Below are 121,282 nucleotides of genomic sequence, written 5' to 3' on the forward strand. Positions count from 1 at the left end.
AGAGAGTAGCAAAATTCCCCCTGAGCCCCCTTTTCTCCAGGCTAAACAGTCCCAGCTCTTTCAGCTGCTCCTCATAAGACCTGCCCTCTAAGAACTGCCTCAAATTAAATCTGTACTTTACTTGGGGAAGGCTTTAGAAGTATAATGAGAATGTAAAATATAATCACACAAAGAACAAAACCGTCTGGCTTGGGTTTGGGATTTTTCTTATTAATCCAATCAACTAACATTTCTAAACATGCTGACATTCACAGCCCACAGACCTCAGCTTTTCCTTTTCTGTAATGAGAGAGAGAACAGGGATAAGCTATCAGACTATCACACTTGAGATCCTATCCCACTGTAGGCAAACCATAAATTAACATAACGTGGGCAAACCAACTGAACTTTTAGGCAAGATAAATATTTATTAGCATAGTAGCAGAGCAAAATCAAGACATCTGTTCAAATTTTCTGGAAACTATGATAGAAGACTACTGACTAGAGAGCTACAGCTCTTGAATATAGAGATGTAATAAACATTGACCTTTCTTTCACTGTTTAGTATTAAAAGAACATTTGCCTTTTCAAAAAAGGCAAAAAAAAAATAGTGTTAGATTAGAGTCTAAAGTGCTGCAGAAAGGTGATATTTTACTGGTAGATTGACCAGTGATTTTTAAACAAATATCCCTGAAGATGTAAGATATTTTGGTGGGTTGACCCTGGCCAAATTCCAGGTGTCCACCAAAGCCACTCTGTCACTCCTCTCCACAAATGGACAGGGAGAAGAAACCAAAGCCTAAGCTTCATGGGGTGACAAAACTACCAGAGAGATCAAGCATCAAATACTGCCACAGACAAAAGAGACTCAAATTTGGGATATTAACTGAATTTATTATTAACAAAAACAGAGCAGGATAATGAAAAGTAAAACGCATCTTAAAAACACCTTCCCTCCCCTTTTCTTCCCAAGCTCTACCTCCTCTTCCAGGGAGGCTCAGAGAGACGGGGAATGGGGGCTATGATCAGTTCAGCACCTGTGGTTTCTCCTGCTCTTCAAGGAGAGGAGGCCTTCCCCTGCTCCAACACAGGGTCCCTCCCATGGGAGATTGTTCTCTATGAACTTCTCCCATCTGAGTCCATCCCGTGGGCAACAGCTCTCCATGAACTGCTCCAATGTGGATTGCTCTTCCACAAGGTGCAGCGGTTCAGGCACAGCTGCTCCAGTATGAGTTCTCCACAGGGTCACAAGTCCCACCATGAAACCTGCCCTAGAATGGGCTCCTCTCTCCAAACATCCCTGTCCCAACCCTGCTGCAGCACAGGCTTCCCATGGCTTCTCAGCCTCATCTCAGGCAGGCACCTGCTCCGGCATGAGGATCCTGCACAGGCTGCAGGTGGGTCTCTGCATCCCCATGGTGCTCCATGGCCTGCAGGGGCACAGCTCCAGCAGGGGAATCTCAGCCCCAACACCTGAAGTGCCTCCTCCCACTCCTCCACTTGGTATCTGCACAGATGGCACTCTGCCCAAGAACATATTTTTTCTTTCTTAAATATGTTATTAAAAAGACATTACTGTCCTTCATGATGGGCTCAGCCTTGGTCAGGAGCAGGCTGGCCCTGGGATAAGCTGGCATTGACTCTGCCAGACAGGGGGGAAGCTTCTAGCAGCTTCTTACAGAAGTCACCCCTGTAGCACCCATCACCAAAATCTGGCCACACAAACCCAAAAAAGATATTAATTCACCATAAACTACATAAGGTAGATAGCAGTTTTTGAATCCTATATTTTTTTCCACTAAAAGAGATTTTGATAGGTGGATGATTTAGACAAGATCTTAAAAAATGCTGCAGAGATGACAAGATTTAGAGATATCCTAAGATTCTAAAACTATCTTTAGAATATGCTTTAAGTCAACTATTGAACTTTCATTGTCAAATACTCCACTTTAGCGTTGAGGAGTAAATCAAACTCTTCACCATCCTCTCTCTCCAGTGAGCATTTTTGCTGCTCATCAAAACAAATCTCACTGCAATACCCTACTGGAGAACTTAGCATCTGGCAAAATTATGTTACTAATTTATTTTGAAGAACATAACCCAACACAAAAGTGCAAACAGAGCAGATGACACTTGGCAAAAGTTCAAATTCCATTTATTTTCAAATTATATTAGCAGCAGAGTTTTGTGGAAAGATTTTTTAGTTAGTGTTCATTTGCTTGTTTTTTAAATTTTTTTAATTATTAGAATTTGGTTGTTCACTTTCACTCCGGGGCTTTGTCGGATTGCCTTTTTTTTTTCTTTTAGTTTTCCCTTGAGTTGTTTTGGGTTTGTTTTTGCCAAAAAAAAAGACTATTATTACAATCATGCAAAAGACACAAAACTTGAAAATCTGTATGCTTGGATTCCCATCATGTTCTTGAAACCATCTGGAGTCCTTTGTGAGTAAAAGGTTGGGGGATGAGAACAGAAACAGGGCTCCAGAATTTTAGAATATAAAATAATCTAGAATGTTAGCAACAGAAGAAGGAAGACACTTGATTTTTTTAAAACAGCATAGTAAGAAAATTTTTTTTAAATATCAAGGTTTTTTTATAAATTAAGTTAGAAAACATTACACAATTGTTAACAATGCTAGATTGGCCTAAGTACCCTAAGTAGACTTCCAAAACCAGTTTAGAGTGAGAAGACACATATTGCATATTGAGATAGCTATCAATTTTAAGAGGTAGATGACAATAATTATCTATTAGCAGTCCAACTTTTATGTAAATATTATGAGATATTGTCTGTGCAGTGCCCCTATATTTGTAAGGGTGCAAAGAGAAGGAAAAACACTAAAACACTGCCTCTCATCTAAAAGCAACTGTATTCATCTAATTCTTTGGTCTACATCACCAGCTCTTCTGGAAATGCAGGTAGGGGGAATTTAAAGGATTAGTAAGGTAAGGAAAAAAAATAAAACCAAGCCTATTTGTGTATGTAGGCAGAACACACCATCCAGACCGCAGTGAGGATGGCTGAGCTCACAGCACAATCCTCAGGACAGCTTGGCTACATTGAGTGGAAAAGGCAGAAGCCCTCACAGGCAGAAAAAGAAGCATCAGAAGTCATGCACAGTACTTCCCATGATGCCAATTCAGACTCATTGCCTAATGTATTTATGAAGGTGCTTCACTGCTGGAAAACCATTTCTGTTCCTATTCACCCCGTCCATCAGATTTCTGGGTTACCATTAAGAGGAAAAAGCAGTAAGTAATAGCAGCACTGATGGAAAGGCTTTGCCACAGTGATGATCCGAGTGTGTTGCTAACCTGCCAGCATCTGTAAAATGCTGGCTGTTTCTAAAAGCATCCATCTCAAAGTGTTAAAAGCACAGCTCAGTACAAAAATGGGATGACAATTTTTCTGTCCTTTGGATAGTCTTCAAATTTCTCAAGGTACCATCTGAAAAACAAAGAAAAATCTGATGACTATTGAGTCTTCAAAACACTGCTGAGGAAAAGAAAGATTTGTACAATGTGTTTAATTTAATCCATACATGTTTTTTTCTACAAAAAAAAAAAAAAAACCTTTATAACCTACTCTGGATAGAAAAATGGCATTTACTGCACTCATCCTAATGATATCTAATCACCAAATATAACAAAACCAAGTTACATCTGCCAGCAATGGTAAATCAAACCAACAGATGTGGTGAGATATGTCAGGGAAGGAAAAATCCATTCTTTCAAAATGTATGGTGTTACACATACTGAGTATTTACATATTTTAAAATTAGAGGGAGAAAAAATAAAATCAAAAATCTGTCATTGCATAATGACTTCATGTGGAAGCAAGGGATACTTCACACACTGGAAGGAGAATCCCATTCTGCATAGAAGCATCTTTGGCTGCAGTTAGAATCTGGGTAACCAAACTGAACATGATGAACATTGCACTTGCCTTATTGCTAACACCCCTCAAAGACCATCACTATTTTCAAATACAGACAATTTTAAAAATTGCAGAGCACTATCAGGTATTATTTGTGTTTTCACCTTTCATAACAAGCATGTTTACTCCTATTTTTGAATATTTATTCAGCTTCTCTGAAATAAAAGAACTAAGTTCACCTGGGCTCCTTGAAAGAGCAGATATTCATAATATCAATAGCTAACCAACTGCAAGATCAAAGCTGGAATAAACAGAACAAAACATGCAATGCATGATAGGCGCAACCTGAATCTAGGGAATACAATTATTACCCTATTTACCCATTTCAGTCATTTATTCTAAGTTTTTAAAATAAACAAACTACACTAACATGTTTCTTCATTTACATGGATTTGCTATTTTTAGTTGGTTGGGTAATTTTTCCTGTACCCCTGTTCCATTATCATGCATTTTTCCTTTAGTGTAAAAAACTCCCTTTAACAACATTTAGCTTTTCTTGATGTTCTGAAAGAGTGCCATCAAGGCTTAAGACTGGTGGAAACAACCATTGAATTTGAGCCTGAAGAAGGTAATACACAGGGAGAGGCAGGAGAACCTGTCCTTGCTTCATGTGGCAAGGAGGAGACACTCAGAAGTCAATTGGATGAGCCCTGGGCAACTGGGCAGAGTCTTGTGGTTTGCCACACACCAGTTGACTGGACTACCTTCAAATGCTCCTCCCAATTCAAGATACTCTGCAACTCTGCTCACTAATAGCAGGTGATAAAACAGGAAGAGACGGTCAAAGGCAACAGGTTTGGAAGGCTCAGGTTGGATAGTGGAAGAAACTTGTTCACTGGGAGGGTATGACAGACCCAAACATCCTACAAACAAGGAACAGGAAAACCTCTTTTTGGAGGTTTTTAGTACTCCATTAGACATAGACATGGCTGCCCTCACAGATGGTCAGTATTTTTTATCAACCCATTTTCTCCTTAAATTCATGTTTATTTCCTCTTATGCCACTAAGTTTCAACATGAGAACCAAAGCAGGAAGCTGAAAATATCCAAAATAAAATTAACATGTTCAAATTCTTTTAAGCATGCTATTCCTTAACGAGAATCCTTTCAGGAAACAAGTCTCCCCAAACTATGGTCCTTCTTGTTAGCGGGAAAGCCACACTATAAATACAGTACATGAACAGTCAGAATGTTTAGAGCAGAAAGTTCATTAAATGTCATCTATCAGAACTGTTTTCATAATGTCCATACAATTGATTATAGACAATATGATACAGACATGACTATGAAGTGTGCCTGTTAAAGACAGCTTGGGTGATTTTAAAAAATTTATATATTAGAGAAACAAGTTTGAGAAGGGATAGTATTTGATTAATTAAGACAATATTGCTAAACTTGCCTATAATTTTTACAGATCCAGGATGAACTATCTTCATTTAAACATTATTTTGACCACCTTGTTGTACTGTGTTTATGTTCTATACTATTCTGCTGGAATTTTGCAGTACTTAGTTTTCTCAGAGTATTCTTTATCATATTCTACCCTACAGCAACATTCTCTTTCACAAGACTTGCTCTGCAACATCCCTGTAGGATGAGGCATAATTTGTGAAATGGAAATGCAGTGTGGCATACAGACAACAGAACTGACAAGGCAGGAACACTTACTTGTGGTGTTGTCTTGCCCTTGAACTCAGGATGAAGAGAGTGCACAAGGCAAATGCAAAGCTTTCAATGGTGCAGCAGGCAAGGGCAAACCCAAACCATTCCAGGATCTCTCCAAAAAAGTTGGCTCCGCTGACATACTCAAACATTCCTCCTGGAAGCAGGACAGAGTTAGTTCAAAATACCTTAGTCAGGATGTTCAATGTTACCTTTTCTGTACACCAAGTAGGAGCTATATCACCAATGTCTCTATTTGATTTTTAAAGGCAGTGGAGACAGTATTTTTCAGTTCAAGCTGCACCATGAAGGAACACTTCAGACCTCATTCTAAGACCCTTTTGTAGCTCTACTTTTCCTCTTTAAATAAAGAAAGAAAAGCAGATTTACTAGCATCAGAAGCAAGTACATGCCTTTGTGAATAATTACTTAATGACATGTTCTTTGATCACACCCTAAAACTTTTTTAAAATACGTAGAAATAGAAAACATGCTCCCCTTGAGCCCCAGAAAATACTCATAGGGTTACTTAGCCTACAATTTAATTTCTTTAAGTACTTTAGAATATAAGTTAATAATTAACAATGCTATTAATTATGAACAACACTATTACTATGAAGTAAAGTTCCCAATTTGTTCTCTAACTTGCAGTTATTGCACTTTTGTTCCCATTCCTCATCAGATCTGCTGTTTCAGCCTCTACACTCTGAAAATTTGGCAGTCTGTGTTAAATCAATTGTATAGACAATTGTGCATAAACAATTGGTACTCAGCCGCTGGGAATTTTATAAATCAAGAATTTCACCCTAATTCTAAAGTTGTTGTACAAATGGATAACATCTCAGTATGTGCTTTACCAGTGGGACTAAACAAACAAGTATTTGGCAAATGTAATAAAGAACATGTTTTGACCTTGCTCTCTAATTATACTACCTTTGTGACAAAAGAAAAGTGAAATTCTAGCACTTAAACTGGATAAGCAACATCAAAAAGACCAGCTACTCCTGATCTTACAGCAAATACCGTATTTCCTTCAGATTCTTTTTGTACACTGAACACAGTATAGTATGTTCATATTAATTTTTCACATGAGTACTTCCATTTACATCTATTAAAATTATAATTATTTTCACCTTTTGGTGAAAAATAACCGTCTATCGTATATATCTTAGTTCTTACAGTTTTATTAAAAAAAATTAACAACCAAGAAAAAGCAACAACTATGGAAAAAAAATGTAGTGAGATAACAGAATTCAGAGGTATTATCTTTCTGCTCTCAGTGAGTGTAATGTACCCAGAAGAGTGCCTGTTTCCAAAAGTGATAATAAACCTTAACACTTCAATATAGGCTCCATAAGAAAGCCTTTCATATTCTCCATTTTCCCCCGAAGGCCAGAATTTACAATGCCAAATTCATTTGGATTTCTGTCCTCCTTTCCCTGTGTCTCCCTTTTCAAAATTGTTGCTGTTCTCCAATGACTTCAGGTACCTCCCTCTTATATTGGACATGAGATGGGTCACATGCTGAGAACTTTCTTCATTCCCCTGCTGCCCCCACACTGAGTGAATAATTTAGGTCATTCTCCTCCACTCACCTGCTGATTCTCTAAAAAGTCGGGCAATGCTGTTACATTTTTACCTATTTTTAAAAATATAGCCAATGTTGGTCAAGAAACCCAAAGATTTGCACAAGCCAAGTGATATAATGAAACAGATTCCTTCTAATATTTACCTTCAGGGGGAAAAAAATGTTTCCCAAACTATAAAATCACTTCCTGTGGTAGAAAACAAAATGCTATTTCCAGTTGCCTCTTATATCATAAATTACTATCTCCTCTAAAATACACCAAGCTTTAGAAGACTATTCTCACACAGAATCATTTTAGATTGGAAGGGATCTCTTGAGATAATCTTGTTCAACCAGCACTGTTGAAGCAACATCAGCCAGAACAGGTTGTCCAGGACTATGCCCAGTGTGGTTTCGAGTCTCCCTTCAACCTCTCTGAGCAACCTGCTCCACACCTGTGTGTTTGACCATCCTCCCAGCCAAAAAAAAAAAAAAAAAAAAAAAAAAATTCAGATATAATTTTATGTGCTTGAATTTTGTGTCCACTGCCTCTGGTCCTGTCAATAGGCACCACTAAGGAGAGCCTGGTTCTCTTTTCTTCATAATATATAAACTTTGGTAAGATCTCCCTGAGCTTTCTCTTCTCCAGTCTGAAAAGTCTAAGCTCTCTCCACCTCTTCTTATATGAGAGATACTTCTTTATGTTGTATTAATTTCTGTACCATTTTACTTACCTCTTGGTATCTTGTAACCAGTTTCCCCTGGTTTTCTCAGATTTCTGAGAATATGATCAGAATGAATATTGATGGCCATGCCAATCAACCATCCTAAAAAACCTGAAGAGAAATATTGAAAATACTATATTTAGTGCACTGTGTTTGTTCAGAAAACAAACTACAGTCCAATAGCACATTAGGAATATTGTCTCAAAGCAGTAATAATGTAAGCAGCATAAACAGCTCTGGTGACATCCTGCACGGTCTCAGCCCCACACTGTGCTCTTCAATCAGCAGAGCTCACAGTATCAACAGCTCCCTAGACAGGAAATAGCACTTTAAAAATGAAGTTTATTCTTATGTTGCTAGACTTATATAAATGTATGTACGTGCATATATATGCAGATGTATACGTTTCCCTAACTTTGACATAGAAAAATATGCTAAGATTTTACACACTGAAGGAAACAGCCATTTTTAATCTTCCCAGAGGGACACATCTTAGCCCCACTCTCCTTTGACTATGTTACTGATAGTACATCAGAATTTCCCCAATAGATTTCTGTGCAATAAAAGGAATACAACTGTGAAGGAATTAACGGGCCATTTAATCATTCAGCAAAGCAGTTTAGCCATTTATTACAGCCTTTCACAGAAACTGAGATTGTTGTCATACTCTGCATCCTTATGTTGCTATGAGGGTGGGATAAATCAAAAGGAATTTAGGATTGGAATCCATTATTTTTATCCCTTGGCAACATGTTACCTATGTTATCTTCCCTTGAAGGCAGCATTCCCAGCTGATAAGGAATGGATAAGGTCTGTGTTTTGAGGTTAACCAGTGCCTCATCTCAGATTCTGTGATTAGTCTTCCTAACAAGACACAATCATCTGGAGCATCCAGATACCTATGAATATTAGGAGAGACACTGGTAACCACATCCCTTGTCTACAAGATCATACCCAGATATGGACAACACATACACGCTCCTCAGGTTTGATGTGCAACAAGAGCAGAGGTGACACGCGTGCTTAGTTGCCTGGTGGCCAGATAAAAAGCTTCATGTAACAGTTGAGGAGCTGATGTTCTGTAACCTGCACCTTTTAAGTTACAGGTGCTGTTCTGCTTTGCAGAACTGCTACTAAAGAAGTGTGTTTTGATGCACAAAAGAGTTAGCCATGAACATTCAAAGGAAGTAGTTGAATAGGGACTTAAAGGAGTAAGAAGAGACATGGCATACTGCAAAGGGTTTGAAAAAACTAAAGCAAGCAAAGGAAGAAAGGAGTTCCCAACTAAAAGTGCAGACAGATTAGGAAAGGACACAAGAGGTGTTGGTGTCCTGTTTATAGCAGCCACCACTTCAGAGTTTCACCAACTCTCTTGGTAAATTCACAAGCTCTTAATTGGCATTCAGGTGTAAGGTTCATGCTGAAAGACTATGACGTTCTTGGTTTGCAAGCTCATGGTTCTGCCTTTGAAGCAGAACATTCCTGTTTCTCTGAAAACACACAAGTTCACTGCTCTGAACTAAACCAACACACAGTCCAGAGAAACCATGAGGAAATCACATCAAAACCATATTCCTGCTCCAAATCAATTACTGCTGTACATATAAGTTATTGTGGTCCACAAAACAGACAAAATATATAAAAGGGTTCCACAGTGAGAGGTTACACAGCCCACTAGTCTGCCTTTGACTGATGAGGCAAAACATTGTGGTTTATCTTCAGATGCAAATGATCTTCCTATAAAGATTTCATTAGGAAATAGTACTATCATTTTGACAGCAGCAAAAGTAGATGTCTAGGAAACAAAAAAATTGAATAAATAAATTACTTTGTCACTAAATACCTTAGTCTTTTAATCATATCCTTCAAGTATAAATGTAACCTCACTTCCCAACTGGGAGTGAATGATCAACCCCTCCACCCCTTCCTTGTGTGGCCAGTTTTGTCATTTGACAAAGCCACCCCCCAATTACAAGGGCAGCTGGATTGGTGCCTGTGTGTGTATCCAGTGTAGATATCCTGACACCAAGGACTTGCAGCACTTGCCATGGCATTATGAACAGTAGTTAGAAGCTACCCTTGCTAGATTTTTTTTTGATTTTGTTACTTTAGTTTAATCTACATGTTAGACAGAAAAGCTTTGCTTTTTCTAAACCTGCATGCTGCTGGTTCCATGTAGGGCTTCAAGCTTCCACATGAAAAAAAAAAAAAACCTGACTTGGATTTACTTAGTTGTTAGAGAGTAAAGACGACAATCAGATCATCTAGCACTGCAGAAAGTAGTGTCAGTTCAAAGGCTAAAAATGGTTAAAAGGCCTCCAGCTACACCAATGAGAAAATTATGAGAAGACTTCTAAAATGGCATTGAAGATACCATAAAATCACAATAAAAAATTAAGAGCTATGAAGACAGAGGCAAATGACACCTGATGTTCTCATGGCATGATTTAACTCACCTGTAATGAAGCATGAGCCGCCCAGCCAGCCTGGAGGGTAAGTTGCATAGGTGGTTAAGCTTCGGCCCTGCAAGTACCCGTTGAAAGCACAGAACAGAAGCGCTAACACAAAAGTGAAAAACGGCGTTGGTTTTCCTTCTCGGATCAGAAGGGGAAAGATGAGTGCCCTATAGCGAACAAATAAAAGAAAATTTATTGTATTAACCACAAAAATGATAGTTTTGAAGTCCAAACATTGTCCACACTACATTACTTTACAAACTCTCAGCACCAGCCCTTGGTGTCTGAAAGGATAGCTGCACTTGCTTTAATATCTAAAACATTCTTTTTTTTTTTTTTTGCCTAGTTGGAATGACAAAACCAGTCCTCTCTACTGTACGGCAGAAATTTTGAACTTTGCATCCAAAGCAATTACTTTGATGAGAGAAATAAAGACAACTGATATTAAGTACAGTCCTTTTTTGTCCCTAAACCCTCAGTTGTATCATCAAGCTTTCTGAGATGAGCTAGGAAACAAGACCCCTCCACTAAATTCCCCCAGTATTTCCAGGGGGAAAGTCAATCCCCTTTAAATTAACCTAATTGACCTCAGTTTCCTCCCCATCCTGTAAGCCAAAACATTAATTGCTTCACCTTGACAGTCTTGGTCTACTCTATGACACCTCTAAAGATGTGACAAACCCTCAATTGCCATCCCATTTGGGAAAGGAATCTTGATTGCTTTTCCTGGGGGATTATGCAAGTAAACAAACTAGCTCCAAACAAGAAGAGCAGGTGAATACTCTTGTGCTCTTTCTTGTGCTACTAGCCAACTCCCAATTGTCTATTGATTTAATTATGATCTATAATGATACAGAAGCAGGATCACTGAAGCCTGAGCATTCTTCATGTGTTTTCCACCTACCCAAGGACAACTGCTTCAAAATAACCTTTCCAAAGGAAGTCCAACCTTAACAGCTTTCAAGAAAGAGTAATAAATTCACTACAGGATTATTTAAAGCATGCAATGCCACAAGAAACAGAACTAGATAACAGAGGTCTCTTCCAGTCTACACTTACCTTCACAAGAGTCCCTTGGGTTTGGCAATAGCAACAAGCAAGTGGAAAAAAAGAAATAGCAGCACAGCTCACCTTTTTGTACAAATCATTGCCTCACATTCCTGGTTATTCCCAGACACCAAGAATGAGTTGAGATCCCATGTAAAAACTAACGTCTTTACACTTAAGAATAGAAAAAGGGGGAGCAAAGACACAATTGCAGGTTTTCAAAGGCAGCCTCCAGGCCAACCATATGTCATATACCTCACCACAACAAGGCTGTGGAACACACGTGGTCAAAAGCAAGAGCTTCTCTCAATAAGTACCAGAAAATAACATATCAGCCACACAAGGGGTTTAAAATAAATCTGACAAACCTAACCCTCCTGTCTTGGCGGCAAATTTACTCGTGGAGTACGACAAATAGCTACTGTCCATAACTTGAAGGGAACAGCACGATTGCACCTGGGCTCCAACTAAGCTGCCTTCTCCCAGTATTTTTACAAAATGCCTGAATACTCTTGACTACCTGGCAACATAGGGCACTCAGCCCCAGCTTTGCCAGTATTTTAATGAATCATTGAATACACTGAGCTGGAGGAAACATACAAGGCTCATCCAGTCCAACTCCTGCAACGAACGCTATGTTGAAAGACAATGTTGAACAATATAATTAGAAAATAGCTATTGTTTAGCAACATCAAGATTATATCAGAACAAGGTGCTGAACTTTCCTGGTTGTAACACAGTGACCTTAAGACAGCCTGCTCAATTCGCTGCTGAAGCGGGAGGCACAGCAGCAGGAGCAGCACAGGGATGGAGCGGGGCGCTTAGGGAGCGCCAAGAGCATCGCCGGAGCATCGCAGCGCGCACAAAGCAGCCGGCACCGCATGGCCACGGCAATTCGCCAGGCTGCCGTAACAACACAGGGCACATTGCAGTGCAGCGAAGCAGAAGAGACATCAGTAACTACTACATTAAATAACAAACGCTAATTAACAGAACCTCAACCCCTTCAGTCAGGAAGCAGCAGCCAGGTACCTCTATGAAGACCGACTCCTTCTCCTACCCCAAGCACGCAGGGAGCCCCCGCCATCCGCCCCAGCCCCGCCGGTGCCCGCGGGCAGCGCCGCCCGCCCGCCGCCGCACCTGTGCGCGTAGTGCAGGAGGAAGCAGCCCAGCAGGACGCGGTTGGGCCGGGCGGCCGCGACCGCCCCGCCGCAGGCGGCGAGCCCGAGCGGGACGAGGAGCGAGGGCAGCTCCTGCAGCACCCAGGCGGCGCGGGCGGGCAGCAGCCAGCCGAAGCGCCGCGAGGAGTACCGGCCGTAGGGCATGGGGATGAAGCGGAGCAGCAGGGAGGAGACGGCGCCCAGCGCCATCAGCCCGTAGGAGAAGAGCTCCAGCAGCCGCCGCTCCTCGGGGCCCTCGGCCCGGCGCCACAGCGCGCACACGCCGCCATCGCCGGCAGAGCCCATCGCGCTCCGCCGCCTCGGTTCATCTGGCACCGCCAGTGGCCGCCGGGGGCGTGCCCGCCGCGCCGCCCCGCCCCCGCCCGCCCGTTGTGGGTGGGGCCGCGCCGGGCCGGGCCGGGCGCTCGGGAAGTTCCGCCGGGAAGCGGCGCCGGGAGCAGGCGGGCGGGCTCGCGCGTGCGCGCCGGGAGCACGCGGCCGCCGCGCGGGAGCCGGGAGCGGAGCGGGGCGGGAGCGGCCGCTCTTCCTGACGGCGGGGCCGGTGGCGCGGCTCGGCCGCCGCCTGGCTGCCATGGGCCGCAGGGCGCGGGACCGCCGGCGGCAGCAGCAGCAGCAGCGGCAGGAGCGGGGTGGCGGCGGCGGCGGCGGGGACCAGGCGGTGAGAGCCGGGCCGGGGGAGGTGAAGCGGGGCGGGGAGCGCCGGGGCCGTCGGGCTGACGGCGGCGATGTTTTTCTTCAGGGCTGGGCCGGCGGCTACCCCGAGATCGTGAAGGAGAACGAGCTGTTCGAGCGGTACTACCGGGAGCTGGGCATCGTGCCCGCCGGAGAGTGGGACGCGTTCATGGCGGCGCTGCGGGAGCCGCTGCCCGCCACGCTGCGCATCACCGGCTACCGCAGGTACGGCTGGCGCTCCCGGAGCCCCGGCACACGGGGACGTTCCCCGCCGCGGCAGGGGGTGGAACTGCGCCGGCCTTAGGGCTCCTTCCAGCCCGGACCGTGCTGTGAGTCTGTGATTCTCCATCCGGTGTCCCTCCCGTGTCTCCCCATGCAGCCACGCCAGAGAGATTCTCCACTGCTTGAAGGAAAAGTACTTCCGAGAGCTGCAGGACCTGGAGGTGGACGGCCAAAAGGTCGAGATGCCGCAGTCGCTGAGCTGGTGAGTGATCTGGAGGCGAGATTAGACATTCTGCATGTTCCCATCAGCCAGCCTGGCTCATCCGTCTATTTCTTCTGCTTCTGTTCTTTTCCTATCTCTTTTCCACCAGGTATCCTGAAGAGTTAGCCTGGCACACTAACTTGAGTAGAAAAATCTTACGCAAGTCCCCTCAACTGGAAAAGTTTCATCAGTTTCTGGTTAGCGAGACAGAATGTGTAAGTTATGGATAGATCTTGATTTTTTTCTGGCATATTCTGAGCAATGTTTTATTGAAATACATCATGAAAGATGGAGACTCTTTTTTCTCTCAGAATTTGAATAGCTCAGAAGAATCTGAATTTTGTGGTGCATCCAATGATTCTGGTGCATAACTGCAGCTACAAATATTTGCCTAAATTAATTGCATTTTTTTTTGCTGTTGTTGGGGATGTTAAAATGAGTCCCTGTAAAATGATCAGTTGCTGTTAGAAACCAAATGTTTAAACCTGGTAGAAAGTGCATGCACGAGCATGACAGCACTTAAGTGATGGATGTTTGTCACTTGATTCAAGCCAGTTTCTCCTCTCTTTTGAGCAGAAACTGCACAATTAATACAATTGGAGCAAATATGCAATTATTAGAAATTATAATTGGGTGAGAAAGTGTGATTTTTTTTTTTTTTTGTTAAATTCTAACAGAATTTAGTCCTAAGTTTATAGTAGTGTGTTTCTGACTGCTTTCTTATTTTAATACATAACAATTTAAAAGCTTTGTTGCAAAAGAAATGTATTCTTTCTTTTTATTTCTGGAATAAAAACAAATTGAATTTCTTTTTTCCTTTCAAGGGAAACATCAGTCGTCAGGAGGCTGTTAGTATGATCCCACCTCTGCTGCTTAATGTTAGCCCTCATCATAAGGTAAGTCTAGAATATAATGTGTACTAAAGTTTGTTCCCTGAAATTAGCTTAACTGAGCTACAAATCACAAGAGCAGTGTCAGGGCTGATACTCGGTTCTGTTTTGTGCTGGTACATTTCATGCTTTCTTGCACATCAACAGCAACACTCAATTAATGTTCAGATCACAAAAACACTATCAGAGGAGCATCTCCTTTTTCAGCTGTGTAATACCCTGCTAAAAGCACTTTGATTTTAGGCAATTGGATAGTCTTATTTCCAAAGGGTGTGTTTAGCTGCATCTGAGTTATGTATTCTTGTTGCAACCTGTTTTTAAAGTAAGGTAACTGTTTTTAACTTCCTCTCTCCATCACACTGTGAACAGATGTAGTTTTCAAGATGCAAGTGATAATATTCCCTACCTCATAGATTTCACTCCTCTATGCCTTTTGAAGGAGCTGAAAATTTCTGCTTTATAAATAATCTGTTAGGTGAAATATTTTGGGTGAGCTGAAACATGCTGTTGGTGGTGGCTAAACACTGTAGGGTGCTAACTTTAACTGTAGTGTGTAAGGAATGCCCATGGTATTTTCTTAGGGCATGCCATAGGAATGAGGATATCTGGTAGCAAACTTTCTGCTCTAATTTTGTGATGTTTTCATACTCTGTGCTTGTTTGCTGACTGAATCTGTCAGGCAGCCTCACTCTCTTAATCTGTTAAATTAATGAGCTAGTTGCCTTGCTATCTCAAGCAGCCATGCTGTGTTCTTCTTTGTTAAATTTTCATGCTGTACCTTGAATTTTTATGTTTATCAAACTTGTAACATGTGTTTTAAAGACTAGTTTGTACACAGTTGTTTTTATATCAGCTGTACTTAGCATCTGTAACTTTTCACCTTTTTCCTCCTACTTTTCACCCCAACCCAGTGTATGACAGCTATGGCTGTTTTATGTGAGGCAAGATCTATTAATCTCTTTTAAGTGAATAGTAAATTGAAAGTCTCGGTCCTGATGTGTCCCAGGTGTATTTTTCTTTCTGTCTGGGATTGAACAGGTGGTGAACACATTCATCTTAATGTAAAACACGAATTGTGGGGATATTTTTGCACACACCTTACATTGTATATGATAAGCTAGCAGTATAAAGGCTTTATGGTGAATGTTTAATTTGGGTGAGTGTTGCAGTGTTTTCCAAAAATGCATGTAAGATTTCATAAATCAGGCTAAGAATAGGTTTTTGTCTCTCTTGTGCCAAAACAGCAAATGTTTAATGATATAATGATGCCCTGACTTGTCTTTTAGGGCCTTTCATGGTCCTTAGTGCCTTAGTTTAGGAGCTGCTTGTTTGGACCAGAATTGCAGGTTACTTTTGCTTAGCTAGCATGTTCTGTATGTCACGTTTAACATGCTGATTCAGTCTTCCACAAGGATAAAATCAATTTCCGTTTCATTTTTAATCTAGTTTTCCTATTTAATTTTCCCCCACCATCAGTTTACTGGACAGTTTTAGAGTATGTTTAGTTTTAGAGTATATTTAGCCTTGTATATTCTTCATCATTTTTTGTACTTTGCTTTTTTCAAATTGGTGTTCAGAACAGTCATAATTCTACATATTCAAAAATACTTAATTTAAACAAGAACATAGTAAATTTCTCAATTACTGAAAAAGTACAAGGCAGAAATTTTAAAAATTTTCTTATATTTGTAGATTCTAGATATGTGTGCTGCTCCTGGATCTAAGACTGCACAGCTCATTGAAATGTTGCATGCAGACATGAATGTTCCCTTTCCCAGTAAGTCTGGAAAACTAAATACTTGTGACTTGAAATTTCTGCTTTTTCTTGTAGTAGATTGTTTTTAATGTCACAGATGAGTAACTGCATTTTACTACATACTGAATTCCCCAAGGGATTGTTATGAGATTAAAAGTACACATTTGGAACTTCATGGACTTCCTTTGCTTGAAAAACAGACATGAATTATATGTATCTTTTCAGTTCAAATTACAGTACATGTGATTAGAGCTTAATTCCTGTACATAAATCAGGTTTACTTAGTAGATGGCAGCCCATGAGCCTCTGTGCTTTTGTGGTATCCTGCAAACACTGGATTCAGACTTAAAGAAATCGTGATATTTATCATTTTTGTAAACTTCAGAGTCTTTATTTTTGTTTAGATGCTCACAGAAGATACTGCCCCCTGACACTGTAGTTGTAGAGAATGTGTGGATTCTTTCTGCATTGTACTGAAACTTTGCTGATGTAGAGATTGTCTTTGGTGGCAGTGGGGTTTTTTCTATTTTAGAGGTTTTCATTTGAAAAGTTGAAGGACCCTTGGCTGTGTCTTACTGCCACAGGGTGGGAGCTGAAACTCTTAAGACTGACACATCAGTTAACCTTCAATTTGCTTTAAGTTATGCTCAGTAAGGGCTCCCCTGTTCATGAGCAGTCTTTTAAGTAAAAGTCTCTAGTGAAAGGTTTACAGAACTTTCAGAGCTAAGGTAATAAACTATGTAAAATATTTATCTGTTGAATAGTAAAGCATTTTCCCACTGTTTTATGTTCCCAGGTGGTTTTGTAATTGCCAATGATGTTGACAACAAGCGCTGCTATTTGCTGGTTCATCAGGCTAAGAGATTAAACAGTCCATGCATCATGGTGGTAAATCATGATGCCTCCAGCATTCCTAATCTTCAAATAGACATTGATGGAAGAAAAGAGATCCTCTTCTATGACAGGATTTTATGTGATGTCCCCTGCAGGTACCTTGCATGTGAACTTGAATACATGGATTTTACTGCTTTAAGTGTAGTGATAAATTTTTTATGTTGCTGAATTGTGCCTTTTGAGTAGATTAGTGAGTTAGGATGTATAGTTTGGAATGCTTTTTAAGTGTGGGGATACAGAATTGAGGTGAATTTTTTCATTCCAAGTGGTCCTTAAATTTGATCAGTTGAAGGGCTTCAAATTTTGACCTTATGTTCAGGACACTGAAATACAAAGGGAGTGAGGAAACAAAACAGAACAGTGTAGGAGAACTAGTTACAAGGGAGAGGGATTGCTATTATTGTGCTGCTGTAAATCACTTTGATATGGAAAGAGTCTTACACACAAATAATACAAATCTGTTTGACCTCTGTTGCAGTGGAGATGGAACCATGAGGAAAAACATTGATGTATGGAAGAAGTGGACAACACAAAACAGTTTGCAGCTCCATGGGTAAAAATGCTTATTGCACATCTGCACTTCTTTCATTTTTCTCTCCTTTTTCTATATCTTTAACATACATTGACATGTTAATATATGACAAAGTGAAGACTAGGAAGAGTCATTTTCCTCTCAAATCAAGAGCTTAGTCCTATTGAGAGGAAGTGTAGGGTTTCAGATGTGAGGAGGGGAAGCATGTGAATCTAAATTGCTTGTATTGTTACGAATAGCTGTCATGGAAATACTCATTTAATTGATTTAGACAGAATAGCTAATAAAATGCAACAAATCACTTGGTTAGTGTTCTTGGCATTTAGGCAGGTAAAATACTGCTAGAAAATAACAGTAAGTTGTAAAATTTATTAGTGATATTTTAAAGTCTTTAGGATTTTAGAGATCATACACAGTTCAGTTACCTGAGATGGATTTATGTAAATTGATGGTGAATGAGTACTTAGCCTAGTGCAGGCACATGGTAAAATGTACTGATTGAAAAGATTAAAAAAATCAGAACATTTTACTGTGTATTTTTAACAAGCTGAGGAAACCATTGGTTAGTGTGACTCAGCTGACCTATGACTTCTTGGCAACTCATTCATTATTGCAGGTCTCATTTTGGTTGGAAGTATGCAGGTAGGGTCTAAACTCATGGTCCAGCTCAGTGATACCTTTCTCAGAAGGCCACTGCTATGGTATCCATAATATTTGTAATAGTCAGATTACTCCTCATTTCTGAGAAGAGTCATATTTTCGGTGTTATTTTTCTAGAGTACTCCATAATAAAACCGATTAGGCACTAGAAAGAAAAAAATATGTTCAAAGTTATGCTGTGTTAGCGTTAACGTTGCTAATTGTTGCTTTAATGTAATAGGTGTCATTGTGAGTGTGTCTGCAGTATAGAGTGCACTAAGCTGACTTAGATCAGCACTGGCTATAATTTGTGTACAGCTGTAGAACTCCCCGAGTGCTGGCTTAGCCCATGGGGAGTTGTGTGTCTGCAGTAAAGCTGTTTGTGTGTTCCTGAAAGATAGCTGGCTAGACCAAGGGTGTTCTGTTAGTTTGCAGTTGAGAATTGCAACCCGTGGTGTTGAGCAACTGGCAGAAGGCGGGAGAATGGTGTATTCCACGTGTTCCTTGAATCCCATCGAAAATGAAGCTGTGATCGCATCTCTGCTGGAAAAGAGTCAAGGTGAGAATGTGAGCTTGAACAGAGTGGGAAACTTTTTTTTTTCTCCCTCAACCCAAAAAAGGCTATGTGTATGATGGTACTAGTGATCATCTTAGTGTGGCTAATACGCTGCTACTTTGCACAACTTTGGAAATCTTTTTGTACCAATAGCATTTCATTAAGGAGCAGCATCTCATCTTAAATGTGAGTGAATCAGCTGCAAATACAAAACCTGAAGAGTTGTCTAAATGATACAGAAAGCACTTCTGCAGATCAGTGGCATTCAGTCTCTGTTATCTGGCTCCCACCAACTGCTTTCACTGTTTGGAATCCATGTCTGACATCTGTAATTCCTTTGGAAAACTCAGTGTAGAACATTGCTGCTGTGCAGTACAGAAGTAAAAAGCCTGGAGTGTAGTTAAGTAGTTAGAGCAAAGTAATTATACACCAGTCGGTGGGAGTCACTGATACCTTTAGCATCCTTTGCCCCACATTTTGACAGGCTTGGATTTTTAATGTGTTTAAACTCATGGGCTTTTTTTTCATTTTTGGCTTGAATGTGAAAGCTGAGGTTACAAGAGGCGGAAAAACTGAGATGAACTGAGAAGCTGCACTAAATCACTTTGTGACAGTAGGGTTCAGTGGCCCATTTAGTAGCTGGTATATACTGTTTTTTTTCTGAATCCATAACCTGAAATTTGGAAACATCTAATTGGATTTGGCATGGAAAGTTCCATAGACTTTTGAGTCTTTTACAGAGCAGAAGCAGCTCTATTGCTCCTGGAGCTGCACTTACTCTGGAAGTTGGTAGCTTGTTTTGTGTAATGTTTGCTTTGTGCCAGTAGCTATTCTGGCCCCATATTATGCATGAAATTTCATTGTCAGCACTTAAGCTAAAGTGCTTGCAGGTTAATTCGGAATTGTCTATGTAATTTCTACTCTCACTCTTCTGTGCACTGGGGCAGCTTCGTCTTATGTCCTGTGTGCAGTTTGATCACTTCAATATAAGGAAGTCATTAAACTATTAGAGAGCATGCAGAGGAGGGCTTCAAAGATGATAAAGGGTTTACAGGAAAAGCCTGATGATGAGTGGCTGAGGTAACTTGTTCTGTTCAGCCTAGAGGAGACTGAGGGGACTCATTGCAGTCTGAAACTTCCTCATGAAGGGAAGAGGAAGGGCAGGTGACCAGTGACAAGACCCATGGGAATGGCCTGAAGTTGTGTCAGGGGAGGTTTACATTGGATATCAGGAAAGGTTTTTCACCCAGAGGGTGGCTGGGCACTGGAACAGGCTCCCCAGGGGAGTTGTCACAGCTCAGCAGAGTTCCAGAAGTGTTTGGACAATGCTCTCAGGCACATGGTGTGACTCTTGGGGTGTCCTGCAGAGGGCCTGAGTTGGACCCGATGGTCTTGGTGGGTCCAACCCAGCTTATTCTGTGAAAGGACATTTTTATTTAGAAGTAGTTTCTTTGGTAATCATAGACACGTTTCCAGTAAATTGCAGTATGCTTGGCTTATTGAAGGCCATAGTAAGCAAGCATTAATTTTAACAGTGACAGGATTGGAAAGCATTAAGATCTAGTTGGGATAGGAACTCAAAAGCAGTAGTTGCCGCACCTGGGGGAAATTGAGTGCTTTGAAGGAAGGACTGGCTATGATGGTCAGATGTAGTCTCTGCCCATGGAGGTATTTTGAAGCATACTTGGAGGCTGTGATGTGTCCCAGCAAGTGAATGTTATCCTTGGAGCTTGAACACAGGTGTAGCTTAGGAAGGCAGCAGTAAAGAGGCAGTGCAGTGGTCTACAAGGGGCATTGTACCTCAGGAGTTAGTTCGGGTCAGTCCAGAAGGTTTGTTGGTAGTTGTAGCAGTGTTACCTTGCTGAAGCAGATGTGTGAAGATGAGAGATTGCTTTCCCCCTTAGGCATGGGGGAGCAGGGAGGAGGCATTTTTGTACCATGTAGCAACTATTGGAAACTGTAGCACTTCTGACAAGACTCTTCAGTGCCTGATAAGTCTGAGGGAGTCTTGGGACAACAACTGAAGTCATGCTGTAGGGAGGCAGGAGTATTCAAAGGATGGATACAAAACATCAAGTGTAATCACATTTGAGACATCATTTTTGAATTTTTCTATGAATTCATCAATCTCCTTTTCATTTATTTAAAAGACTTACTTAAGCTGTCACTGTAAATGGTCATAGTCATGTAGGACAGGTTGATAAATTGTGTATGACATGAGGAAAAACATACCTGACTGTTAAATATCTTATGTATTTAGAGTCACAGAAAAGCAATGTTAAAAGTTATTATTTTCTTGGGAGACCACCGATTTAAGCAGTAAATTTTTATATAATTCCTTCCAGACTTTGGGCAGCTTGAAGATTTTATTCAGTAAATTAAGCTGTTGATGTTTCTTGCAGTAATTTGATATATTGTAGGCACATAGTCTTTTGTCATGTTAGTGTTAAACAGTTAGGAATTTTCCATTCCGTTTTAAAATTAACATTCTCTTTCCTCTCTCATTGGAATATATTGAGATTGTAAGTCCTTGAAATTAGAATATTGTAGGCATTTCAGAAGGCTTAGTTATACTAAAAGTTATTCCCTGAAAAATACTTAATCAGTGTAGTAAATCCAAATGCTGATGAGTAAATGAGAATAAGAACTTCAATGATTCCATTGCTTAGAACACTGATGTTTAATGATACAGGCTGTAGAGTATTTCTCTGTAGCTGCTACGAAAATATCTAACCATTATATTTTGGGTAATTTATGGTTACATCTTATGTAGTTGTTATTAACAGTTCTTCTCACCTTCTTTGTTAATGTAAGTGGTAGAAGTTGTATAGCATTTTATTTCTTGAAAGTTTTAAATGGTACTATTCGTAAAATGGCTTAAAACTTTAAGGAAAACTGCTTTTATAAAAGTCAATTGGCAACATAACTCTTAAATTCTGTTTTCAAAACGTTTATGTTCTTGGGATTTCAGGTGCCTTAGAACTTGCTGATGTCTCTTCTGAGTTACCAGGTTTGAAGAGGATGCCAGGAATTACAAAATGGAAGGTACTTAACCTGATATTTTTGTGAAATTCTTGGTCTGTGGTAGAGTGTTAAATTAGGGAACTTCTGAAGTGTAACATGTCACAAAATTAGGTTGAGCTGCATTGATGTCAGTGATTTGATGTTTAGGGGAGAGAGCCAAGCTGAAAGTCTTTGCAAGGGTAGGTTCTTTACTCCTCATCTCTAGGTTTCTTTCCTCTGTCTCCTATACTTTCTTGCTACAATTCCCTATTGTGTTGTGTGTATGTGGCCTGTAGATGGCAACATAATTTCAGCCACTTTTAATGTTAGCCATCCATCTCTGTCTTCAGAGTCCCTGAATGTAAGATTCTGCAGTGCTTCAGCTGATCCATTTATTTCATTTGGAAGTAAAAGCTGTGAAATTGTTTCTGCAAATAAGCTGTAAAGCCTGCAGTGATGGGACTAACCCTAGAATAGTAAGAGCATCCTGTATTTTGTTCCAGGCCTTAAATTATTTCAGTTTTGGAAACAAACTAATAGGGAGGGGCAAAAACCCCAAAGCTGCTTCAGCTTGCTGTCAAGAGTATAGTCAAGAATAATAGAAGGCCATTGTGGTAGTGGGGAAAGATACTGATTAAATTTTAGTTACAAGTGTGTGCCTTTGCAATGCCATTGGGTCTTCTGTCTTACCATCTCACTAGTCTCTTGCAATGCCAGGTAGGTTTATGCCTGTGTACAGGCTAATGAACAAGATGCAGGGAATAAAGATTTGTATATGTTCTGCCACTGGAAATGCAGCTTAGAAACTAGTTGATTTATTTCTTCTTACAGTTCCTAAAGTTTACACTGTATACTTTTACTTGAAGAATAAATGTAATGCATAACTGTGTCTCTGTGATTTTAATTTTACCTTTTTTTGCTACTCCATAAAGGCACTATATATATATATATATATTTATATAATGATCCCTAAGGTATATTCTATTCCCTGTAGCGTGCATTTCTCTGTTTGCAGTTGAAATATAAATCTCCCTAATAGGTTTTAAAAACTAGTCTGATAAAATGTGTTGAAAGTTTGCCAGACTTTTTTCAGACCTGATTTGCTGCTACTGTATATTTTCATGCCTCACTGGCTAGCATGTCACTATGGATGTATTTGCTTACTTTGCTGCTGTTTTTACTTGGTGTAGTCTTTTGTTCCCTGGTGCAGAATTTGTTTTCTAGGAGCTCTGTGATTGATTGCATTGAATATTCCTGAACATCAGTTGACTGTAAATCTCTGGGAACAGCAAAATCAAAAATAAGGTTTTGTTCAAAAGACACTTTGGTGCTTGGAAATAGCATTCAGTACTCCCTCCTCGAGCCAGATGATGAGTGAACTCCAGTGAATTATTTTGGGCTTGAAGGAAGACACCTTTTTAACTCCAGATTTGGTCATCTGTTCCTTCAACGCTTTTACTCTTCCTTCTGCTCTAGCAGGTGGTCAGTAAAATGTGCAATAGAGAAGAGTTCAGAGTGTTCTTTGGTGCTTTGTCGTTCTACCTGTCACACCAACCTACCAGTTAGGCTGGTAAACCAAAACTGAACAGCACAGGACTGATACGCAGTTTTTCTGGTAAACCGAAAATAATTTTTTTTAGACTTTGGTTATTTATCAGTCCTATTGTTGATTTTTCTCAAGCTTGAGTCATGACTTCCAAAGAAGAGCTGTTCAGAAGTACAGTCTGTCTTGTCTCCATCTAGCACTATGAAATGTAGCATATTTTGACTTGAAATACTAATTCTGAAAGTACAGTAATTTCTATTTCAGGAAATGTAGAAAGGCACAAGGTGTGATCTGATCAGTGTCTGAGAAGTGCCAGACTTCATGATGCTGAAATCTGCATTCCAAAGTTCTTAGTGAAATTGTAGTCTAGATAAATGTTTCATTTCAGTTTCCACTAGAGCACTTGATTAAACTTTCAAGACAGTCAGTGAGATGCATGAAACTGCTTCACCAAATTTGCCAGTCCTGACGTTGCCATCACTGCAGCTGCTTTACTTTGTTGCCTTCACAACAAAAATGTGGTTAATTCATTTCAGTGATTAATTTTACGCATTTGCCCTGTGCATCCCCATTTGGGACCCTTCTTACAGCTTTAGCATCCAGTACAAAACCAGGCATCTAGGGCTCTGAAGTCACATATTCCCTGGCTTATTTTTTCACTTTGGTGTCCTTGCTTGAAAAGCATTCAGAATGCCTTCCTGTAAGAGTTATGGCTCTAACCTTCTGCTTGTATCTTAAGAGTTCATCAAAAGCTTTGACCCTTAGCCAGACTGAGGTGATGTTATGTCTACACAGTGTCTTAGAGCGGATATGTAGATAAGTTTTGAGTTCTAAGTAAAGGTACAGGCGCTAGAAAATTCATGGAGATGTTTCTTCAGCAGCTCTCCACAAACACATCTCTGTCAGTGACTTGTATATATCCGTGTCATGCAGCTTTCTGCCTACCAAGCTGTTGTGTTGCACTCCTGCATATTTCCTATGTAATGAAATTGGGATTCTTCAGTTTTGATCTTTGCTAGACTGCAGTAGCTCTTTTCCCTTGTATACTGCTTGGAAACTTCCTATAACAGTGCTTCACAGCCAATCTCATGGGAAAAAAGGAGCAGTGTCTTAAATCTGATGGCTTCCTGATCTTACATGTTCTACCACTGTCCTTCCACTGGATTTTGTTGGTTCACATGTTTTAGCAGGTTAACAGAAATCTTTGCAGTTGATTCAGCATCAATCTGCACTTTGTATGCTTTTTTTTAGAAGCATGTGAAGTGGAGCAAAGAGCTGCAGCTGGCAAGAATCTCCTACTCTGAAGCGCACACGTACAATGCACAAAGAAACAATACACTTTAAAGAACTTAATTTTCTGTACCAGAGAATAACTTCTTTATTTGGTGTCTGAACCTTGGTTTGCAAGTATTTTAATTAAAACTTATAAAATAGTGACCTATATTCTTCACTGTATTTATATTTGCCCCTTTGAAGGTGATGCTGAAAGATGGGCAGTGGTTTGAGGAGTGGAAAGATGTGCCTTCAAATAGACAAACACAAATACGTCCTACTATGTTTCCAGTGAAAGATGAAGAGAAGCTAAAGGCAATGAATCTGGAGCGCTGGTAAGTTTCCCCAGAGTAAATCTTAGGAGGATTTGATGTCACATGTATGGTTGTGGGTAAATTATAATTAGGTCAGATTAGGAATGTGTAGGTTTGAGTATATTTTGATTGCTTCGTATGTAATGGCAGTACACAATATTTTAACTCCAGTGGATCAGGAGAAGTTACTGCAAATTGCGTAAAAGGAATAAGTGCTCACGTGAAAAGGTCAAATTCTTTGCATCCAATAGAGATAAACAGTCAAAATTACTGAAAAAGTATGCAAAACTGTAACATATTCACAGTGTGACTTACTTGCTTTTAAAGGCTTTCCACAGCTATTCTAAAAATATTGTTTAGAAATGAGTCATTAAAGTTCAAGTTTGAACAGTGAATGAATGTGTTGCGTTGATGCAAGTAATTTTGCCATAATGCTCTATTTAGATTCTGTTTCTAGTTTGATAAATTAAATCTGCACAATCCTACTTATCCTGAAAATAAGTATAAATGTGAGCCTTCTAGTGTTTTGTGATTATGAATGCAGCAACGAATGTGCTGCAACATTTTTTTTTATTTTCTCTCTAGTCTTAGGATATTGCCACATCACCAGAACACAGGTGGCTTCTTTGTGGCTGTCTTAATAAAAAAGTCTCCAATGCCATGGAATAAACGTCAGCCTAAGGTAACTTCCTTTAAATTATCTAAAATGTAAATTGCTAATAATGTTTCAGGCTTTGATTTTGAGTTTGCACATAATAGAAGACATACTATAACTGTTCTGTATCTGCCCTTTAGTTATAGTTCAGTGTGTCAATTAAAAATAAATTCCTAAATCCATGAAGTGCTGAACAAGTGCTTATGAAAAAACCATGAAAACTTTTAAAATTAAAAAAAAAATGAAAAGAAAGGGGATTTTGAAATGGTAGTAAAATAACAAGCTAAATCTTGACCCTAAAATTAAGGCTTTGAAAGAATTACAGAAGATTATGTTGGATAGCTAAAGCTGTCACTTCCTTCAGCTGTGTGTGGTCTCCTGCTAAAAGGCTTTTTTCTGCTGTGTTGTAAGCTAATTCTGATGTCAGTTTATCTCACTCTGTGGCTGGTTGCTCAGGAGTGATTCACTAGCAGATTAGCAGATCAGCAGCACAGGGAATGGATGTAAAACTGTTTGGAGCAGCAGCTTCAGCCATCTGACTTTAATCCATTTGTTGTCAATTGTCTTTAAAACCCTGTCAACACGGTTTTAAGTTGATGTGATTTATTTGATCTCTTAGATTGTCATGTCTGTGAGAACTTCTGTTGTGAATCCCTTTTAGGTGTTTATTTGATTTGCTTCATTAGAACAACTTATGAGTAAAATGTATGTGGCAATAGGGAAGCAGCATTTATTCAGAAGTAAGCACCCTCCAAATAGTTTTATGATGTTCTAAGTTAAAACATCGTAGCACTCTTACAGAATGTGTGCAGCAGCAGGATGCATGTGTCATTTTGAGTGTTAGGAGGAAAACAGCAGATCCTGTTTCAAAAATCTGAGGGCTTGAATGTGATTTTGTAGATGGTACAGAAATAGCTTTCTTGGACAGTTGGTATGAAACTGTCCAGATCAGTACTGGAGGTAAATGCAATTTATAGTGGTATCTTGATCTAGTAATCAGATTAACTCCCTGAATGGATCTGTTTAAGCACTTGCATACAAATTGACAGGAATTAGGCACATACAAAGAGAACATAGGTGCCTTCTGTTACAAGCTGGATACTACTTTTGCTTTTTTGAAAATACTGTAATTTGAAATAGGTTCATCAGAAATTACCACAAAGAACAGGAGATACTGAAGTGACAGCAGCTAATTCAGGTAATGGTTCTGACTGTATTATTGAAGAACCAACACTTCCTGAAAATGAAGAGTCTAAGAAAATCAAAGAATTGCAGAATTTGGACACTGAGCAGAGTAAAAAGGAAGGAGTATGCGGGTAAGGACCATGTCTAAGTATTTGTCCGTGACAGCTCTGCAATTCCTGAGTATTCTATAGTTCTTTTGTAATTTAGAAGTCAATCAAAAAAATTAATTAATTCATTCAGTTGTCTTGCATTTCCACGTTTTCTGTCTTGTCTGTGTTCCATTCAGCAAGTTTGGAAAATAACCAGTTTTCTTATTAGCATTTGTTAAGTCTGTTAATACTTTCTTCTCTGTTAAGGGAAAAAATACTTTCAGAAGTTGGAAGATCTGTATTGCCTTCACAATCATTCCATCAGAAATCTCTGTTTACTTGTTTTTGTGCACTCTGTTTCCAAGCACTGCTTGACTTCCTTATTTTAACAAGTTAAACTGTGTGTAGTGTGAGTGAAGCACAAGAAAATGCCAGTATTCTCTTTGGCATACTGTTTTTACAATAAGCCAAGCGTTGACTAAATGAACTGAATATACTGATTTTAAAGCAAGTGAAATTTTAGTGTAATTTACAATGTAATGTTATTTCTTTTTTAGACCTCCACCATCTAAAAAAATGAAGTTGTTTGGTTTTAAAGAAGACCCCTTTGTGTTTCTCCCTGAAGATGATCCATTGTTCATTCCTATCCAGTAAGAAAAAAGATGTGTCTGTTTTGGCAGTAAGATTCCTGTTAGTTCAGGGATGTTAATAGTTCAAGTTTGGTTCATTACAAAGGATGGGTCTCGTTGGTCTTGCATAACAGCTTTTGCCTGACTTTGCACCAGGGCCCCCTTCTCCTCAACACTTAAATGAAAATAGCCAACTCGAGTTTGCACTGGAAATTTTCCAGTGTGTCTCAGTGTCTATAACAGCTTGTCTTTTCTGATGTCATGCAGCTTAGAAAGTCTAATCTTTGTGTTCTGAAGCCAAAGTGCTAAGTGCTTGCAGAGATAGCTGGAGGAAATGGGCTAAACCATGCATTTTGAGTATGTGATTTTATTGCTCAGTTAATCAAAACAAGTATTATGGTCACAGGAAGTTTTATGCATTGGACCCATCATTTCCCAAGATGAATTTACTGACTCGAACTCAAGAAGGAAAAAAGAGGCAGCTGTACATGGTTTCTAAGGAGCTAAGGAATGTGCTTCTGAACAATAGTGAGAAGATGAAGGTATGGTTCTAAGCATCAGTGTATGTCTCCATGAACTTGCCAAGTGTACTGTTTACATAGAGGATTAGCCCTCTGACAGGCTGTATTTTTTTAAAGTCTAGATTAATGTTTCCTCTCTGTCCCTCCTGTGTTAGAGATGAAAAGTTGACTCTGAGAGGAAAATAACATTCTCTGAGATGAAAATCAGTACATATTTGGTGGATGAAAGAGAACTTAAAAGTAGAGAGAGGGAATATGTGTGCTGTGTGTGTGCCAGCATTTTTATGTAGTCTTCAGGTAACTTTACATGTTTACATTGACAATGTTCTTTTTATCACTCCCTTAATTATAAAAGTATTAAGAGCTTTGAAAGCCAAGCAAAAAGGTAAGTTCAGCTGAGTTATTTACTGGCTGTGTTACACAAGGATATTGTTTTAAAGTAATTTTAACAATGAAACATTTTGAAAGTTCATTAAGCTGAGTGATAATGGGATAATAAGTAGGTTTTTTAAGAATAGAGGGAATTTTTTTTTATGATTCCCTGTGGAAAATGTCTTGCAAATGCTAAAGATTTGTCTCAAAAAAGTCATTGTGTAATTTAGGTTGGAATGAGGTTATGTAGTCCAGCTTCCTTCCTACATCAAACAGAGCTGACTTCAAAGCTAGATCAGATACATTCTGGGGCCTCATCCAGTCAAGTCTTGAAAATTTTTGAGGATAGTCAGTAGATCTTTGCAACAAATCTTTGAGATGGGTAAAAATTATTCTTTTATCCCCTATGCAGGAAATGGCTACATAACTGGCAAAATTTTAAGAAACTGTGCATTATGTTAGGTAGTGAGGCTTTGAGTACCACAAGGAATAGATAGTGTCCAAATAGTAATCACTTGAACATTTTTGAAATCCTGTCCTTGATTGACTTTCCCAGAATCACGCAGAAAATTCTTACTCAAACTAAAATTAAAATTTGATATTATTAGTTTGTTGCCCTCTTTAAAACTGCCCTTCCTTACACTGTTCAGTTTTCAATATGAAAAGGAAGGAGAGGCACTTTATATTGAGGGAGCGTCGCATTTTTGTAGCAGGAGTTCCTTTTTCCCTTGAATAAGTTTTCACATTAATTCAGTATTCAGTGGAAATAAACTTTTAGTTGAAGAGGAACAAACAAGTTCAGAATGGTGATTTAGAATTTATGCTCCCTACTGATGTTTATTGGTTTGCTGTTTGCAGGTTATCAACACAGGGATAAAAGTCTGGTCTCGCAACAGTGATGGTGAACAGTTTGGATGTGCATTCAGATTAGCACAAGAGGTAATTGCATAGCACTGTGCTCTCAAAGGAGATACTTTGGTTTCCTCGAGAGCCTCATGAGACAGCTGGCATTAACTTTGTCAGATTAATGGTAATTGACGTTTTCAGTATGGTTTAGAATTTTGTTTCTGGTGTTAGGTAAAGTGCGTACTGTTTTAACATTTTTACTTCAGAAATCAGTGGTTAAATTTTGAAACAATTGTCTTTATTTATTAAACAGGGCATTTATACTCTGTACCCATTCATTCATGCAAGGATTATAAATGTCTGCATAGAAGATGTCAAAATTCTGCTAACCCAGGAAAATCCATTCTTAAGCAAATTTAGCAGTGAAACACAGAAGAAAGTCAAAGATATGGGTAAGCCTACTAATTTTGCTGTCACAAAATTATTTTTCTTCTTTGCACAGAAGGCTATAAAATCCTGTAGCATAAATTGTGTTTCCTAAAAATTTGGACTAAATTTATCTTAAATATACTTGTTAGGTAAGTAAGCATTACTGAAAGCCAGTGTGCTGCTAGAAATTGTAGTCCTTTCTGATTGCAGCCTCTAAGGTTTTTGAGCTTTAGAGAACAGAAGAATTGCCAAACCTTTGACTTCTGCAAAGTAGTGCTGTGAGGCAGCATTTAAAATATCTGATGAACAAAGATTTTATTTGTGCTTCTGGTTGTTCTACTTGTTAATGCTCCAGTTGAAGCTGTTTGTCATCTGCAATTGCTTGTCATGACCTTATGTATCAAATATAGTTCCTCAGATTTGATTTTCTTTTATATGGGAAGCAATGTCTACTCGTATTGAACTTTTAATTTCCTCTACACTGGATGCTTAAAGATATGAAAATTGGTTTTCAGCCTTTTGCTATTGTTTTATTTACAATTCATTGCTGATCCTTGTACTTCCATGTTTGATGTTACAAAATGGGAAGAAAAAATGTTCTGAAGTTTGGTCTGGCATACTCTTATGTTCATTTTAATTAATTAAAAGTTTTCTGCTAGATTCACTGAGTGACTTAATCCACTGTGTGGATTTGTATTTTAATTTGTTTGTTTGAGATTTTGGAGGAGCCAATTGCATCTGTGACTATGTAAATACTTTGGTTTGAAAAAAAAGGGAATAAAATCTGGTATTGTTCAGTGTATTGATGTGGATAACTGTTAACCATGTCATGCTCTGTGTTTGTCTAAAAACTTGTTTTCTTGAACATTTCCAGATTACAGTCATTGTATCATTGTAGCAAGTAACACATCTGTTTTGTTTTGTTCCCTGTAGCGATGGGAAGTATAGTTCTGAAGTACGACCCAGACCCTGAGTAAGTAGATGTGTTGCTTTCCATTTATGCACTCCTAAGACCTGGACAAGAATTTATTTTCACTCAGCAAAAACAAAAGTAGAGGCATAGAGATGCAGTGAGGAAAACAGTAAAGCCATATAGGATACAGAGAATAAGACAGGAAAAGAAGCTGTCTTGTCTGTGAATTCTTAGAGCAAGCATAGAATTTGGCTTCATAAAGAAGAGCTGGTAGTTGTGCCAGAGATCAACAGATCTGCAGAATCTGCATGTGATTTCTTTCTTTGTTTCCCAGTAAAGTCCAGCATTTGGAATGGAAAAAGTTACTTTTTATTGTTCCTTTTTGTGGATAAAGTAACTTTTGTGGACAAAACTCTTGAGAATTTTCTAAATGTAACCTTTTATTTTGCCGTTCCTTGCATTAGTTTTCAACCCAGAGCCAGGAAATTATTTTGCTTGTTGCAAAAACTGAACAGCATCGAGTTTCTGAGTTTTTGGCTTGCATGCTTGCTTGTAGACAAGCAGGTGTCTGTGTAGGTGTTGAAGTTAAGAACAATGTACTTTCATCTTCTGTGAATAGTTACAAAATGCATTCAGTGTTAGCACAGAATTGGTGTATGGTTATAAAATGAAGTTCTGAAGGTGAACTTTCTCATAATTGACTGAACTTAACTGCTTGTTTGTAGAAAACCTCATGATCTTCAGTGTCCAATAGTGCTGTGTGGTTGGCAAGGGAAGACATCACTGCGTGCCTTTGTGCCCAAGAATGAGAGACTTCATTACCTGAGGATGATGGGAGTTGAAGTGTTTAAAGCAAAGAGGAAAGAGGAGGACTTGGAAGACAAAACTGAGGAAGAAGTTCAACACAGACTGGTGCAAGCAGAGGAAAAAATGGATGTGGAAGATAAAGAACATGATTTAGTCCCAAAAATGGAAGCAGAAATAGGTGAAGAGTCTTCCCAGAGTCCTGTCAAAAGCAGTGCTATGGAAATAGAAAATAAAATTGAGGATTTAGATCAATCTAGTAAAAATGCCGACAGTCATGTAAGCCAGGAAGGCAAAGACACGGATGCGAGTAATGTGAAAGATTAGGTTTCTTTCTGTATTACTTGGCAGCTTCCATGAGGCTCACATCCAGACTTTTGCTTTTAGCATGAAACTGTATTTTAAAATTTGGTCAGAATGGGATGTTCTTCTTTTAAAGTTTCACCTATTTTATATTTTAAATGAAAGCTATAAAGTGATTTCTCTTCAAGTGTGTCTTCTTTTCACCATTTTAAATTCCTTTTTATTGGTGGGTTTGTGTGTCTGTTGCTGGCAACAGACCAGGCACCAGTAAAATCTCAAGTCTTTATTTTTAATGCAAGAGTGGTATGCACAAATGCACTGCACGTGTGTCACTGGTCAAAAATTCCTTCAGAAGAAAAACCTAGGGTTCCATTAAAAGCACATAGATTCCAAAACCATTTTTTCTCCCATGATTGCTTACCCCACCTACCACCCAATCTGGTTACTGTTGATAACTGCAGGTTCTTTAAAGGGTAAGAGAATCAGTGTATCCATACAAGGGCACATGCAGGATATGTGACTGACAACCTGGTGCATGGTTATTCAGAAGAAAACCATGTCCAGCATCCTGGGGAAAAAAAAGAATGCACTTTATCAGAAACTGATGTCTGAGGTTCTTCTTTAGAGTGATTAATTGCTTGACAGACTGAGCTAGTAATTCCTGTTAGCTAGACCTTCAGGTGTGCTGAGTGTGCCTCAGACTCCTGTCTTGAAATGTGCCTGGAAAGAGTCTGTGACCATCACTGAAATCTGCTGTGGTCATCTGTTCCTCTGTCAGTTCTAGTGAGAGTCATCTCTAATTTTTGTAAGATAACTTGTTTATAGCTGAAATAATAGTTTAAAAGAAAAAGCATAGTGGTATATATGTTTTTCTATAGTAGATGTTTGAAAGGTAATTTAGGTCTAGAAGGGTAATTTATTTAATCTGACTTGAAAAAAAGTTGGCTACCTCAGAGACTTGGAATATAAATTCTGTCCTTTGTGGCTTAGTTTCAGCAGTGCTCTCTCTGTACTTCTGTCAAGTTGTCTGAAAGGAAAATGACTAGCAGTACGAGGTATTGTCCTCTAGGACCATAGTGATGCAGATACTCGTTATGCTTGTCAAGCAGAATTTTACCATGTCTGTTTTTATTGATGAAGTCTTATATGGCTTGGATCATGTGCTGTACCTTGCTACAACAGACTTTTTGATGTCTGCCCTTGAACTACTTCATCAAAGGGAGAATTCTTGAGGGACAGACATAAAAGTGAAATAATGCCATGTCCTCTGATGAGATATTAGTCTCATGCAGTGAGGAACCATTGACAGGACTCATTTTCCTCTTGAGAGTCCATAAAATAGGTTAATAAAAAATCAGTTCTTGCCCTTGTATTTTGCTAAGGTTTGAGTTTGTTCTTTGAGTAGAGAGCTGTGATGGGACAGCTTCTGTTCTGGCAGCTCCTTAGGCTGATGAGCACCATAGCAGAATTTCCTTTTGAGCAGAGATGTGTGCAAAGTATATTTTTAATCCTTAAAGTATATGAGGAAAAAGATTTTGCAGCTTGAAACTTCAAGCATATTTTCATATCTTTGCATTTATTATGGCATATTGGGCATTTGAAATGGAAGAAGGGTGGAAAGGGCAGTGTCACTGACAATTCATCATTGTAGTCTGCAGTTCTCACCCTGAGGATGATTTGAATCCATCTAATCTTTATGTTCTGATGATCTCCATAAGTTATAAAAGGGTCAAGTGTTAAAACCTATGTGAAGAAATGAAAATTTTATTTGAGTTATGCCTGCTGTTACTGGATCTACTGATGTTCCTGAGCAGCAGCTTCAGCCTCTTTTCAGTCAGTGGCTCTGCTAAGCATACAAGTTTGACAGGTTAAGCTGAGAAGAATACTTGTTGATATAGGCAATCCAGCAGAAAGCAAACTATAGAAAATGAAACTGTCCTGGTTAGGTTTTTTTGGCTGAGCTTATGACTGGCAGACCAAAATGAGAGTAAGAAGCTTTTATCTGGGAGCTAAAGAAAAGTAGTTCTTGTATCATAAACTGACTGAAATTTGGTATAACTTAGGCTTGTAATAGAATAAGAGCCTGTAATTTTAAATGGTCTCAGTAGTCCAATTTTCCTGTGTTATCTGTGAATTTTTTTTTTTTTTTTGCTTTGCCCTTGGTTTTTTGGAGGTGTATGTTTTTGCTGTCAAGTGCAAGTGGGAGAAAACAAAGAAACTAGGCGTCTTACTTGTGCTATTTAGCAGTTTCTGTATCTCCAAGCAAATCCAGAGATTGCAGATTTAATGTATTTTTTTTTTAATACTGTGATTTTCCTTACACCAGTTGCTCTGTCCCAGTTGATCTTGCCTTGATAGCCAGAAAGGAAGATGCACAAAATTGTGTAGGTAGTGGCTGAAAACACTGTCCCAGTTTCCCAGGCTGGGAGCCCAATGAAATGGGTGTGTTCTGTTGCTGGAAATAATTTGAAAGGAAGACAAAAGAAAAGTGATAAGCAATCACATTGAGCTTGAGCACATTAAGCTTGAACACAAATTATGAAGTCTGTCCTCGTAAGTAGTCCCTATTAAATTTTGTGAGATTTCTCTAGTTAGCATTGCTGGTTTTTAGAAACACAGGACTGTAGATGCCTGCACTGATGGCAGAGGGTTTTATATGTGATAGAGGGGAAAACAGAAAAAATTTCATGCATCTAAATGAATAGTCTGATGATGTGCTGCTCAAGAGAAGTCCTCAGTAATAACTGCTGGATCCTTAAGAAAATCTGCTGACTGAAAAGCCTGGAAAGATAAGGAGAGAACAAAGGGAACTCACCATATGGTATGCTTTCTTCAACATTTACCTGATGTTAGTAATTTGTAACTTTTGGACATTTTTTTAGAATTTTCTTATTTTAGTTTGCCAAAAAATTAATATACCATGGCCTAGTGCCACTGAGGCGATTTATTCTTCTTCATTAAAGGTCTGAATCCTATCAAAAGTCAATGAGGCTTCTCAAAGTATAGAGACCCCTTCAAAAAATCCTGCCCGTGATTTTCAAGTTTAGATTAAACAGCAAAAGAAAGCAATTTCGCTTGTGTAACAGCCCCTTTTGGAAGCTGCGGCGAGGGGAAATCAGCGCATTTCTTCCTTCCAGTGGGAAACCTCCGTGCCGGAAAACAATCGGCGGCGTGCTCACGCTGCACGCTGGCCGTGCCCAGGACAAGCCTCGTAAACAACCCCAGCCAAGGACACAACAGCGGCTCTGTTATTCCCAGCACACGTCCCGACCCAGCCGGCCGGGATGCCCACACCTGCGGGGCCCGCAGGGACCGCAGCACCAACGCGCCCCGGGATGCGCACCCTTTCTCCCTCCAAGGGGATTTGCCACACCTGTGGCTCACCCTTGTGCCAAATACATGCTTGTATTTAATTGTCATTTCATTTGTTTCTCCGTGTTTCTTAAACCTAAGTGTTTTTTTTTACTAAAATCTGGTGTTTTTTTCTAAGGCGGGCTGCTTGTGTTACAAATTTAAGTTTCTTTGGCACTCTGTATTTCTATTTACTTAACATTTAAGCAAGCTGTTGGCTACATAGGTGCTTTCCCAGGTAGCCAAGTGTTGTCTTTAAATGATTTATGCATGTGTGCTTTTGGCAGGATGGGTAACTCCAAACCGTCACTTGAGAACATGCCTGTACACTCCTGCCTCACCTGAATACCTCCTTGTATTTCTGATGCTTTGCCTCTCTCTTCCCATTTTCGGCTTGTCATCCCTTGAAATCACAGATTTCTCCCTAACTGTTTTTTTTTTTGGTGTCACTCAAATGCTTTCACGTGTGTTAATAACATGCTTTTGCCTGTTCTGAAAGGGAAAGCCAATATGACTGGTGGCCAAAACAATTTCTGGGCAAGGATCGTTGTATATTTACCCCATTCTTACAATTTATGTAAGAATGGGGTAAATATACAATGATTCTTGCCCAGAATATTCTTCCAGACTCCAAGAGTTTCTTGGACCAGAGATTATGTCTTTGGGTTTAATGGTCCTTTATGTATTTGTCCTCCATAAATTTGCTTCCTCAGACCATGTGGACTTTTATCTCTCATGACATCCTGTAGCAGGGACCCCCAGAATCCTACTTCCCGTTGTGTGAAGAATTATTTTAGCATCTGATAGTTTTGTTCAATGATCCCTACTTCTTGCACTGAAAGCCACAACAAGCAACTGATTGCTGAGTAGTTTTTTCAGGACACTTGTGATTTGGTAGTCTTCTGTCATATCCCTTATCAGTCCTCTTTTTTCCAAGCTGAAGGGTCCTAGCTAACTTGTTTATTCCCTCTATGGAGACTACTCCAGATCTTTTGTCATCTTTATCAAATGTTTCTGAACTTTTCTCAATTTTTACGTCCTTTTCCAGGGGGAATAACTGCACATGGTGCTTAGGATGTGGTGTTTGTGGAAGTGTGTACTCACTCTTCTGTCCTCCAGTAGACTGCTTGGTGATTCTTCATGCTACTAAAGATCAAGCTGAGTTTTCAGTGGAATTGCTTGTCATAGCCTCATTATTATGTTCTGGGTGAAAACCTGGGTTATTTTTACATGTGCTGATAGCATTATTTTTCCCCACATAAATCACTTTTGTTTGCATTGAGATTTGTTTGCTGCTTCATCACTCAGTTGCCTTGGTCTTGTAAGGTCCTTCTGCAGTTCTTTGAAGCTGGAGCTAAGCCAGTAGTTGCTGACTGAGTTCTATCCCACCCAGAATAGTTTTCTGGGAGTCTGCAGGTCCTTAGTTGCTCTGAAGGGATCCTGAGCTGGTTATTTCTTTATGGCTAGGTCACAGGAAAGGAATTTTTCAAAATGCTGATGAGGAGGATAACAAAGCCCAAAGAGACTATAATATTTTCTTTCTAATATTTGAGTAACTAAATATACATCCACAAAATACTCTCATAAAATGTCTGTTGTCTGGGAAATAGTAACTTAATGGAGGAGAAAAAGGGTCCTTAGGAGCACAGCAAAACTTCTGACAGTTTCCTCCCGAATCTTTTCCTGGGCTGATCAACCTAGAAAACTATCAAGGAGGGTCTTGAGAACCGCCCCTGAACTCCTCTGTGGCTTCTCAGGCTTCAAATTCACCAACTAACTTGTTGTGCAGCAAGGTGATATTCTGCACATTGTGTTACCAGGGTTTCTTGCCCTTGTGGGTCTGGATGTCTCCCTGGCCAGCTGTTAGTCGGGTGCACTGTCAAACTGTGTGTCCATATTTTCATCTGATAATTCAGGGCAGTGAAGAAGAAGTTTGAAACAGCCTGAAATACTAAAATTGTCAGTATCATTTGTCCCAAGTGACTTTTAAAGCCATTGTACCCTATAGAAAACTTTGCATTTTCTCTATGTTAAAATTTCCTAACTTTGAATCTGAAAATAGAGAGACAAGTGCACTCAGCTGATCTGAAATGGTCTTCACCTTAAAACTATTTTTCCTTTACACCTTAGTAATATATTTTATGGTGGTGTTTAAATTCATTGCTGCAAAATCAGTTTAGGTTATCTGGATTTATATTTTTAATTGGTGAAAATACTGTAGAGCTTGTGAAAGGTGGCAGATTGACAGCCTTGAAGTTAAGCTGATTGTTCCATTATTTCCCAGCCTGTCTCAGCCTTTTAAAGACATCTGCTCTTTTCTAATCTCCCATACTGAGTTTTTCAGATGACTGCTAAGTCTTCTGAGTCAGTGAAAGCAACTTCTCTAAGTGTCTTTTGATGAGGTTTGTCAGGCTTGTCTAGTTTGTGAAGCTGTCTAATTTGGTTGGGTGTAACTTATTTCATTATTCTCTCTTGTCCTTCCTCTGGTCCCCAAGAGGAAGAATATTCATTGATGTTATGTGCATAAGCAGCCTCATATTGCTAAAGGGCTAGGTCATCATTTTAGATATATTAATTACTATATAGAGAATGCAGGTTCAAAAGAGATAATAGGTAACTCAGTTTCAAATCATCTGCTGATCCTTTTTTCTTGAATATATTTATCAGCATTTTCGTTGGGCCATTCATCAAGGTAAGAACAAATGGCAAGAAGTTGGTATGGTATCTTGTTATCCTGAAATTCTCTTGCTAAGTGCAATCTCATTTTGCAAAGGAACTTCTCAGAGCAAAGTGATGTGATGCACAGCAAAGGATACAAAGATATAGCACGGGAGGCTTCAGTGGGACATGAGGAAAAAATTGTTCCCCAGAAAAGGAACAGAGCACTGAGGCAAGTGGCCCAGAGAGATATGGATCTCCATCCTTGGAGTTCTTCAGAACTTGTCTGAGTGAGGCCCTGAACAAGCTGACCTAGCCAGGCTCTGCTTTGAGAAGGGGGTTGGAGCAGCTCTCTTCCAGAGCTGATTCAGACCTCAGTCTTTTGCTGATTCTAGGATCATTCCCAGGCGAGTGCCTTTAGCCAAGCACAGGCAGCCACAGCCCCCTGAGACTTTTTGCTGAGTGCACCTTCACCCACCCTCTGGCTCTTCAGATGTGGAAATGTTGCATTTAGTGACTGGGGAAGCACCTACACCTGTCTAACTTGAGTCAAGCCAGCCTGCAATGGTCTAATAATGCATTTATGGTTCCCCTACTGACTACCTACAGTAGGTTGGTATTGCCAGTGCTTTTCGTTTTCTGTAATTCAAGCTGATTCAGTAGAATCTGTCAAAATGCAGCAGGAATAACTTCATGGTTCTTTCAACTATATCATGAATCAGAGGATAAAAGAGTTGAAACTGCTGATGAAATTGTTAATGTTGGATTGCTGTGGTAGAAATGAATCTCCAGGGTGGCATTTTGTACCACTACCACTGTTTTGTTACTTCAGGAACACTGCAGAAGCACAAGGCTGGGGAATTGTGTCCTGTGTTCCAAAATGCTGCATTGCTGGCTGAGGAGAGCTGCAGCAGATGAATAATGAGAGGCATCTACAGATCTGAATTGTTCCTGTTTTCATTAAGTCGTATGTTCAGCTGTAAATGTTACGTTGTCTCTAGAGGCAGAGGATGAGTTGTACATAATGACTGTGAATTTCAGATAGAAAGGGCAGATCTGAGCAGTTTTAGAACTATTTTATTCCCTAAAAAAAAAAAAACAAAAAAAAAAAAACAAAAACCAACCAAAAAGCGCAAAGGCATGGTTATTTGGTTGCTAGAAAGCACCAAGGAAAACACATGCCCCCTTCAATTTTGGTCAAGAGATGGCCACTCACCCCAGCAAGCACCAGGCCTGAGCTCTGCCCAGGGGGGATGTTCACACTGCTCAGTGGTGTGTGGTAAAATCAGATGGTGCAGGAAATTCAGTTTGTTCGTGATGTCAAAAAGGAAGTGACGGTACAAAAGGAATGGCAGCTGTGAGTCATTTCTCCTGGTGGGACTACGGGATGTTCCAAGGAAGTTGGAAAGTGCCTCTCTAGGGAAGAAATACCAGTGGGAGGTGTTGATAGCAGGCAGGTGGCTTGACTGTCTTAAAAAGAATTGTTCTGTGGAGAGAAGTAACACATGTGTGTGCTGATGGTCTCCTGTAGGTTGTACAGGATGTCAGCCAGTCCATGGAGTATTTCTGGTACTCTGGAACATCTTAAAGGCAGTCAGAGACAACATAAAGGAAACTGAGCAACTGAGCCTTACTTCCCTGTGGGTTGGACTTGAGGGTTTAACTGACTTCTTTCTGATAAAAAAAGTTGTTTTGTGGGGTGGTTTTTGGTTGGTCTTTGGCTTTTTGTTTTGTATTGTTTTGTTTTCTAATCCAAGCATTCTCAAGCAACACTGGCAAAAAAAGGGGAGAGAATGAGAAACCTAGAAAATGTGTGACAAATAACAAAAGCAGTCATCACAACTGATGAACAATTTTTTTTATTCCTATGGAGAATCAGTTATTCTGCTTATCACATCCAAACAGGATTTGAATTGACATTCAGTGTTTGGAAAACTCGCATAATACCTTACTCAAAAACCTCAAAAAATAACTAATTCTTTAATGTGTTCCTTCCTTTGACAAATTGCAACTGGTCATGGATGTGACACACTTTGTTAAGAACTGATATAATAAAAGAGGGTTTACAGGGTTAAAATAATATGAAATTGCTGATCATGCTATTACAGACACTGTGCTGTTTCCTTGGAGAAGAAATAGGGGGGATAATGTAATACAAATGGTGTGTCTGAGCAGAGGGAATAACATTTAACATTTTGTCCTCCAGGCTGCCTTGGTACAGGGCTGTGATAACAGGGTGATGCTGTTGACCTCCATGAACTACATTGAAAGGAAAGTCGAACTCAGCCTGATTCTTTCCTGAAGTTTATAGAAAAGCACATTAAATCAGATTTAATCTGAGAAAGTAAACATCACAGAACAGGGTATTTCCCTGCTATATTCTTTGTAGCGTGCCAGCCATCTCCAAGAAACTGATGTCATTTTCCATCTCTCTAGATTAATTTCCGGGCTCTGTTCTTGAAGTGAACGAGATTGTGTTTCAAATCAACCCTGTCCCCTAAAGTGAGCATGCAGGACTGTGCAAGCAGGAGGACAGGCTGGCTTGGAAGGGACCGGGGGAGGTGCTGCACTGAGCCTCCTGCACCACTGAGGGCCAACTTCCCTGGTTGTTCTGGGTCCAGGTGAGTCTTGGCTATGTCCCAGGGGGCACTGCCTTGCTGGGCAGCTGCTTCAGTGCTTTCCTGCTCCTGTTTGGAGGCCATCCAATAACATATGGCAAAAAATAACCAGGCCCTGTCATAGAAGCATGGAATAATTCAGGTTGGAAAAGAGTTCTATGATCATGAGTCCAGCTGTCAACCCAGCACCACATAGGGGCACCTCTAAGCCATGAGCCCAAGTGCCACATTCACATACCTTTCCAACACTTCTAAGGACAGTAACTTGAAGCCAACTTCTTGTCCTATCACTTGCTACTTTGGGAGAAGGGACTGACCCTCACCTCACTACAACCTCCTGTCAGGCCATTGCAGAGAGTGATTCAGTGCCCACAAGCCTCCTTTTCTCCAGGCTAAACACCCCCAGTTCCCTCAGCCACACCTCATAGGACTCGTGCTCCAGACCCTTCCCCAGCTTCCTTGCCTGTTTCTGGACATGCTCCAGCTCCTTGTTGTAGTGAGAGGCCCAGAACTGGATGCAGCACTCGAGGTGTGGCCTCTGCAGCACTGAACACAGGGTGACAATCACTGCCCTGGTCCTGCTGGCCACAGTGGTTCTGACACAACCACCTGGGCACCTGCTGGCTCGTGTTCAGCTGGCTGTGAACCAGCACCCCCAGGTTCTTTCCCAATGGGCAGCTTTCCAGACACTCTGCCCCAGTCCTGGAGAGCTCTGTGGAATATACTTTGTAGAGCTGTACTGAAATACTGTGTTTTCCTGAAATACTGTGGATGTGTTCTAACACACACACACAAAAGCACAGTAGGCAGGATGACGGAGAGGTCTCAGCGGGAGATGACTGATTCACAACAAATTACCATTGATTTAGAGAGGGAATATACAGATGATAACTTTTGTCAGGCTCACTGCTGAAACCGCCAATAGAGGAACCCTACTGTGAAAGGATGAACAGTAGATGCTAGTCATAAAATTAATATAAAACTCTGAAACAGCTGGTAAGGACAACACTTGTGTTTATGGCTGGCTGCACCAGCACAAATGCCAACTACTGTTTCTAAACAAGATCTGAGAACAAGAACCTGGCAAATGCACTGTGATTACTGGAAATCACCATGTTTGCCTGCAGAGCCCTGACTGGGATAAAGGTCTCTGACAGCAAGCCTGGCTTTCGCTCTAGAGCTGCTCACCCCCTTTGCCTGGAAGACGAGTGCTACCAGCACCACCGAGCTGCTCCCATGTATGGCCCAGGTCAGGGATGCCCAGAAACAGCCTCCCAGAAGAAGCCAAAGCAAAGGCAGCCTCTGAGGGCAGCTTCGCAAGCTCTCACATAGATGTGTTCTATGTTCTTCAGAGGGGCATGAACTTGTTCAAGAAACTGCTCAAAACCTCTGGCTCCCCGCCTGCCTGGAGCATGTGGGATGTGTCTGGAGGAGCCCAGGGTGCTGAAGGAGCCCTGAGTAGAGCGGTGTGCCCGAGCAGTGCTGCCTCAGAGCTAGGCGAGCGGAACCATTGCAAACGCCGAGTTAAAGCTTCCCGTTTCCATGAGCGCTGCGCCCCCGCAGGGCTTTCCTGGCACGGGGGAAAACCTCGTGTGGCCTGGCTGTGGATGTGCTCCTCAATGCCGTGTGCCTGCTTGTTCCCAGAAGGATGCACCCATTCACAAAGGGCTTCCCAGCAGGGAGGTGACACAGGCAGCCAGCCCCCAGGGAGGCTGTGAGGCAGGGGAAGCTTCAGGGAGAAGGGATGAACAGGAAGGGAAGTGGGAAGGGCAGAGGATAAGCACTAGGATAAACTTGGGAAGCTGGGAAAGATTGCTGGGAGCCAGAGGAATCCTGCAACATTAGGAATAACAAGCAATTCAAAGTACTGCAGCTGGCTGTGGGTGAGAGGAATGTGGAAGGATTTTGAAGGTCAAACATCTGATGTTAAAAGGAAAGGATGTCTATGGGGAATTGTGTGTATGCACAGCACTGGAACTGCTGCTTTCCAGGACTGAGCAACGTGATGGAGCGCTGATGCACTTACTGGCTCCAGCTCCTGAGGGAATTGTGCCCCAGCAAGAGCTGCTCTCTCTGGTGCTTGAAGGGAGCAACTGGGGCCATTGCGCGGCAAGCACCGCGGCTTCCCAACAGCAGCCGCCTCTGCAGGCAGCATGCCAGGAGAGATGCCAGCTCTGGGCTCAGGAATGGTGGTAAACTCTTCTGAGGATGGGAAGTACCGGAACTAACTGGTGAACAAAACAGGAGGCACCAAACCAACATGGCACACAAAAGAGTAGCCTGTTCCAACAGGCCCAGCTGACTCGTGCTCCAGAGTATAAACTGGGCACTGAAGGGACACCGAGTCACTGGACACATGAAATTATGTCATAGTATATAACATGTGGTAAACCTCAATGCATACCCTATATTCAATGTTTATTAAATGTGTATATACTCAGATTACCTAAATGGATTTACTTTGTGTTAAATGTTTGTATTTATTTCTACTTTTAATCTATTATTTTAAAATTTTACTGATAAACTATATGTATTTTATATTATAAACTGTATTACATACACTGTATATTCCATATGTGCATTGTTATGGGTTTATTTAACAGAGGGTGTATAATATATGCATGTTAGTATAATTATATAATATACTGTGTGCTATCAGATTACATAGTAATATGTCATATATTATTTCACAGAATTATGGAATGGCCTGGGTTGGAAGGGACCCCAAAGACCATCTCATTCCAAACCCCCTGTCGTGTGCTGGGGCACCTTTCAGTAGACCAGATTCCTCAGAGCTCCATCCAACCCTGACTGTGAACACTTCCAGGGATGGGACATCCACAGCTTCTCCAGGCAATCTGTTCCAGAGCCTCATCACCCTCACAGTAAAGAGTTTCTTCCTAATATCTAAACTAAACCTACTCTCTTTCAGTCTGAAGCCGTCTTGCCCTGTCCTACTCTTGTAAATAGTTCTTCTCCATCTTCCTTGTAGCCTCCTATCAGGTTCTGGAAGCCTGCAATTAGGCCATCCTGAAGCCTTCTTGATTTATTATGATTTATTACATAACACAATCTAAGCAGTTCTATTTACATTATAGAATGTATAAAATATATGTATAGTGTTGCATTATATCATCTATGTATATAAATAATATTACAGAATATATAAAATAGTATCTATTACATATTAGGCTTTACTTTCTCACTGAATCCTGGTTTTATGCTAGAAGGTTAAGGAGAAAATGCTGAGTGTCTGTCTTGTTCTGTTATTCTTTTTTTATTTTCCAGATAAAAACCAAGATTTCTGGGTGGTCCTCAGAATCAGGAGCCAGTAAAACTTATGCCTGCAGCTGGCAAATAAGTTTAACTGATCATTTGAAACAAAAAAAGAAAACAAACAAAAAACCCAACCAACCAAAATAATAATAAAAACATAGATGAAGGACAACATAATGCAATCAATCATTCAAAAGCCCTTCAGGAAGTCCTTTCTCAGTAGCTATAAAAATGCAGAATTTTCTTATGGCTACAAATCTGGCCATGATACAGAAAGCAGAGTAGAACAGACAAATCAACTTTCAGGGTGGCAAAAGATGAGAAACATCAAAATGTTTGAAAACATTAGGCTTCAACAGGTGATCTACATAACATTAAATATGTGGACATTTGAAAAGGGGATGTGAACACTGAGTCAGGAAAATTTGTGGAGACTTCAAGGCTATTTGTTTTGGTTAAAGCCTGAGACTATTACAAGGAATGTTGAATGAAGAAGAACCCAATGAGAGACAAGTTCCATGACAAATGGCCCTCCATAGTCAGCATAAAAGAAAGAGAAGGGGAAGGAGAAGATAAACCTCTTCAAACACTTGAATTTTAGAGGGAGAATACCAACGTGGTGGTGACATTTGGGCACTGCTGTAGGCAGCTCATGGAGACCTCTGCTTGGTGGGGGATTCCATGAGGACAAAACACTGAAATGTCACCCTGAGACACAAACTGGGGAAATGTAGCCATTCTTCTCTTTCTTTTTGAGCTGGTTTTATTCACTTCTCAGCAATGCAGGCCTCTCTCAGAGGTTGCCATAAAGAAGACAAGAGCCAGCAGGCATGCCACTAACTGGACATAAGGAAAAGGGGAAACTCCCAGAGGGTACCTAAGCACTGGAACTGGCTGCCCAGAGGGGTGGGGAAATGTCTACTTTTGAGATATTTAAAATTCAGGAGGACAATGCTCTGAGGAATCTGATCTTATGTCCCAGATGATGTTTTTTGGAGCAAAGGTTGAATGAGATCATCTCCATTCCCACCTGAATCATTCTGATCCCCAGGACAAGATTCTGACTCTCCCCTCTGAGCCATCAGGACACAGAATTAGATGACTTTCTCATCCAGCTGGACAATTAATTTGTACCAATCTCAACCCTTCTATATTACACCAAAAATATATATTACACCCAGATGCCTCTTTCAAATCTTGCCTAGCACTACATAAAGCTGTTTTTATTGCACATCATGCATACAGGCTCAAATTTGCAAGTAATATTGAAAGATTTTAAGATACAATATATAAATATCATTAGGCATTCTTTAGGAAAAGCCTGTGTGTTTGTAGAGCATGTTCTGAGCCTTCAAATATCCTGGCAATAAAGTTACCAAATAGTCAAAGCTGCCCTGCATGTAACCATGTGAAAACTGAGGTTCCTTTTTGATCAGCTTTGAGCAGAGGGATCAGGTGCAATAATATACAAAATCAAAGTTCTAACTGCAAACTGAGAAGCTTTGCTGAATGTGAAGATGGATGTGACCTGGCAATGTGCACTCACAGCCCAGAAAGCCAAACTGCATCCAAAGCATGTCCTGGGCTCCATCCAAAGCAGCGTAGGCAGGAGGGGAGGGGGGGGATTCTGCCCCTCTGCTCTGCTCTGCTCTGCTCTGGTGACATCCCACCTGCAGGGCTGCATCCAGCTCTGGGATCACAGCACAGGGAGGACAGGGAACCATTGGAGCGAGTCCAGAGGAGGGACACAAAGATGATCAAAGGAATGGAGAAGCTTTCCTGTGAGGAAAGGCTGAGAGGTTTGTGGTTCAGCCTGGAGAAGGGAAGACTCCAGGGAGACCTTGTAGTAGCCTTTCAGTACCTGAGTGGGCCAACAAGAAAGCAGGAGAGGGATTTTTCACAAGAGCATGAAGTGATAGGACAAGGGGGAACAGCTTCCAACAGAGAGTCAATCCAGACATAAGAAAGACATTTTTTACTATGAGGGTAGTGAAACACTGGCACAGGTTGCCTGTGGATGCCTCATCCCTGGGAAAGCTCAAGGTTAGGCTGGACTTTGACCAACCTGATCAAGTTGAAGATGACCCTGATCATTGCCAGGGGCTTGGACTAGCTGACCTTTAAAGGTCCCTAAAATGGTCACCCCATTCTGTGATTCTGTGATTCTGATCCTTTTCAGTATCTCCCTGAGGGCATGCACAGCTCTGAGGCAATGCTGTGCCTCCTGGCAGCCTTCAGTGCCATAGCCCCTGCTGAGTCATTTGGAGCAATCTGGAGAAGCCATCTTCTCTTCAGAATGACACACGGATCACGCTGAAGTTGACACCAACTCTTGCTGATTTCCATAAGGTCACCTTCCACTTTCTGAAATAGTTGGGGCCCTTTACACTCAGTTAAAAGTTATTTTTATTTGAGTATAAAACATGCTTGTAACTAGTGCTATTAAAATGGATAGGATTTTGTTGTCTTCTTTGGGAGTGGGGATGTTAACTATATTTGTCTCTGAAAAGGTGAAGCTTCCTTTCAAGTGATTTAAAGTGTTATGTTGCTCAGGAAGGAAGGAATGGATGCATGAGGGGAGGGCAAAGTATTTCCTGGCAACTGAGATTTAATTGTGTGAGTCCCTTTTATGTATGTTTGCCTTACTGATAGAGAGTGACAAAAAGAGAAAGTGCAGAAGGAGTGACAAGAGGGTGGTTGTCTGTCTCAGCTCAATTCATTCTCTTGTAGCTGATTCTCTGAATTTGCTCCCTTTGGCTAGATTAGTAACATCTTTGCAGGTTGGTCTGTGTTAACTTTGCTTTCCTTTCTTCTCCTTTACCCTGCCCTACTCTTCTCCCTCCATTTCTACCACAGCACAGGGAATCTGATAGATTTATCCTTAGGCACCAGCAGATGATTCATTTAGAGAAGTAAAAACAAAGGGGAAGGGAAAAAAGTATCTTTTCCCTAGGTAGCCTGTAGACAAAGAGATGTCTCTGTTCAAGGAGCTGTGAAATAAGAAGCAGTCTCCTATTGCATCTTTCCTCCTTAGATGGAAAAGCTGACTTCAAATTTTCTTACAAGAGGGTGGATTCCATCAAAGATACCTAAATGCTTCTCTTCCAGAGTAAAAAATTTAATCATGTTGAAATAATTTATTACAGAGTATTACATTTTGACTGGTTGTTTGAGTCACAGAGGTATTGCTGAGATAATCTCTTTGCATTACAGATGTTGACTAAACTTTGCCGGTGTTGTCATCTAGTGAGCAATGGTATTCCTGGTTTGGCAGGCTATGAGGGAACCAGGGGCAGGACACATCTGAGGAGCTGGAAGCAATGCACAGTGGCAGGGGGGTCTGTTTAAAAGAGATTTTTTTGCCCTTAGTGTAAAAAGGTAAGGACTTTCCTAAGGATCCTTTGAAGACATTTTTTTATAGGAAGCAGGGAGGTCCTATCCTTTTACTAGCTTCTCCCTATGTAAAGAAAAATCTGGCTAAATGTTTAAAAAACCTTCTGTGCTTTGCTCAGGTCAGTTTAAGCTGGATATGCCAGCTGTTTACTTTCATGAGTTAATGAGTATTCTTAAGCTTTCCTCATTTGTTTAAGAGCATCAGCATTAGAGGACAAAGGGGTGTTGGTACTGGGAAATCAAAATGCTGCTTCAATTTCTCCATTACATTAGAGCTCTTGTTGCACGTCATGTGGCAAAATCTCAGATCACTTGACAAAATGTCCTGAAGAGAGAATCTATTTCTTGAAATTAATTTCAGTGACAGAGATGAGATGACCTTGTTATAAACCAGGACTCTCTACCCTCAGATTCATACATCTAGTTCTAAGAGGAAATGGCTGCCAGAATTGCTTTGATCCAGCAAATCATAATTTGAAGCCCCACACAAAGGCTGCTGCATGTTTCTTTGTGGTCATTAAGCTAAACACATGCTTTAATTTACTTTTTAAGGACAACCTTCCTCTCTCATTCCAGCTGGTACATTGCACAAAACTCCCCAAAGAACATATCAAATTAAGTGTAGCTCTGCAGTTACAACCTCTGCCTGCTAGCTGAGGATGCAGGGAATACACTAACATTTCTGAGTGCTCTCCCTCCTACCAGCAATTTTACATTTAAAAGGAGTCTGGCCTTTGATGGTGTCACTGACAGGACCCCTTGAGTGCAACCCACATGTATTTCTAATCACTTGGGAAAACACTGGGAAGGTGGAAAGGCATATTTAACAGAATAGCTGCTCAAGGCATTTTAAGTAATGTAGGACAAAGAGCTATAAAGGAGAATTTTCTGGTCATCTTTCAAATATCTAGGCAACCCCTGACGTCTCATCCATCCCTCTTTGGCTTTGTTTACTGGCAGGAATGAATGTTCTTCTCTGTTAAAAGAAGATTTCAAGAGAAGCCAACAGCATAAACTGAAGCTTCTCCCTCAGGAGGCTGCAATAACTTCTGGTTCTTTTCCTTCCAAAGAACCTGTAAGCTCTTCCAGGAACAGTCAGTAGGTGTAACTGCTGAAGGGTGTTTCTGCCTCCTCCTTTGCCAGCTTCACCATGGTGGATCCTCACCACTCATACCCTGCCTTGTCTAGTTACATTTATGCTTCTTCCACAAAGAATTTACCATGGGTATTATGGGCAGCATCCAGCTGTGACTTTTTGAGGGCTGGTACATGAATTGTAGATAGCTCCAACTAGCAATGGATGGATCACATCATCTGTCCATGAAATTCATGTCACAAAATACCAGTACTCTTCAGGTCACTTCCAGTGGGTAGGAACCTTTAAATGTATTACTGCCAATATAGAAAGAAGAGCAGAAATGGCCCTAGATAAAGTTGTTATTCCTACCCCAAGTTCTGCAGAAGATGTCTGCGTAGTTTTACCCCAGGTATGCAAACCTCATGGGCATTATGGTCAAAAGAATACCAGAAAAGAGTCTGTTCTATCTTTGGTCTTGATCTGGGTCCAGGGTTCACCTTTATATGTGTGTATGTGTATGTGTATATATGTCTGTCTGTCTATCTATCTATCTATCTTCTATCTATCTATCTATCTATCTATCTATCTATCTATCTATCTATCTATCTATCTATCTAATCTCTCTCTATATCTATAATCTATATAATCTATATAATCTATATCTATATGTCTATGTATATGTATATGCATACATATAAAAGTAAATATCAAATAAAAATACATATAAAAAATAAAAGTACACCAGGAATAAGTGACTGCCCATAGAGTAACTGTTCAGAAGGTCAGTATGGGTGTCAGATTTTTTCTGCTTGGTGAAGGAGCAGAGGGGAGAAGCAGCTCAGCACAGGTGCACCTTGTTTGCCAGAGCCCTGTAAAGGCTGGGCACCACCTGTGCTCACTGAGAGCAGCAAAAGTGCTCTTGCAGTGCCCAACATCCAGACTGATGGCACTTCCAGTGTGACTCCATTTTGCTGGATTCAGAAGATAGGGGAGCTGAATCACAGCACTATTCACTCTGGCAATGTTACCAGCTGTGCTCTAGGGCGACTCACTTGGAATACATGAGCCCTTTGTTCCATCCCTTTGTTTTTCCAAGTGCTCTGACTGCCCTTGTGAGGGAGGGGTACTTGACAACACAATTTTATCTCAGAAATGGGGTCAAAATAAGTGAAATCAGAGGTTTTTGTATTCAGGTGCAGTGATATAAAGCATACAAGGGAGCAGGGAAGGAAAGGTAAATCCAGGTCCTCATACTGCCTGTAGAGCCTTTGACCCTATGGGCTGGACAGGGGAAGGACATGTGTTGGCCCAACTGGGCTCTGTTGTGCAGCTAAATGTGGACATCAAATGCAAAGCAGAAGAATTTTATTGTGACATGACCAGGATGCAGGACGTGAGGAAATACTAAGAAAGTTTGCAATGACACTAAACTGGGAAGAACTCCCTCAAGGGCAGAGAGGCACTTCAGAGAGACCTTGAAAAATCAGAGATGGGCAATCACCCACTACATGAATTTTAGCAAGGTCAAGTGTTAGATTTTGCACCTGGGATGAAGCAATCCTGGGCGGGTGGACAGACTGGGGAATGAGATGTTGGAAAGCAGTGCTACAGAAAGGTGCCTGGGGGTCCTGGTTGATGAAATGTTGAACATGAGCCAGCAGGGCCCTGGCAGCCAGCAGAGCCAACTGTGTCCTGGGGGGCATCAGGCCCAGCATCACAGCCAGGCAAGGGAGGGCATTGTCCTGCTCTGCTCTGAGCTGGGGCAGCCTCACCTCCAGTGCTGGGGGCAGTTCTGGGTGCCACAATGTAAGAAAGTCATTAAACTATTAGGAGCATCCAAAGGAGGGCAACGAAGATGGTGAAGGGCCTTGAGAGAAAGTCATATGAGGAGCAGCTCAGGGCACTTGTCTGTTCAGCCCAGAGGAGACTGAGGGGAAACCTCATTGCAGTTACAGCCTCCTTATGAGGGGAAGAGGAAGGACAGACACTGATCCCTTCTCTGTGGTGACCAGTGACAGGACCTGAGGCAATGGGCCAAAGTTGTGTCAGGGGAGGTTTAGGCTGGATGTTAGAAAAATGTTCTTTACCAAGAGGGTGACTGGGCCCCAGAACAGGCTCCCCAGGGCAGTGGTCACAGCACCAGCCTGACTGAGTTCAAGCAGTCTTTGGACAACACTCTCAGGCACATGGTGTGACTCTTGGGGTGTCCTGTGCAGAGCCAAAAGTTGATGATGCTGGTGGGTCCACTCCAACACAGCACATTCTATGATTCTATGACATGACATATTACAAGAGAAAGTCCCTGTCAGAAATGTTACTAAAATCCTTTTATCATCAAATGTTAATTTGCAGAATGTTTAGAGGAGGTGAAACTAGAGCAATATTGAGAACAGAGGCTTTGGCCCTAAGAACTCAAGGATATCTCACCTTAGCAATCCTGAAAGACTTGCACTGTGACACAGCTTCAATTGGAATGGCTTGCTTTCTGTAATTTAAATATCTTTCTTGCAGGAGATCCCCTCTGTAAGCTGCAGGCTTGCTTTCCATGACTTCTCCTGAGGGAAGTATTGTTCAATCTTGCATTGCAGGAAAACATCACGACAAACCTGTTAGCTTAAAGTTTTTCAGGGAAAGCAAAATGAAAAGTTGTCTCAAAACACCCATTTACAAGGAAAATATTTGCAACAATGGAGTTGTAGCTGGTGTAGGTATGCAAGAGTTTTAGTGTGTTTGTACAACTTCATACTCCAACATCCATGCAGTCAAGTTAGAGCACAGGGTGCTTGGAAAGGGATACCTTATACTTCCTGGAAGTTAGCAGCTTTATTAATCAGGCATATTTTTGGCTATAAATTTTGTTTTCCTGATACCTCTGAAGAGCAGAATTTTATAATACATATAACAGAATAATGGAAACATTTAGTTTGGAAAAGACCTATGGAGATCTCTAGTCAAAATGCCTGCTTCAAGCATGGATCAGGTTACTCAGTGCATTATACAGCTGAGTCCCAAAAATTTCCCACAGTGGAGATTCCATTATTTCTGGGCAACCTACTCTAGTGATTGCCTGCTTGCAGGATTGGAAAATGTTCTTTCCTTCATCCAGCTGGAACCTTGCTTCCTGCACTTTGCATCTACTACCTCTTGCTCTTTGCTCACCTCAGAGAAGTGGCTTCTTGCATATTTTCTGTAATCCCTTTCTAGGCAGTGCAAGACTGCTGTCAGCCCCCTCTCAGCCTTCTCTCCCCAGTCTAAGCAGAAGCTGCTCTCTCAGCCTCTCCTTGCACATCATAGGCTCCAGACCCTGAATCCTCTTGGTGCCCCTTCAATTTGTCAAAATGTGCCAAGTTCTGGGGGGCCAAAACTGGACATAGTACTCTGGATGTCAACTCACAAGTGAGGGAAAGAATCATGCTCCTTGATCAGCTGGCACTGCCTTTGCCAGGGCAGCCCAGTGTGTGGCTGGTCTTCCTCGAGCCCTTCAGACAGGGATGCAGTGCTGATCCCTTCTAACTCCTGTCTTCCCAGGACTCCAGGCTCTTTCCTGCAGTGCTCCCAGACAGCCCCAGCCTGTCCTGGTCAGTTGGGCGGCTCCATTTGAATACTGTCACTGTCAAACTTCATGAAGTTCTTGTTGGCCCATTCATTCAGCTTCTCCAGGTCCCTCTGAACGTGAGCCCTGCCTTCCAGGATATCAATCACTCCTCCCAGTTTGCTGGGATTATTATAAATTCTATTAATACATGAGAAAAGCATGTTTATGTAATAATCAAATAATTAAAACCTCATCCAGTATAAGGCATTACCTGCGCTGTATTGTTACCATGCATTTTCAGAACTAAATGATCCTGGCATAAATGGTTTAAATTTCTTGTAAGGATGGTCTGCTTTCCTTCCTGAGACACATGCTAATCCATGTCAGCATGGATTTTGTGCTGAAACTGAAGTCTTGGTTTTGTTGAGGAATATTTAGTAAAAGTCTGCAGATCTTGCTAATGCAAATGGCAAGTGAAATATGTTTCTAAATCACCCAGGCAACTAGAATTGGTTCAGTTACATTTCACTAATTTGTGCCAAGAGGACCTGCAACATACTTCACGTATTTCTGTTAGTGAACCACAAATAATTTAAAACACAGTAGGGCACTGAATAAGAAAATACAAGAATATTTGACAGCAGAAGATAATGAATGCTATGTGTGGTGGCAAACACTGGGTATAAAATGCAAAGTTTTCAGAGTTCGAGGAGTTATCTCTGAATTCCCGTTTGGTGAAGCACAACTGCAATGAATATTTATTGCCACCTTATTTAGCAGCATGAACAAAAGGAGCTGTTATAAATAAACAAACGCTATGACAGTTCCACTGCTGTTAGCTTGACGTTCTCGTCTGCAGTCAGTCAAACCGAAAGACAAAGCAATCAGTGAAAAGACAAAGTCAAACATCCAAATTGCAGAGGTTCTATTTTTGTGTTAACCACCGTCATCGCTGATTTGTCCATGACTTGTGAGAGGAAGCTGCTGGTGAAATTTGACAGGCGTCAGCATGGCATTTGCGTGCTTCCAAATTCAAACGAAGGCTTTTCATGTAAATTTACATGACTTGCCTAATGTGTCCTTAGCACATGAGTAAAACTTTGAAGGGGCTAAAATTTACAAAGCAGAGCAAGATACACCTAAGAGGATGCAATTAAGTAGTCAGTAATGTGGGACACACACACATGACAGAGGAAGGCTGTCTAACGTCTTGCAATGTTCTAGGGTGACTCTCCCTACAGCACCTCACCTCCACCCTTTGATGTAAGGACGAAACCACCTCTACAGAGCAACTGTTCTGATAATAGCAGTGACTCACTTCCAACCTATTTGTGCTCAGACCTAGTTTGAAAGCCACTTCATTCTTCAGAGCCAGCATAGCAAACTTTAACTGTGCTGCTAACTTACATGAAAACCCACAGTGTGTATTTAGTAACCCATCTGCTCTGCAAGCAGGAACTTGGGTCAGAGGCATACTGAACACTTCAATTCAATCCAAGTAAAATTCATGTTTGTGAAGTGTTTGCAAGGTGAGTACTTGACAAGGAGACAGGATGCACATTTTGTCTAGGTAAGCTCAGAGGCTTGCTGCCCCCTCATCCCACAGCTGGCACTTTGTAGGGCAGTGCATGGTCTCAGCGTGTGTGCACAGCCCTCTCTGCCTCTCTTGCTCACTTAGATCAGGGCTACATCTTCCCCTCAGGAATGCACTGGGAAGGCTGGAGGAGATAATATCCAGGAGTTTTACTTCAGTTTTACTACTTTTACTTGTCATCCTCTGAAATGTGTTGTCTGTAGCAGACTGTTGGAGTTGGTGCTTGTCATGGAGGGAAAACATACCTGGAAAATTATATTGTGCCAGCAGGTTGGTCTACTTAATTCTATTGCATAGACCATGGCACGGTTACAGAGGAACTCCTTCACCAGAAATTACTGCATGGAAGAGACAAACTTTTCACTCTGACTCTATGCAAATGCTTCCCCATGATTTCAGCTAAGCTTTGGGATGCCTCTGCATGCATCACATCTGCCTACGTAACACTGACAAGTAAATCCTCAGTGCATCTGCCAAGCTCCATACCCAGGCATTCAGCTGGAAGCCAGTTATCCTCTAAAAACTTCTCCAACAAAAAGTGTGCTCATAGTCAACCACCTCACCAGAGCCATATAAATTACCACGCTGATCATTGCCACGGTAAGATGAAGACACCTGTGGCTCCATGTGGGTGCCTGAAAATCTTGAAAGAAAAATAAATTAAAAAGTGGAGAAGAAAAACCATTTACTTTAAATTAATTCTTTAAACGCCAAAGCCAGTTAATTCTACACTATTTTTCTCTGTACAGTCAGCCTATCAAGAAGCTATTTCTCTCTCCTGCAAGTTCCTGTGGAATGGAAATCGCAAGCACATCGGAGCACTGGCCATCACAGCCATCACTGCTTGGCAGTTGTGACTCAGTGTCTTTCCAAATGAATTTTCTAAAAGTGCATATATATATGTTACATTGTCATATGACGTGTATTTGTCATACTAGAAGGGCTTTGTTCCAACCCTGATGTTCACTAAAGAAGTTTCATTTTAGGATCTTATGCACTGCTTTTCACAAGGATAATGAAACTAGTCTCTTTTTTAACATAATACAGTATCACAGCACCAAATAAACAGACCATACTTATTGTCTTTCTCTGGGCTCAGGATTGAAGTTTAGGATGGAGTGAAGGAGACACACTGTGTTTGGGACAGAAAACAACATTAGTTCAAGAGGTCTTTGACTGCTAAGGTTTCAATTGTTGAATTTTTAGTACCAATTTCTAACGACACAGAAATACATACCTATATATAAATCATCAATTCTGTTCTTTGTGGAAATCTTTCAGCATTTAGTTATTCAAGGACAGCTTTCTTCCCTTGTCATAAGCTTGCCTTTCTCAATGCCTGTATGCATTCAAATAGCTTTCTCAGTCTCAAAGAAGATCCTCCAAAAGGATATATTCTAAAGAAGCCAGGAAGTAACTTCCCAATACAGCTTCACACCTCCCCAGATGATAGGTTCAAATTAATCATCTGTTCTGGGGACAGCAGATGGAAAATAATGTTCCTGATAAAATGGGTCTAATGAGAGCCGGAGGACCTGTGCTGACTGCTAATTTTACAAGAAATCCTAAGGAGACTTTTGATTGGATAAATGGGGAATATTGAGGTTTGCTGTCTGCAAGAAATCCTCCCACTTTGCTGATTTTGAGGAACTTTGACCAAGCAGATGACTGTCCAATCTGTTTTCGTTTTGGCCTCCTGGAATTTAGAATCTGGGAATGACACTTGGGTTTATTTCTCAGTCACAGAAGAGACGTGACGGCCTGATTTGAGTTCCACAACACAGCTCCAAATCCTAACATCCTTCTTCTCAGCTGCCAGAAGGACAGAACATGGAAGAAGCTCTCACTTTCTAGGACACAAACAAAAAGGACATTATTGGATCTTAGGTACCTGGACCAGCTCTGCAATAAGTTCCTGCAGTATGTCCTACCTAAAATGCTTTTTCTGATGCTGTGCTGCCTCTCTACCTTTTACACCCTTACATTATCAGCCTTTTTTTATTGTCATGTGATTTACTTGCCCAGTTATATTTTCTCCCTCTCTCTCTTTCTCTCTCTTCTCAGGTCTTCCTCTTTTCCTTCCCCTCAAACACCTTTCCTTTGCCAATTTCTCCTTCACTTTTCTTTTAGGCTTGTCTGTAGTAGAGAAAGTAGAACTTGTCTAGCATACAGCTAGACAAAACCCATGAACTAATTTTCCCTAAAATAGATAAACTCTCTCTATAGACCTCTTAATTAACCACTCCCCTAGCCATCTCCCTCCCTCCCTTCCTGCTCCGAAGCACAAAGCCTCTGCACTCCCTGCTGTCCCCTTTTTCCTGCATGCCCCCAGCACAGGCTGCTCCTGCCACAAGCCATCGTCTCTTTAATAGCAGCAGGATTATTTTTGGTGCAGCAGGAACTTCATCCTGCCCTAGTTCATGCAGTGTACTTTGCCTTCTTTCCTCCCTGCACGAGTTGTTGCCGCAGCTTATCATCGCACGCACTCTGCTCCCCTTCTGCTACAGCTTCAAAGCACTCCAGATTTTTTGATTTGCCTCTCCTACTGCTCCAAGACACTGAGTGATGCAGAGAACCTCCTACAGCCAGAAAGTAACTGTGATTTTTAGCGATGATGTTTGCTCTAACTATTTAAAGCACACTTAAGAAGACACATAATAAGTAGGTTTGAGGGAAGTGGTAGCAATCCACCCACTACGTTCCTTTTAGCTAACCCTTTAATTAAATATTAAAGATATGGTTCTCAGGAAGATTTAAAATAGCCCACTGACAGAAAAAAAAGAGACATTAAAAAACAGCAGAAAATGAAATAATCCCCCCCCCACCAAAGACTTACCACACCTTCATGCTGTTTTTAACATTATTTTACTGTGCTGATGAGGGCAGAGCTTTTCTGAAGGGAAATAACAAACCTTATGATTTCCAGTGCTAGATCACTCTCTATGTTCTCAGGGAGTCCTGCTAGGAATTACAAATAATTTCATGCTTAACTAAACATACCAGTTTCCTCTTCCACAAGGGAGAGCAAAGAAAGTTTATAAATATTGAGAAAGTAAATTACTTGAAATGTTATTCCTCACTCAAAAGACACATTCTGCTGCTGGATGGACAGAACTGATACGCAGTTTGAGAGGAAAAGTACATACATACGCTGTTTATAGCCTTGTCTCCAAGCATAAAGCAGAGCGAGATAAATGGCAGCAAGATCTGGGCAGATTTGTGGCACCAAGCATTTCTCTTTGTAGCTGAGTTAAGGCACACCACAAATGATCAGAGGAGAAAGAGAAGTGACTACTGATGGAGATCAGAAGTGCAAGAAACCAGGTTCTTGCAGTGCCCACAAAACTGAGTGGCTCTGACCTGCATATTCCTTTTGGTGAAGGCTTTGATTATTTTTCTCTCTATCTAGCTGACAAAGCTCAGCAGTCTCACTGAACAGCGTTTTTGCACCAGCACTGCAAGAATATCTGCTTTGCTGCTTCTTCTCTTGTGCTTAAACTCCATTGTACTCCTTTTGTTCTTCTGTGCTGCATGTGGTTTTGAATCAAACTCCAGACCCCCAAGCTCTCTGTAGAGTCTCCAGTGTTGCTGTAACACAAACAGAAACTGGTCAACCATTTCGATTTGTTCTTCTGTTAGCCGTATAATGGAAAGTGCTTCCAAACACACACTGCCTTCCCCCTCCAAATCAGTCTTACAATCAATACTGTCCTACTTTCAATTAAAATACCACCACAACATCTGTATGGTGCTTAGAATCTCACAACAGAAAACCCATTACTTTGAATACAAAAGCTGGCCAAAATGATTGAATTCCCGAGGCAGCAGAAACGATACTGGTGATTTTATTCAGCACGTGTCCAATACGATTTTCCATTCGGAATCCACATTTTTTAATGCTTTTCTAGACCATTCTTAACATTACCTTCAGCTTTTATGGAGTCCCTTAGAAAGTTGTTTTTTTCAATTTGTTTACCAGAAAACTTAAATTTTAATGATTAAATAATAGGACATTTATATACATCAGTGGGTTTTCTTAGATACTGGGCTCTAAGTACATACAATGTCTATTGAGTAAAAATAAAAAAGAAAAATTCCAGTCATGCAAATCATCTTACAAACCATGTTCCATTTGACTCGAAAATTTTTACTCTGTACTGGCATATCATTTCAAAATTAAACAGATAAAATTTTAAGGTTGCTTTGTCCATTTCCACTCATTTGTTTTGCTGCTTTGAAGAGCTGACAGGCCACATGTTCCTGCAGAAGGTACTGCCAGGGTAATCGTTTTTCTGCTACCACCAACCAACCCCTCTGAGCCCCGGTGTGGACGTGTTTTAAAAAACCACCTAACCTTCAGCTAACTGCACTGGTTTATTTCTGAACAGCACATCACAATATCAGCACAGAGAGCACATTGTAACCGGTTGGGTGATTCCACTTAATAATTTTTCAACACTAGGACCTTTCAGCATTTTAATTCTGGTTTCATTTATGAATTAAAGGTCATATATAGAGCACAAATGAGGTCTAAATTTAGTCACAGCAGACCACAGTTCCACATAAAGACAAATCTTCAAGTTATGTTGACCTGCTAGGAGACAAAGATAAACAGCACAGCAAACATGTACCTGCAATGCACTGCTTCCCTATTAAATATTAACTGTTTCATTTACATTTAAATGAACTGAGCAGTAATGGATAGACTTTCCAGTACTGCTGTTTGGTGCTGCTGTCATGGAAAGAAGCTGAAGACAATGTGGGCTGTATGGGGGCAAATGACGCAATCTCAGCATCCGCTCAAGTGACTTCAATGATGACCATTCTCCAGTCTTGAAATATAATCCTACACAGCATTTTTTTTTCTCTCCCTCTGTAAACACATCTGTTCATAAATAACTTAGATGTCTCCTTGACATTCATGGTATGTAACTGAAGCTGAAGTAGAAAAGGATGGGCGGTGTACAGCACTGAGGAGATGTCACAGTACTTTTGTTCAGCATTTTTGTCAAGTGCAGGTTGCTAACATCAGCCATCAGAGACGGGCGGGGTGACCCACCCATATTTTTCATGGGTCTTCACCAAACTCTTAAATGTTGCTTCAGCTTCCTTTCGACTGAACGACTTTTTTGATTTGCCAGCTTTTCTGCAGATACGGCCCTGCGCCAAACACAAAGAGAAAACCTTCATTAAAGACGTGAACGCGCATCTGGAAACCACAGATAAACTTTTCAACTCGTCAGGACGGCAGGCATTCACTTACGGGCTCCAGCCAGCATGGTTCCCAAACACAAATGCATTATCAGAGATGATTTACAATGATGTTCAGTGAACGGGTAAAAAGGAGGGGGGAATAGAAAAAAAAAAAAGAAAGAAAGAAGGCATCTGCGGGGCTGTTCCTTCCCGGCGAGCCCCTGAGCTGGCACACTGCCCCGTGGCTGCTGCCGTGCCGTGCCTCGGGGCTCGCCTCCCTCCCCGCTGCTCCCGGGCATCCCCGGCATTCCGTGCTTGGCGTGAGACCCCTCCTGCCCAGCCCTCCTGGCAGACAGAGACCGCCTGGGCACGGCTGCGCTCAGGGCTGCCCGTGCCTCGCCCCCCGCCAAAGGGACACCAGGATCACATCCTTCCCGCGGGACACACTCCATCCCATGGGACACACTCCATCCCATGGGACACACTCCATCCCCATGGGACACACTCCATCCCGCGGGACACACTCCATCCGATGGGACACACTCCATCCGATGGGACACACTCCATCCTGCAGGACACACTCCATCCGGTGGGACACACTCCATCCCATGGGACACACTCCATCCGATGGGACGCACTCCATCCCATGGGACACACTCCATCCCCATGGGACACACTCCATCCTGCTGGACACACACTCCATCCCTTTTCCTGCCACCTACCCACCCGTGAGACACGAACAGCTCTGCCCTTTCTAAAAGGAGTGCCTTAAACCACCTTGCTTCCATCTTAAATCTAAAGTTCTAATTTGTTTATTACCCTTCATGCCAAGTTTGGTAATGAATGAAAATACACCCATTTGCATATACTGCATTTTTATTACCCTGCTATTATTATATTACCTCTAACTGCACAGCTGTATGAAAATTCAAATCTTTGTTTGGCAGTAGAGACTTTTACTGAGTTATCAATATCTTACCTTATTTTTCACACTGGTCTGTGTCAATTACCAACCAACAGAGATAAAAGAAAGAATTATAGCTGCAGATTATTACCACTCTACAACAATGAATACCTTTAAAAAATAATCAAAATAAAATAAATACCTTTAAAGTATTTATGCCTACTGGATTTGTTACAAATAGAAGTTAATTAAAGTCACTAATCTAGTAATTTTAGTAATTGTTTGATAGATTGCACTGAAAGCCTTTTTAACAATAAATTGTTTCTGAAGAGCGGATACCATATTACAATGTTACAATTATTAAGAACCAAGTTAGTATGTTATCATTTTTTCTGTTCAACTTAGTATGTTCTCATTTTTTCTGTTCTTTAGCTCAAAAAATAATCTTTTGTTTCCCTGATTTTACAGTCAATTTGGAATTTACACCAAAAATTGGCATTTGCAATAGCATGCAACAAATACTGAGAAAATAGTCAGGTATATTGAGGGAAGAAAAGAGAGGAAATGGGAAAAAAGAAAACAGAATCTGCCTGCAGAGTATCAAATTTGCTTTTACAGACTAAAATGAGTAAGCTTAGTCTGTAGTGTGGACAAATAATTTCTTTCTAGAAAGCAGTCACAATATTGCAGAGGCTCTTTTGTGTTCAGCACTGCTCCTGTTACAGCAAAACTACTGACACATGAAAGAAAAAGCTGTTTCCTGCTCCTGTTTTAACAAATAATTTTTCAGCGCAGTTTGAGCAGTCTCTCAGAGCACACCTTAACTAAAGATTACGAACACCCTCCAATTCACACCTCCATTTACTCACAGTCAATTTATACCCATTTGTTTTTCCCCAGAACATCTGTTTTACCTGTCAATGCTTTTCCTCACCTTTCTCCCTGGCTGCCATTTACAGGCTAGAAATCTATTTCCTCTTTAAAAACCCCTTGATAGACCAAACAGCAAGACACCTACATCTCCACACAAATTCAGCAATTAAGATGTCCCAAATAAGGATGATCTGAATGGTTCTCAATTGAGTCCTGATCATAAATTTTCTTAGAAAATCTCATTTTTAGTTGTGACAGATGGAATAATTAAATAAAGCTGGGTAACATATTTTAAAAATCCTATTCAATAATTATAATACATAATTATATCCTATATAACTATCAATCATAATTACTCTGCAGGAGTATTTTTGTTGTTACAAAACATTGTGAAATTTCTTCCTAATCTGAAGTTTTGTTGGAAGCACATGCAGAGAAACAGGAAAAGAAAAAACAAAATGCAACAGAAGATTAAACAGCACAGAAAATGCTATCCTCAAAATCTCACCGATGAAATACTTTTAAAAGTAAATATAAACTTATTCTGCTGATTCATTTCTGGATTAGATCCATTTGTCATCTCCTGTTTTGCACATAATTTTTTATCCTTTAAGGCTTTGATACATTCCTGAATTATACGCCTAGCACCTAGGACAGTATGATTCACATCTTGCCCAGCTTTTACAAAGTATTAATGCTAAGCTGTACCTAGAAGTAGGACCTTTGCACTGTGAACAGCTCATGTTTGGTGTTGATTATGTACAGCTTTCAAAGCAGGAATGTAAGAATTCTCTGGTGTCGTAATGATGTGGTAAGGATCATCACATCATGTAAAATGTTACTGGAGCCATATCAGATGAAAGGAGCATCATTTAATGAGTTTGTTCTGAAATCTTTCTGTTATTAATGCAAGGGATCATTAAATCCACTTTCACTTTGGTACCATATACAGGTTGTATGCAAACTGCACCATCAAAGGCCAGCTAATTCTACCCTGCTGCAGTCCATGTATTTCTATGCTTATACAGGAACTATGGGTGGCACGGTCAGCACTGTCTCTTATTAACCAATATCCTGTCAGCTGTTTATAATCTGGATAAAATTTAACCTTCTAAATGAAAGTTTCCCTATTTGGTGCCTCAAGTAAACCTGGGGTAAAAAGAAGGAAGGCTGGAATTTCAGCTGACCAACTTCAGATGTTTTCAAGCCTATACTTGGGTGGTATCTACTGTCTTTACTGATTTTTAGTTTTTTGCCATTCCCAAAAAACTCTTCCCAAATTTAAGTAAAAAATGTCATTTTGGATGCAATTATAGAAGAAAGTGTCAAATGTTTTACCAGATACTGCTACCAGCCCTGACTACAGTTTATTTTCAGGCTGCTACTTAAACAAGCAGATCTGGGCAGCCTGTGAGCTGCTGCATTCTGTAAACATGGCAGTGATGGTAAATACAGTATGTAAATATGTGCTGTCCACAGCTCTGTCAGGCACAACTGCATTTTGACCAATCCCCAAACCACATGTGCCACTACTGCCAGGGTAAGGAATACAGATCATTTGCATGGCTGACTTTTGGATGTGTCCGGCACCATGTCAAGGAAAGATATCAAACTGGTATCTATCTGAACAAGATCAAAACATTCCACAAGAGGTTAAAAACAACAGCAAAACCCCAAGGAGCCTTTCATAAAGATATCACTGTCGACTTCAGCTCTGAGAAGTCGCACCAGGAGCTTATTTAAATACTTGCAATACTTTCAGACGCTCGCAGAGCGCCTTTCATAAAGGGATAACTGAAAACCTAATTAAAGAGTTGGAGAGAACGTTTCAGATTTTGCCATCTGCTGTGACTTCATGTACTTATCAAGATATAATTTTAACAAGCTAGAAACATATGAAAGGTGAAAGCAATGCCACAGCACCCAACTGGTTTTCATGCAGCCGTGCTGAGGCGCAGGGGACGTGTGCCGCGCTCAGCCTCCTCCCTCGCTCGCGCTCCTGCTGCGGCCAGCCTGCGTGGCACAGCGAGCAATTGCACGCCACTCACCCAGGCTTTGCCCAAACTAATGAGCCTGCACAAACAGCTGATGAGCATCCAGTCTAGAACCCTGATAATGGCAGGCAGAAAGACCTCCTGGAACATGATCTGCTGTGGGCAGCCTTCTCCGTGCCCTGGCCATACAGAGGGACCAACCACTCCCTCCTGCCATGCTCAGCAGAAGACCCAAGGTGAATCTCATGTATGATTTGTCCCCATGTCCTGGTTTCAGTTGTAATAGAGTTCATTTTCTTTCTAGTAGAAGTGGTGGTTTGGATTCAGCACGAGAATGATGCTGATAACACGCTGATGTTTTAGTTGATGCTGAGCAATGCTCACACTAAGCCAAGGATTTTTCACAGTGCCTTGTGCTCTACCAGTGAGCAGGCACACAAGAAGCCAAGAGGGAACATGGCCAGGACAGTGAGCTGAACTGGCCAAAGAGACGTTCCACATCACAGAACATCATGCCCAGCATATTAACTGCGGAGAGTTGGCTGGGAGGGGCCAATCACTGCTTGGGGATGGGGCTGGGCATCTGTCAGTGGGTGTTGAGTAATGGTATTGTGCATCACTAGGTTTTCTTGTGGGGTTTTTGTCTGTCTTTAATTACAATTTTTTGTCATTATTATAATTATTAGTATTATATTTTACTTAGTTTCAATTATCAAACTCCTTATCTCACCCACAAGTTTTTACTCTTTTTTCTGATTCTCCTCCCCAGCCAGGGAGTGACTGTGTAGCATTTGGTTGACATCAGAGGTTAAAACATGACACATTCACATCGACAGACCTCTGTGTGCAAATCTGGCAGCTTCTCTACTTCCAAGTAATGCCACAGTAGTCTCTGTGAACACATCTCCCCTTCATAATGCTCTGTGACACCGAAGCATATCCTGAAAAACATCCAACTCAGGAACTATTAGCTCTTTAAAATCTGTCAGTACCACTGTCAGCAATGTGCCATGTCAATTCTTCCCCAGCATCACCAGATCACAAAGCAGTCAAAGAGTTACATCCTGTACAGAAGCCAAATATGAAGCCTGAGACTCTCGAGCCCACTATGACCATATATTTACCCACAGCTGGTGGGTATGGTGCCATGAAAAGCAGTCTTGCCATTTCTTCTGGTCCTTCCAGAGTCAGGACAGCCTCAAGAGGATTTCTCTGGACAAAGAGAGTTCCCTCTCTTGTCACATAAATGATAGTAGCTCCCAGATCCCAACCCAATGATTTTAGGGGAGAACCATGTGTGCTTCCACATGTGTGCTGTTGGCACTCCCTAGAAGTATGGGACTATGTAAAAGAGGTTAGCCTTCCACAGGATCATGCAGTCACCAAAAGCACTGTCTGGAAGGGACCTGTGATGGTCTCCAAGTCCAGCTTAGACACTTGGAGCTGAACTGCCAACACAGGCCAGCTGTGGCACTGCACAGCCAGGTCCTGAACCCTTCAAGGTTGTGCTCAGTCCACTCCTGATGCCACTCCCTGCTTTATTAGGTCACAAATTTTTAGAGATTTAGCGTACACAGCCATGAGCCCTTACAGGGCTGATGTTACTGTGGAAACAATGTAAGCTCCTGTGCTGTGGATCTCTGAGGTGTCACAGCAAACCTTCAGTCACATCCAGGTGTTTTGCCTTGACCAGCTAACAAAAAGCTGTGTAAATTTCCAGTAGTGCACAGCTAAGAGACTCAGAAGCAGGCAAACCTTCACGTTGTTAGCACAGTTCCTAACACAATCTCCTCAGCCCTGTGTACTCTCATTAGTCCTGGCAATGCAAATAACTCCAGGTTGGTCTCCCAAGGGCAAATCACAGAAGCCTTCGGCACGTGGGGCTAACCTTGGCCCATCATGTAAGCCAGCATAAGGACACATGGATGGCTGCAGTTCTCTTTTCTGCCTCCATCTCTTAGCAGATCTCTACAGCAGGTTCTGCTGACCCAACCCTAGGTAAATGTCAAGAGATGAAAAACAAGCAGAGAGAGAGAAGCATACAAAAGACTGCAGAGAGTCACTATGCCAGACATGGCATCTATGGCGATCCCTCCATGGACAGGAAGATGATCCACAACGACATGCCCATTTTCCATGTCTGTTGTGCCAGGTTTCTCCACGTATGACACAAAATCCATGGATTTCCTACATATTGAAGCATGCTATGAGTTTCCAGTATGTAACATGTTCCATAATGTGCCAGTGACTAATGGCTTTGAGCCCCAACTATTCTATGCAAACACACTCAAACATTTTCTGATAAGGAACAGAGGCACTCAGCGCTCAAGTCTGAACCAGGCTTATCCTAGAATATTTAAACAAGCTTTCAGAGGAAAATATTTCCACTGGCTTTAGAGACACATTCAAAAGCAGAGCGATGCTGAAGTGAGTACTGTCATGCTCTCAGTGCAGTGATTGCAATGTGTCACAACATCGCTCTTAGAGCGCAATATACACAGTCTCTCCCCCCAATTACATCGTTTATAATTTTTTTCCTTCATGTACTGATGAGGCACAGTTAATCATGTCTCAAAAACTGCACACAATTTATATTGCACTGTATATGATTATTAGCTATAGCTAAAGTAAAGCGGTACAGAAAGTGATACAGACAAATACTCATAATGCTGCAGCATAAGTGAATTAAAACAAGGAGGTTTTCCTGCAAATGTGTAGTATCCAAAGCAGTACTTCCATGCCTTTTTTGGTCTCCTTTTTAAGAATAATCCATAAGAGAAGTGAAAACATAGCAAGTTCTGGCTTTAAAGCATCCTATAAATTCTGCCTTCTGGGAGTATAACTGTTCTTTGTCCAGGAAAAAGAAATCTGAGTTGCAGCTGAGTAATTATTCATGCTCATTTGTCTGTGCCAGTAGCCTGGTGCCAGTAGCTCTTAATCGATACAAACGCTTACAGCCCCAATCTCTGTCTGACAGCCACAGAGCACTGTGCTGCTCTCCCTCGCCTCTCCCTGAGGCAGCACTGAGCGAGCTGGCAGCTTGATTTCAGCACAGGTGAGGGTGTAGAAACTCCCTCCCTGCATTTTATAGGTGCTGGCAAAAGAATAAGAAAATTTGGGTGGCTGGCTGCATTATTGGTGACTCAAGCATCTCCAGGGCTGAAGGTATGACAACATGGTGGGCTTCTGTCAAAAGAGGCAATCCCTGTTCCTGCCACCAGAAGGGCACTTGCTAGTCTAGGTGACAGAGGGATGTTTTTCTCTCCCATGTATTCTCAGTCTTTTGCTGAGCCCCCTGGGCTACCTGTACGTGGAATCAGGCACTGGCAGAGTTCCTGAGTCCAGGTGAGAAGGAACATGGCAGCAACTCTGCACAAGCCCACAGGTCCTCCACATCAGGAACCTGAAGCTACCCCAGTCAAACACAGTCACGGGTGTGAGCCCAACCAAAGCAAAGCCAACCCAACCATCCTTTGTGACAGGCTTTAAAGACAAAGACACCATGACAATGCCTATCTTCACCTTCCCCTAAGTTTTACAATGCTAAAACAAAAACAAAACCAAAAAAACAAGAGCAAAACAGTAGTAAAAAGCAGGTTGCCTCTGGGAACATCTGATAGAGTTAAACCCAAATTTAGTAAGATGAGAGTCACAAGTGGATGTGCTTTTCTACTGCTATTTATATGAATGTGCCAATCTCTTGACTGCAGTATGTTTCATACTGATGCACATGGACATCTACTCAGAGAGGCCTCTGAGTGCTTCAAGCACATATCCTCAAATGACCTGTGGGTCATTTATAAGTTTGCCTGTACTTTGCATGTGGGAAAGAAGAATATAGTGAAGTTAAACAGCTGCACCTGAAGTCAGTGGCAAAACCTGGAAGGTAAACTCAGATCACCTTTTCTCAGGCTAAGTGCTCCAACCTCCTCCCACAAATAATTATAGAACGCTTCAATGCCAGGTATATTTTAATGGAAATCATACTACCAAATTCACAGAAAATTTAATATTTTTAGAAATTATTAGAAAATTTGAAAAACTAATAATATCAATTTCTTCTGTTTAATGATGCTTTGTTTTTTTCATGGACATGTATTATGGAAATGAGTCCTTCTTACTGCAGCTGGGGGCTTGTTACCCTTTGTAGCACGAGCCTAGAAACAGGAGAAATACCAAGTCATTCCACAGCTCATAAAGCCTGACTATGACAAGCATCTGAGCTCCGGGCCATTTCATAACACAGGCTTATGTCTTCCTTCCTCGGGCTTATTTCCACTCATCTTTCAATGCAGGTTTGGGATTATAGCTGACTTGTAACTCTATCAAGGAGTCACTGCAGAAGTTCCATGGCTTTTGGAGAGCCTGTGCAGCAAAGGATTAAATCAATGAGAATCATTGATTTTAACAAAGCAAACGCAACAAGATTGTGAAGCAGATAAAAAGACATTTTCCAAGGACAGACTCTGCACGTGCACGAGGCAGGCACGCACCTGCCACGTGCACATGCCTGATGTATCCTTCCTCAGTGTGACTTTGAATGGGAATAGGGTGAATCGGACTGGCACCTTGATCCTGTTTCAGAAGAGGAATCACCTGAACATCTGAAGTGTGATGCCCACTTACCTGTTCTGTGCACACTGGCAAGGACTACAAATTGACTTTTATCAAAGCACACCTACGCTTCTCCCTAGCTCAGGCACTTTCCCCAGTGCAGTGCTCATTTCACTGCGAGCTAGGTTAGGTAACAGTATCACATCCTTCCTGTAAAGCTTGTCCTGAGACTTCCAGGACCTACTCAGTTACTGCTGTTTCCAGATGGAGTTAAAGGCCAATACCGTGTAATGCTCAGCAGCCTCCAGAAATTACTCGTGGACTGCAACACAGACCAGACCCCGCACTTTCAAGAAATACAATGATATCCATGAGAAACCTGCAATTCCATTTACAAGTGCAACAACTGGATCCTGTCCACCTTACAATTAAGACACATTTTGAGCCATTCAGCCAGCATAACTACCACAGCATCTGAGGTTCTCCCTGTTCAATGCAGAGGAATTGCACCCAGCAATCCTCCCACCACCCATCTCCCTTTGCACTGAAAGTCAGCATTACCTTTTTTGGCATTCACAGGGGAAAACTGGAAACTGCATGTGAAGGACTGAATACGTCAAGGAAAAGAAGAGCCCTTCCCTGACTCTCTCACCAGCCCCAAGGAGCTGAGACTGGAAAAAGAAACGCAGTAAATATTATGTTACTTAACCACCGTCCCACTTTGTGAGAGCAGATGCCCACAGGGGGACATGGCACGGATCATGCCAGGCCTGGCAATCAGACTCCCAGCATATAAGGAGCTGAATTACTGTGGAGTTACAAATCTTCAATCTGGAAGTGTCCGGTCATGCATGGAAATCCCTGGGCATTGTGTGGATGCTAGGAAAACTGCATATTTTCAAGGCTAGCCTGTAAAAGGAAGAGTAAATCTTCCTCACAATAGAAAGTGGGTTATTTAGGTTACTCCTTCAGGACATCACCCTTCGTGACTAGGCTTTCTGCATTTGAAAAAACACAATTTTCAGTGAAGTATCTGACAAAGCACCCCAATGCTACATGGTTCTCTCTGCCTGAACACTCACCCTGAAGAAAATGAGCACTTCTTATATAATTCAGGGAAGAAGACTCTTGCTCTTTTCAGCAAATTCAATTTTCTCACAAAATCCAAAGCCATAATTCTTTCCAATTTTTATTTAGGAGACCAGCTAAGTAATGCCAAGAAGAATAAAAGTGTGTTTTAAAATTAGTAATTTGGCTTAATTTAGGGATTTCGTTTATTTGATAACTATTTTAACAGTAATAGGGATAGTTGAAAGTATTTTAAAATTTTCATTTTTATGCTTTGAAGGAGAAAAATGGAGATTATGTTCCCTCTGCTTTTGAAAAGAATTAAACCAACCTCCTATTTCAATGAGTTGGAATCCCTGTGTCTTCATTCCTCTCAGCAGAATATATTTGCATAATAATAGTGGATGGTCAGAACACCAATATATCAGAGTACACATGAACAATTATTTTTTCCAGCCCGTTAATCAGGCCCAGCATCTCAATACATATGCTCCACTTAAACTTCAGCTTCCAATCCTATGTTTCTCAAATGAAATGAAGGAGACATCTTAGAAGGCAAGTAGATCTGATTTTCCTCTGCAGACAAACAATATTCTGTCATCTCTTTGGCCCAGCATTTATACCTTTTTATGGGAGACAAGTCGCCTAACACAGTCTTGGTCTCCTCTGTCATCCTTGTATATGAGTCGATGTTTTTAACCCCTAGACCTAAAGCAACATTCCCCCTCTTGAGGATAACCATAATCACTTGCTCAGGCAACTAATCAAAAGCAAAAAAAAAGTAAAACAATTCAATTTTTTAAGGGTCTAATAGGATACAATGGCTCCAAATAATTCAGAGACCACTGTGCTCTCTGTACATTTCTGCAGCCTTTGAGATTAGCTGATTTATTCATGGCTACACTCCTCAAACCCAGCATCTGGAGTATGAAAACCCATGGATCTGCAATTAATTTCTGCTATACATATTTGAAAGACCTGGAGTCTGCTGACCTCCTGGACACTGTGCAAGTCCCATCTGCTATCTGCTCACTCACACTTTTGTTTGAAAGGATGAAGAGGGAGTAATTTAGACTATGATTAACAGCTACCTTCTGTAGCTGTTTGTCATAAAACAAGCCCATTTCTGCTGTTTCAGTCTGGTAAAACTCAGCTGAGATATTCGAATCTTTAAAATGCAAAGATAAATCCTTTCAATAGTCATACGAGGCACACAGCATTTGAAACAAATGAACAGGGCCCCACTGAGGTATTTCTAATGCTGCAATGTGAGGGATCAAAGACATCAACAACTTTTATTTGAATTCAGGAACTTTTCTGATTCAAAATTAAAGCTTAACTATAAACTATATTTTGATTTTAATCTAAATTATTATATAAAAGCCCACAAAAGCAACAATACTCACAATTAGGGGTATCCTGCTCCTATTGTAATATGTCCTGGCAAAATTTCTATGTTTCTTCCATTCCCTGCAAGAATCCTGGAAAATTTGTTATGTTTCTCCTATTCACAGGAAGAACAAGGGAGTACTTCCCTAAGACTTTTTTCCATGACAATCTGCAGAGCTGACAGTTACCTAACAGCTGCCTTTGTCTGGCAGTCCGGTCCCCAGCCTCTGTGGACAGAAAAAGGGACTTGTGAAAAAGAGGACAAGGCATCAGCTGGTCGGCACTACTGCATGCTTACATCTGAAGTCCCCAAGACATCAGGGGCAGCTCTGTTTGTTGCTCTCAAAAAAAGAAAAAAACCAAAACCCTGATGCATTACTTGGACACTGGTGTATATAGCTTTCCTCTTTTAAGCATCCACCAAACCATTCTGTCCAGTGGGAAACAACATATCTATTAGAAGACACAAAACCCTCTCTTACTTTTGGACAAAGTTGGCTCCTTTTCCTTTGGGACCACATCATCTACCATGTTTTCAAAGGAGAGAGATGACTCCTCCCTGAAACGTGGGCATTGGTCTCACCTGTGTGCATTGTCACTCAAGGAGAGCCATGATGAACCTCCTGCTGTGACCCAATACCATTCCTCCTTCCTTCCTTCCATTATTGATATTATTGTGACAATGACACCATTATCTGGAAGTGGAGAGCAACTGACTAATTGTTAAACCTCTCTCTCAAATTACCAATAAATCATTTTAAAGGGCTAAGAAGGAGTAACACTCCATGGCCCACCTGCATGGCCTGGATAGGCACAGAGAGCCAGGCAAGGGAAGCTCTGCCTAGATAGACAGGTTGAACAGTTGCCTCCAGGATGATAAACCAACTGGTATTTAAATTATTTCACTAGCATCACCCCACCTCCCTGGCTGGCACCCCAGCTCCACAGCAGCTCACAGCGACTGTTTCGCTGGTTCAGCAGGGCCAAGCTCTTGCCTGTGATGACAGCAGCCAGCGAGCAGCTGACTGTGCAGGAAGCAAGTACAAAGTCATCCCTGTAAGAGCAAGGCTACAGTTGAGTTAAGGACAACACCAAGTTTTTTAAAATAGGATTCTGGATCCCAGACAGATAAACAGTCCTTGGCCTTTGATGTACTGAGAATTCCCCTCAAGATACTGACTAGAGCTGTGTGAATAATTGATTTTCTCAGCTGAATAGCTGAAGCAACCAACCAAACAAACCCCAACTTGTTTGTTAATTAACATTTTTTCCTTGAAAACTGAGGGGGAAAAAAAAAGTAAAATTTGGGGCTGTTGAATTGTTATATTCAAACAAAAGTCACCTCTCTTTCACTTTGAACATTTTTATTTACAGACAAAAAAAAAAAATCTAAAAATACAATGCTAGATTCTTGATGGCATCCCATAAGGTAGGGCATCTCTCAAGCAAGGTCACCTGACGCATATGGTTCCTGCTTGGTGAAATCTAGAGAAACAGCCACCCTGCTTTAAAATACAAATCCTGGGAGGTATGCCCAGGCCTGGGAACTTGGACACAGGTTTAGCCACTTACAAGTGCAATGCTGAAAAGTAACAGAAAAGTGCTCAATTTCTCTGTTACATATTTTAGTTTCTATACAGAGACAACTCCTGAGTGACATCTCATGAGATGTCAGAATGACTTATCTCAATTTCTCTTCTACTCTGCGAAAAAGTCTGTGAAATCCATGAAAAAACTTTTGAGTTTGTCAAGAATCTTAACTGTCTGAAAATGTATTTTCAATGTTACTTTTATCTGCTTTTGGATTGCTCTGTCAAAAAAACAGAAGGTCATACATGCTCACAGCTACTACTAGCTCTACCAAGAAACCAAGAAATGCTGTTTCTCTTTGAAGAACCAACAGTGCCACAGCTGGCTCAGCAAAGTGGGACTGATGAGAAATGTCCAACAAAATGAGCCACCTTGGTTGGATCCCCTGGACTGCCCCAAGGAGGAAGGTGTACCAGCAGAACACTCAGCCCTGCTCACTCACACTGGCACCTGCGCCAGCCAGGCGCACTTGTGGATGCGTCACAGGCTGGAGGATTCGTGGTGATTTCATGCTAAATCATTGCTGGGAACCAGTGACATTTCTCTGGAAGGTCCCTTTGACTCACTGGTGGCAGCAGTGCCCCATCTTCCCCCTCAGCCCGATGGCTGCTGCCATTTGCTCAGGCAGGTTCATTCTGAGGCGATGGAGAACGGCCCTCACCCTTCCAGCCTTGCTGATGAACTGCATCTTGAATATTTCATGCAGGTTGCAGGCAGCTTACAGAAATTACACAATTAACCTGGTGACAGCCACAGCTATTTGTTTGGGATGGCTCCTTGCAGGCACCAAGACTGCCCACGGCACGGCAGGAGTCACCCAAAGCCGGGCACACAGCGCTGGGGAATGCAGCACCTCAGCCCTACATGCTCCGTCGGCTCCATCTTCATTTTTAAAAACTAACTGGTCTAAAGTGGATCACCTGTAAAATGAAACAGGGACAGGGGAGCGCCAGCCGTATTTTGAGCCCTATTATGCAATGGAGTGGGGATTACATAACGAGGGGAGTGCAATTACAGAAACGTGGCTCTCATGACACAGAGCCCAGCTACGGTGACAGGCTGGCAAACCCATTGCAGGCAACATCTCTCTAACCCAGAAAATAAATGTATTGACTGTACTGCCTAATAACCTTTCCACTTGGATTGAACAATCTGAGAGGTTGACACGTGCCATGTTATATCAATTTAACCACTAAGTTACTGTCAGCAGTTTATTTCTGCCTTTTTTTTTTAAATCCCAGTTCTCCTTCTGTCATAATTGACTTTGCAAACTTCTGGAAGAATGTTATTGAAACTCTTGCTTTTTAAATGTGTTTGTTAATGATGCACACATAAACATCCTGTGGTAATAAAAAATTGCTACTACTTTCTGGAAATCTTTTTAGTGATTTAGGGAAGAAAATTGTCAGATTATATAGCTGAGAATTTATTACTAATAAAACAATACAGCGCTTCTCTTCACTGAGCCATTTTATGATCCCAGTAAATATTCATTGAACCCCTTTAACATTCAACACCACAGGAAGAGGTTGAATTGTTACAAAATGAGAGAATTTAGCATTGTCCTTCTAAATTATTGTGACAAATAACAAGAACTATGACCTCTCTAAAAAGTGACAGGTTAACAAACAGTGTAATGCAGTAAGAGCAGCTACAGAATTTCAACCTACCTCAGCCTCTGTGTTAATTAAAACTTTTTTTTTCTTCTTGGTAGATTTTTTTTATATCCCAAGGTGACCTAGGAAACTTGACCTATTGAAATGAAGTGCAGAGAAAAATACTATCTGATTCAAAAAACAGGAGCAGTAGGTGCAAACCAAATAGGTTAAAGGGAGGACATGCCACTTACAAAAGAGCCTGTTGAAAAATCAAAATTAATTTCAGTCTTAAGAAGAAACAAACCTTTACTTCTGCTCAGGCAAGCAGTTCTACAGAAGCAACAGGAGTAACCTCATTTTTAAGCAAATAAAAAGTATGTTATTATTTATTCTTTCCCCACCTCCTTGCCAAGATAAAAATTTAAGTTACTTAGCATAATTTGCTGACAGACAGGGAGCTGTGCAGGTCCTCCGAGTTCAAGGGCATTCACGAACAGGAAAACCACCCTGTCACAGCCATGTGTGCACTGCCCACTATAATACAAAGGGTAATATAAAGCATAAAGAACTACTGCCCACCAGCAATATTCGCCCATTTATTAAAAACGGCTTATGAAATACTTCTCTTCTACGGGTATTCTGCAGGAGAAAAAGGGGGGAAAAAAGCAGCATAAAATGCAGCGATTCAGGTCAGACGAGATCCTCTGCCGGAAGAACCGATCACCTCCTTTGAAGAGGAGAGCTGGCAGGAATCATCTGACTGCTGCAGCTACAGCACCCAGCCCAAATTACTTGCTCCTTTCGGGCCGGACGATTTGTACAAACCTGTACAAGTTTGCCAGCAGCTCGGGCACGACTCCTGCCGTGACCCGGCGGCACACTCAGCGCAGTGTGCGAAGACCCAAGGCCGGGGTGGCCCCCGTCCCCGGAGGGATGCTGTGCGGGACAGCACAGACAGACGCTGTGCAGGACAGCACAGACAAAGACCCGGGGGCAGCAGCTCCAGCGTCGCGCCCTCCGCCAGCGGCAGCACTGCACGCAAGGGACCAGCGAGCATGGCCGACTGCTTGGTGAAGGGCAGGAGGCATCAATCCCAAACCCCGCTGGAGCCCGGAGAGCCCCCTTTTGCTGTGAGGTGCCTATCAGGGGTAACGAGCACGATATCTTGGTGTGCCGCAGGCGGCAGAGCCAGGCACGGGGACAAAAGCCGGGCGGGAGGACACGATGGATGCATGTGCTCCTCGTCCCTCCAAGCTGCCCCGCACCTCTGCCGCACCTGCCGGAGAAGGGACCCCGGAGGCAAACACGTGTCCCTGCCTTCACCCACCGGTGACACCAGCTACTCGGGGAGGAGCGGGCCCGGTGGCTGGGCAAACCCTTTGGGGTTCCCACCCGAATCCCGCTCAGCCCGCACCCCGAGCGATGGATGCGTGCGCTCCTCGCCGAGCAGGGAGCCCTACCTGCCCCTTGACCAGGCTGGCGGCGAACTGCCTCATGACGGCCTCCACGGTGTAGGCGCTGGACCAGCCGCGGGGGGTGAGCAGCTCCATGCAGATGGCCCCGCCATCCAGGACGTAGCCGTTCTCCAGGCGGGGGCTAAGCACCCTCATGAAGGGCGGCGAGAAGGGGAAGTTGTCGGGGAAGGTGAGGTTGAGCAGGATGTACTCCGTGTTGGTCTCCTTCATGTCCTGCCACAGCACCGAGTCCTTGTCCACCTGGTGCAGCTTCACGTTCCAGTCGAAGAGGCTCTCGTCCACCAACTCCACCGAGATGAAGCGGTCGCTGAGCCGCGCGATGTCCTGCAGCTCCTTCATCAGCCGCCGGGTCCGCACCTGCGTGCAGTGCTGCTGCCGGCCCGCGGGCACCAGCGCCGCCGGCCCCGACCCGCACCCGGGGCCGGAGCCGGGGCCGGGCCGCTGCGCCGCCTCCTTGCCGGCGCCGGGCTCCCTGCCCGGCTCCCGCGGCTTCTCCCGGCCGACTCCCGAGCGCGCCTGCTGCGGGGGCTGCTTGGCCGGCTCCGGCGCCTTCTTGTTCTTGTGGCCGCCGGGGCTGCCCTCGCTGCTGCTGCTGCTGCAGCCGCCCCCGGGGGGGCCCTGCGGCTGCGGCTTGTTGCTGCTGTTCTTCTGGTTGCCTCTGCCGCGGAGCGAGGAGCCCTGCTGGCTGCTGCTGCTGCGGTGGTGGTGGTGCTTGGGGTCCTCGGTGTCCCGGCTGTGCAGCCGGATCAGCCCGATTTTCCGCAGCAGAGTGGCCATGTTGTGCGCGGCTCTGCGATCCCCGCCGCCTCTGAGCACCGGCGGGGCTCTAGTGTGGTTGTTATCAATTTAAAGCCCGGCTCGGCGGGTGCGCTGTTGGCGGGCGGGCGGCGAAGCGCCTCTCCGCCGGTCCGGGGCGCGGAGAGGCGGCGGTGCCGGAGGATGTGCGGCCGCCGCTCAAACGCCTCCCCTGCCTAGAGCTGCGGCGGGGAGCATTGCCGCAGCGGGGCTGCTCCCGCGGACATCACGGCCCCGCCGCCGTGGCCATGATCCCGTGAAAAGGAAGGAGGAGGAGGGTGGTGGTGGTGGGGGGGAAAGGTAGGAAGGGGAAAAAAAAAAATCCCCCAGCCTCCCGCACGGGAGAGCCCCCTCCCTCCCCCCGCACAGCGGCGGCGAAACCGCCTGCGCTGCAGATGGCTTCCCCGGCACCTTCGGATCGCGCTCGGCCGAGCCAATCCCCGGCGGCTCCCGGCGGGCCGGGCCCCGCGCCGCTCCGGGCGCCTCCCCCCGAGGCGGGCGGGGGGGTCGGAGCCCGCCCGCACAGCCCCCGCCGTGCCCGCGCCGGCCCGCGGCGCGCTCGGCCCTTTGTTCGGGAGGGAGACGGGCCGCCCGCCCGGGCAGCGCCGCACGGCCCCGCCGCGCCCCCCGCCCGCCTGGCGGCACCGCCGCTGCGGGGCTCGGCGGGGCGGCGGCCGGCGGGCAGCGCGGGGACCGACCCCGACCCGCTCCGCCCCGCGCTGCGGCTGCGGCAGCGGCCCCGCCGGCCGGGCGGGCCGGGGGCGGGCACGGCGGGGAGGGGCGCCGGGACAGAGCCGCGGCTGCGGAGGCAGGTGTTGCACACTTATGTGCGTGCGTGTGTGTGTGTGTGTGTGTGTGTGTGTGTGTGGGCGAGTGTCGGCGCCCACAGGGCCGGGAAGCGACACCGCGGCAGCTCCGCGCACGTGTGTGCGCACGGACAGAGCCCGCAGCTACCGCAGGGACACAGCAGCTCGGTGGTCATGTGTAAGGACACAGGCATGGACCATGGCATATAAGTGCGTGTGCGTATATAGTTACACCTACCTGCCTGAACACGTATAATCACATATGTAATGTCTAAAAATCGATATATAAACATGATTAAAAACACTTGTATGTGCATAACGTGTATATACGTGTACATGTGTGTGTGTGTGTGTGCACACGTATTTTGGTATTTGTTTGTTGGGAATGATGGGACAATCTTGCTTTCTTCAGTACAGTGGATATACATATCCCATATCCCATCCCTCCCCTCCAGACCAAGTAGGTCTGTCCTCCTGGGACTCTGTGTAACACAGGAAGGAGTAGCTGATTCCCAAAAATTCTCTGTTACCATCATCTTCTTTACCTTCAGAGACTGGAAAAGCAAAAAATTACAATAAATGCTTTGAATTGAAAAATAGTGAAGGCAGGGCCCAAAGTGTGATTACATCAGTTGTGCGGAGGATGTAAAGCAATAAGCAGTGTGTGCACATAGCAGCATTATATTCCATAACGCATTTCCCAGTGGAGGATCTGGAGGTGGATCTCCTCTTGCTCCCTGAAGGCTCCATAGAGCAATGTCAGGAGACACTGGCAGAGTTGACCTGTGTGTGATAGCCAGTGATTCTCCATCAGCCTGCTTTGAGCAGAGAGAAGATGAAGGGCTGTAAGATGTCAGTGATGTCCTGGGAGGCCCGGGTGCCACAACACTGTCCTTGTTTGCTCCTGCCCCCTGTCCTGTTGACCTTGCCAATCCAACCCAGTGTGATAACCCTTTGAGTTGCTCTGATCTTTTCCTGTGTGCAGATATCCCGCTGGGTCTGTTGCAGGAGAGATGTTTGCTAAATCCCTACCCCTGAGATCTGTATTGGGAAGTACTGCTGACAGAGTGTGTCCCTGGAGGTCAGACATCCAGGCGAATGTGAAGTGGGTGGAGGCTGAAGTGTCAAAGATTGTTCTGTTCAACCCATATTAATCTCCTACCTCCTGTATTTGCCTGAGCAGTTGAAGAACCTCCAGTTTATAGGTTATAGGAAGCTGTGTCCAAGCCTTCCCTTAGTAGCTTTCTGGTGTGGCAGAAATGCCACTCCCCATAACTATTGATGACCCATCTATGGAGCTGGGAAATTTCTGAAATGCAGATAAAAGACATCTCCTGGTGTGTGACGCTTCCAGGAAACAAAGTAATCTGTGCTACATCAGGAAAGTGACTCCAGCAGGACTTGCAGGGGGAGAAGCTAAGGCAGACATGGAAAATTCTTATCAGTATATGGAGCAGGGCACTGAGAAACCTGATGGGACAGCTTGGAAGACTGTTCCTGCACTGGTGCCAAAACTGGCAGTCAGAGAATCTTCACCTGCAGCTTCAAACCCCACAGGCAGTCGGGTGGAACAAGGTGCTCAGTGGTCACCTCTGGATGAATACCTAGGGCTAGGCAGGGTGGTGCAGCACAGACACAGAACTGAAGCATGCTGCCAACCAGCAATGTGAGCCTTTGTGTTGGCTACATTAATGTTTTACTGAAAAGCAACTGCAAGGTCTCTGCATGGTGTTCCAGGTGGCAGCAGGAGCTGTGATCATTAATTTAACATTACGGAAGTTATTTACCTGTCTTACATAACTGAGGTATTTACCTAGTGGTGAAGCCAAAAGAAAAGAGCAAGGTCTCTGCAAAGGTGTGCCAGAGGCAAGCATCCCCTCTGTGGCCTTCCACCAGTTCTCTGGAATGGTAGAAGATTAATGAAGAAGTGATGAGCAAGTTTCAGCAATGAGGAAGGTGTAATAGGTGTGCCTGGACAAACAGGGTTCTGCTGCAACAGGGAGCTGCTCTGGTAGTGCTGAAAGTAGTGAAATTCATCACAGTCTGTGCCCATACTGTCTGCAGGGCCAAAAAGCTGAAGTGATGGAGCGAACTCTTCCTTTTCACACCCAGGCTTCCTCAGCAAGCAAGTCCAGTATGGACTCTGAATACCTTAAAGTCAAGTCTGTTGTAATAAATCAGACGAGACTCCATTTTCTTCATGCAGGAAAAAGCCGAATCCTTATTGTATGGGTCATATTTCATAAGATTATCACAAGGCCCTGTGTCAGATCTAACTGGTTAACAATACTTTCACATTGGTTGGTACATAACATTTTGTACATCTATAGTTTACATACTTTTTCTACTGATTCTCCTGGGACAGATCTTATTGTTTATATGGGTGCACTTGTTTTTCACCCAAGGAACAGACTGTCATGTTAACAAATTCTCATTGCAAGATTGTTTTTGCATGGCAACTTGCAAAGTACTTAGCTCCACTTAGAAGAAGTGGCAGACCTTAGAATAGTGGCAGCTATTAATTTAGCAGAGCAGGCCTGATTTTATGAGGCCTTTCTTTTATAATTTCTCTACCTGTCTGTGACAAAGTTTTGAGGGAAAACAGGTAGTAAAATATCTTGCAGGGGAGACTTCCCCTGTATCTAGACTGTCCTTATCCACATATTCCCTGAATGACAAAAAAAACCAGATCAAATTTGGTCCATGATTTCTCTTTACACATTCCTAATGAATTTCTGTTCCTTAGTATCTTAAATTCTAGAAATATATCTATTAACTTTGTTCATTATTATACCTTCTGACCAGTTTGCCAAGGGCAGGAGTCAAACTGAACTCACCTGCCATCTCCCAGACAAAGCTCTCCTGTCCCTGTCTTGGAGCAGGACTGGTTGATCCACTCACAGTGCAAAGACATCCTAGACTGATGCAATGACTTTCAAATCAGAGAGGCATCTGAGTACGCAAAACAGACTGACCTCTGGGAGATATTTCTTCTATATATTCAGCTGGAGAGCTGCTTTCAGGCTTAGCCATTTTTTTAGTGGCACAGGACAGCATTCCAAGCTCAGGTCTGGCAGCAGCCCTCAGTTCCATGCAGAGCAGGGTGCAGCTGATGAAGGGCATCTCAGATTCTTCTTGTGGTGGAGAAGTATCTGCTGCTAGCTGGAGAGCTGGAAATTGAACTCCCATTCCAGTACCAGTTTGATACTGGGGCTGGCAGGAAGGTTTTTGTTTGTTTGTTTGGGTTTGTTGGTGTTTTGTTTTTGTTTTGTAGTAGGATAATATTGGCCAGTGGTTTTCTTTTTTAGCTGAGTTTGCAAAAAACGAGTTACCTGTGGTTCAGCAAAAAGTTCATATGTGTATTGTTTACTTCCATTTAAATGCAGCAGAATTTTAATGCCAAGTGATAGAAAATGTTAAATTGAACAAGGGCACAGAAGCATTTCTAGAATGATTAGGGGAACAAAAGTCCTATCTTTGTAGGAAAATTAAAAGACTTTTTTCTTGTTTAGTATAGCTCAGCTAAGACTGAATAGGGCTGTGATAACACTTAATAAATATATTTGAGAAGTAAATGTCAGAGAGGGATATTGACTTCATCACATGATCAAATGGCAGTACAGTGAATAATCCTGAATACATCTGCACTGGAAATCCAAAGGTTTCCAGATATGATGAAGGAAGCATTTGAATACTCTCCTGAGCACTGGAAGGAGTAACTTGCAGTCTTGTAGCAAGGAGCCTGAGAAGTTTATGGGCATAATTGTACAACACAATAGAATAGGAAAATGCCTGAAGAGAGAAAATTAGGCTTATATTATGAGTCCCTGGGCATCTGGTGTGTCAGTATCCCCAAGTGTGTGAGAAAATAGATTAGATCACTGTCAATTTGCATTATAATAATTCCATGCCTCAGGGCTTCCACTGGAGTTGGGAAAGATTTTATTTTATTCTTCCTGATGCATGATTTGTCCTCTACTGCTCTTTTTTTTGCCTTCCTCTGCAGGTCTGAAGATAAATTGTTAGAGGCGGCATTAGAATCTTAGGGTTCAATTATCCTGCTGGTATACTCAGGATTAGGTCAGCCTCTAGGCCTGGAATTCTTTTGAAGGAGTTATTGACCTAGGTTGGTTGGTAGGCTCCATTGATTTAATTTACAGCATGGGACACACCCTCCTTCCTAGAATCAAATGGACTTATGTTTAGCTAATTTTTTGCCAACTTGCAAACACACACATTTTCAGCAGGCAAGCCATTTATTAATCTCTCCCTCTTTTGCCTGAGTTGTCCTGATGCTTACTAGGATCTCACTGGGCACCTTTGACTGTTCATTTTCTGTTTGCCTCCTTTCATCCTCCAAAGTCACAACACCATTTATTTTTAGAAGGATATTCAGAAGAAAGGCATTTTCAGCAACAAACAGCAAGAATTAAGAAAGGCATAAAATTTTTCACTCCCGAAATATTAAAACTTATAAAGATATATGTGTGATTCCTATGTTCCTGTTAACATGTCCTTTGAAATTACCTTCTCCTTGGTGTTGGAAGTCCATCTGGCAATGCTAATCTCTTTTACTGACTTAGGTAAACAACAGTCTTGAGGTGACCTCTACTCAACAGACAAGATAAGCTCAGCTAAATGCAAAGGATACCTGGGTAAATGAATAGCCCTTGTAGCACAGTGATAGCTTTTGAGAATGAGTGAAGTAAACAATATCCATGGAGAATATGGTTGGCTGTCTGATTTTTAAGTCTGCATAGCTCTGGAAATGCTCAGAAGAAGCTTTTTATGTGCAGGGTGTTCATGTCCATGTATTACTGCTTACTGACTAAAATACATTTGCATCCGGCAGTTCTGAATCACAGAACTCTGTGTCAGAGGTGACATTCTCACATACACACACAAGTATTTTTAAATTCTTGCACTCATACACAAATTCAAGATGTGGCCAGTACAGGGGAGAAGTCATTTACAGATTTCTCCCCAAATAAAGGTACAATGCATGCTTTACCTTATTCCACTTTCAGCCACATCTGGCCACATTTTTGTCCTATGACGTCTTTGAGGTAAATCTGTAGCTGCTCAGTGAGGAAGCTGTATTCCATGGAATGGTTGGAGGAGTGGCAACTATTTGATGGTCCCTCTACTTTGGATACAAAAATTTTTGTTCGTGTGACTCTGTCAATTATTACTAGAATTTTTAAAGGCCAGAGATCGTGAACTTTTCTAAGCTCCTACATGTAACTCAAGAGCCAGGGCCATGGGTGAGGCCTTGCAACAATCCTGCTTTTAACTGGGGACAAACAATCCGAATCTGAGCCCTAGGTAGCCTCCTTTTTGCAGAGTATCCAGTTCATGGATGGCTTTTTACCCCAAGAAGAGTCTGAGGGGTCTCCTGCCTCAGATGCAGTCCATCCCTCATGAAGATGAGGGCTGCTGCCAGACCTGTCTCTCTTGTCTGTGCCCAGCAGCTAAGCCTGAAAGCAGCATGCCAGGTGTTCCAGTACTCTGGTTCACAGCACCAAAAGGACACACAAATTGTCTCTTATTACCTGATCAGAGCACCAGATTAACCTCTGGATCAGCAAAAGCATTGTAGATCATCTAAGCAACAGATGGATGTTGGTGTAAACCACACAAAATTAACACAGAGACACCAACTTCAGTTAAACTTTAAAGGCAGAATTGCTGGAATTTAGTTTCAAAGACCTTATGGTGCCATGAAATAACTTTTGGATCCTGAAGTTTTCAAATGGCATCACAGACCTTTTGCTCTCCTGAAGTGACAAGAACGCAATAAAGTTCCATAGTACAACGTACAAAGTGCTGAGGGGCCAGTGATAAGGAGTTTTTACATAAATCCACAGAAGCAGACAAAGAAGGAAAAAAGAAGATAAAAAAAAGAAGGATGTGTTGGTAGAAGGGATTAAAAAGTTGTGCTGCCAGAGTGATGCAGCTTTAAAAGAACAGGTTGATGTGACTGAAGATGGCACTCAGTAATGTATTTTGAACAAAGATGGGGAAGTGTTAGAACATTTGTATAAGATTATATAAGATCACATTTGGATCTCAGAACAACACACACTCCTCTTTGATGCCAGCTCAACAGTTTTTCTTTGACCCCAGTCAATCCTTTACCTTCATACTCCCTTAAATCTCACCATATTATCTAATTTTGCACTTTACAGCACACAGCCATAAGAAAGGTCACTTGCAATGCATTTATGGGCAATGAACTCTTCCTCCTTTATCCTAAGACCTTAACATCAGCCTGGTCATCACAACAGTGAGAGACATGTTTTAGCTTCTTGTTTCTCAGTGCCAATTACAACACCCAAACTACTAAGCAAAAAATTCAAAAGGCATCAAAGGATTAGAGAAGCAAAGTTCTTTTAAAAATAGATTAGTTGCAAGGTTCCTATAAATGGCTCAGTTTCTTTAAAATGAGGAGAGTGTATTCGCTTACTTTCTTACAGTGTCACCAGGACCTGAGATGAAGGCCTCACATTCTGATCTTGGAGAAGCTGCTGCTGCCACCAGCTGGTTGTTCCCTGGTCCTTGGTGGAGAGATGGAGACATAGCTTACATACACAAAGAACTGCCAGGGAGACAGGCGGACCCTGCAGAGGGTCACATCTACAGAATGTTATAGAAACATTGATCCAGTCCAAAATACATTTTGGAATATGACAAAAGACCTGTATTATGTGTACATGTGGCACTTAGGGACATAGTTTTGTGGTGGACTTGGCAATGCTGGGTTAATGATTGAACTCGATAATCTTAGAGATTTTTTCCAACCTGATTCTATGGTTCTAGGTTAATAGGGCCAACAGATGATAACACTCCCAGTCAGAAGTTATCCACAGGCATGGCTACAACAGCAAGCCTGCTGAATTCACAGCATCAGGCATGCAACACTGGTTCTTTCTGTGATTAAATGACATCATGTGCTTCACCATTTAGGTTCAAGAAATAAATTTTTTGGGTGGCAGCTCCATTTGAAGTAGAAATGACTGTTCCTTGCATGAGTCACTGCTGCTTCTGAAAAACTAATAAAAGGAGGAATATAGTGAGCACTGAGTTGTATACCATGTGAAGAACAAATGGTTTGTCACCCTGTGGCTGCAGTCATAGATGGAAAAGAAGGGATTTTGCCATGTGGGATCAGTGCAAGCCAGTGGTTCTTTGTACACATTGAAAGAGGCGTATGAGAACGAGATGGTGGATTATCAGAATCTGCACACAGTTGTAAGTCAGCTGCTGGGTTTATCATTAGCAAGCCAAAAAGATGGAGTCTTTTCTCTGTTAGATTTAGGAACAACAGGCACTTCCTCCTGCAATATCATCTACAAAAGAATGGTAGGAGCAAACCTGTGCTTGAATCAGGAAGCACTGGAAGGTACCCCAGCTGCTGGCTTGCTGTGCACTTCAGGGGAGGGGGTTGTCAGGGTTGGGATGGTCATACTAAGGAGCAAACCTCAGCTGGCTGCATCATATCTGGTTGTCCCTATGAAAACTAATTTGCTACAATTAACTAAATTAGAAGAAATAAGTCACTTCTTTTGTTTCTAAAGAATACTGCTATATCTGGATTAATGAGACAGAAGATGACCCTGGACATCCTTGTTTCTAGACTGAAATATGGGAAATAGAAACAAAAAATCTGCTTGGTTCTAAGACATGCATTCAAAGTAGGTTAAATTACATTAGGTCTGTTGTAGACCTAGACCACAACTACAGCAGTGGTGATGGGCAGAGCTAAACACAACCTCTCAGCCATAGCTGGCTACTGCAGCAGAATCCCACGCAACAAAATTCATACATATTCTTGAAACCTTAGCCAGTGGTGACATTTGAAATGCATTTGGTGGCTTTTGGTGGTATATGAAATGCAAAAGCAAAAAAATATGTGAAAACTGGAAAAGGAGGATCTATGCAAGCTTCTAGGTAGGGCGTGTTTGTTTTCAGAAGGGTCTCATGAGGCTTGCTCAGGGACTCATCCCTCTACCTGTGGTACTCATCCAAGGAGGCTGTAACCAGCTCTGACATTATGGTTCTGGTGGCAGAGGGAAGACAGAGAATGGAAGGGATGCTGTCAACCCAGTAGCACCAGGGCCTTGAGCAGGCAGGAAGCAAACACCTCTTGAATCAATTTAACTTATTTGATTTCTTCCTGTTCTGAGAATAGTTTGTTTCCTCCTGTTCCTCTTCCAACAGCCTTTCTCTGCCATCAGGGCACACTATTCCCTACCTATGCATGATCAGTGCTCTCTGCCATGGTCCCTAGGACACACAGTGTCTTCTGTTCCTTCAGTAGGTGCCTGATAAGGTGAACATCAGGGAAGATACATGAGGCCCCCAACACCATGGTGAACTGTGCTCATATGGATTGTTTTACCTCCATCTTTAGTCATGTTTTGTCCCATTCCACTGGACATGTGCTCTGAGGTTGTGTCTGAAGACCTGTGCTGGGGAGGCAGGAGGCATGGAAAAGACACAAACTATGGGATCATTGCGAGAATGGGCTTTTCCTGCTCTAGCTTTTCATCCTTCACAGTGCAGAAAGCAGTCTGACAGCCTGTGCTACTAACTGTTTTGGAAAGTCAGGGACACTGAAGGACCGTGAAAATAGTGGCTTTATTTTATGATGATATTATGTGGCACAGCCTGAGCCAGGGATTGTGGAGACATGCAGGGATGCCTGTTGGAATAGCATTGGACTAATGCCCTGAGCAAGGCAAATCTGAGAAAACTCATCCATACAGTTTGTAAAAAGAGGACTCTCGGGCAGTCCCTTATGCCAGACTTATCCTGGAATTGCCTCACATCAGGCTGTTCTAATCATTCCAAATTCAGTTTTGGAAGCAATATGATAGACCAGGTGATCTGTTTACAAGTGGGACATTATCTGGCAACATTGCCGGCAGAATTTCCAGGGGATTACTGCTGCCCTAATTTAATAGTTGCATTGATGGTCTGGAGGTAAATAAAACTTGCAAATAAAAGAAAAGCATACAGAAAGGCCAGAAAAGTGATAAAGTATGGAGGCAGACTGAATTGAATAGCTGTGTTTGTGAAATAAATGTGTTTTAATAAAAATCATTTGTGAAGTCATCCTACTAGGAGCAAATAATGAAGCTTATGTAACTGCAGAGCATGTTCCCTGTAAAAGGAAACATTAAAGGAAATTAGGGGTCAGTCTGTACCAGATCATCACAATCTGGTGGCATAGAGGAACCTTGTTGAATAGAGGAATTCTGCAGCCCTGCAGTGCATAAATAGGAAGGGATAGGGAAGAGGCAAAAGGCATGGGGGAACAGGGACTAACACCATTGTGGGGACCAATACAAGATTGAAATGTGCAGGTCACCTTCCCTTTTCTGCTGATATTGAAAAAAATTGAAACACCGAAAAAGCTGAAATTCATTAAAGAAAAAAGTGTGAAGAATTCAGTGTGTTTATCATATAGAAGTCTGAGAGATGATTCAATTATTTGATTAAAGCACAGAATAGATATGTATACTATCTGTATCTAAACTAACTGGGCAATAAAGCATTTCTTCATCAGTTAGACAGAGGTGTGGAAAGAATCAATAGCTATAAATTAGAGTATTCCTCAGGCAACTTCTGTAAATAAAACCTATTTGAAGACTGGATGCTGGGTATGAATAGTAAAGTATCTTTCACAGTGATGCAGGCAGATTGTGGAGACAGTGGGATATCAACATGCAAGAGTGTGAAGAACAAGTTTAAAACTGAAGAGGCACTTGAAGGCTCCTCCCAAATAATAGTACAAAAAGATTTCTTTGGTGCACTGCCTGCCTGTCTCCTTGTGCCTTCCAGGAAGGAATTCCTACTGACATGATAAAGTACACCACAGAGCCAACAGGCTAGGACTATGTCCTAGGAGTCCACAGGACAGGATGGACTGGAGGAGCTATCTATTGAAACCTTTTGCCTCATCACATCCTGAAGTCCCCCAGAGCCTACGACGCATTCAGCCATGCACTCATACTATTGGTTCAAACCTGTGCACTTCAGAAGTAGAACTGGTAGTCCCAGTTCTGGGGGCAGCTTGTGGGGATTTCTGTGAACATGAGATACTTTGTATTGATTAGGCTGAGCCCTGTAATGTTCACTGATTCCAGCCTCTACTACAGGACATCCCCATAAGGCCCAGGATTATAAAAAACAGGGAGAGAAACTTTTTTACCCAGGCAGATAATGATAGAACAAGGGGAAATGCTTTTAAACTAAAGAGGAGAGATTTAGATTAGATGTTAGGAAGAAGTTCTTCACTGTGAGGATGGTGGTACTCTGGAACAGGTTGCTTAGAGAAATTGTGGGTGCCCCATCCCTGTAACTGTTCAAAGCCAAGTTGGATGGGGCTTTGAGAAACCTGATCAAGTAAAAGGTGTCATGCCATGGAAGGGAAATTGGAACTAGATGATAAGGTCCCTTCCAAACCATTCTATCCTTTTATATTCTACCCTTCTATGATACTCTAGCGCCAAGTAAGTGGTGCCAGTAGCTCCATACCAGCTGTGAGCACAGCTGTGCTCACCTTGCTTATTTAAACCTCTTTCAGGGGCATGACCCTGAATGCTAAGTAATTTTTCTGATTTGTTGATTTGTCCCCTGGTTTGAACCCATGTGGCCATTCCTTCCATTTCCCCATACACTGTGACCAACAGCTCTACCTTAGAAAAGGGAGAAGTGACAGGGAAGGACACAAGCACAGGAGCACAGGCACTCACACACTGTAGAACAGTGACAAAGGTACACAGTCTGCTTTTTCATCTGGACCACCCATATGCTTCCAGAACTGCTCTGAGGTCCATTTCAGGATTTTGAATACAAATAAGGGCTTCTCCATGTCAGCTGGACTCAGTGCTGGAAAAAGGTCCTAGGTCTTTTTCATTTGTTAGCACACATGTTGTCTGGGAGTCTTAGAAATTGTCTGTGCCCAGGATATTCCTATACCTGCTTTCTGTATCCTAGGTAATGAAAAAAAACATCAGTTTTAAATAGAGGATGCTACTTATTCTGAGTTATGGGGGAAAAAATAAAAATCAGCAATAGGCAAATCAACCTTACTTGTTAGTATTGCATAATGAGAGGAGCATTTTCCTAGGACTATGATTATATATACATATATGTATAAGTATACATATAAAAATATTTATATACACGTCTTTCTCACACGTGTGGTAAAAAAAACCTACTCAACTGTTGAAAGCAACTCTGCATTTCAGAAGAGTAGACTTTAATTTTGCTTTAAATGACATATGGCAGCAATATGAATGTAACATAAACTGAGTCTGATGAATAACTTTAATATTCCAGGGGGAAAAACCACAGATAATTCCACTGATTTCTCAGCATATTTTTGAAAAACAAAATTAAGAATTAATTCTTTATGGGATAATAAAAGCCTTATGAAATAAAAGGTTTCAGTATTGCAGATCTAGATGAGTTATCACCACACTGTGAAAATAATATTCCTGTCCTGAAGCATATGTGTAAGTCCTTTGCTGTGTCTTGCTGACCTCCTCGGAGGCAGTGTTGTGAGAACAGACTGTCATCCGTGTCCTTTACCATCAATAGAAAGAACCTCATGGGTCTCAGTTATCTTTGGATCAGGTCCCAGAACATTCCCAGATCTGCAGGACTTGAAAGACCACAAAGTTATCTTAAGAACAAAATCCTGATCCTGCTATTTCTTAGATAAATAAATTTAGATGATCTCAGACTGAGATCCAGCCGTGATACATAAATGCATCATCCTGCTAATTTGTGGTAAGGCATTTATTATTTCAAGTCATTAATGAACACATTACTAAACACAAAATCTGCATGGAAATTATAATTACAGCTCTTATTCAGCTGCATAATTGATTTTTAAAAATTGTTTATTTTATTTTATTGTATCACATTATTTTTATGCAGTAAAATGTGACAGTACCACATGCTTCTGAGTCAGCTGAAAAACATCCTAAACAAAAATGCCATCAGCCTGACCTATCAGGAGCAGGTGAATGGTATCCAATGTGCTGTTCAAATCTATCTCCCCTGCTTCTCTTCTGCTTATTTATTACCTGTTGTAATTAAAACAATGAAGGGTAGATGGCTCACACAATGGAATTCTTAGCAGGTGATGTTCCCAGTTAATGACCTGAAATATCAGCCTCCATTTCTTTGTCTGTAGAATGAAGAAGAAGTGATATAATAATGCAGAAGGAAAGAGAGAAAGACAGGAGAGAAACATGATCTATTTTACTTTCTTTATTAATTTTCTTCCACTTTACTGGCTAGCAGCAGAAAACATGAGCTGGGAGGAGAGTTATAATTCTAGAGATGGACAAACAGATGAATTATATGTTGCTTTTTGTATTCATGAGAAGTTGACTGTCTCAGCACTTTCAGTAATGAATCTTAAACACCACATTGTGTCTTATTATATTGGACAAGTCATTTATCTGGAGTATATGTAAGACTAAATAAGAAAACAGCAAGCTGAGCTTCTTTTCAGACCCAAAGGCTGTATAAACAGTCTCAAATCTATCTTTTTATGTTCTGCAGGGTAAGAAACCATTATGCAATCTGTCTGCATCCTTCACAGCACAGGTCATCATTTGACAAGCAGGGAGGGCCTCATAGCAGTAACCCCCCAGACACAGATGAAAGCTCCATCTGGGCCAGTATCCTGTGCTCAGCACTAACCAGAAGTAAATGCTGAAGAGCAGACAGGAAAAGCATCTCTGAGACCTCTCCTGCCTACCCTCCTGGCCTGGGGCTACCTTCAGCCCATGGGATTTCCTGAGCCAGGAGTGGTTTACCTACATCTCCCTGGCTGTCCACCAAGCATTTGTCCCATTTTCCCTCCAACACAGCTAAGTATTTTCTGTCCATGACATCCATTGGCAAATAGTCCCACAGGGCTTATGAACTTTGTATGACAAAAATCACTGCTTTTTGCATGTCCTGAGGTTGTCACTTCTTGGCTTTACTTTGATGGCCCCTGGTTTTTGTGCTGAAAGACAGTCTAGGCTGCAGACCACGCATGGTAAACACAGTGAAGTGTTGGCCATAAGTCTCATTAGCATGCTCTCTCTCAAGCTGAAGTGTTCCTGTCTGTTCCTGTTTTCCTATTACAGAAGCCATTTCATATCTGCAGTTATCTTGGCAGCCCTGCTCTGCATCCTTTCCAGACCCACTCCAGGGAATGAGAACTGCACACAGTATTCAAGGTTGGGGCAAATTGTGGATTTATGCAGTAGCACGACATTTTCTGTTTTGTTCTCACATTCCTTTCCTGACAATTCCTAACTCTCCACGTGACTTCTGAGCACTGACCTGATGATTTCAAAGAACTTTCTATTCTGATCCTCAGGTCTTGCTCCTGTGTGGTAATGGTCACGAGGTCATGGATCTTTGTGTGAAACTAGGGGATTTTTGCTCGCCATGCGCATCGCTTTACATGATCCATCTTAAAGTCTTTTCAGGTCCTCCTACAGTTTCCTACAAACTGCATTCATCTTTAGTCTGCCAAGTAATTTTCTCATAAGCCAATTTACTCATTGTACCATCTGATCTCTTTTCTGGGTCACCTATGAACCTACTCAATGGCAGAATTTTCAGCTTAGTTCCCCATTGAACTCTTCTGGGATCAATTCTCCCCTTGCAAGAATTAAATGTTTGCTCCTGTCCTGCATTTCCTATCTGGAATTCAGTTCTTTATTCAGTTTAGGATTTCTCTCTTCATTCCATTCCTTTATTTCCTTAAAAGACTTACTTTAAGGATTTCTCTAAGAGCTGATGGGAAATCAAGTAGATTGTATTATTTAGATCACTTTTGTCTACATGCTTGCTGACCCCTTGAAAAACTCATTAGGGGTTTGCAAAACAGGATTTTCTTTCATGTAATCTGTGCTGCTCTTCCCAAATGGGTCATATTGATCCATATGGCCTCCCATTCCATCCTTTATTACAAACCCTCCTTAACTGCCAGTGCAGATGTCCAGCTTACATGTCTGTATAATTGCCTGCTCCCTGTATGAAAATCAGGGTACAAGTGCAATACAGTTACTTACATCATGAGCCAGGACATTTTCTTTCTAAATCTTTCTGTCTCCACATACCTATTGATCAATTCAGTTATTTGTCAGACTGAATTTCTTTCTGTTTCTCTCTCTCACTGGAATACAAGTTTCTAATCTTTACATTTTATCCCTGAACAAGAAAACGATGCCCAAGCTGGTGATCATGAGAAAAATTTAACAATTGGTAATATATTTCTAGCAAATTTTAACCTTAAAAGCACTGAATACATTTATCTTACATAATTCATTAATCTAACCTAAACAGGCTAGTAAATACAGATTTACAGTGAACTGGATATCTCTATATTTGATGTTAAACTTCCATTATTTTTTCTGTTGAATACATTTCCTGAGTTAGATACGATCATGGACATCTCTAGGATTTATCCCAAGCAAGCCAGAAGTCATATTTTCTCAGTTCCAAGAATCAAAGCCTTTCCCCAAACTGTAAGAAGAGAAGGTTTTTACCAGTACCTCAAAGCCCTTGTTTGTTACTGAATTTAGTGGAAGTGGTTCTGCTCTGTACTTCCACTGGATGTGGCTGCCCAGATGGAAAAATGGACATAAATCAACTCTTCTGTTTGAATCCCAGTCCCTTGTGCCTGCAGAGCCACACCTGACACAATCGTTTGCATTTACACTGTTCTTTCAAAACTTGACTCCCCCGTTCCTCATGTTCATATCTAACTTGGGAAGTGCACCCTATTCTACATTCTTCCTTCCAAATATTAGAAAAAATTATTCTTTTCCTCAGACCAAGATTTCTCATGTGTGACGTTGTCTTAAAACCTCACAATCCTGGGACTTCGGCTGTCCAGACAACATTCTGCCAATGATAGATACAGGATGGTCAGCAGCTGCTGGTCAATAGACAGTGGGATTGCTTTATCATAGGATGACAATACTTGTCAAGGCCTAGAACTGGTAAATTGTTTTCTGCATCCTAGGATTATTTTTTAATTTCACACCTGCACTGTCCTATATCTTCCTTAATATTCAGTGCTCTTTACAGTTGCTTGCTTTTTAATTTTAGGTTAGCATACTTAATCCTATGAACTCCCAAACAGTGCTTTAGATTTTGCAAACACCAAACTTCCTGCAATTGGTCTGGCATGGTAACCCAGAACAGAAACCAACCATTTGATCGTGTTGTTGTCATGAATAGGAAATGGAAAAATAAGATTCATCCAAGAAATTAAGAATTGCAGATGTTGATGGTTCTCATTGTGCAGCAGAAATCACTGCAAGTTATAGCTACAAAATGCATAAAATACATTAAATCCCAGTTTGGGATGGAAGGCATAATCCAGTTACAACCCCCTGTCATGGGCAGGGATGCCTTCTGCTCAGAGCCCTAACCAGCCTGGCTTGCAGGGATGGGCAACCTCTCCCAGTATCTCACTATACCACAGTAAAGAATTTATTTCTAATATTTAATCTAATCCTACTGTCTTTCAGTTTGAAGCCACTGCATGCTCTTGTAAAAAGTCCCTCTCTTATCTTTTTTGCAGACTCACAGCAAGGACCGGAAGGCTGTAATTAGGTCTCCCCTTCTCTTTTCTAAGAGGAGAGAAGGTCTCCCCTTTTCTAAGAAGTAATCTTAGAAATCAAATCTCCCAGCCTTTCCTCACAGAAGAGGTGCTCCATCCCTCTGATCAACATGGTGGCCTCCTCTGGACTCTCTGCAAGGATCCGTGTCCTGCCTGTTCTTGCTTGTGCTGAGGACCCCAGAGCTGGATGAGTTATCTCCTGACATTACTGGACTGATCTGCTCAGGTTCAACCCAAAACTGACAGACTGAAAACAAGCTATTTGTAAAACATCGTTATTGTGATGTGCCATGGGGGTCTAAGCATGTCAGGCAACCTTCCCACAGGGATGACTGATAGCTTCATTATTTAATATAGACCGATTCATAACAGAAAAAGAAGCAATGGGCTCAAGATGAGAGTGCGTTTAGATTGGATAACAGGAAGAAATTCTGCACTGTGAAAGTGGTGAGGCACTGGAGCAGGCCGCCCAGAGAAGCTGTGGATGCCCCATCTCCGGAGGTGTGCAAGGGGACAGGTTGGAAAAGACTTTGAGCCACCTGGTCTAGTGGGAGGTTTCGCTGCCTATGGCAGAGAACCAGATGGTCCCTTCCATCCCAAACCATTCTGCCATTCCGTGTTTCTACGTTTTTCCCCAGATGATTCCAGCGTGGAGTTAATTATGAAACAGAACCTCTGCCTGTCATCGCTTCTATTTCTTACACAGGCCCGAAAAGGGCTCAGAGCTGGCAGGCACAGGACACGTTCGAACACACAATGCCAATTCCCGAAGGTTCGGGGCGCGGCCGCCCATCCGGCGCTGTCCCCGGTTTCCCTCAGCGAGGGCGGCGGGAGCCGGGACCGTGCTGCCCGTGAGAGAGGGGGCGTGGCTTGGCCTGGAGGCGTGGCTTGGGCAGGGGGCGCGGCCGCCCCGCCTCGCGCCTCCCGCCCTTCCGCGCAGGCGCGGCTGAGCGGAAGTGGCGCTGGGCGGGGGCGGTGGCGGCGATGGCGGAGAAGTTCGACTCCTTGGAGGAGCACCTGGAGAAGTTCGTGGAGAACATCAGGCAGCTCGGCATCATCGTCAGCGACTTCCAGCCCAGCAGCCAGACGGGGCTCAATCAGAAATTGTGAGGGGCCGTTGTCAGGGGCGGGCCGGGCTGGGCTGCGGGGCCTTTTCCCCCTCCAGGCCCGTGGTGGTGCCTCAGGGCTCTCTCGCTCTCTGCCTGGCTATCGCTGGCTTCGCACCCACCCTCAGGGGCAGCGCCACGACCCCGAAACCGGCTAAACCCGACCCGTTTTCTTCCCGACAGGAATTTCATGGTGACAGGCTTGCAGGATATCGACAAATGCCGGCAGCAGCTTCACGATATCAGCGTGCCCTTGGAGGTTTTTGAGTAAGTCTGTGTGTGCCTGGAAGCGGGGGTGCTGCAGTCGGTGACTGTAGGTAGCCTGGCTTCGCAGCGTAGGTGTTTTAGCTGAGGGCTGCCTGTCTCAAACCCGGCCCTTCTGAATGCATCGTGAGAACGTGGGAGGTCAGAAGTGCCTTCTGCCTGTGAGAAGGCAGAAAGGTAGGAGAGGTCATAATATATATACCTGTCTTCATAGAACCACGGGATGCTTTGAGTTGGAAAGGACCTTAAAGCTCATCTAGTTCCAGCTCCCCCGCCGTGGGCAGGGATGCCACCTACTAGATAAGTTGCTCAGAGCCCTGCCCAGCGTGGCCTTTCAGACTTTTTTTTACTTCTGCATATGTAGGCAGTAACACGAATTCTGCCAAATTTAGTGATTTCATAATATCACAGAATGAGTCAGGTTAGAAGGGACCTTCAGGAACATCAGTTTCTAACACCCCTGCCATGGACAGGGACACCCATTTAGTAAGTCAGCTTTCATTTTTAAAAATAGACTTTTACACTAGATTAGGATCAGGATTTAAAGTTCCAAGCAAAAATAAAGTAAGTCAGTACTCAGGTGTTTAGTTTCAGAAAATTGCAACATTAAAAGAAAAAACAGCTTAGAGGAAGAGCTATACTAGAGAGCTTTTGTGATATAGCTGGTAAGTTAATTTACTGGTGTTTCATCCAGGTCTAGGCATTGCTGGTCTGCTGTGCTCCAGTGTGCTACTGGCTGTACATGGCTTTTTTCAATTGGGCTTTTACTCCAGCTGTAAAATCTCTTAAATGTTCTCTCTTGTGAGTTTCCCTTTGCCAGGAATTGTATTGCAAAACAAAATTGCACATGAGTTTGCTGATAGAGTAGTGTTAATTTTTTACTCTTCACTGTGGTATGTGCAGCTCCTCCTCATCCTTGATTTGCTGGGTGCCATATTCCTGTGTGCTTAATGCTCACCATGTCCTAACTCACCCACTTCCTGCTTTGTGCCCTTCCAGTTGTGATTGGAAGGGCATCTTCCTCTGATCATCTGTGCTTATAACCTGTGAGGAGCTGGTAGATATATATATATATATTTATGTGCCTTTAATACTTCATTCAAAGCTCTCCTGGCTTTCTGGAAACACAGGTTTGCTGGCCATGGCCTTGTCCTTGAGCTGCCTTTTGGAAATGGCTGAGTTTAACTGTGGTGGTTTTTAAAATGCACATTTCAGATAATGGTAGAAAGAAAAAGGCAGCAAGATGAGTAATTCTGTGCCTTGGAGAGCTTCCCAGTAGGAATATGATCATTTTTAGCAGTGTCTTTTCTGTTTGCAGATACATCGATCAAGGCCGCAACCCTCAGCTTTACACTAAAGAGTGTCTGGAGCGAGCTTTGGCTAAAAATGAGCAGGTGAAAGGGAAAATTGACACTATGAAGGTAAGCCAGCGTTAATGGAAGTGTAATGCAACAATGTGTTTGATAAGTTTTTACTTTCCTGTAAACATTCCTTATACAGTTATTAACTTCTGTTATTATGTCATTTGTCTTACAAATTGCTCTGCATCCCTGTATCTTAATTGATGCTGATACAGCCTGTTCAGGAAAGGAAGCCTGTAGTTTATCCCACAGTTGGGGATGCTTTCACTGTGATTTTATATTGATTAAAGCTATATGTAGCAGTAGAGCTATTTTACTTGGGTTTTTTGCATATGTGGAATTTTGCTGTGTGCAAAGTTAAAAATAAGCAAAACAGAAGGAGTATTTTTCCAGTCTAGAATGGATACTAGAGGTTTAAAATGTTAAATATGCTCTATAATCATCAGTCAATCTTTATAAAATTCGTGAAAATGCATGCCAGTGCTTAGGGGTTTCTGAATTTGTACTTTCATTTAGTGTGAACCTAAGCATTCTGTGATACTGTTTAACTCCTGTAACTACTGCAGAAAAACACAGTCAGAAAAGGAAGTTTAGTGAGTTTGAGAATGTTCTTTGGCTGAACTTAGTGTGGAGGATGACAAGTTGTACTGCAGAATGTAGACATATGGAGATAAGTCCTGAGCTTTTTCTTTTCTCTGTGCTTGTGAAATTATGTACTTGTAAGGCAGGTGTGAGTTGCTTTTTGAAGGTGGAGTGGATTCCATATCAAATCAAGAGGACATGCCCTTAATCAGCTTTCCTTAGCAAGGTCAGGCAGATATGGGTGCACCAGAGTTCACTAGAGAGGTCCAACTGCTTTGTATTTTTTGGAGAAAATGCAGGTGAATTTCTGGGAATTCACAGACATGTATGTTTGCCTCATGCATTCCTCGTGGATTTCACTTGGGCATTTCATGTGCATTTTGAAAATATAATTTTCTTTGTTTGTGTGTTTTTGGGGGTTTTTGGGTACTTCAGTTCACTGAGAGGTGTGTTGGGTACAAACCTGTCTGTTCTTTAGGTAATATTGCTTGATGAAATCTAAATAAATTGTCCAGATGATGTATATACATTTATTTTTTTCTCTTTCCAGAAATTTAAAAGCCTGTTAATTCAAGAGCTGACAAAGGTGTTCGCAGAAGATATGGCAAAGTACAAAGCTATTAGAGGAGAAGATCCTCCTCCTTAAGTTGGCCTTTGATAGCTCTAAAAATGTCTCATAAACTGACACCATGTTATAAAAACATTGATTGGAGAGAGAGAGAATCTAAGCCCTCCTAACAACTGTACTAAAAATGGCAGTGGTGACTGTAAAGGAGCTTGATGGTTGTTCATGGTTCTGGTCTGAAGCTGCTGAATCTTTCTGAAGACTTCTGCTCAGTAATTGTGGTTGAAACTTCCTATGGTAATCTGCTTTTCTTTTCTGGAGGGTTTGAGAAATGTAATTGGTTACAGGTCATCAATGCAGAGCATTTCCCACAAAGTCCATTTCCATAGCAGAAAAACAGGTTTGTTTTTTTTCTGGAAAATGTGCCTCAGGATTGTGGGCTCATCTGCTTCTTAAGAGAAATACATTTATTACACTTGATTATTTTTCATTTGTAAACTTCAGGGGTTTTTTACTGCAGTATGAACAGTTGACTGCTTTTGTCTTGCCAGATTCTACTGAGCAGGAGCCTGTCAAGGGCTGCAGTTCTCATGTGTCATAATTAGTTGCAGCCAGGAAAACCTTCAGATCTTTTGTTCTGGGAGCTGCAGTGCAGATGGCTAAGGATATAAAATGTGAGCATACCTGGGGACTAGCTCCTCTACAACTTCAATATTTTGTACAGTATTTAATGTAAGCTTTTGTTTATTCATTTTCTGCAAGCAGGTTGTTGAATAAAAATTTGAGAAAATCTGAATCCTGACATTTTTCTTTTGTATGCTTCTCTTTGGAGTGTGAACTGAAAGCTGTGGAAAAAATAGCATATTCTTCAGTTCCACACTGGTAGAAATAAAATGTGTATCAAGACTTGGCTCTTAAAATTTTACATCTGAAGGTGGTGTCAGCTTGGCTTATTTGGTTTTATGATGAAAACCTCCATTTTAGTACCTGAAACAGGAGATTTTGGGGATCAGCAATTGCCACCTGAAGTCCTGGTTAGCTGTGAGCTCATCTATGGGATCTGTAACTGTTCATACATGAGGGAGCCCCAGTTTGGAACAGGATGGTGGCTCCTCACCCAGGGATCAGAGGCTTGTGGGAAAGATTGGGTTTGCAGTGGGAGCAAGAGGAGCCCTTTTAGTCTTGGGTATTTGTGAAGCTGGAGCCCTTTGTGCTTATGTTTGTTCTCCCAGATCTATCTTGACTTTTTGCATCAGCAAATTATTTTATTGCTTTAGCTTTCTTCTGGTTGCCAAATGGAGTGGTTTTGGGTAGGAGCTCCAAGACAGCACTATGTGCATGTGCTGGCCTGCCTACTTGGCTAAGACTTAGCAGGGATGTAGGCATGTTTGGAGTTACTGGTGGCATAGTTTGCACACCCAAAGCACTCTGTGCTCAGTTACCTGCCTGAGGCACAGCCCATCTGAGACACCCTCACTGTGAAGAATTTCTTCCTAATACCTCACCCTAACCTGCCCACTTTCAGTTTGAAGCCACCACCCCTTGTCCTGGGATCAGCTTGGATTTAGAGGGCAGTGAGGGATAAACAGCTCCACAGCCCAGAGGCCCTGAAAATGTGTGAGATGTCTGCTCTGTAAGTGTATTGATCTGTTGTTGTCATTAGTTAATGAATTAAGTGCCCAAGGCTGGCCACAGTGATGATTGCTACCCCCATAACACTGACACCCATGCCTGCTGATGAGAAGAAGGTTTGAGGCTTCCCCAGCTCTGAAAGGTCATTTACAGCCAAAGTGTGGATCACATGCTTTCCCTGGATATCTAGGTAGTTATGGTAAACATGATTACTGAGCTAGTTACTGGAAATGGAGGATTAGGGTATAACATTAGGCCGCATCATTACAAAATCTCAGCTGCCTGTGTTTTGTGAGGAATCTAAGAAAACTTTTTTCTTGGGCGGTGGATATATACATTAGGAATAAAAATAAATTTAAAAAACCACCAAAAAACAAACCCAGAAAAACTCTCAGTTTATGAAATTATCAGGTTCCATGATAATTTCATGTTTTCTGCTCAGCTTCTGTTCTAACTTTTGATACTTTTTTATTCTATTATTTTATGCTTGCTTGGCGTACGATTTCTGGGCTAGCAATTCAAAATATTGCTATTGCTGCAACTGTTCATATTTAGCATAATATTGAAGAGAGGTAACTCTTGTAAATTATATTTGCTTCAGACAAGAAAAGCTGGCCAGAATGAGTGTATGTGAGTTAATAATGTAGAATGAGAATTGGTAGAAACAATGGTGCTTTCCATTTCCAGTTGCAGATGGAACAGAAAAAACCTAATTTTTCTCATTTGTTAATTGGTTCTCTGAAAAGCAGCACATGTCTGAATTATCCTGACGTCTGCTTTGTTTGATGCTAACCTTCAAGGCATTCGGTGAAGGAGACTGTTACATCTCTTTCCCACTCTTACCTACGTGGTTTGGGGGTGAGATGGAATTTTTTTAGGGATAACATTAAAACAACATCAGCCAGGCAGCAAAGCTTCTAAAATAGATTTTTGTTGGCCTTTAATTATCTCAAAGGAAAGTTTGAAGCCATTCAGGTTTCAAGTGCATCCTTGAATTTTTAGTAAGATTAATAAGATTTTGGAAATAAAACTGAATATGTAATTACAGGTAATTATTTTTTTTTTACAATTATCTTTATAGCATACATTGTGAGATGAGAAGATTCTGGATAATGCTGCTCAGTACACAGTTCTTTAAAATGGAGTGTGTGCTTCTCTACTCCGTTTAGGATAAAGTCAGTGTAAAATTCTTTTGCTCAGGCAGAGAAAGGAATGGATCAAGAAGATGCTAAGGATTTTGCTGCAACCTGTTAATGCTCAGCATCCTCTCTGTCCCTTTTTTTACGGGAAGGAGAAACAATTGAGTGCCCAGCCTTCTGTCCTTGAAACATTTTTTGCTTGAACCTCCTTGTGAAGAACAAGTAATGAGGAGCTATGCAATCTGACAGAGACAGACATAGGTGCTACAGGAGTTGGATGCTGCTCAGCTGTTGGTTTATCCAACCTATAGCTCATGTTAATTTGGTTTTTTTTTTCATGCAGATCAAGGCACTGTCATTGTTAGCCAGTTCTCAGCGTAAGATGAATCACCAGTGTCCCTGAGACAATCTGTTTCTCTCATACCACTCAGAAAAGTCTCTTGATGGCAAAAAAAGTCGTCCTAGGCAGAGCAGTTTGGGTTTCAGTGGTTGACCTTTCTAATTTGATTGGATGAACTGCTAAGTGGTGGGAATGGTTTGACAATTTCCCAGATATTTCATATTGTGATGTTTTTATAAATTGCTTTCTTGATGACTGCAGTTCCTAAGTGATTGAAAGTGCTTATTGTGTGATTCTAACAGTTACCCCAGGTACTCTATAATCTCATCTCTGATCGCAGAAATAGAGCAGATAAACCCTGCAATCCACTTCTTTTTGCCCTAAGTGATCTTTGAGATTTTAACTAGATCACTTAGAAACTACTCACTGAACTTGTAGTTTTACTGAAACCTTGCTTAATAACTGTATTTAAAAGGTGAATTCTATAAACAAAGACTTAAAAACCTGTAAGAAGTGTTCCAAACACTCAGCTTAACAGCAAGTTCATAATAGAGAAATATCCCTGCCAAGAATATTTCTGGATACTCATGTTTCAACACAAAGTCATTTCTTACTCTACCATGATTAATAGCTGCAGCATTTCTGGGCAAGTGCCAGATGTCCTTCCAGCTCTGCAGAGCAGAGAGCCAAGGTGACACGAATATCTGCCCTGCTCTGAGAAAACTCTGCTTGCTGCATGTATTTCAATTACTTCCATATGCTTAAGATCCTTCTGTATATTTTCTTAATTAAAGTAATGGAGAAGTGAGCACACAATAAAGGATGCTTCTGTAACAGCTCTTACAATTATCTTAAGTCAGGAATCTGTATTTTTTGTATTGTGACATATTTCATACTGAGAACTAGATTGTATTTAGTCTCAACAAGATGTAATGCATACAGTAAAAATGAAACATCTTTCTGCACAGTATGAAAATTTCCAAAACAATTCTTTCTCCTCTCATGGAAGAAAAGTCCCTTCATGTGCTAAGGAATGGCACTTAAAATTTCTTTTCCTACAGGCCTGACCTGAATCTACTTCACTTACTGTTTGCAATTTCATAACGTTAGACAAATTTTTCCAAATATTCCTCAAAGGAAGACAAAGCTGCTTTTATATATAATCTGGGAAAAGGTACTTCAAATTAGTATCATGCTGCATTATTTAACAAGTTACTTGGGTAATATTTATATCATTTCTGCAGCAAAAAACCCAACATGCTAATGGTTGACATTCATAAACTTTTCTTTGGAGTGTTACTAGGGTTTCAAAATTCTTGTGTCTATATAAATGTAGTGGCATATACCAAGCCACTTCTGTACCATCATGGAAATTTAGTCCTTGTCAGTAAACAAACAGAAACTTGTGATTGTCTCTGAAATCACTGGTAGGTCCCATTTTTTTGTAGAGAAAATATTTTACCCTGAGTCACCTTAGAAACACACTGCTAAAGTAAGAGATTTAAATTTAAATATATAAGAAATTTCATTTTCAGGCTTATTTGTTTTAAAGTATTACTACATTTTCAATAATAGACGATTACCTAATATTTTATTACATTTGACCTATACTTTTTTGAGACATTCTCTGATTTGGTCAAAGCATAAGACCCAAGAAGTTCCAGCAGATAAAAATGGCTTTGAATAGATCTCTCATCAAACACCAGATGTCACTCGGTCTAAGATTATTTAATAAAATTTGCAGTCATCACTTATTAGGTTACAATACTTAAATGAATAATTGAATAGGCATCTGCTACTCAATAAAACAAAAGATGGATTCAGTGATACAGCACATCCTGTTTACGAGAAGTGTGTGAAAGAAACCCAACAACATTTCTTCTTTCAGAGACCTTAGGCATAAAGGATGTGACATTGCTTTTTACCCAGCCTGGGAATTTCTTCTCTTATGCAGCACACTGCAGAAGGCACATAGCTTCACAGGTACACTGTTTCCTTGGAGAGACTTTCTGCTTTTATATAAATGGACTTCCTAAAGTTGCTCTGCAGGTGACACATAATCTCTGTCATCTCTAGAGACTGATACTCATCATTGCAGAGCATTATGATTCCAAGAAAAGTCTAACTTGCTGCTCAGCTTAGGTGCTCTACTTAGATTTGAGTGGAGGGGAAAGAACTCCATGGAGTACTTGTTGTAACTCTCTGAGAGCATGGTGAAAGCAAAAGAAAGGAAGTAATTTCCTCTTTTTTTGTCTCATCTTTTTGGCTTCAAAATTTATCATAGAATCAGTTATAAAGCTTGCCATGCAAATATTGGTGTTGCTGTTACCTTATATCATTATCTGAGGAGCACAAACAGCCTAAGGAAACATCACAGGCATGTGAAGAGAGGATTTGCAGGCAGAGAAAATTGTGCCTCAGAACAATGTAGCAGTGCACAGCTGACTGACTGGCTATGCTTCCCTATCTCCACTGATTTAGGATGCAGCACTTGGGAATGTGGTTTTGTGGTGAACTTAGCAGTGCTGGGTTAATGGTTGGGATCAATGATCTTGAGGGTCTTTTCCAACCTTAACAATTCTATGATTCTGTGACATCATCATCTTGATGTATATTACCTTTGAGCTTTATAAGTCTCAAATTTTCCTCCATGAATTTTTTGGGCTGCCCTCTGAATGCCTTTAAACTGCAACATCTACAAAATCTCAGAGTAAGGCGTTCCGTGGTTCATATTTGCATTATGTGAAGAAGTCTACTTTCATTTGTTTTGATTCAGTTATCCACCAATTTAATTCTTAGTGCTTGCATTGGAAGATGTATGGAGAACACATTTCCTTCTCTTCCCTTGTGGTTGTATAGAATACTGCAATATTCCCTTCCCAATCATATTTTTTCCAGGTTTCAGGCTACTCTGTTTAGCTGTTGTGCATACAGAAACCTTTGTGTGCTTCAGATCATACTTGCCACTCTTCTCTGAACTGTTTCCAGTATTTACTTCAGTCTTTTTAAAACCTGAGATGCTCTAAGATTCTTTATAAGTTATCTTGCTGAAGACCATCAGGAATCAAACAGAGCCTGTCTATGCATCTTTGATGTCTGGCATTCACACACACTGTTAGGCAGCTCCAACAGCCCTCCCTGTATGTATGTAATGCCTTCCCTGCACCAAAAGCTGTGTTAGCTTATTTCTAATACATACTTTCCTTATATATTAATCTTGCATTTGCTGTTTCTCTATGATTGAAGTGTTCTTCCTTATTTCAGGATTACAAATTTAGTTGGCAAGTCAGATTCCTGACCTACAAAGGTATCTGCACACACTGTATTTATCAGCTGTATTTATCAGAGCCATGCCATTTATGGCAAAGACAACGTACACAGCTTTTAAGCAAACATTTGCATAAAGTATATGTCAATTTTGATTCACATATAAAACCCTCCAGTATTTTTTTCAAAGGATTTGTCAACACTGATAGAATGTTTAGAAATCCTCTTTTCTAAATGATGGCAAAGGAAAAGGACCTCAGCCCCACGTGCATTTGCTGGATCAGGTACATGTGCTTTTTGAGAGTAAATATTAAACTGGGAGTTATGGAGACATTCTCCTTTGCACAAAGATCCTCTAGCATAAAACCATATTGCTGTGCCTAAGACCTCTTGCCACTGATATAACATTAATTTCAAAACAGCTTAATAGACTGAGTTTTAATATTGTAGCCTGTTAACTGACCCCTATAAGCCATCTGGGAACTACATCAGATGCATTTTTAAAAGTACAGAAAAAAAGAATTTCTGTCTCACAGCTTTGGCATTTCCTTTTCTTATCTTCTTATCTGCACTCTGGGGCTGGTCAAGTAAATACAGACACATTTAAATGAATATGTAAAAGTTCAAACTATCATAGCCTGCAGTTGTACAATCATTTAACCAGCCACAGACACATGTTAGCGATTATGTGTAAACAGATATAAAAATGGTATTTAAATATACAGGTATGCACTGGAATTGTGCATCTGTCAGGTTGTAATGATCCCACACCACAATGTGCATATCATACAGTACTGACATTTTCTCATGTAAAAATCCAGGAGTCCTTTTTTTAACTATAATTCTATATTCTCTACTAACTTATATTTTTATAAGTGACTATATGTACTATGTGTAGTAGTATTGAACATTCTCCAGGATGCCATGGCCATATTGCAGCTCCATGAGCTGTAACAGCTGCTTTATTTACTCAGTGCTTTAGCAATTTCATACAGATTAAAGCCCCAGCACAAGAGAGCTATTAAAAATTGAAAGGAATTAGAGCAATTTTCCTGGTCTGTTTTCTCTAAGTGATCTGGTAAACTGCAGAGCTAGAAAACTGCAGAACAATTTCCACACTATTTTGTCCAGTTGTCAGTAGAATAAGAGGGGGTTGAAGTGGGTCCTAATAATCAAATACATGGTTAATGGGTATATATTCCCTTCAAAGAAGGCAACCTGAAGACTCATCAATAATTATAAATTGCTGCAAATTATTGAAGCTGGATTATCTCCTGGGAATAGCAACAGAAAAAAGTATTGCAGAGGCAGCAGTATTTGGGGAGATGTGATGATGAGGCAAAAGGCTATTCTGGTCCATTTTTATAGTAGCTGTCTTTGCAACAGTCCTGAGGCAGCCCTAATAAGGGCAGGATGAGCAATTTAGATTTGCCTGAGGAATAGACAATATTCTCCCATTCTTCCATTGGTCTGAATTGACTCTGCTCACTAGAATGAAAATCTTGTTTAATTTTGCATCTTTTGCAATTACTGTGGAACCCAGGGACCCAAGGGCAGGGATTGATTTACTGCTTCTTTAGTGTTTAGGTGCACTGACCAACAAATTGCTTGCTAATTTCAAAGGACTGACGTATTTTAAAGGAAGATGCTGTCCTATTGTTGCTGAGAGAATATGCAAAATTGACTGGATTTTTTATACAGTTGAAGCTCTTATACAACAGCAACCTTGAGTATTACTGCAACTAAAATAAAAAAAAAAAAAAAGCGCAAAACCAGAGTGTTACTGTAAATATTAAACCCAGGGAATTCAAAAGAAGATAAAGGACTTAATAAAATGCTTATGTATAAGGCTAGTAGAGACAAGATCATCTTACCAGCCCTACTACATCCATGAGAAATTCTTATAATTGGAGAACATAAGGTTTCATTTTTTGTCTTAGTTATAAAAGTTAAGCTAGGCTAAAATCTTTCACTAAAAAGCAGGCAGAGCCCAAAAGTAGGTTTTAGCCATGATGGCTCTGATGTAAACTAAACCTTGTGACCCCAAATTTATGAGCAAGCTCTAGCAGTTATGTGCCTGATCTGAGCTATCAAAGTGATGACTCATTGTATCCCTTGTTTTTCTCTCTGTTTTTTCTCTGTGACTTATCCGTGTTGCTCACGGCAGACAGGAACAAAGCCAACACCCTAAGAGAGTAAGTTTTGTTAGTGGTGTGCTGGGAATAGGCTGTGAGGGGCAGACTGGGAATAGTGAGGGACAGAAGTCCATCCTGATGTTCTCATCAACACCTCAGATAAACACTGTCATAGAATTGTTCAGATTGGAAAAGGCCTTTAATGCCATTGAGTCCAACCATTAAGCCAGCGCTGCCAAGTCCAACATTAAACCACACCCTAAGTGCCGCATCTACACAGCTTTTAAAAAGCCCCAGGGCTGCAAATATTCATCAGCAAAGTCCTTTCCTTGCAGAGCTGCACAGGTAAGCTGAGGTGCAGTGTGCAGGTGTGTTAAGCTGCAATTACCTGAGGGGCCCCCAAAGTGTCCCCACAACATCCATTCCCTGTGTCAGGCATCAGCCCTGGTATGGCCTGTCTGTATACACCCTGTACAGTGTTTTAGGAGTGAAAGTGCCCTTTATGGTGCTCTTTTATGTGAAGCAGCATTTGAAAACAGAACCCTACTGTGTAAATAAACAACCGGCCCACTGTCATCCAGAAAATAGCAGGAGTGGGGGTGAGGCACCACCAAAAAACAGTGAAAATACTAATTTTCACAATATTCCTTTGGCAAATGTAGTTCAAGTTGTAGAATTATAAGGTGAATGAAAAGCATAAGCACAGACTACAGGCAGAGGAGATGTAGAAATCAGACTCCAGCTGCCTTCAGATCTGTTCCTCAGATAGCCTAGAAATGTTTTACATGTGCAGTGCAGATAATCAGAAACCATGCCAGCCTTAAACTGAAGGAGTGCTAAACTGATCAATATGACAAAATGTTTTGAAGCAGCATTAGCTTGCAAAGCTGCTCAAATCTGTTTCGTTGAGGCTGTGTTAAAATTAATTTTAATGCATTTTAGCAAGTGTGTCAAAAGAATTCTGAGGAAAGAAGTCTATTGATACAGATCACTCACCAGACCCAGAGTGAACGGTTTTACAGCCTGGCATATAAAAACAACTTTTGCCTATTTAGCAAGATGCCCTAGGAACCAATTTTCTAGAGCCATTGTAATTGCTCACCATGAAAATTGCAGGTTGTGTTCAAGAAAGGCTAAACACCAGCAGAACCTTTGTGCGTGTGCTCCGCTTTCTGCCGAGCAGCTTTGGCTGCAGCTTTCTGAGCGTCGTATATCATTTACAAGGTGACCCAGAACACAAAACCTTGTAATTAGCCTGAAAACCCAACCTGCTTTCTCTCCCTGCCTGCCAGCCCCCTCGCCTTCTGCTGCCCTTGGTTGCGATGGCAGCGTTTGCCCGACAAAGGGGGGTCTCATGCAGAAGGAGAGCAGTGGAGCCAAGATATTCAGAGTTTTGCACGCGGCCAGATAAATATTCATGATGCAACTGTGTGCTTAAGAGCTGCTTTTTGAATTAAGTTCTGAGGCTATTGTTCACCCTCAAATAACGCCCAGGAGAAACTTTTCCTTATTTAAAAATAAACAAATTCCTAGATAGACTGCAAATGTGAAATTACCTTCCTTCCCCAAAGAAGCAATAAGGAAGTGCCAGGAGAGGAGGAAGAAGGATGAATCAGGTGCTTGACCAGTGTAAATTGGTCTGTTGAGAACTGTAAAACCTCCCCAGCTTTCACCAGGTGACAATTATCATTTGGCCCATCATGGTACAATCAAAAGCAGAATTTTTCTAACTGATGAGAAATTATGCAATGGTCTATGTGTTACTTCTAGGTATGTGGTATGAATTTCTTACCCGGTACAAATCACAAAAGCTCACAAGTAAATACTTACATCTGCAAATGTATTAAGCTGCTGATCTATTTAATGATTTCACATCTTCTCCTGTGTGGCTTTCTCTTTTTTCATGTCAATTAATTTTTTTCTTTACCATGAGATGGTACAGCAACCAAAATGTCTGAATTTGCTTTGGCACTATTTCAGCACAAAAAAAAAAGAGTAAAAAAAAAAAAAAAATGTACTCAGGGATGATTTCAACAGCATTTTTGGAAGTAGTTAACATCTATGCTGACTAGGGCTTGTTTCAGCTCATAAATCTTATAAGCATCAAAAAAGATGCTGTACCTTCAGCAGAACACTGATTACTATAATACATCTTTCTGCCATAAGCTGACAGAGATGCAGATACAAAAAAATAGAAGGACTTGAGTGATAGAGATCAACTTCAGGTTTGGTGACATTAAAACATCTCAAGGAAAGGGGAAAAAGTGGGGAAAGAAGTCTGCTTCTATCGGGGTATCCACATTTGGATTCAGAATTTTGTATTTTTTAACAATTGTATGAGTTTTATATGTTAGTGGCAAGCTGCTGTAAAGTGAAAGATTGAGAAGTATTCTATCACTACAAAGAAAATTTTGGTTTCTTCTAAATAATAAAAAGCAGACTTTAATTCATTATTGAACTAACAGAATTTGCCTAATGTTGAAATTAATAACTTATGCAGTTGCTTAGCAACTCAGACAATACTAACATCCTTAGCCAGGTATAGAGTTCCTTTTCTGAATTTCTGACAGTATCTTTCATTTAAAGCTTTGGAATAGCTTCCCTGCCTATTCTACTCTAAACCCAAGGCTCTCATCTTCCTTTTCTCTCTGTACGAGAGGTAGCCTTGATTTAGGGAAAGTGATTCCACAGAATTGAAAACTGTGCTGTGGCCTTTGAACCATTTATGAGGGAAGGCAGCTGACTTTTGTTTTCATGAAGTAATTTGGTTAATTTTGATTTTTTTTAGCCTCTTCTTTGTCCTGAACCACACATGTTGCTGTTGCGATAGGATAAGCAGAAAAGTGGGCTTCATAGGATATGGGAAAAACTTTCCTTTCATGCTGTAAAAGAGAACTGTGCACCAGACTTGGATCAGATGTGCGCAGTGGAATGACAAGAGGAAAATTTTTCAGCAGCAAGACAGAGCAATAGAACTGCCAGTGACATGTAAAAGAGGAATTCTTCCATGGTGAGAGCAGTTAAGCACTGAAACAGGTTGACCAAAAAGGTGGTGGATTTCCTGCCTTGGCAATTCTCAAGACTCACCTGGATGACTTCCAGAAATCCTTTCCAATCATGTTTATTGTGATTCCATCTATGGGACAAGTTATTTGTATTTTTCTGTGATTTCTGCACCGGGACACATTATGGATTGCTTTCCCCACTGAAATACATTATGAGGATGACTATGAGGCCCCATGGTGAGGCTTAGGTAATGGAACAGAACATGATAAAATAGGGAACATAACAAGAGAAACTGCCAAAGATAACAAACAGCAAAGTGAGCAGCTGGAAAACATTACAGTGTAACACCATGAAAAACGGCTGGATTTCACAGCTGGTTATGGGGAACTGTGTGAGAGAAGGACAAGCTTCCCAGGTAACTGTAAGAGAACTGGAAGCCAATACTGGTGTCTTTTTGGGGAGTGCAATCTTGGGAAAAAACCCTCAGTGTCCGTGTTACCATATCAATTAAACCTTGCAAGGGTTTGGGAAAACTTCTTCACAGAAAGAGTTGTCAAGCAGTGGAACAGGCTGCCCAGGGAAATGGTAGAGTCACTGTCCATGAAGGTATTTAAAAATGTGTAAATGTGGCACTTGGGGACATGATTTAGATGTCGATTTGACAGTGCTGGGTTAACAGTTGGACTGGATGATCATAGAGGTCTTTTTCAACCTTAATGGTTCTGTGTCTTGTAAGGTTGAGATGTAATAGCTAAAGGTATCAGAAATGCCAAATGTGATTATGGATGTAGCAAAACTGGAACCAATGGGGAAAAAGTTACTACAGTTGTTTATTTAGGAGACAAAGGTGGGAAAAAGATATCAAGGTGGAGGCAGGAATCAGAAGCATGGAAAATGGAGAAAAGTGTGGATAGATGAGCACAACCATATATAAGCAAGCTGCTGGTTGATATGGCTGTCTGATCAAGTCCTGCTTCAACTGCAGTTTCTCTTACCTTCTTCCTAAAATATTCTTTATTCTATTTTTCCTGTGCAGTCTCACTCTCTAGCCCGTGCTTGTGTGGAGAAGTCTGTGTCAGCAGCCAGAGAAGGGGCCATGGATTCACAAAGATTCACAGTGCCAACAATAGGACAGCACAAGGTGTAGACATCCCTGTGTGATGAGGGAAAGGAGATTATGGCTGGGTGGTGCCAATGAATTGCCAATGTGAAGTGGAAGACTTGGCAGAGCTGCTTCTGGGAGGAGCTGATAGCTGATACCCAGTTGTTACAGCACTCATTCCTTAGTCCCTCCTCATTCCAGGTGGGACAGGATCAGGCTGAATACCTCCAGCAGGAGCAGAACTTTGAAGGGCTGGGTATAAAATGTTTTGCCCTGTTCAGTAACTGTTCTTTTAACCTTGATGTTTCTGATCCAAACATCATAGTACATATTGCTGACTAATAACAAAAAACAGGAAGAGGGCTGAGGGAAAGAAATATGCAGCAGTAGATGTTTGCTTAGTCTTTTCTTAATTGCTTGGCTGCCATGGAGATAAGCGTAGTGCATAGTTCCAGCAGGAACTACTGTTATTCTTGCATATGCAATTCTATAGCTCTGTGTACGTTTATCAAACCTTAAAAATAAAGTATATCAGGAGAGATTGGCTTTAGGAATTCAAAACCTCACATCTGTATTGTCTTTCAATGGTCTCTCAAAGACTTGAGATGAAGGACTGCCTCTCCATATATGAGGTTTTGAAATGAGTTTTGAAAAATAAGAATTTTGTCTGTGAGTTGTTATAACAATTTATTTGAATTTATGAGCTTTGTTCTGTGTTGAATTTTTTTTCTTGTATTTCATTAAGGCTTAAGCAGCTGAGCAAAAAGGGGGAGATGATGGCAAACTATTGACATTTAATTTGATATTTGATTCCTCTTTCCACAGGGAATTCTTCCAGAAGGAGAATTTCTACACTTGACATCTCTGGTCTGGTTCCATAGCTGGGAGGAGTATTTCTGCATGTATAGACCGCTGTTCTTGTTTAAATTAGTGTCTCTGGAAGACTTAATAAGAATATACTCATTCTCCCCATGCATTCTGATGCCTACAGATAAGACAGAAGAAAGCCCAGCACCTTTAGAGTTTCTCCAGCTCATAAGAGACGTTGAGGCAAGGCACATGCTTTAAGCCCTGCTCTCAAAGTCTGTCATGTCTTCACTCAGGCTGGAGGAAAAGAACAGAGATACACAGACTGACATGACAGCATGAACAGAAACTGATCTACATGAAAGCACCCCAAAAAGCACTAGAGCACTGGTTGGGAGAATGGCTAGCATCAATGGCCAGTGGCATAAATAAAATATAATAAAATATTTAGAAATAAAATCTGTAGCAGCTGAGGAAGGTGCTGCTTGCAGCAAGGCAGCAGGACAGCTGCCTCAGCAGTGGAAGACCGGCACTCTGGCAACAAGGGAATGGCTGCATGGCTATACCATATGGGTTGTGTCCCTCTCATCCTGGAATTCCAGCAGGAAGACAGGCTGCAGCCACAAGACACCCCAAATGAGGAAATAACAGAAAATGGGCAGCTGCCTTGCCAAACATTTTTGAAGGCTGTTGTATGTAAGTGAATTCCTGAGGCAAAAGATTTTGCTTCAGGAACTGGCGACTCCTGAGGGTTGCAAAATAAGTGGCCCAATACAGCTACCAGCAAAAAGATTTCAGAAAACATGGCAGGGATTCAGTGGCTGGCATATCTCATTCTTCATGTTAAGCAAAATTGATCCATACCATAGTACCAGTGTATGTGTTTATATGAGTAAAACTGAGCAAAGGATGATAGGATGGGTGGAGAATATTTTTTTTAATTAATACCACCTTTCTCATAGGGTTTTGTATTGGTTTTCACTACTTTAATTTGAAAGGGTTACTGTCCTTGTTTTTTGAATATATCACTGTCACATTGGGTATTCAGCTGCTTCTAGGCAAGTGCTCTAAAACTTGATCTATAGTTGCCATAAGTCTCTGATTCAATAATCAATAATTATTCCATACAAAGTAGGACAGATTGGGATGCTGAGGGCTTTTCATCTCAGACTTCCTGGTATCAAGAATGTTCCAACCCTTTATTTGTGGGGTAAGGTCTGACAGATTAAAGGAAGGTGAATATGCACGTGCAAAGGGTTGGATTGAGGGAGCAAGGACTGAGCAGTATTAAGCCAGTTCTGCTTACTCTAGTCTTACTGCAAAAGCCTAAAAGTGATTTCTGGCCCTTCCCTCACTCACACATTTATCACATCCTGTGAAGTTTGGTGCAAGGAAAGACTCCTGCTATCAGCAGGGTACTTGTTGGCTCCTTGCAGTTCAAATTAGCCTGTGAAGTGCCACTTGAGAAACTGCAATGAAGTTTCATGGAGTGAGTGTTCAAAAAGAGCTTTAGATTCTGATTTCCACAGACAGAGAAACACTGTCTCTGCAGCATTGTCTCTGATGTCAACCTCAGGGCTCTTTTATAAAAGAGATGACAGAACTGCTTTCTCTACTCACTGTGTTCTCTGTCCTCCCTAGCTCCTGTCTGTGTACTGGGTGAGACCATCCCCTACAGGACTTGAAAGAATGGGAATTGTTAGCATGTAAACATTGACACTTCTAGCCAGATTTTTTATGGCTCAGGCATCAAGCAAAATAGAACTTCTGAGAATTTAAAATTTGAATTTAGGCACCAGGAGGGGTAACTGGACAACACTTGAGTGCATAACTCCTTGCCTTGGTAGAATTATTAATACCACTTCTTCCTTCCTGCACTTTGCCCTTCTCAGAAGGTCATCTGAGTACTCCCAGACCAGTTCCACTTCTGAAACAAAGAGAAGCCAAGGTGATATATATGTTCATGCTTAACACAAATGCAGTGCTACTAACCTTGCAAACCAGAATACAGGTGGGAATTATTTGTTTCCCTCCTTCTAATGAAATAACTCATTCTTACTTTTACTTGAATACTAAGAAGCTTAAAGAGCAGCTGTAGCTCCAATGATCACCTATTTAATTACACTTTCACTATATAAGTCAGCATGCACAGGAGATACCATAGGCTTTAGCTGTAGAAATCATTGAATGGAACACAGTAACTTATTTTACTACCAAATACATGTAACTTTATGAATCCCTAGCTCATCTTTGTGACATTCACCAGTTTTGTTGTGAATAATAATTTGCTGGGAGCATGTCTCTGCTTTGTGATAGAAGCCAAATGTGGATTATAATCGTAAGCATTGTAATTAAATGTGTATAGAAACAGTAAAACAATCCAAGCAAGGAATATTATGTACAGACAAGCAAATACACAAGCAAAAATATAAACATGTAACAAGCAACACACAGACAAATATCTGTGATTGCAATGGAAACTGGTAAAGATCCCAGATCAAAAGCTATCAGTGGAGGTTCTCAGTACAGGCAGATTCAAACCCACTCATGTGATGTTGTGTTCAAGTCTACGTGCAAAGAGGAAGCACACCTTGTATATAAAGGCCAAGAAGTTACTGTTAGCAAAAGTAAAATCTTAACTCTCATTCAGGAATTATTATTGGTCTAGATGTAATTATTACAGAAAAAAGCTGATAGAGAAATAGGTCAGCATCAACATAGAGAGGTGGTAGAGCTAAAAGGCAAAGGTGTGGATGGGCTGCCAGCATGGGGAGAGGTCTGTTCTGTGGTTGTGTTCCTGCTGTTGTCTTTAAGAGTTGGACAGCTGTGGAGGTTTTGCCCCAGATGAGGGAATATTTTTCATATGCTGATGAAGGCATAGGTCTTCTCACACAGAAAGCAAATACCTGTGTCCTATTCCGACATCCAGCATCGTACTGCTGTCAGAAAGCACCCCGAAGTTTGGGGCTGTTTCTGGAAGAAGCTACTTGACAGAAACAGGAATGGTCTGTTCAGACCCACGTGAGTGTGCCTGTGGGCAGAGTGGAGTGGCTTTAGTGCCCTCCAGGGATGAGCGTGTTGCATCACCTACAGAGAACTGCAGCAGAAGGCTTTGGATGGGTTTGCCTAGAAAGGGAAGACCTCAAAAGCAGTGGTGGAGGTCAAGAAGAGTAATAAGCATTGATGGCATGTGACACAGAAGGTTGTCAAGATGTCAGGAGATCTCCATGAAATGCCTTTACTCACCCAGATGGGAAAAATACAGGAAAGACAAGGGGAAGGTGGACCTGCTCTCAGCCAAAAAGCAAGGAAAGATTTCTGTCTCCAGACAATGCTTTAAACCAGCAGGTGCAATGTTGCTGGTGATCCCAGAAATGTGACTGGTTGTTGTCAGGGTGAACAGAGGCTCAGAAAGTTTCTTCTACAACTACTGCTCTGATCTCTTCAGTTTCATGTCCTGTTGTTGGCACTTTATTTGTTTTTCCTCTCCTCATTTATGGCGTTACCCCAGGTGCCCTGCCAGCCCATATCCACTCAGCTGGACCGCAGACCTCCACCCAAAGATCTGGGTATGGACCATTGCTTATATGTGGGAGAAAAATCTGTCAATACAATGGAAATCTGTATTGGTTTTTTGTTGTCATCATATTGCAAAAGTTCCCATATCTTCTCAGTGATTTCTCATGGGCATCTCTCCACAGCACTGACTCCTTCTTCTTCACAGCACAGCCAACAAACTCCATCTCTTATCACCCAGCTAACCCACTCTTTTGCTGCACTCGTCTTCTTACTGGACACAGATGTGACCTATTAGGAGCAGGCCTGTTCCTAATCCTTGGTGATTAGTACAGCTGCAACTCCTCAGGTGTGAGATTACCTTCTGCACTATTCTCTTACATTCTATCCCCCCACATTTTTTTATGGAAATAAGTATGAGAATGTCTTCCCTATATCTGCAGCAGGGCAAAGCCATAAGTTGACTCAAATAGTTGTATGTGTGAGTTCTTCTTCCATGACAACTCACTGTGGTCAGAAGCTACTAGGACCCATGTGCCAACTGGTAGAAATACTACAGAACTTTATTGGCTGTAATTTTTATGTTTTAAGTTGAGAGAAGGAAGAGTGTTTTAAAAAGGGCTAATAAGTGCTAAAGACAAGGTGAAAGTCGTCCACTGCTCTCTCTTTGTCCACAAGTCCAGTCATTTTATAATAGACAGGAATCAGGTTGTTCAGGTGTGACCGGTGCTTGGTAAACCCATGAAAATTCTTCCTAATTACTTTCTTCTGCATAGGCCCAGAAATGTGCTCCAAGGAGCCTTGGTCCAGGATTTTTGCAGGCTGGCCAGCCTATAATTCCTGATCCTTGCTCTCAGATCCTTGTAGGCACTCCTGACCCCACTGATCTCCTCTGGCAGTGTTACTGGCACCCATGTGGATCAGCAGCAGGGAGTGATAGCCCAAGCTCCGTGGTAGTTCCTCTGCTGCACCTTGGATCTGTGCCCCTGGCAAGCCATGGATCGATCTAGATAGCAAGCCAAGGAGGCAGATGGGGCCTTCTGTCCACCACAAATGGAAACCTACCACTACTGTCCCCTGCCATTGCTTCCTGTCAATAGTATGTGGTTTATGCATGGACAACTTGGATGCTTCCACAGTTGCAACATTCTGCTTCTGTCCTGCTATCAGGTCACCAAACCTGTTCTGCAACTGTCCTGAAAGTGGAGAAGGAGCCACCTTCCACATGTCATAAGTCAGGTTAGGCAAATCAGTTGTATTCAATTCAGTCAAAATTGTTTCTTAATTATCTTTCCCTTTGATGTTTCATATCACAAAGACGAAGATCATGCATTAATGCCTCACTGCTACTTGTGGCCAGTATTGATTCTTTGGTTAAATAATAACAGGGAAGTCAGTTCTATAGTTTCCAAAAATGCATGCAAATCCTTGAATACCTGAATGGTTTACTGTCTCCAGCATTAAAATGGAGGAGGAGGAGGGTTATTCCAGATAACACCATCAGACCATCTCCTTCAGTAACAAGGCTCTGAATACTTGCAGGGTTAGTAAACACCATATGCTAAGGATACTGCAGAGCATGTTTCAAATTTGGATGCTCTTGCAACTGTACTTTTCCATTCAAATGAGTTTATGAAACTTGGGGATTATTTTTGTTGCTTACCTGCTTCTAATTTAGCTGCTATGTGCTAACTGCATAATAGCCTCCATATTGAAATATTTGTGGATTATTGCATTCATTTTCTATGTTATACCTGCTTTTAGGGGCTTTTCACACATCTATGTTCTTCACTAAGTGAATAATATGTGAAGAATTTAATTTGGATCCCAGGATGTGGCACTGGCCATGAATAAGTCTTACAAGAAAATCTTTTGAAACTGTAAAAACAAGAGAGAAACTTAGAGCAAATAGATTTGTTCTTGAAATTTCCTGGCTTGTTACACAAGTCTTATCTTCCCATTTTGTAATGCCACTTGAACAAAAACCCCCAACCCCATGCTGCATAGCTTCTACACAGTGTTGTACTATTTTTTGAACCACAAGACCAGATTAGTGGACCTTAAGCATGACTAATGCCTGATTGTGAAAACAAAGCATACGAAAATCCAAACACTCTCTCCCCACTGGAGCAGGCAGGCTTTTTTGTGAAGGGAATGGGGCTGGTGCAATCATGCCTCATGCACAGCAGCCACATCCAGCTCTGTTCCTGGCAACCTACAGATGCACCAGCTAGCATTTTAATTACTTTTTCAAGAGACCTGAGATAGCAAAAAGGTTTTGTGAAAAAGCCATGACCAGTGCCTCACCAATGCAGTCTATCCTGCCTTCCCCTGAAATTCCATTCCTCTTTTCCTGGTTGTGGGGCTCCCTGTCCGTGTGTGTTTGTGGGGTTCTGTGTGCAGCAGCTGGGGAGCAGCCGTGGGTCACAGGGGCCCCTGTGTGCTTCAGGCAGCATCCAGAGCAAGGAGAGCATGTGCTGGTGTTCTCCCTTCCAGCCGCCTTCCAGGCAGTCTGCAGCTCCATTGCAAGCAGCCCATGGTGCCAAAAGGTAAAGAGAGGATGTGGCACTTCTAATCCAAACATTTCCTCTTTGTCCCTGTCTCCCAGCTTCTATGTCCCAAACAGCCCATGGCCTAATGACTAGGAAACTTTTTGAGGAGATAAGAAGATACAGTCCCCATCTTGCACTCTAAGGCAGCAGAAAGAATGAGCCTGAGTGCTGAATAGTGAGGGAAATTTTCTACCCACTATTACAGAAGTATGATGGAACACTTTTCAGCAGCTGAAGACCCGCCCTGGAGGCCTCCAGAGAAAACTCAGACTTAAGAGTCACATGTGTACTGAATATTCTCCATCAGCTTACTTTAGGCAGATTGTAGCTGTTCCAGGTAACATTCATTTGACTAAAAGAAAAGGTTTAGGATTTACATATTTACATCCAAGCAAATCCCATCTGTCTCCTTGTTAACCAGCAGAGAGATAGGTTCAAGTTAGCTTGAAGCAAATATTCACAACAGGCTGTCTGTCTGAGTTGTGTCTTTAGAGTCAGCATTTGGATGCACCTTAAGTCTCTTTGTGTTCTCTGTAGGGAACTCATACAGCTCAAAACATGCTCCTCAGCCCTGCTCTGGAAATCAGATAGTTTTACTTGACTTACTCAACTACTTCGGGGAATTTACCCATGTTTCGTGTTCTGGAATCAGGCTGGTGTCACTTGTGCTCTCTTTGGGAAGATGGAATGTGTGAAAATATTCAAGGCTGTGAGGAACTCAAATATTACAGTTGTGTTTTAAATAGCAGACTAGAAAATCACTCTTTGGCCTGTAAAATAAAAGTAATTCTTGTCTAACAACTAGAAAAATGTAACATCTTGCTGCTGTAGCAATTTTTCTTCCATCTCCTTTTTCCCTGTTGCCCCCTACCCCTGTCCACCCCCAAAATAATTCCATTTCTAACTGCAAATGCTTTTCAGTATTCAAGGAGGTGAATAGATCAAATTTATATATGTCTAGGTTGTTTTCTGGTGTATGTGTAGCCGTGGAAGAAGCTGTTCTGCTGCTTCTTCAGAAATGTCCTTGTCTGTATGATTTTTCTTCTTCTACATTGGAAGGCAAGAAAACATTTTTTTTTTTTTTTAATTAAGGTTTCAAAATATTATGCCAAAAGATTGTTTGCAACAGGGTGAGTAATCAGACTATGAGACCCTGTATCTTTAACCTTGTGTTTCAAGAGAATGTAATGATTCAGAAGCATGAAAAAAAATGTAAATACAAAGATTATGAACAACTTCAAATTTTTAATAACAGATGTGGAACAGAGGCATTGGCTGAAAAGGTTATATCTAAAATCGTAATGAAGTATAAAATTGGCTTCTTTCCATACAGCTCAGGTTCCTGTCTTCTTGCATCTATCTTCATCTCTGTGCTGTGGTTGCACATTGCTGTAACTTTCACACTCTACAAATTCTATAAGCTCTTCCAAGAAGACGTCACCCCCAATTGCTTGAGCAATAAAAGTGCTTAAAAAATGCTGCTCTGCTGAAGAAGATTTGCATTTCTGGAGAAAGCTAATTCTGCAGTGGATTAATTCTTTTTTGAATTGCTACTGAGAGGAAATGAACCTGCAGAGAGACAGCTGAGTTGTAAATTTCTTGTCTAAGGTTACTTAAGGTCTCAATGTTCATTTTGTACAACTTGCTTCTATTGGACACATCAATATTTACTTAACTGAGAACACACTAAGCTAAGTTACTATGATTTCACTAAACTGGCAATGCATTAATAAGCACAATAACCAAATTCAGGTAAAAGTTTAAATTTGATCCATAAATCAGCTGTTTAAGTTGACAGAAAATGATTCAAATGCAGTAAACTCAACCTCTGAACCACAGAGACTGCAGTGTGCAGACTTGCCTTGCGTAATTGTAGATAGATTTGTTTCAGCACCAAGACACAGGGTCTTGGTTGACTTATGTCAGTAAATAGCAGTGCTACTGTGAAAAGTGTGTGGCTCACATTGGGAATAAAGCTATTTTAATCATAGAGCAGCATCACGGAATGATTTAGGTTGGAAGGGATCTTTTGAGCTCATCTAGTTCAGCATTCCTGCAATGAGCAGGGATACCTTCCACTATAACAAGTTTCTCAAAGCTCCATGAAGCCTGGCCTTGGCTGTTTCCAGGGATGGGGCATCTGCCATCTCTCTGGGCAGTCTGTTCCATTGCCTCACTATCCTCACTGTCAAAATGTCGCCCTTACAGCTAGTCTAAATCTCCCCTCTACTAGTTTAAAGCCACTGACTCTCATCCTACTGCTACATGTAAAAGTCTGTTCCCATCTTTCTCATAGGCCCCCTTTAAGTACTGAAAATCTGCTCTAAGGTCCCTCTGGAGCATTCTCTTCTCCAGGCTGAACAGCCCCTGCTCTCTCAGCCTGTAGGAGAGTGCTCCAGCCCTCTGATCCTCTTCACGTCCTTATCATCACGGCCCTGCACTTTTAGCACTAACCTTCAAGAAATGTTAGTTTCTGCACCCATGACCTAGGTATAATCTACTGAAACAGCTTTCAAATAGAACTGCTTTTGAGTCAATGGCACATTGACTTTTTAAACACCTTTAGACTCTTCTTTAGAAAATTGCTAAATTCTATGCCATTCCTCTACTTTTAATTCATTACTTCAGCAAGTAGAAAGTGCTTCACCACAGCCTGTAAGGGTATCAGGGTGCTCTGCCCCACTAAGCTTCTGTCTGTTGAAGTGGGTCTCTCCAATTAATCAAGTCTTTTATCTCATTTTTCTTTTCCAGACTTTCCCAGGCAGGGAAAGATTTGGGGCTTCATAGGTTTGTGCAGAAAGGGAAGAAAGCTACTTCTTTTCAGCAGGATCTTTGTGGTTTTTTTAAGTGCCAATGTTTGTTCTCATAAAGGAGTGACGCCTCTGTGCAAATAGTATTAGAAATGTAACTTTTTATTTCAATGCTGCAGTATACTACCTCACTTTTTAACCTTAAAAAAATGGGCTTAGAGTACTCATACCTTTCAACACTTCTGTTTAGCTTGAGTTCTGTTTGTCTCAGATTGCCTTTTCTCAGAGTTTTAATTTGTTTTCCACTCTCTCTCTCTGGATGCCTTTGCAAGCAATCTCTGTGAATCCTTTACTGCAGTTTTAAGGAAGCCTTTTAACTTGTGTGTTGCTGATATGGCTTCAGTCTTCCCACCTGCTTTCAGACTGCTTACAACTAGATGATGTAGGGCAGATTGGATAAGAAAACAATCTGTGCTGGTTTGGGCTGGGGTTGAGTTGATTTTCTTCACAGTGGCTGGTATGGGGCTGTGTTTTGGATTTGTGGTGAGCACAGGGTTGATAATATGATGTTTGTGTTATTGCTGAGCAGGGCTCACACAGAGCTTTTTCTGCTTCTTATACTGGTACTGGGAGAGGGGTGGGGGTGCATGGGAAGGTGGAAGGAGACACAGCCAGGATAGCTGGCCACAGCTGATGAAAGGGATGTTGCAGACCATATGGCATCATGCTCAGTACATACAGCTGGGGAAAGCAGAACTAATAGAGAGATATGTGGAATGATGGCATTTGTCTTCCCGAATCAGTGTATAAGCATCCCCTGCTTTTCTGGGGATGGCTGAACACCTGGCTGACCACAGGAGGGGATGAATTAATTCCTTGTTTTGCTTGACTTGTGTGTGTATAGCTTTTGCTTTACCTTTAAAACAGTCTCTACCCCATGAGTTTTCTCACTTCTGTCCTTCCAATTATTTCTCTGATCTTGCTGGGGAAGTGAGCAAGTGGATGTGTGGTACTTTGTTGCCAGCTGGTTTTAAACCCTGAGACCATCCTAAAACTGTAAAAAATGTTGTTTGGCAGGAAATTCTTGGGGTCTGTACTCCAACCTTCTGGTTGAAACAGGGCTCTTGCTGCAGCAGATTTAGTAAGTCAGACTTTAAGATGTCTGGAAAACCTCCAGAATCATAGATTCTGGCTGCCCCATGAATAACCTGTTTCAGTGCTGCATTACCTTCCTGTTGAATGTATCTTTTCCTAATGTCCACCTTAAGCCTCCCAAACTGCAACTCAAGTCCATCTTGAGCTTCTGCAGAGATGAGTGGCACCATCAGCTTTTAGCTGCCATTTGCAGGGCCTTAGGGCGATCACCCCTCTGAAAGCCAAACTCCTCTGATCTCCTCTTCACAAGTCCAGCTCCTCACATAGGTTCTGTGTGCCATCCTAGCTTTTATCTGCTGGATCCTCTCCAGTTTCTCCACAGCCCTCTTAAACTTAAGGACCCCAATCTGCACATACATGGGGATTCATCAGTAATACTGAGAGAAGGAAGCTGAGAACTTCCCTCAGTCAGCTTGCCATGATCCTCACATGGGGCAGTCCATAACCTGCCCTATTTACAGTAGGGCCACACTGTCAGCTTGAGCTCAGCCTGCCATTCCCTGTTGTCTCCGGGTTCTCCTCAGCAGGACTGCTGTTCATGCAGTCAGTTTCAATGCTGATTCAGTGTTTTGCACTTCTTATTGAACTTCCTGTCTCTGCTCTCCCTAATGATTAGCTCAGCTTCAGATTGCTAGATGTTTGTCGTGGTCAGCAAAAGTCTGCTTTTGTAAAAATAATGACTTGCTGAACACATTTACTTTATTATGCCCTTTTTCATAACATGCATACAAGCATTGCTCAGCTTTCTGGACTTCTAGCAATACAGCTTTTGGGATGCTAATAGAAATTCATGACTTGTGCTATTGGCTTGTACCTAAAAGACCCTGGACAACCCTACTTTTATATTCTGTCAGAATAAATCCTGTGTACAATAACATCACTGTCTGTCTGGATCTACCTTAAATCTGTGTTCCTGACTGAACGCAGTCTTCCCTGCTTTATTTTATTCTTATGGAACACGGTGTTTCTGTTCATCTCAAAGACCAGTGGGCTACACAGAAAAAACTGTCATGTACTGTACCTGTACTGATACACTTCCAAAGAACCAACTAAATGGCTCCCTATTGACCCTTGTAGACAGCAGTTTTCTGATGGTTACCAAAGACTTTCTGTCCTCGGCTCCAAGTGTGTCTTTGTGACACAACTGCATTTCTAACACATTAAGTTTATTTTGAGCCCCATCTGCTGCTTGTTAGATGTGTCTGTAGGGGTTGCAGAAGTGTCTCCCTGTGACAGTTTAGGAATATCTGCTCTGTTCTCTTTAGCAGATGGTCATGTGAGTGTCAAAAGTTTTATTAAAGTGATGTCACATAAACTACTCACTTTATCAGAGCAAACTGGTATGAAAGTTTTCAATTAGCAGAGATGAAGAAAACCTGCTCTTCAGAAGTCCAGCAATTATGCAAGAATTCTGGTTTGTAAAAGCAGTTGTGAATGTAAATACGTTATTAAACTCTGATTGTGACTATTTAATGAATTGCAAATATTTAGCGACGGCATAAACAGAAAACAGGTGTTCCCTGCTGCCAAGACTTCATTTCCCACTTTCCTGAATCCTGTTTTATTTGCTTTATGGTTATTATAATGGCTGCCACCGAGCGCTGCCACTTCAGTGTGCTAACCGTGACTCACAGAAGTGCCTCATAAATTACATCAATGGGAAAGCAGATGAGCACATGAAGAGGAGGTGCAAAACTCATTAGTCATGCAGTCTCCTTTTCTGGGGACTGAATTGCCTGACAGAAAAGCATTGTGAGCGCCTCGTGCATCTGTCAAGTCCACCAGATGCCAATCTTACTCTTGCAGTTTTTCTGAGCGCTATGAATCGATATGCATTATTCAGTATTGTAAAACAGGACCTCAATTAAGCGGCCGACTAAAGCAGAGGGAAAGAGGTAATCACCCAACACACAGTGAGTTTCTCCAGACAAAGGGAATGACAGATTATTGCTACTTGAAGCAATATCTAGATCACAGTCCTTTTATTTCTTTTTTCACATATTGTCTTGCACGGTGATTCAGTGAGGACAGGTATTCTGGAACAACAGAATGAAAAGAAGAATCTGTGAGCTAGACATTGATTTTGATCAATCTGCACAAAATGAAGTGCCTCAGTGTACTAGATCAAAATCAGAAAAGGACACAGTATCATACTCTGTCTGTATTTTTAGGGATGAGCCAACATCTTCATTATAACCTGTGTGATTTTGGGGATTTATAGCATACCTATAATACTTTGCCTAAGACCTTCAAAAGCTTTCCAGGATTTTTTTTTTCTTGGTTTATTTTCACAGAAGGATCCTAGTGCATTTATACAGGAGCAAAACATATTTAAAAAAAAAAGGTACAATTTTTAAAATCTCGGCAGCTGCAAAGGTTTTTTTCTTTGTGAAAGGGTCTCACTAAGCTTGACAGCAGAAAGGACTGCAATCTACTGCAGCCATTTTCATGGACTGATCTGTCAGTCAGATCAAGCTCCCATTTAGTGATCAAGTGAAAATGAAACTTGAAGGCTTTACCAACAGTAGCAAATGTCAAATTGAATCCACACTATCCCTTAGCCTGAAAAAAGGGCTTAAGAGACCACTTACAACAACCTGGAGAAATAAAATAATGATCATGAAAGCCTTAAAAGAGCAGTAGATAGAGTATAGAAAAAAACCTCACAAACAGAGCTGAGCCCCATGAGGAGACACAACACAGAGGTTTGTTAATCCTGAAAATGTTTGTCTCTCTGAACAGAGTGCAG

The 121,282-nt window shown here is 41.7% G+C and overlaps 4 protein-coding genes across 4 annotated transcripts; 2 read left to right on the forward strand and 2 right to left on the reverse strand.

Moving 5' to 3' along the window:
* Positions 1 to 2,117: 2,117 nt before the first annotated feature.
* On the reverse strand, positions 2,118 to 12,838 carry SRD5A1 (steroid 5 alpha-reductase 1). The gene is made up of 5 exons (XM_063163078.1): positions 12,513 to 12,838; positions 10,326 to 10,492; positions 7,879 to 7,980; positions 5,584 to 5,734; positions 2,118 to 3,426 (listed from the first exon to the last, which is right to left on the reverse strand). The coding sequence occupies exons 1-5, from the start codon at positions 12,836 to 12,838 to the stop codon at positions 3,360 to 3,362; spliced, it is 813 nt and encodes a 270-aa protein (XP_063019148.1). The 3' UTR covers positions 2,118 to 3,359.
* Positions 12,839 to 13,124: 286 nt separating this feature from the next.
* NSUN2 (NOP2/Sun RNA methyltransferase 2) lies at positions 13,125 to 32,033 on the forward strand. The gene is made up of 19 exons (XM_063163093.1): positions 13,125 to 13,211; positions 13,293 to 13,450; positions 13,605 to 13,709; positions 13,819 to 13,924; positions 14,534 to 14,605; positions 16,292 to 16,376; positions 17,152 to 17,344; positions 17,728 to 17,802; positions 18,849 to 18,979; positions 21,948 to 22,021; positions 25,002 to 25,132; positions 25,697 to 25,793; positions 26,907 to 27,082; positions 27,598 to 27,690; positions 28,076 to 28,211; positions 29,421 to 29,501; positions 29,722 to 29,860; positions 30,771 to 30,810; positions 31,476 to 32,033. The coding sequence occupies exons 1-19, from the start codon at positions 13,125 to 13,127 to the stop codon at positions 31,879 to 31,881; spliced, it is 2,385 nt and encodes a 794-aa protein (XP_063019163.1). The 3' UTR covers positions 31,882 to 32,033.
* A 25,156-nt stretch (positions 32,034 to 57,189) lies between these two features.
* On the reverse strand, positions 57,190 to 75,182 carry UBE2QL1 (ubiquitin conjugating enzyme E2 Q family like 1). Its single transcript, XM_063163105.1, has 2 exons — positions 73,984 to 75,182; positions 57,190 to 58,520 (listed from the first exon to the last, which is right to left on the reverse strand). The coding sequence occupies exons 1-2, from the start codon at positions 74,773 to 74,775 to the stop codon at positions 58,389 to 58,391; spliced, it is 924 nt and encodes a 307-aa protein (XP_063019175.1). The 5' UTR covers positions 74,776 to 75,182; the 3' UTR covers positions 57,190 to 58,388.
* Positions 75,183 to 92,200: 17,018 nt separating this feature from the next.
* On the forward strand, positions 92,201 to 95,928 carry MED10 (mediator complex subunit 10). Its single transcript, XM_063163117.1, has 4 exons — positions 92,201 to 92,360; positions 92,544 to 92,627; positions 93,943 to 94,045; positions 95,118 to 95,928. The coding sequence occupies exons 1-4, from the start codon at positions 92,239 to 92,241 to the stop codon at positions 95,211 to 95,213; spliced, it is 405 nt and encodes a 134-aa protein (XP_063019187.1). The 5' UTR covers positions 92,201 to 92,238; the 3' UTR covers positions 95,214 to 95,928.
* Positions 95,929 to 121,282: the final 25,354 nt, after the last annotated feature.

Source organism: Melospiza melodia, chromosome 1, assembly GCF_035770615.1.
Source record: "Melospiza melodia melodia isolate bMelMel2 chromosome 1, bMelMel2.pri, whole genome shotgun sequence".
Classification (NCBI taxonomy): domain Eukaryota; kingdom Metazoa; phylum Chordata; class Aves; order Passeriformes; family Passerellidae; genus Melospiza; species Melospiza melodia.

What these genes read in the sequence shown, in the direction of transcription:
- SRD5A1 (XM_063163078.1), bottom strand. Translation starts at nt 12,838, where the DNA reads ATGGGCTCTGCCGGCGATGGCGGCGTGTGCGCGCTGTGGCGCCGGGCC. An exon ending in CTCCTGCACTACGCGCACAG is followed by an intron (nt 10,493 to 12,512) that starts GTGCGGCGGCGG and finishes TGTTCGCTATAG; the next exon opens with GGCACTCATCTTTCCCCTTC. An exon ending in CGGCTCATGCTTCATTACAG is followed by an intron (nt 7,981 to 10,325) that starts GTGAGTTAAATC and finishes ATTTCTCTTCAG; the next exon opens with GTTTTTTAGGATGGTTGATT.
- NSUN2 (XM_063163093.1), top strand. Translation starts at nt 13,125, where the DNA reads ATGGGCCGCAGGGCGCGGGACCGCCGGCGGCAGCAGCAGCAGCAGCGG. An exon ending in GCGGCGGCGGGGACCAGGCG is followed by an intron (nt 13,212 to 13,292) that starts GTGAGAGCCGGG and finishes GTTTTTCTTCAG; the next exon opens with GGCTGGGCCGGCGGCTACCC. An exon ending in TGGTTAGCGAGACAGAATGT is followed by an intron (nt 13,925 to 14,533) that starts GTAAGTTATGGA and finishes TTTCCTTTCAAG; the next exon opens with GGAAACATCAGTCGTCAGGA.
- UBE2QL1 (XM_063163105.1), bottom strand. Translation starts at nt 74,775, where the DNA reads ATGGCCACTCTGCTGCGGAAAATCGGGCTGATCCGGCTGCACAGCCGG. An exon ending in CCAGCCTGGTCAAGGGGCAG is followed by an intron (nt 58,521 to 73,983) that starts GTAGGGCTCCCT and finishes TGTTTGGCGCAG; the next exon opens with GGCCGTATCTGCAGAAAAGC.
- MED10 (XM_063163117.1), top strand. Translation starts at nt 92,239, where the DNA reads ATGGCGGAGAAGTTCGACTCCTTGGAGGAGCACCTGGAGAAGTTCGTG. An exon ending in GTGCCCTTGGAGGTTTTTGA is followed by an intron (nt 92,628 to 93,942) that starts GTAAGTCTGTGT and finishes TTCTGTTTGCAG; the next exon opens with ATACATCGATCAAGGCCGCA. An exon ending in GGAAAATTGACACTATGAAG is followed by an intron (nt 94,046 to 95,117) that starts GTAAGCCAGCGT and finishes TTCTCTTTCCAG; the next exon opens with AAATTTAAAAGCCTGTTAAT.